The sequence below is a fragment of the Argopecten irradians genome, chromosome 15 (assembly GCF_041381155.1).
Source record: "Argopecten irradians isolate NY chromosome 15, Ai_NY, whole genome shotgun sequence".
In the NCBI taxonomy this organism is placed as follows: domain Eukaryota; kingdom Metazoa; phylum Mollusca; class Bivalvia; order Pectinida; family Pectinidae; genus Argopecten; species Argopecten irradians.
The window spans coordinates 1,231,229-1,346,588 of NC_091148.1; the positions used below are offsets into that span (position 1 = coordinate 1,231,229).

General features: G+C 35.8%; 7 protein-coding genes across 12 annotated transcripts; 3 read left to right on the forward strand and 4 right to left on the reverse strand.

Moving 5' to 3' along the window:
* Positions 1-1,252: 1,252 nt before the first annotated feature.
* Positions 1,253-7,743, reverse strand: LOC138308937 (short-chain dehydrogenase/reductase family 9C member 7-like). Of its 2 annotated transcripts, none has more exons than XM_069249993.1 (5): positions 7,600-7,743; positions 5,589-5,914; positions 4,653-4,914; positions 2,587-2,750; positions 1,253-1,654 (listed from the first exon to the last, which is right to left on the reverse strand). In XM_069249993.1, exons 2-5 carry the CDS (start codon positions 5,899-5,901, stop codon positions 1,434-1,436), a joined length of 960 nt encoding a protein of 319 aa, XP_069106094.1. In that variant the 5' UTR covers positions 5,902-5,914; positions 7,600-7,743; the 3' UTR covers positions 1,253-1,433. The 2 variants fall into 2 exon arrangements, with proteins under 2 accessions (XP_069106094.1, XP_069106095.1); XM_069249994.1 differs by lacking the exon at positions 7,600-7,743 and adding an exon at positions 7,203-7,358.
* Positions 7,744-13,255: 5,512 nt separating this feature from the next.
* LOC138308819 (BTB/POZ domain-containing protein 6-like) lies at positions 13,256-19,909 on the forward strand. 3 transcript variants are annotated; one of them, XR_011206151.1, is made up of 4 exons: positions 13,256-14,815; positions 15,910-16,241; positions 17,704-19,166; positions 19,288-19,909. XR_011206151.1 is itself a non-coding variant. In XM_069249829.1 (3 exons), exons 2-3 carry the CDS (start codon positions 15,964-15,966, stop codon positions 18,890-18,892), a joined length of 1,467 nt encoding a protein of 488 aa, XP_069105930.1. In that variant the 5' UTR covers positions 13,256-14,815; positions 15,910-15,963; the 3' UTR covers positions 18,893-19,909. The 3 variants fall into 3 exon arrangements, 1 of the variants encoding a protein (XP_069105930.1); XR_011206152.1 differs by having other exon boundaries at positions 17,704-19,084; positions 19,267-19,909; XM_069249829.1 differs by having other exon boundaries at positions 17,704-19,909.
* A 6,754-nt stretch (positions 19,910-26,663) lies between these two features.
* Positions 26,664-39,640, reverse strand: LOC138308821 (solute carrier family 22 member 18-like). Its single transcript, XM_069249830.1, is given in 10 exon segments — positions 26,664-28,161; positions 29,192-29,312; positions 30,138-30,239; positions 31,251-31,363; positions 34,189-34,213; positions 34,216-34,283; positions 35,202-35,314; positions 35,904-36,036; positions 36,911-37,154; positions 39,168-39,640. Coding segments are annotated over 10 exon segments (1,323 nt in total). The 5' UTR covers positions 39,402-39,640; the 3' UTR covers positions 26,664-27,991.
* Positions 39,641-39,897: 257 nt separating this feature from the next.
* Positions 39,898-46,424, forward strand: LOC138308824 (MKRN2 opposite strand protein-like). 3 transcript variants are annotated; one of them, XM_069249834.1, is made up of 5 exons: positions 39,898-39,938; positions 42,258-42,518; positions 44,135-44,184; positions 44,807-44,972; positions 45,257-46,424. In XM_069249834.1, the coding sequence occupies exons 2-5, from the start codon at positions 42,298-42,300 to the stop codon at positions 45,459-45,461; spliced, it is 642 nt and encodes a 213-aa protein (XP_069105935.1). In that variant the 5' UTR covers positions 39,898-39,938; positions 42,258-42,297; the 3' UTR covers positions 45,462-46,424. The 3 variants fall into 3 exon arrangements, with proteins under 3 accessions (XP_069105935.1, XP_069105934.1, XP_069105936.1); XM_069249833.1 differs by lacking the exon at positions 39,898-39,938 and adding an exon at positions 39,979-40,180; XM_069249835.1 differs by lacking the exon at positions 39,898-39,938 and adding an exon at positions 40,335-41,998.
* A 12-nt stretch (positions 46,425-46,436) lies between these two features.
* Positions 46,437-75,824, reverse strand: LOC138308822 (protein smoothened-like). Its single transcript, XM_069249831.1, has 12 exons — positions 75,684-75,824; positions 72,849-73,980; positions 64,949-65,164; positions 61,627-61,805; positions 60,752-60,971; positions 57,574-57,697; positions 56,983-57,075; positions 55,829-55,937; positions 55,148-55,336; positions 54,445-54,581; positions 52,405-52,542; positions 46,437-52,007 (listed from the first exon to the last, which is right to left on the reverse strand). The coding sequence occupies exons 2-12, from the start codon at positions 73,317-73,319 to the stop codon at positions 50,893-50,895; spliced, it is 2,991 nt and encodes a 996-aa protein (XP_069105932.1). The 5' UTR covers positions 73,320-73,980; positions 75,684-75,824; the 3' UTR covers positions 46,437-50,892.
* Positions 75,825-76,044: 220 nt separating this feature from the next.
* Positions 76,045-85,622, forward strand: LOC138309015 (tRNA-splicing endonuclease subunit Sen2-like). The gene is made up of 10 exons (XM_069250108.1): positions 76,045-76,117; positions 77,559-77,762; positions 78,249-78,370; positions 80,311-80,423; positions 80,864-81,633; positions 82,520-82,573; positions 83,401-83,536; positions 84,092-84,261; positions 85,021-85,110; positions 85,292-85,622. The coding sequence occupies exons 2-10, from the start codon at positions 77,568-77,570 to the stop codon at positions 85,358-85,360; spliced, it is 1,719 nt and encodes a 572-aa protein (XP_069106209.1). The 5' UTR covers positions 76,045-76,117; positions 77,559-77,567; the 3' UTR covers positions 85,361-85,622.
* Positions 85,623-90,825: 5,203 nt separating this feature from the next.
* Positions 90,826-109,976, reverse strand: LOC138309438 (uncharacterized). Its single transcript, XM_069250634.1, has 16 exons — positions 109,922-109,976; positions 109,580-109,674; positions 108,741-108,964; positions 107,892-107,984; positions 107,084-107,248; positions 105,161-105,489; positions 103,712-103,817; positions 102,977-103,086; positions 102,412-102,591; positions 101,462-101,629; positions 100,350-100,553; positions 96,020-96,133; positions 95,288-95,431; positions 93,287-93,410; positions 92,959-93,033; positions 90,826-91,303 (listed from the first exon to the last, which is right to left on the reverse strand). Exons 2-16 carry the CDS (start codon positions 109,653-109,655, stop codon positions 91,136-91,138), a joined length of 2,280 nt encoding a protein of 759 aa, XP_069106735.1. The 5' UTR covers positions 109,656-109,674; positions 109,922-109,976; the 3' UTR covers positions 90,826-91,135.
* Between the last annotated feature and the right edge of the window lie 5,384 nt (positions 109,977-115,360).

A 115,360-nucleotide genomic window follows, 5' to 3' on the forward strand; every position in this document is an offset into this window, starting at 1 on the left:
TTGTACTCCAAAGCCTTTTGTAGGCCATTCTTGAAATATTCCTACCTTTTATTCTTATTTGACTAAGTTTGCAACCTTATTGAATACGTTTTTGTTCTCTCATGTAAACAATATACACATGTTAATTTTGTTATTACTTTTATTGCGACATATGGGCATTGAGTCAAATCCTGGTCCTGGACCGGGTGAACATTAAATCTTTAATTAAAACATCAGAGGTTTGCGGAATATAATTGAATATATAGAAAAATTTTGCAGGTGAATATGATATATTTTGCCTAACCGAGACACAACTTGATGCTTATATAAATAAGAATGTCAGATTGCTTTAAATGGTTTTGCGAAATTATAATTAAGAAATAAATGCTTGTGTGAATGTTGATACTATATTATTGTAGATATTTTACAAAGCTTTGAAAAACAAGATATTAAAAATTATTCTGTTGGAATGGAGTTGTCTCCGCGTCTCAATATTAATGAACAGGAAAAATATGTCAAAAGGTTTAGGTATTGGATTCAGATTTTGGTATAAACCCAGACACTTGTTACAATGAAATGTGAGCTTATTATGAGCCCAGACACTTGTTACAATGACTTGTGAGCTTATTATGAGGATAGAGATATACGGACGCTCTCAAATGATCGAGAATATATTAACGAAAGGTAAAATAGCACCAATTGTGTCCTCCCATGACCCGTGCCTGGTAAACTTTAGGCAATTTTCGGTGAAAGTTTGTATAATTACTTTATGCTTATTTTTTTCATAAGGCTTGGCCGATATATTTACAGTTTCTAGAAATAATTCAAATATGCACCTGTGTAATATGTGACTATGGAAAATAAATAAATTGAAAAAAGTATTTTTTCCGAAATATTGCGATTGGCCTCCACTGAAGGTCAAACGAAGCCTATTTACTGTTCAGACTCTGATAAACAAGGCTTTCCTAATATAAACCAACTCTCTTTCGCGTGCGATTTACTTTAGCGAATGTCGCGATCAAAATCGCGAAAGTTTATCTCCGCAAATAACATCTATATCATAATTGTTGATTGGAATTTACATTTTTTAGGTTCAAATCAAATTTTATTCAAAAAGATCATAATATTACATAACATATAGTGTCCTCACCCAGGAGGAGATTCATTCATCACCCAATCATATATACTTTATTTCACTCCACCTTATCTACTTTATATACTATTTTTAACCTTACTTTTTTAATATATCGTTTTTTATATAATCCCTGTACAATCTATAACGTATTCACGGCGTAGCAGAGCGTAGTAGTACAATTTATAACGTATTATTCCACAGGAACCTGTCACGAGTTTCTAACCAACAGTATTCATAGTAGTATAATATATATACATACATACTGTTGGTTAGAAATTCGTGCCAGTTCCCTGTGTCTATAGCTATTCTCAATAAGCCCCTATTTCGCTCCTTCTGGGGTAGGCAATGTTGCGCAAGCAATAAAGTCCATGACCCACTCTGGGAAATATGTATTCAGGAATATCAATATATTGGAATCGACACCAACCACATATCTTATCATTGGGTACTTGGCAGTTATAGCGTGTTCGTAGGCATCGACCACTTTGTGAAGTTTGGGGGACTCAAACGTCTTAATGGTGTCCTCGAAAATGGTGTTGACTGAAAATGAAAGTAAAGTGTTATCAGGATATGAGAGTAAAGTGAATCTCGATTATCACGAACTCGGTTAGGAAGAATTTTTATCTATAACGATATAAAAATGTAGTACAACAATTTTTTCTAGGAATAATTTTCATAACGACTTTCTCAAATTAATTCTTGCGTCCGTTTACTTCATTTTTTTTGTAACAATTGTATACTCAAATAGTGAATTACTAAATAACCAAATACACCTCTAGAAGTTTCCATGTGTATGGCTGACTTTATATATAGTTCATATTATTATTGTTTTCTAGGAATAATTTTCAGTGTCATTCGAGTTATATACGAGTTTTACTGTAAATGTAACATTGTCCGTCTTCATATTTTCCCTTTCTTTCCGTTAACATTATATAATATGAAAGACAAATATATGTTCTACCACTACGTAGCACCCAGCTTCTACAGACGGTTGATTTATCTAGATCTGTTGCAATAATAAGACGCGCGTCGGGTGTGCTGGTTGTCGTCAAAAGTTTAAATGAAGTGATCGGCTTATAATCAAGTTAGAAGTACGCGATATGTTCTTTGTTCTCAAAATTACTGGACTTAAAATACTAGACTTTAATGGTTTATCATGACCGAGAACAGAATAGATTTTTTTTCTCTATGAAACAAAAGAAACCAATACAAAACTGTCCAATATACTATATAAGTTTCGTTCGTTACATTTATGATGTTCGTATTTACAAAGCTCTATATCTTTGAACTGCGACACAGCTCTGCACGTGACCTTTATGTTTTTATTTTCATAGCAGACGTCATGGATGTCTACATGAACACAAAAAGTAGGACCAATTTGATCGGAGGTTTTGATTGAAACTTAAATTTAGCAGTTCCGCCAGTAATAAGACTGAAATGATAGCGTCCATTATTTCATTGTGCATACATACTCTTTTCTGCGTATCCCGCGCCGTAAAACTCCTTTGTTGCATCGTCCAGCTTATCGAAGTTCCGGTGAATAGTTGCCTTGATAGCTGGCATATCGGTGAAACCAGTGCTGAAACAACCTGGCTCTATGATATGTACAGTAACACCAGTTCTATACAGCTCCCGTCTGAAACAAATTAGTCTGGTTAGAAATGACGAACCCTCCAATGACACACAACATCAGGTCTACAAGCACCGGAGTAATTGTACTTTTTCCGATAGCAATGACGATAGGTCAGAGTCAGAACATGGGAATAGAAGAGGGCGTGATTTTGGAGTAGTTGCTTTACTATGGCGTAAAGACATAAAGTTACCTCTGTACTGTAATGGCAGGGTTATTGGTTTGCATGTTAACGTTAGAAATATGCAATACTATGTTATTGGAGCACTGATGACTTCCACTAATTTACCCCTATGTCATTTTAAGTTACCAACATGCGTCTCGTTAACCTCTTTCCGGTTTACACAGTACTTATTGGTAGCAATTTGGCGCTTAGAAAACATCACGTTTAATGGTATCTGTGCTGGTCCGGAACGTTGAGAAAGCGACCATCGCATTTACTACACGATTCGACAAGATCAACTTTAGACGACGGTACCAAAATATTATAAGTTGACAATCACGCACAAATTTCAGGAGTAAGCATCCTCCTTCATTAGCCCTGTTCCTGCTACCGAATTCTTTTGATAAATGGGCCTTTAAATTTCCCATCACTACTGCGATTCCATTTTCTACATATTTATCATACATGTCACATAACCATTACATGGTCTGTGTCTAAGCAGTCTATTGCAGTGATAGATGTAATGACAGCGATAATAAGGTGACCGCCTTATATCCCTACGGCCCAAATAGTCCGAAGGCCCATTAGTCCTAAGGCACATTAGTCCGAAGGCCCGATAGTCCGAAAACAGATAATATAATTGGGATTTATATGCGAACAGTACTTGAAATGAAACAAACGTTTATTACATTTTTCGATGCAAAAGATTTGTTGTAAACTTGCTAAGGTATACTTACATGTATGTGGCTATAGAATTGATACGGAAAATGATATGAAACAACGAGATGTAGCGTATTTTCAAAAAGAGCATAATCTTGACATACATAAACGTATCTGATATTAAAGAGTATATTTTTTTATATGTACAATGCAATCCTGTTTAATATTTCCCCAAAAAATATCATTATGCGGACCATTTCCATCATTATGGGTAGAATAAACAATTCAAAGAATGGGGAAGCAAAAATAAGTCGTTAAAGACATGTATATATTGTACAATATAACGACGTTTACAGGTATAATAAAAGTCATTTTTCGGTAAGATTTGATTATATACATCATTTATTCATGGAGCAATGTTAATCCTAATACAAAACAGTGTACAAAAGGCTAACAATCGGACATTTTAAAGCTTGCATGTTTGTAAGATAATCCATAGAATGTATGCTTGTGAGATATCCTATAAAATGTAAGATGTTATTTTTTTTTATATATATATATATATTTTTTTATATTTTTCATTTTGATGTAATTTTGACCTGGCATTGCTCCATGAAGAAATGACAACTTGCTGTCCATAGAAATTGTCAGATCAGCAGTGCCGAAAAATGTTTTCGTCAAAATACGTTAATTATAACAACTCTTTAACTTTCAATATTTACTAATTTTCGGACTAACGGGCCTTCGGATTATTGAGCCTTCGGACTAAAGGGCCTTCGGCCTATTGGGCCTTCGGACTAACGGGCCTTCGGACTATTGGGCCGTAGGGATATAAGGGTGTCACCGATAATAACCCCTGGAGTATCAAGGATGATGTCGCGTTGTTAGATGAGCTTGAGTTTTGAACTGAGTTATCGGACTTGCATTGTTCTTTGTAAATTGGCGCGTACAGTGTCGAAGAAAAGGTTTGCTAATGGGGGATAATGCCACATTTTTTGACTCCTTGTGTTGTTTTTTTTTATATACACATATTATTTGCATATAATAAAAATATATTTAATCAGTCCTTCGTGATGTCACTTAACCTGAGTGTATCCGAATAGCCTTCGGCAGCAAACTTGGACATACTGTAAGGACCAACATTTGTAGCCGCTAACTTCCCGGAACCGCTTGTCATGTTGACAATCCGACCTCGAGATTTCAAGACGAGAGGAAGAAATGTACGTGTCATCCGAACCATCCCGAATAGATTGACCGACAGGGGGCGCTGGTAATCCTCCTCAGATAGCCACGTGACTGGTCCGAAATGTCCCATGGTTCCTGCGTTGTTAACAAGTGCCCATAATCCTGTGTAAAAGGGTAATATACCCATTCTATCAAACAACATTGCAATTACAGTAAAATATTCATGATGCATGTTTATTTACATCGCCAAGCGATTTAATTCAAAGACGATTTTTATTTTGTGAATAATAACATATCTCCACGTTTATGGTACTAATTTGCAATATATATTCGATGATTTTATCGAACGATTGAATTCCTTTTGAATAAGCAATGATAATTCATGAATTGAGAATTAATAAATATTGTATGCACCACATTTGAAGTAGGGCTTTGTACATTTATTTCCAAAATACAATAATGTATGTAATCACTTTATTTTTAGCTTGAATTTCGTTTGTTGAGATATCAGTAATAAATACACAGGGTTCCTTCCTTTGTCCCCTCTTGTTTCTTATAGTCATTATGCTCGGTAACGATGAACTGAATAATGGTCTTATATCCTCATGTGTTCAAAATATTAATCACTATTCTGCATTTTGTTGTTATTTATTTACTTCTTTATTTATCTATTTATTTAATTATTCATTTGTCAATCTATATTTATTTCTTTATTCAATAATTTATCTATTCCTTTATTTATCTAATAATTCATTTATTTATTTATTTATCTATTTATTTATCAGTTCTGTAGGATACAAGTCGGGTTATAATTAATAATATTTACTCTACTTAACCTGTGTTTTCCGGTAGGTGTTCCTTCACTACCTGGTACGCCTTTTGGATGCTTCCTTTGTCGGTAACGTCTAGAGACACAGCTGTAATAGTGGTACTGGCTTTTCGATATTCCTCTAGAGCTTTGGTCGTATAACACCCAGCGAAGACATTGATTCCGAGGGTGTCGAGTCTGCGAGCTAGTAATTTCCCAAATCCGGAATCACAGCCCGTAATTAACACATACCTTCCCTTGACATCTGGGAGTTTTAAGCTTCTTTTGATCCATTTCAGAATTAAGATTAGCAGCAATAATCCGACAATTTCTAAGATCATTGTTCAAGAATACCTGTAGAATATACACACATTGCACTCATTAGATGTCACCAGACATTATTGGATTATGAAAATCTTTTATGTGTGGATATGAAGGATAGGGAAGCTCTACCCAAGCAACGTTAGAAAGGTGGCAAGCGTATACGGACCAACATAGCTTTGACAAAATAAACTAAAAGCAAAGCAAAATTTGACACAAAAAATGTACAACACCTGACAAAACACGACTGCTTTTGTGGTTGCAGACAACTTTTTTTTGTAAAACTACTGTCAAAACTATGTTGCTTAAGTGTATATTGACCAAGAGTATATGGGCCATCGTAGTATTCCCTGTCTCACTATCACTGTACCCTACTGTTGTTTCCCAATAATTTTACACATTGAAGCTAAGCCTTAACTAAAGATTTATATGTTTAATTGAGTGGATTATTTATTTCAACTTTTTAACATCCAGAGTCATTTAAGGACATCCCAGATTTAGGAGGTGGAGAAAGCCCCGCAGAAAAACCACCGACCAGCTGTCAGAATTTAACAGCTGCCCCACACGCGAACTTGCGAGAGTTAGAGAAGTGGAGGTATTGTGAAATTATGTCGAAATATCGTATCTGTTCACATATGTGTTGGGGGAAAATAAGTTGATGTACTTATTGGGGAAAGCCCCGTAGAAAAATCACCGACCAGCGGTCAGTATTTAACAACTGTCCCAGATGGGATTCGAACATGCGAGAGTTAGTTGGAGAGGTGGAGGTATTGTAAAATTATGTCGAAATATCGTGTCTGCTCTCATGTGTGTTGGCAGAAAATAAGATGGTGTACTTATTGGTTGACGGTCTATTGACTGTAAAGTTCAAGTATAATGTAACCTACATATACATAGTTGTTTACGTCTTTAGCTAAACTAACTTATACACATCCTTATGTACATCCTATTACACACTGTTTACAACATAACGACGAACTGAATGGATAGATAAAGAAGGATGAAACAACAGATGTTTTATAAGAATATTTTTATATCAATTATCATGTAACAAGTTCCTCCTTTTTTATGAAGGCGAGCAACTTCAGCAGATGCGATATAAAGTTATGTATTCGTCAGACATCTGCATGTAAACAGATATATTCCATTACTAAGCTAGCATGTATAAATTGCTAGTCTAAGCATCTGCATGTAAACAGATCTATTCCATTACTAAGCTAGCATGTATAAATTGCTAGTTTAAGTATTTATCAAATTCAAATAAATACTTTATATTATTAGATGAACTGACAGAAATGTCTGAAAATTAACAAATACTTACATGAGCTGGAAGAGATATCCTAATGTTATGTACATATAACCCTGTGTCCAGTGATCCGTGGAAACACACACAAACATTTACATTTGTGTGTGTAATACATTTTATGTTTAAAAATACATTTTATGTTTAAAATACTGACGTTCCATCGCCACGCTGGGTTTACCCTTTTGTTAAATACGTATGACATTCATTGATACAAATATATTTGACAGTTTGTAACAAGCTTACATCAAATCCAAAGTTTCTCTATACTTGCTCTATATAAATTATCTGGTTTAATTTTGTCTATAGCATTTTCTACTGTATACAGAAATGATCTGTTCCTGTAAAGTACTCCTAGCGATGTAACTTTATATATCGTAGTCACAACATATTTGACAGATAATGATAACCTTACCTCTAATCTCTCTGTGACTTGTTCTATGTAACTTTCTGTTCCTGTAAAATACTCCTAGCGATGTAACGTTATATATCGTAGTCACAACATATTTGAGCGATACTAATAACCTTACCTCTAATCTCTCTGTGACTTGTTCTATGTAACTTTCTGTTCCTTTAAAATACTCCTAGCGATGTAACGTAATATATCGTAGTCACAACATATTTGAGCGATACTAATAACCTTACCTCTAATCTCTCTGTGACTTGTTCTATGTAACTTTCTGTTCCTGTAAAATACTCCTAGCGATGTAACGTTATATATCGTAGTCACAACATATTTGAGCGATACTAATAACCTTACCTCTAATCTCTCTGTGACTTGTTCTATGTAACTTTCTGTTCCTGTAAAATAGTCCTAGCGATGTAACTTTATATATCGTAGTCACAACATATTTGAGCGATACTAATAACCTTACCTCTAATCTCTCTGTGACTTGTTATATGTAACTTTCTGTTCCTTTAAAATGCTCCTAGCGATGTAACGTTATATATCGTAGTCACACTATATTTAAGCGATACTAATAACCTTACCTCTAATCTCTCTGTGATTTGTTCTATGTAACTTTCTGTTCCTTTAAAATACTCCTAGCGATGTAACGTTATATATCGTAGTCACACTATATTTGAGCGATACTAATAACCTTACCTCTAATCTCTCTGTGACTTGTTCTATGTAACTTTCTGTTCCTGTAAAATACTCCTAGCGATGTAACGTTATATATCGTAGTCACAACATATTTGAGCGATACTAATAACCTTACCTCTAATCTCTCTGTGACTTGTTCTATGTAACTTTCTGTTCCTGTAAAATACTCCTAGCGATGTATAACGTAATATATCGTAGTCAAACATATTTGACAGATATAATAAGATAACCTCTCTAATCTCTCTGTGACTTGTTCTATGTAACTTTCTATTCCATTAAAGATTCCTAGCGATGTAACGTAATATATCGTAGTCACAACATATTTGAGCGATACTAATAACCTTACCTCTAATCTCTCTGTGACTTGTTCTATGTAACTTTCTGTTCCTGTAAAATACTCCTAGCGATGTAACGTTATATATCGTAGTCACAACATATTTGAGCGATACTAATAACCTTACCTCTAATCTCTCTGTGACTTGTTCTATGTAACTTTCTGTTCCTGTAAAATACTCCTAGCGATGTAACGTAATATATCGTAGTCACAACATATTTGAGCGATACTAATAACCTTACCTCTAATCTCTCTGTGACTTGTTCTATGTAACTTTCTGTTCCTTTAAAATACTCCTAGCGATGTAACGTTATATATCGTAGTCACAACATATTTGAGCGATACTAATAACCTTACCTCTAATCTCTCTGTGACTTGTTCTATGTAACTTTCTGTTCCTGTAAAATACTCCTAGCGATGTAACGTTATATATCGTAGTCACAACATATTTGAGCGATACTAATAACCTTACCTCTAATCTCTCTGTGACTTGTTCTATGTAACTTTCTGTTCCTTTAAAATACTCCTAGCGATGTAACGTAATATATCGTAGTCACAACATATTTGACAGATAATGATAAGCTTACCTCTTTTAAGTATCTATTCCTGTAAAAGATTCCTACATTTAATATTGTTGCTGCTTTAGATACTGTAGTTATTTACTTTATATTTAAATAAATATATAATATCCCAATGAAGTGTATTGCTTATTTCACTATTTTTGTAAATACATACTGTATAAAAATATCAATCTTAGATATAACTCTCTTTATATGGAACATATTCATCCACTATTTGCACGAATTGAGCATGTATGTTTGATTTGATTGTTTATATAATCTTCACATTTTAGAGGAAATAAAGATAATAATAAAAAGAATAATAAGTATAGGAGAAACACCTCAAACTGTGGAATAGACAAAATAAGGAATTGTTCGAGGCCCGTAACTATTCATTATCTCGACTATTCCACAGTTTGAGGTGTTGCTCATACTTAAAACATGGTACTGAATTCGAATGTCACCGCATGGTACTCTCCACTATAACAATGGGTATTGTTTAACTATTCCACAGCTCCAGGTAAACCCTTACTACCTATTTAAACTTGAGACCTATTCATGATTCATTTCATTACCTCACTCGGAGAACAAGAATCATGATTTGCATGATTTTTTGAAAGATCCATGCACAGGTACTATATGGTACTCACACTGAATCATTTACTCAGTTTAGTTTTCACTGCTCAACATACAGGACCATAAATATGTAGCTATGTATGCAGATTTGAATACAGTAGTGATGATTTTTGGATATAAATTTGAAGTGATTTGAACAAAAAAATCCTTTCCCATGCAGCACAGGCCTTTGAAGGAGCTAATCAAAATTTAGAAGAAAAAAACCCCCGAAAAAAACAATAGATGACATCACAGCCATGTTTTAATCGTAGTTACAATATATTTGATTGCTACTGTAATAAACTGTAAAATAGTCCTACTTGTGTAACTAAAGATGGCGTAGTTACAATGTATTTGACAACTTTAGAATTGATAAATAAAATAAGGAATGAAAATGAAAAAAAATATTGAAATTTTTTTTCTTCATTTTTTTTTTAAAGATGCTCCACCGCCGACAGAGCATAAATGATATTCATCATTTGAACAATAATTGGTGTTTAACCGTGTATATATATATGCCTAATTAACACAAAAAATAATATAAAATAACTTGTTTCGCCTTCGATGACTGCGCAATCAGTATTTCATTTCATATAGAATATAGTGCCTTGGAATTTTTTCGGGATGCAATTAATTATTTTTCATATTTTTAACTTGAAGTAAAATTAGAAGCTCAAACTATTCAATGATGATAATGGTGTGAAGTAAGTAACTTTTGTAACTGAAGAAAAATACTAAGTTGTCTGCTCCTGTTTTTGATAATGAAAAAACACCATTTGTCAGCGGTTGAGCATCTTTAATACATTGTAATATTATAGTTAATTATAATAAATAAGTGGTAGGCCTAAACAAATAATTGTTTTCGAAATTTTTACTCTTATTGATAAATGAAAATAGAAAGATAGATAAAAATTAATAGATAAAAAATTAATAGAAAAAAAGTGCCTTAAATTAAATACATAATTAAAAGAGGTATGAAATTATGTGATATATTACTGTATATATTTCATATTTTCCTATTATTTTGACAGTTTTTGGTACAACAAAATAAAAATGTCAAAACATGTCCCACAATATACATTGATACATATATTTAATCTAAATTCTATATTTGATTTAAAAAGGTGATTCAATTAAGAGACCAACTGTCACGTACATGTGACCTATTTTTCAATCTCCCTTGGAAGGTCTCTTACAACAATTTTAATTGTAGTAATACTCAGATAAACTATATGATCATGTACAGGAGTATATAGTGTAGTGATATCGCAGCTGTTATATATTCATTCAATGTACCCGGTAGAAATCAGGATAGTCTACGTAAAAATAGAATATACATGTCTCTATTGTATCACAGGTGTAATTAATTATAAGAAAGACGAATTTCATTTCATTCCGGTATCTATAATTATATATTTTTATAATGATTTACGATCTGAATGTATGAAAAACTATAATATTTAAGAATTTATAAAGATTTTTATGTTATGGACATATACATGTACTGTACATTGTAAAAATGTGGGAATAAAAAAAACGGTTATGGTGAGATTCTCTGTAGTTGTTTTTTACATTTTCATAACATAAACATGTATTCAAATTAATCCATATATTTCAATTTACTTAAAATAATCTCTTCAAAATTTCAAATTCTTTTTGGGACTCTTTTTTTTTCTATGAAATCATTACGCCGTTATCTCAACCAATCAGAAGTGAACTTGCAAGCGGCGGCGACATTTATGATATACACCTAATGAAGTAATTTTCATCCAATGAAAATGCTCGAAGTCGAAATTCTGTCATTGAAACTCCAGCAAACGATTGTGGGTACATGTACGTTGACGAAAATGGCATAATCCAGGACCGGATAATCTTTGGTATTTCTTCACCAGTGTAAGAGAGAAACTGATAAACATCGGTGACCAACTAACACTAGAAAAAGCCATACAGATTTGTCAGCCACATGCGTACACAAAAGAACAAAATTTAATGAAAACAATAAGCAATATTCATGTATCATTGAATAACACATTATGTAACACAAACAAATGCACAACACAAAACAAAGGGTACACAGAAAGATCAAAGGCCACAAGACCTGTCCAGACAAAGAAAGCAATCAGTACAGCTACAGAATACACATGTGGAAAGTGATGTTACAAGGTTCATAGCCAAAATTGCAATTAAGAAATGGAACAATTTTACAAAGGCATATCGGCCTAACAAAATGCATGAAGTGACATCCGAGAGAAAACCGACAGGTATATAATTGTTTTATTGATAGTATATATCGACACAAATTTATATAAAGAATATGCATTCTCCAGTCTATAAGGAGGCCCCAACAAATGCAAAATAAATTTCAAGCTTGATACTTGGTCCCAATTTTTGCCCGAACTTGGTGATCCATCCCTTGAAAATTAAACACTATGTGTCAACTGTTTGTTCATTAAGGCAAATGATTAGAAACTAATCATTATTACATATTAGTTTTATGTTGTTTTTGTTGATATGATGTTTCTGAAATTATGATGGAGAGAGCCTGTTAAGTTTCGTGTATCTTTATTCGATGTTCCAGCTCGTTGTGAGCTTTGGGAACGAATACACACAACTTATCCAGGTGTCACGTAATTTTGATTGGTCAAAACTGTTTCGGAGCTAATTAACGCTATATGTAACAAATGCAGCGATTGGTCAACGTATAGCGTGGGTTCTTAAGGACCTAAGGCATAAAATATCATTACTGACAATATATGGTTATGTAAGTTTACCTGAGTCTAAAGTGATACCGACACGGACATTAATTCTTTAACAATAGATGACAGCCAGAGTAAAAAGCTTGTTCCGGGGTCTTGATTAACACTGAGTAAATGGATTAACTTGAGGAGCCGAACCGAACAAAAAACCGGAATGCTGAGTTTAGATAATTGTAATACAATTGTTATACGCAAGTATAATGTGATATCTAGCTGTCTTGGACAATAAAACACTTAAGGCGCTATACAACAAGGATTGTTTTTTTTTTAACAAAATAGAGTTTTTGGTTAAGATATATTGAGTTAAAAGATAGACTATTTTCAGAAATAACTTTATTTATATGTATTTTAGTTAAAATTAAAAATGGTATGAAATATCAGTATGATATTAATAAAAAACACATTTCAGACACATAGACTTTCATATTGTTAAGTCAAACTCAACACCCATTTGTGGTTGCAGATCATGCATGGTTCGGATTTTAATCAAATTGACATACTCTGTACGTAGATGTTAAAATCCCAAAATGTTCTCATGAACTTATATTAGAGCGATATAGTGAAACTTTCTATGGTGTCGGACTTTTTTTTCCAGTGAATGTAGTATTCATATTGACCCAAACGCTCTGCGACGTAGACTGTTAAATTGGGGACCAAATTAGATCTATGATGAAACCTGGGTTGCTTTTATACACAGGGCGAGACGGGGGTATACGTAGTTTGACGTCATTTCAAACTGGCGCAACACGATCCTGTTACATAACGGCGTAAAATAGATGCAAACATATATTTTTGACATTCAAACCACGATCCGCGGGGAATTTTCCGTATTATAGTACGACGGTGATCCGTTTTTGTAGTAAAACGTAGTAAACAAGTCACGAGCTTATACCTCATTCATATGCCATTGGCCGGAAAAAAGTGATCACGTGATTGACTTTGACTTTACTTTCTCTGACCTGCTATTAAAAATACGTAATTTGTTCTTTTGACCAAGGATTTATACGTGATACGTCCTTATTTTTCAAAACATTGGTTAAACACTTTTTTTTTATTAAATTAACGTCCTATTAACTGTCAGGGTCGTGTAAGGACGGCTTCCCGTGTATGCGATGTGTAGCGCGTCTGAAGTGTGTGGTGCGTGTTTGGGAGACTGTGGTATGTTCGTGTTGTGTCTTCTTTTATAGTGGAACTGTTGCCCTTTTTATAGTGCTTTATCACTGAATCACGCCATCGAAGACACCAAGCAACACACCCCAACCGGTCAAATTATACTGACAACGGGCGAACCAGTCGTCCCACTTCCTGTATGATGAGCGCTAGGCAGGAGTAGAAACTATCACTTTCATAGACTTTGGTGTGTCTCGGCCAGGGGACAGAACCCAGAGCCTACCATACAGGGGCATGCACTCAACAGAAGGCCAAAAGTGAGGCGGTGCCAAGGAAGACGTTAGGAAGAAGATAAATGATAAATTCCTTAATTTAGTCGCCTTTTATGATTGTGCAATAGGGGAGCAGTTACAATTCTAACGTCCTACCTGGAATAAGAATAGAAATCCTCAATCACTATTATTGTAATGTACAATGTAGTATAAATAATAGAGAGAATTATCTTCTAGAGACATTGATGCTTTTTTTTTTTTTTTTTTTTTTTTACTTTCACATCAAACCATGATATAATGTTCAAACTTTGTGTTGATACACTTAAGTCCCTCTGCCTGTCAACAAAGACAAAGAAGGAGTTTCCAGTCTCTTTGTATGTATACATGTATGTTTCTGGTCCATTGTGTAAATGCTGGCTAATTAATGATAAAAGGGAAATACTGAATTGAAAGTTTTCTATTTTTGATAAATTTATTGCTGCATAAAACTTTATTATAACAATCCATTTTAGCTACAGTGTAGATAAATGTTTCACACTACTCGGATATAATTTATTGACAAAATATTATTTGTTACATATTGGACATCCTCAAAATGTTCTGACTTGACGTGATGATCTATGGTAATTGCCCAATAAATAAAACTCAAAGTATGTGCCTTATTTTCATATTCGTTTTACAAGTTATATAGAAAATCCGGAAATTTGAATACGGAAACGAGTTGAAATTTGTATAGCGTGAAGACGTTTCCGGTGTAATTTTAGTTTTTTTGTTTTGCTTTTCTTGTGCAGACGATTTTGACAATGTTGAGATGCTTAACTGTCTGGGCGATCGGAAAGTACCGTGACATTTGAAAGTTGTCGATCGAGAAAACATAAGGTATGTCTTAACTGTTGTCGTGGTGTAAACAGAGATTGACACACGACAGACAAGTTAAAATAAAATGATGAATTATGATTTATTCTGGACGAACAGCCGGACATGCAGTATATACAGCTGTAGTACATGTTTCCATGTAAAGTAATTGACATACATTGTTGATAATAGGCCTTCTTGTTTGTTTTCTTTTTTAATAATTCAAACCCCTCATCGTAATGACATGTAAACTGATAACTAGTCTAGTGTGATCGATGATGTCATTGTAAATGTATCTACTCATCTGCATCTGTTCAATGACGTCACTTTTATATTTATATCTGATTCAGTTTGTGTCATAAGTTTATGGGCAATATATGTATATATATATACAAATGTAAGTGTATGTAAGTCTATTTATTTGTGCAAAATTTACATTGTATTTAAATTGACTCGAATTTTTTAGCTATACAAATGTAATTTTGATAATGTTAAATTGTGGCAATTGCTACAATGACCAGTGTAGTCTGCAATTTTTCAAAAGAAGAAGAAAAATACCATCATACCTAGCATTCTTACTGCTAACCCATATTTTTATTAATTCTTTTAGAACAAGTCAAGGGTCAAATCCGATAACAAGCTACCTATTTCGCAAGTTTTGTTTTGAAAACATCAATGATTTTACTCTTTTTAATTAATAAAGGTTGACCAATTTAAGCTATAATATAATTCTGCTTGTTAATGTCCATGCAATTACTGTCCTTATGTGAAACCACGCAGGCATACTTACATGTATGTATGCATACAGCTGATTATCATACATCATGATGATCAAAATCATACATGTGTTATCATGATCAATTAGGCCAACATCAGCTTTTCCTTATAAACAATTTCTTTTTCAATTCTATAAAGAAGGTGTATAGAGACCTGATATTGGACCTACAAAATCCTTTCGTTATAAAAATAGTTTGTATGTTATACACATATTATAGGAAATTTGAAATGAAAATTACTACATTTTATAACCATTAATTTGTTGTAAGAGAGTTCATTATAAGTTTGTTTTACTGTATATGTTTGCCCCACATTTCTTTACATATTCCCTTTTGTTGTAGTGATGCAGTGGTGTATGGGAACAGGTGAATAATGGAGAAACGTCCCTGATTACAATGGCGGGTCTAGAGACAGGACCAGCCACTCCAATGAGTGACATATTCCAGGATTCTGTGACAAAGTCACTGTCCGCTTTATGTCTCGATGCAAATTTGTCCGACATCAAGTTTGTCTTTCCTGAAGAACCGGGTAAAGTTGCCATCCCTGCCCACCGACTGATCCTGGCGATGCGGAGTGCAGTATTCCGAACCATGTTTTATGGCAGTTTGCCGGAGAGTGGGCCTGAGGTGAAAATTGTAGACATTGCAAGCGACATCTTCTCATCAATATTAAGGTAAGTGTTTATAATATATTGTCACTTGCAATGTCTACAATATATATATATATATACTGAATAAAGTCTGAAGATCTCCCTTGAATGGGGCGAAAGCGCTCATTTAATAAGTCAGTCGTTATTGTTTTTATTTCTTACTGATTAGCGTATATGTTGATCTGCGCTAAACATCTAAAGATTTTCTAAATTTGCATCCAAATTGAAATTCATCTGATCAATTTTCTGAACTTCTGATTCAAGAAAATCTCAAATTCTCCATAGTTAAGACAGGAGTTAAGGAAGTGTCTGAAGTTATCATTGTCTAATTATAACTTTCATAATGCTTTCCTCTGGATTTTATTTAAGTTAATGATCGTTTTCTTAAGATTAATTAATTCACCCCTGCAATTTCACAATGGTCTCTTCTAGTCCTTGAATTGGAAGAGTCTAAATGTGTCTTCAGGGGTGAATGCGTTAAGGAACCTTGATGAAATTGATCATCAGAACTACTTTGTGGATATTTTTCACATATTACTGGCAAAGAAAAAAGGGCCCAAAGGGTGAAATGTTTACATAGCAAACATAATTTCTGAACAATGTTTGAAATGTGGTATCAATGTAATAAAGTCATTCATGAATTTGATACATGTCAGTGATTTTTCAGGGTACTTTGGGAATTTTTTTTGGACAGGAATTGGGAATTTTTAATCGCGAAAAGAACGATTTTAGGTAAAAGTTAGCCATTACTGAACATGGCTGTTTTAGGTAATTATATAACTGTTTTATTTGATGTTACATGCTATTTTTACATGGACCTGTATTGTATCAACAAAACAATCTTATATCAGGACAGCTTTTTTCTCAGCAATTTGATTTGGGAATTTGTCATTGTAATTGGGAAAAATATAGGGGGTTTGGTATTGGGAATGGGGTCGTTTACCGACCAAAGTTATATAAGGAGAAAAATCACTGCATGTACATGTATACCCTGTTCGAGGAGGAATAGGATATTGATTTTTATAATGAAAATGACTTGACCCGTCACCGCAATTATATGGGTCAGTGGCGAGAATTTGATTCTGCAAGCAATGATTTATGTGACCTAAATAATCTATCGTCATCGTGATGTCATGATACTGTTGCCAAAACATCATACAATTGTGAAGAACTTGAAAAGATCTTGTGTCTCCATATCTTTACCTTAGGGTGACATAGAAAAAACAGATTCTCTTACTCTGGACAGGGATATCCACAATTTTACCGGTGCGAGATTTTATGCACGTGATATTTACACATGCTCATATAGGGTAATAGAAAAAGAATCATTCACCCTCTTTTGGGTGAGACATGAGATCTCATCCCTCGGGATTAGATTCTCGGCAAAGCCTTGTGGTTTGACAACTTAAGAATCTTACACTTCGGGTCAATCCATTTCATTTCATTCATACAGAGATGAACTTTATAATTTGTTTTGTTTTTACAGGTACGTCTATACAGATGAGGTTGCCATTGACGACGAGACTGTTATTCCACTCCTTCACGCTTCACAGAAGTACGAACTGCTGACCTTGCTCCACGAGTGCGAGAGTTATTTAGAAGGCGCACTGAATGTAAAGAATGTCTGTACCATTCTTAATCACGCGGCGTTGTTTGGCATGGACGACCTCATCAAGGATGCGTTAAGTTTTATAGAAATCAACGCGGCAGAGGTGTTCAAAGAGGAGTCCTTCACCTTCCTTACTCAGAGTAACTTTGCTATGGTGCTGAAGAGCGAGCGGATCGGAACAGCCGAAATCAACATCTTCAATGCTGCCATGAGATGGGCGGATGAGCAATGCAGCAAGAATGAGAAGACTTTGAATGGTGAAAATCGCAGACAAGCGCTAGGGAATATGTTATATCAGTTGAGATTTAACTTACTGTCATTAGAAGACTTCTCCAATGTTGTTGTCCCTACCGAGGTTTTAACTGATGATATACTACTCAAGTTTTATAAACTTTTCACACAAAAGAATTTTGATCCCGATACCATTACAAATTTTATCAAAACTCCCAGGCTTGAGTACCCTCCATTGGAAGTAAATCTTCAGGCGTTGACACAAATCCCTACATGCACTTTTGTCCAGTCGAGTGGGGTAAAACTAGGCCTGGTGGGAGAGAGGGGGGTGCAAAGTTTAGAAACAGTATCTGTTTATACAACTCAGCCAATGAAGATCAGACAACTCGATTTTGTTCCTACCCCCACGGGGACTCCCGACCATCCAAAAATAGGACACAATCCCCAGGGGGAATTCCGTATAGAACAAGCTCTGGTCTACATCGACGATGTGTCGGGCGAGGTAGTGAAGCCGATATACAAGGGGAAAATCCCCCTGGGGATGAAAACCTCAATGAAGTTTGATCTTGTCCTCCAGATTGGAGACTGGACCAAATTAGCCATCGGGGTAAGTAAGATGTGCAGTGTATGTGGCATCATGGTAGCCCCGGAGTATAGTAAGATCCCTGAACAGTACACCAGGAATAGACACGGTAACTCTATCAAGTCCCCTAACACTAAATCAGTCGCTGCCTTTGGTGGCAGCTTCCAGATTGCAACGTCGGGACAAAACATTATTAAGTCCATCAGGTTTGAGAAGGAATATCCAATAAATCTAAGTATATCCCAAACATAATCAGTCAGAGTCAGGTTCAGTGGTTACAGTGTCACACAAAATTCTTCCCCAAACATAATCAGTCAGAGAGGTCAGTGGGTTAGTGGTTACAGTGTCACAAAATTCTTCCCCAAACATAATCAGTCAGAGAGGTCAGTGGGTTAGTGGTTACAGTGTCACAAAATTCTTCCCCAAACATGATCAGTCAGAGAGGTCAGTGGGTTAGTGGTTACAGTGTCACACAATTCTACCACAAACATGATCAGTCAGAGAGCTCAGTGGGTTAGTGGTTAAGGTGTCACACAATTCTACCACAGACATGATCAGTCAGAGAGCTCAGTGGGTTAATGGTTAAAGTGTCACACAATTCTACCACAAATATATCTGTCAGAGAGCTCAGTGGGTTAGTGGTAAAGGTGTTACAGTTGTCTACCACCACTGAGTTGTGTGTTTGACACAAATTTATCTAGGCCTGGATTTCTTGACACAAAAAATTACCAAATGAGGTCAACACTAAGTCATCCCATTTTGTAAATTTCGGCAAAATTTTAGGCTAAGTCTGTTTTTGATTAAAGTTTATTTCTAGGAATCTTGGTAACATACATGTACTTTCTACATTTTGTGGGTTTTCTCTGGGTATAAGCTATCAAATCAGTTGAAATTAACCCTTTTTCAAATTTAAAATTAATTGGCCAATCAACATTCCAAAAAGAAATACAAGGTACCAACTAGCTGATGTTTTTGTGCAAGTTCAATTTTCACAGGTCATGCTTTCGTTGATCAAAGTCAAAGCAACATGTTTGTTAGCTAAGCTTTTGTCAGTTTTTAGCATTATATGTCAGGCCTATATGTCAAATCTTGTCAATTAAGTGTTGTTGGTTAATTCTGTAAGTGAAATTTACGTGATCTTTACCTACATGTATGATGTAGTAAGTAAAATTTACGTGATCTTTACCTACATGTATGATGTAGTAAGTAAAATTTACGTGATCTTTACCTACATGTATGATGTAGTAAGTAAAATTTACATGATCTTTACCTACAGTGATTGAGATTTTGCAATATATTACCAGGAAGGGTACTATATATAAATCATATACCGTATTCGACCCAATTAAGCGCCCGTGTCCCTATAAGCGCCCTTCCCCCATTTTGAAGCCTCGATTTCAATTGCCCAGGCATAAATAAAGACAAAAATTACACAAAATTGTAAAGGTTTGCAATAACTTGGTCTTATTAGCACATTTTCATTTTTTAAACACCCTGGGCGCTTATTGGGTCGAATACGGTATGTATAATTTATCAATTTTTCAACCGTTCAGTGGTGAAACTTCCATAACCACAGATGTATCCTCCGAAATTGTTAAAGTATCAACTCTGTGTATTTGTGGTATTATTTCAAATACATATACATGTTGTAAGGATTAGGTAAAATGTTTGTTGATAAGAGTTGGAAAATATTATAATTACACATTTCAATTTAATTGACCAAATTGTATATATATGTATAGCTAGGAAGTTATTAATATTTTTCTAATACAGTAATACCTTCCTTAGCGACCATCTCTGTATAATGACCATAATACCTTCCTTAGCGACCATCTCTGTATAATGACCATCTGTCATACACAGTAACACCTGCCTAAGCGACCACCTCAGTATAACGACCACCTCTATATAAAGACCATCTTTGTATAAAAACCATCTCTGTATAAAGACCACCTCTGTATAAAGACCACCTGTCATACACAGTAAAACCTGCCTTAGCGACCACCTCTGTATAAAGACCACCTCTGTATAATGACCACCTGTTTAATTACATTGTAAGACCACTTCTCTAGGGTCCTTTGTATGACCAACATAATCTGACCTGTGTAAAAAGACCACCTGGCTATAAAGACTTTTTTTCATTACCATATTCGACCCAATTAGCACCCAGGGCATTAAAAAAAAAATGAAAAAGGAAAGGTGATTAATAAGATGAAATTTCTGCAAACCATTACAGTTTTGATAGTTTTGGTCTTGAAATTGAGGCCTCAAAAAGGAGGAGGGGCGCTTATAGGTGCATGAGCACTTATATTTATTGGGTCAAATATGGTATGTCATTAATAGATGGTCTTTATATAGACGGGTATAACTATATTATGGTTTGAATGCTGTACCCTGATGCTTTCAAAGGCTAAGAAGGTGGTAAAAAAATCTATGAATAAAGTTCCAACAGCAAATTGAAAAAAAAATTATAAAAATATATATACAGTAGTTTAACATTTTTATACATATGCTACACAATTTACGCAAGAGTAAATATATCTTATAACATTTTAATTAAAGCCTGCTGCAGCATGATTTTAAAGATTATGAATATGCAAGATTTCAGAACATTTTTTAGAGAATTATCAAAACTGTTCAATTTGTACAGAATCAGAATCAAAATAAGAGCATCATTACATTGCTAGCACACTGTTTGGATTAGAAATTGTACAAGTTTTTGGCCTCACTCCCAGAGTACCCAGGGTTCAGGGCATATATTGATCACCGTCAAATCTTATACACCCCAGTATAATATAAATGATGCATTTTATTTAAAACAAAAATTGTATGACACAAAATAAACATTACGATTTATGTGTATATCTTGGACTGGTTTATATAATTCAATCTTTTATTTTCTGTATTTCTGAAAAAATGAATATTGGTAATCTTTATCTTAGAGTTAGAGTAATTTGTCTATGTGTATTTTCCACCATATAGTATTTTCATTCTTTCCCCATTTAATTGGAAATGTGTTAACAGTTTCTTGAACTTATATTTATAAGTATTAAGCAGTTTTGATTCATAAATATAAGCAGTCACATGCTCCATATTTGAATTGTTTTTAGCAGTTTTGTGAGCTGTTCATAGATATTAGGCACTTTTGATTCGTATATTTAGCAGTCCCTTGCGCCATATTTGGACATTTTAGGCAGTTCATTTTGAAATAGACTGCCTAAGAACTGCCTAAAGTAATCAGTCGCATGCGCCATATATGGACATTTTAGGCAGTTCATTTTAAAACAGACTGCCTAAGAACTGCCTAAAAACTGCTAAGGAACTGCTAACTGACTGCTAGCTATATAGTGGACTGTGAAGGTTAAGGGACTGTGGATTTTTCCAATGGATTGCTAAGGGTTAACAGTCCCAGCCAGTTGCATTATGAAGGCTAAATAACTGCTAAAAGAACTGCTTATTCAGTAAATGTGAAGGCTTAAAAACTGCTATAGAACTGCCTTCCACTTTGACATGGGTAATTGCATAGCAATTTTTTGTTGGTCTCTAGAGGTTCATTTGTAACCATGTTTTAACTTAAAATTTACAAAGCAGTTAAAAAGGTTCAATTATTATAGTTTTACAAAAGTGCAATATAATATACAGGTTTTTGTTTTTTCGCCAATTTATCTTAATTTTCAATTTGATGATTTTTTCTATATGTAAAGTTTGGTTCAGATGTTGAATGATGTCAAATTGTGTAATTGATGATAAATTTGATACTCAATATTTAATATTGAAATCCTTTTGAATAATTTACTAGTTGTAAGATGATCATATACCTATAATAATGTACATGACGTATACCGGCTCATAAATATGTATTTTGTTTTTACAATGTACATGTACACTATATCTTTGAATAGCATTGAAGATGCTCCACAGCTGACAAATGGTATTTCTTGACTATTAAAAACAGAAGCAGACAATTTAGTATTTTTCTTCAGTTACAAAAGTTACTTACTTTACACCATTACCACCTTTGAAAAGTTTGAACTTCTAATTTTACTTCAAGTTAAAAATATGAATAATAATTAATTGCATCCCGAAAAAATTCCGTGGCACTATATCCTATATGGAATGAAGTACTGATTACGCATGCATCAAATGCATAATAAATTATTTTATATTATTTTTTGTGTTACCTAGATATATATTTACACGATTAAACTCCAATTATTGTTCAAATGATGAATATCATTTATGCTCTGTCGGCAGTGGAGCATCTTTAATTAATATTACCAGATGCAATCTGATCTAATTTCAATACATATTCTTGATCCTGGAGTTATATTTAGCTACCACTATTCTGTACATATAAATTTAAAGCAATATCAAATTTGGCGCTAATTTAAAAGTGATTGATTTCAGTCAATGACAAATTTATGTATTCACAATATGGTAAATGCGTTATCAAAGACTTGCAAATTTCATAAGCGCAAATATATTTTTAGCCCAAAGATTTCAACATGAAATGCATGAAAATGTGTTTACCGTTTAGATGTTTTCATTCCATTATATCGGGATAGAGTAAAACAAAGAGGAGTAACTCTGATACATTTATGATACAATAAGTTTAACTTATTTATTCCATCTTTGCTTATTACATACAGGATTGCCTCCCTTTGTGATAGGTTTCCATTTCGATGTAATTGTTTTTTGAGAGAAACTATCAAGTTAAACTTAGTTCTCTCTGAAAAGTATGATGTTTCACTCGAAAACACATAACATGCCGTCACAACCTACAAGGGCAGATAACTCTGTAATATGCAAATGCGGAATAAACAATATATATACAAAACAATTATGATAGAAAACTTGTTAATCTTTTCAGTGAGTATAATTATCAATTTAACTGTCGCAATATTATGACGTTAACTTAAACATCTCACCGATAAATTATTGAAAAAATATGAATGGGAAAATATATGTTCATTTAATTGGGAAAAGTGAGATAAAATGTTCAAGGTGATAACTATTATATATGTGAAACAAAATTGACATAGAACTATAATGCTAACACAATGAGATATATATAATTAGTAACATAAGAAAATGGTCACATGTTTTCTCAAATTTACATCTAAAAATTGATTGATGTTTGTTTACTTAATTATAATGAATTTTATACATTTCTAAATCGCATTTACTATTTTATGGCGTCCTTGTGTTTTACGCAAAATATATGTTGTTGTCTGCTGCCTTGATAAGACATATTTTATATGGCATTGTGTCGTGAATTTTCTATGTACATTATATCACATTGATGTCTGCTTTGTGAGACCGTGATTTTATCTATTGATTTACCAGGTGCTTTGTTTTAAATATATACAAATATTGATTATCAATAAAGGCAATACTTCAGTTGTTGTTTTGTCTAATGAGTTGTGTTTCCAAGTTAAATGATCAATCTCGTCCAATGGGATGTTTATGGCACTAAAGGGATAATCCTTTGTTTAAACAGTTCAGTGTTGTATGGGGCTGATTAGCAAGGAAGTTAAGCTCTAATCCTAACCATCCTGGAAATATCACCTACTCTATATTGATTTCCAAAGTGTTTCTATTTTAGTTATTTTCTTAAATCATGTCTAGCATCTTGGGTCCAAAAAGGAACCTACGTGTGAGTTTTGAATCCCTCCAGTACTGTCTGAGCTCGAGGAATACCATCATTGTTGAATGAACGGCCATCAAGTCAATCTGACATTGGTTATATAATTTAAGAAAACACAACTCGAAAAAAACATTGTTTAAATTCAGTTTTAATGGTAAAACTGTTATCATAAATAAAGATACATGTATGTTTTTGGACATTGATAATTCTTTTTAAAAGTTTGTAACACCCGAGTACACATGATTGGAATGTATTCATAATGGTATGCTTCTACTGTACGACGAAAACCACATAGAACAGATATCACAGCGAGAAAATCTTTCAATGTACTGCCAGACTACATTTAAATAAATGTCCTCTGTAGTTAGGGTCTCTTATATTCTCCCACCATTCACTAATTTGTCACCGATTTTAGCCGTTAAGAGATTTCTCTGTAAACCCCTAGGGTATGACAAATTGCAAGCTTAACCTTTTGCACCTGAAGATACGATTATGTGACGCCTGCATTGTCAATTATGTCATCAATATTGACTTGAAGTCGACGAAACTATGTTCACGAAGCCATGAAAATTAACACTCCATTTATGGCCAATATCTTTTGTATATGAATGCAAAGAAAATCATTCCCTATAGCTAGATGTTGTGACAATAAAATCATAACACGAGGGATAATTCATGAACAACCAACCTGATGCTTGTCGGCTAGACATGAATTATCACTCATGTTATGATTTCATTGTTTACATGTATAAAGAGTTATTTCCACTTGATTGTACTGATCTTGTAACATGAACAGTTGATATTCAGACATGCAACTTCATCAACAGTTAAACATGTACAGTATGTAACTTGAGAGCAAGTTCCCCTTACCCTCTCACTCCACTACAATGTACATTATTGATAAAGTCCTTATTTGCAGTATGTTCTGGGAATCTAATTAGTTATAGGTGGAATACAACTACAACACAAATAAATTGTTTTAGCCAATGAACAGGCCTTTATAGACATGTACCTGTATTTGACCTTGTAAGCGCCCCCTCCCGTTTTTGGAAGGTACAATTTCACTTTACTTGATTTAAATGCAGACTGACACTGTGCACACTGTGTTGATTTTTCTATTTGATTTCTTTTACAAATTTATTACATGTAACCACTTGCTATACTACGTGCAACAATCTTGCAAAAAGGTTAGCCCAATTTGGTCCTTTTAAACACCCCCTCCCCTACTTCTGTTATTTAAAGCGCCCCTGGACACTTAATGTGTGCAATAAGGTATATGTATAGCTGTATAAGAAGTCTAATTATCGAGCTAACTTAAGGTGTATACAATTATGATTTGTAATTAATATTCAACGTGATAGATTTACATATATTAGAAATAAATACCATCATGTCATTCAGACATATTCCTAAAATAATAAATAGATATAAAGATAATCCAAACAAACACCACAATAAAGGGTTTATTTGTAGTCTACACAAATATGTAAATACCATATAATGACTTAATCAAATAGATTAGGATCTTACATGAGAGGCTAATATGTAATATGAAATTAATATACTATTAATGGTAAACAAGTTCAATAATTTGACATACCACAAGCCTTAATGCAAATGACATATATTAAATTATTTGATATGTTTAATATCTTTCATATTACATAACCACTAGTATAAGATTCTATTTATCACATAACTATAACATTTGATTGTGTCATTATTACCTCTGAAGTGACTACAATAGTATTGTGTATTACAATATATATTACATGACCACTAGTATAAGATTCTATTTATCACATAACTATAATATTTGATTATGTCATTATTACCTCTGAAGTGACTACAATAGTATTGTGTATTATAATATATATTACATGACTAAACACAGTTATGCGAGAAAATTAATTCAAACATTCAAATAAAAATTTTGTCTGTTAAATATCAACCTTATCAAGATATTGCATGAGACTTATCTGATTATATATCACTCACCCCCGAAATTTCATAATGAACTAGTCTAGTCTTTAAAGATGCTCCACCGCTGACAAATGGTATTTTTTTCACTATCAAAAACAGGAGTAGACGATTTGGTAATTTTCTTCAATTGCAAAAGTTACTTATTTTACACCATTACCACCATTGGAAAGTTTGAGTTTCTAATTTTACTTAAAGGTACTATGTTCTATATAGAATGAAGTTCTGACTGCGCATGCACCAAAAGCAAAATAAATTATTTTGTATTATTTTTGTGCTAATTAGGCATATATATTCACGATTAACCACCAATTATTGTTCAAATGGTGAGTATCATTTATGGTCTGTCGGCGGTGGAACATCTTTAATATAGAAGAATCTAAATGTGTTTTCAGGGGGGGGGGGGGGGGGAGAGTTAGAGATACACAGTACAACAATAGTGTAAACATTGAATTTCTTGTGCATGAGATAATGAACTAAAGTGTTTGTGCTTTTTGGCTAGATTTATAGTCACACGGTAAAAAGGTCAAAAAAGGTCATCAATATAACAGCTTTGTGATTTTGGAAATACAATTAAAACTTATTGACTTCAATTGACATACAACTCAATACCCTTTTAAATTCAAAATACACAGATGGCTCGGACTAAAATTTTCACAATTTCACAATATATCTGAATTAACTCACGATCTCCTAGGCAACCACCTTGGTCTCGAAATTTTAATCAATGAAAAATTAAGAATCAGTTGTATTTATATATACACTTCGAGCCAAATTACAGAAATTTTCATTTTTAAATTTTAGATCAAAATCCCAAAAATTTTGACCAGGGAACCTAACATGGATTCTGAGCATTTCTGTGGTCTCATTGACAAACTGAGGATATCTGTTACACAACCAAATAATTCTCTTTTTATTATACATTATATTATGAGACGTTGATGACAATAGTACAATGTGTACACATGTATCTTCATCACAATGTCATGAACATTCCTTAACTTTAAAGAATTCCTTAAATTAAAATTCGTAACAATTTTCTTCTGTAATGGTTTCCTATGGGAGTTTTAAGTTAAGAAATTTCTGAAAGTTAGGGAATGTTGGTATAACTGGGCCAAGATTGATGGCAATACAGGTCTGATGAAAATGATTATCTGACCATTTCTACCTAATGGAACCTGGCACGAAATTTTTTGCCAACAGTATATATATACCCATATATTATACTGGTAGAAGGCACAGGTATATTTGGCTAGGCAATTTGGAGCCGTAGATCGTGAGTTCCAGGCCCAGATAGGGCACAAGTCAATAAATTGTGTTTCTTTGATATTTCATATATTATATATATATACTGATGGTTAAAATTTCGTGCCAGGTCCCTGTGTATCTACCCATATGATGAAGACGACTAGTACGATATGTACATGAACACAAACATCTCCATCAATCCTCAATCTGATGAAGACAAAAGTGTAAAACTTTAAACACACCACCAAATTTGACATGATTAATCCTTATAGACATAAATACAGTAAACTTGTTTGAAATAAACAACTGGGGACCAACAACGCCACCTTGTTATAAGCACAGTTCATTATACACACATAACAGACATCTTGCGGGAATCTTGACGAGGAATATAAATGACAACGTTATGATAACCATGAAATTGTTGTAAGCATTTTCAAACAGATTTTACTGTACGTTATCTCACAATATCAGAATCAAACACTCTTCAATTTAAAAAACAAAAGACATGTCACGCCGGTCAACATGATGAATCCTAGATAACCGAACGCTGCGAAGCCGTAGTATTTGAGGAGTATTCCACCAATAGTAGGAGACAGAGATCGTATCAGTGAATTCACCGCCATGTTCAGTCCCAACATCGCCCCTACAATGGAAACAAGTCAAACACTGAATAATATATAGAGAAATACTCAGCATCACACCTACAATGCAAAAAAGTCAAAGGTTGTGTAGAAATACTTTTCTATAAACAGCCGAAATGAGCTTGGTCGATCATCAGTGACCTGATAGCTTAATTGGTAGAGCACCCAGCTAGTATTCGAAGGTCCATGGTCCCAGTCCCTACCAGCTTGCAAACCCCTGTTTCAAGTGTTGAGAGTATGTTTAGCAGGGGTTAAACAAACTTGTGTGATTTTGTGTCATAGAAGCAAACATGTGGAGAGGGCAGGGAGGAATATAGAGGAATTTATGGTGGGTTAGGGCCATAGCACAGCCTCAACTTCCAAGTCAAGGTTCAGAGGTAGCGAGGCGAGGCAGTGTGGTTATCAGCCTTGCAACTTGGTGGCCTCGTCGCGCAACCTTGCGACCTCACCTTGTGATCTCGTAACCGTGTGCGAGGAGGCAGTAATTTGCTCATGCGTATTGACAAAGAAGTATCTAATTGATTGAGTTTTAACTGATAATTGATGCTTTTCTCTATATAAACTTCCATTTAATTATAGTTCAAAGAGTCATTAATTGCTATAGTTTCAAATATAATATTGTTAAAATTCGGCAATGTATTTCATTGTGCATACAAATGAAAACTAGTTTAAATGTAGTTTATGCACACATGAACCATTATATTGGTTTTATTTTGTAATTGGAAGGGAAGGCTATAATAGGTAAATCTTATTTGTCAATACACATGTACAAATTACTCCTTGCACGAGGTTGCGATGTTGGTTATCTCGCAATCTGTCCTCGCAACCTCACCTCACAATCTCAACTTGGAAGTCGAGGTTGCAAGATTGCAAGATTGCGCGGTGGCCCCAACAAGCTACTATAGGAATTAGACTGGGTTGATCATCAGTCACCAGGTAGCTCACTAGCATGAGGTCCTGGATTTGAGTTAATTGTAGCTACCTCATTAAGAAGGGAGATAATTCTAATGAAGTGGAGTTAACTGTAGTTACCTGTATCGAGTTCGGACACTGTACGAGTTAGTGCTGAACTGATGACAATGTTGGAGGAAGCTAATCCCATCACTAACGGGGCTATCACTATACATAGCTGCTGGATGTTTGTCACAAAGGCCTGTAAAACAATCAAAGTACTGAAAGTACTGTAGGCATTTATACTCTATAAAACAATCAAAAGTACTGAAAGTACTGAGGCATTTATACTCTATAAAACAATCAAAGTACTGGAAGTACTGTAGGCATTTATACTCTCATGATATACTGCCACAAAGGCCTGTAAAACAATCAAAGTACTGAAAGTACTGTAAGCATTTATACTCTCACAATATCGTGTCTAAAAAAAGGCTTTTATTCTCTCATGATATACGGTCACAAAAAGGCCATTATGCTCTCATGATATACTGTCTCACACAAGGTCTGTTAAACAATCAAAGTACTGAAAGTACTGTAGGTATTTATACTCTCACAATATACTGTCTAAAAAAGGCTTTTATTCTCTCATGATATACTGTCACAAAAATGCTTTTATACTCTCATAATATACTGTCCAAAAAGACTTTTTTACTCCCATAATATACTATCTAAAAAGGTTTTTTTACTCTCACACTAGATTCATTAATACACTATCAAAGTATTGTAAATATTGAAAACTTAAGACTCTCTAAATATTTTCACAAGTGCTAAAAGCTCTAGACTCACAGTTTCCATTATTTGTATTTCTTTCAAAACCAGGTATTAATGGAGCTTCATAATTTCTTTTTAATAAATAAATATAATATGTATTCAACATATAATATCTTACAACCATCGACAAAGGAATTTTTTTATGATTTCTATACCCAATTTGGGACTCAAACTCATAGGATTGAATTCTATTATCTTCTTGCATTTATTACCTAAATACAGTAAATAATATGATTGTAGATGTCTGAATACTTACCAAGGCCAGGTAGGAAAATATCAATGAAAATGATGACCACTTTAAAATGGAAGTTTCTGAGTATTTCTTTGTTAATACCCCTACTCCTAGACCTTGTACCATCTGCAAAAAAGATAGAGCTCACTTAAGATCCTGGAGTAATAGAATATTTCATCCCCTCTGGGGTGAGACAGGGTAATCTCAATTTCACCACCTTTGGTGTGAGACAGGGTTATCTCAATTTCACAATCTTTGGGGTGAGACAGGGTAATCTCAATTTAACCACCTTTGGGGTGAGACAGGGTAATCTCAATTTCATCACCTTTGGGGTGAGACAGGAGAATCTCAATTTCACCACCTTTGGGGTGAGACAGGGTAATCTAAATTTCAACACCTCTGGGGTGAGACAGGGTAATCTCAATTCAACACCTTTGGGTGTGAGACAGGAGAATTTCAATTTAACCACCTTTGGGGTGAGTGACAGGGTAATCTCAATTTCACCACCTTTGGGGTGAGACAGGGTAATCTCAATTTAACCACCTTTGGGGTGAGACAGGGTAATGTCAATTTCAACACCTTTGGGATGAGACAGGAGAATCTCAATTTAACCACCTTTGAGGTGAGACAGGGTAATCTCAATTTCGTCACCTTTGGGGTGGGACAGGGTTATCTCAATTTCACAACCTTTGGGGTAAGACAGGGTAATCTCAATTTCATCACCTTTGGGGTGAGCAGACATGGCCAAATTTGCCAGTCCAACGAACATGTCTGGCAAATTTGACTCAGACTCTCTATTTTAAAATTCGGTACGACCAACTGTCAGGCAATTATTGTGTACCGGAAAGCATGCAGTGTTTGACGCCTGACATATACATTATCACAAGGGATAAGATCATCTGTCTCACCACAATGGAGCTGAATGATTCTTTTTCTCTTTTAGTGTACACCAGATTGTGTGACTATCTGACATTGACATGTCAGAAAATAAGTCATGATTCCATTTTTGTTATCGCCATCATATGGCGTCATAGTATTGTTGTGACAGATATCATAGCTTTGTTCCATATCAATCACATATCTTGTGTAGCTTGTTTTAACCCTCATATAAATGTTACTTGGTGTATGTTTACTTACCATAGTTATAATGCCTATATACGAGAGAATATAGCCATTTTGTTCTGGTGGCAATTTAAATGTTTCCAAGGCAACGACTGAGAACATACTTTGGAATACACCAATCGGAATACCTGCGAAAATAAAGAGATTATAAAGTAAATAACTAAAGGTCCCTTTAATAGTGCTATATTCACTTTAATTAGTGTTTTTTGTATAATGTCTCTTTTGCCCCTTTAGCACCTCTCCAACTCAAAGTGTCCCTCCCCCTCACCCCTTTGTAGAGGATTATATGTTATACTTGATCATGTATGTGTCCATGTATGTGTCAGTATGTCACCAATTATTATTGTCTAGATCTAATTTACTTTGTGTGTCTTTTCAGACCATGTTCATTGCTGAATAAAAGGACCATTTACTTTGTCTATTAATGCCTTGCCCAATGTGTCCCTATTCTGTGAAAGTAATGTATATTTACTCTAACATCTTATTTTAACACAGTCAAATTTCAGCACAAATGCGTAACACTGTAAATTATGGTTCATTAGTGCTGATATAAATTAGAGTAATTCAGTTGTTGGAATACTGGAAATACCCTTTTATAAAATTTAGCTCTGTACATGAATTAGCACTTCAAAGACAGCACAAAAAGCATCAATCAAAAATAAAACTACCATTAAAATAAAACTACCGCTAAAATAAAACTACCACTAAAATAAAACTACCACTAAAATAAAACTAAAAGAAAACTACCACTAAAATAAAACTACCGCTAAAATAAAACTACCACTAAAATAAAACTTCTGCTAAAATAAAACTACCCCAAAAATAAAACTACCCTACCGCTAAAATAACACTACTGCTAAAATAAAACTACCACTAAAATAAAACTACCGCTAAAATAAAACTACCCCTAAAATAAAACTACCTCTAAAACTAGAACACTGACACGTCAGAAAGGGCCCCGCTATGTGTCTGACGTGCTTAAGTGGAAAAGTAGTATTTTGACAACAAATTCTTCCGTGTTAGCTATATGTTGCTAATAAATAATTAATTTCAACATTAATTGGGAAACCGATGATGGTACATTATTATAATTCTTTGGAAAAAGTCTTCCAAGTATTTAACTTGAATCCTGATTCCAAGTCTAACATTACATTAAGAGCATACAATTAACTCAAATACCCCTTTTAAACAAGGTAAACCTCATAGTTTGCTGAAGAAACACATAACAAATGTGAAAGGAAAGGAATAAAGGTCTTGCTCAAATATTTTAATCATGTAAAAGTGCATTAAGCCATCAATAATTTCACAATCTTTTTCACGTCAAACACTGACGAAGGTTTTTCTGAAAGAAGTAAAATATGAATACATTTATTCATTATGCTTAGAATCGGGCCTACATCACCTGAAGATATTCTGTCTATGCATGTTACAGAGTCATCTCCCTTGTTGATATAAGGATTGATTGTGACGTCATTACTTTGGGAGCATGAATTACATAGTATTCTTTGAAAATTACGACGTTGTACTCACAAATACAGGACGTAACAACCAATACCTACCCATAAGGACAGATATTTCTGTGATATGAAAATGCAGAATAAGTAAGCTAGCTCTCTTTCCATGTAAAATCCATTTACTTTAAATGTGACGGAAATGATAGACAGCGCAATGCTGCGGCATACAGGTCTATGCTGAAAAGATTCAGATACTGATCTGCATGAAATAAAATCCCTGCTTGACAATAACTAGCTATAAGAGTTACTACTACACATCACTTACTCATGGTAGATGGGGTAGATTGCCGCAGTACGACCATTAAGATTACACTGTACCACTTAAATTGTCTACCACTACAGTACATGTACTTCAGCGCAAATAAGACCCCCCTCCAAGAGAAGAAAATAAAGGTCAAAAGTGGTGGGGAGTCTTATTTGTAGACAACCTGCTTGATAACAATTGATCTATGGGGTCGCCATCTTGGATTTTTTAATGTCTTGTCTTTGTTGTAACAGTTGTATGACAGATGGGTAGTGTTTCCCACAGGGAAAAAAAAGGGCATGGTGCTGGGTTTTGAAAAGGGCACCTTGACCGCGATAAATAACCATCAGAGGGGCACAAAGGTTATAATCGAACAACTTCCAATACATGGGGAAATTAAACTACGCATTAAAATAAAACTACTGCTAAAATAAAACTACCACTAAAATAAAACTACCACTAAAAGAAAACTACCACTAAAATAAAACTACCCCTAAAATAAAACTACCGCTAAAAATAAAACTACTACCCTAAAATAAAACTACCCCTAAAATAAAACAACCACTAAAATAAAACTACCGCTAATAAAACTACCGCTAAAATAAAACTACAGCTAAAACAAAACTACCCCTAAAATAAAACTACCACTAAAATAAAACTACCGCTAAAAATAAACTACCACTAAAATAAAACACTACCGCTAAAATAAACTACTGCTAAAATAAAACTACCGCTAAAATAAAACTACCGCTAAAATAAAACTACCACTAAAATAAGCATGTTTACAGGATAACTAAATATTGATGTGGTTTTGAAGATATGAAATTCAAAATTGAAGAAAAGGATATTAAGCCAGGCATCATCTTTTTTCCAGAAACTAAAAAATTTAATCTTAAACCAATAAATCTTTTATAGATACTATAAATTTGGATATTTTCGTGAGTGGTTAATTTTGTGTTTTGCACACATAAGACTTTCGCAGTGTTGTTATTTTGCCATAGATACAATTTCAATATTACTTTAAACAACAAAGCATATACATGTACAAAATATTATGCTTGGGGGGAAATTTTTGCCCCCAAGCGACCTTTGCTTAATAAGGGAAAATTTCCACCTTGCGTAAATTTCTACGCTTACAGTAAGTGGCAACTAGCTAGGACTTTGTATTTTTTAACCCGTTGCCATGGATACGCACCTGCTGCAGCGCGAATAATTAGGAGAGAAACAGTGCCCCAGGTGCCATCAATAATTTCACAATCTTTTTCACGTCAAACACTGACGAAGGTTTTTCTGAAAGAAGTAAAATATGAATACATTTATTCATTATGCTTAGAATCGGGCCTACATCACCTGAAGGTATTCTGTCTATGCATGTTACAGAGTCATCTCCCTTGTTGATATAAGGATTGATTGTGACGTCATTACTTTGGGAGCATGAATTACATAGTATTCTTTGAAAATTACGACGTTGTACTCACAAATACAGGACGTAACAACCAATACCTACCCATAAGGACAGATATTTCTGTGATATGAAAATGCAGAATAAGTAAGCTAGCTCTCTTTCCATGTAAAATCCATTTACTTTAAATGTGACGGAAATGATAGACAGCGCAATGCTGCGGCATACAGGTCTATGCTGAAAAGATTCAGATACTGATCTGCATGAAATAAAATCCCTGCTTGACAATAACTAGCTATAAGAGTTACAACTACACATCACTTACTCATGGTAGATGGGTAGATTGCCGCATTACGACCATTAAGATTACTTTGTACCACTTAAATTGTCTACCACTACAGTACATGTATTTCAGCGCAAATAAGACCCCCCTCCAAGAGAAGAAATAAAGGTCAAAAGTGGTGGGGAGTCTTATTTGTGGACAACCTGCTTGATAACATTGATCTATGGGGTCGCCATCTTGGATTTTTTAATGTCTTGTCTTTGTTGTAACAGTTGTATGACAGATGGGTAATAGCAAGATGTTACATATCAAATTCAATCATAAACAGAAGAATTTACATACATTTGTCTCAGTAATATCTGTTTAATAGCATTTACACTGTTAACAGGAAGGAAGTAAAATGCATTGAGAATTTTTTTAATTCTGTACATAAAAGAGGACAATAAATGAATAGAGTCAAAATCTTATCATCCTGGTATTTTCTTTAAAATTAACTTTTTTGTAGCTTTTTTTTTAAATTTACCTTCTATCGTGCTGGTTACAGATATCTTCTTTGTTTTCTTTGGTATAAAGAAATAAGCGAAAAACATGGACAGTACAGATCCAATGAAGGCTGCGAATGCAGCGGTCTGCTCACTGCGGAAATAGAAATCCATATCTACTGACAGTATTCATATTAGATAAATGCATCCTTGATAATTAAGGGGTTACTCTCACTGTCGTTATATCCATGTCTGGACTATCTCATAGCAAAACTGAAAGTTTGGTGTGTGATAACTGATGAAAAAGTTAATTTGGTAATTTTTGTGCATCAATAAAATCAAATTTTGGTGTATTTTAAAGTTTAAAGTTAAGTATCACCCTCTGTAATCTTCAAAGAAAGTCTCTACAGGCCTGTGATTTGGAAGGTTTTTTCTCTCCTGAAATTCCTTCAGTTTCACGACATAATCCAGGGGTGGTTATAATGACAGTGATAGTAATCCCTGGAGTATCAAGGATGAGATAAATATAATGATGTACTCTACCTGTGTATGACCATTATAAAAATTGAATATATAAAGATGTGAGTTACATGTAAGGAGGCAAATGTATTGTGAATTGGAGTTTTTATTTTTGCCTTTAGAATATCAAACTTCATCTCCTGATAAAGTCTTATTTGAACCAAATTCACACATAGTCTTTTTAAACCCTCATTGTTTTTTAAAGGTCAAAGGTCAAACCTTACTCGAACATTTTCGTGATGAGACCTCCAATAAACGGCCCTACGACCATACCAACGCCGTATGACAATCCCAGCATGCCGAGGGAGGCTGCCCGCTGTTGTTTATCTCCCATATCAGTCACAATCATCTGACCACCTAAAACGACAGAAATGTTTGTTTTATTATAACATAACAGAAACGTTTAGGATTAAATCATTATAATTATCTTACTAAGCAGTTGGAAATTGTTAACTTACCCTTAACATGTGTTCTGAATTGCGCTATAATCAATTAATCAGCTGATCACAAACAACTAACTGGCCATTGCCTTACTTAATTTTCACATCTTTTATAGAATTATAAGTTTTGGCTTTTAGTTTCTTTAATGAATTTTGTCGAAAGAAAATTAAAAGGTTTGGTTTATTGTATGATTTGTTTAAGATTTCTTACAATACCATTTACACATAGGTTTCACATAGAGGATTTTACATGGCTATAGAACCAAATCATCACATTTTAAGTATATGGGTTATCTCCCCTGTCATAATCAATTACTGCTTAACATAAATACGAACAGTTTTTAAGATCATATTGACTGATCAATTATCAATTAAAATGGTAAAAAAGGTAAAACATTAATTAACTTGATATCATACTTATTCAATTGTCAATAAACTATGTCCAAACAACTTCTACACTTTTCAAATTGGTCAATCAAAAACTGCAGGTTCTAGAATTTTGGAAGTGAATTCCAGGGGTCTGAAAGAGCTGTTAGAATTATTTTCGTGTACATATAAAGTCATCTCGTGCAAAGAGCACGACAAAGCACAAGAAAGCTAAATGGGACGAAATAATATTTTAATAGATATATAGGTGTAGAAAATGAAAATTGATTTGAAAAAAAGGTGTTACTTAAAGTCACCAGAATGTTACCCCTTATAAATGGGATGTTGTCAGATCCTCTTTTAAACGGAATTGTTAGAAGGATCTGTATATAAATAAAATTGTCCAAGGGTCTGATCAAACAAACCTTGCATTGCGTGCATGAAGACCGAGGGTAGTCGTGATATAAACAGAAGAGGGAAGCTGTCGGCCAGGCCGAGGAAGAGGTACGTCATCGAGGCTGAGGCGAAGGCCAACATCATCGCCGCACGGCCACCGAACAGGTCCCCGAACCGTCCAAACAGTGGTCCACCAGCCAGCTGGACAACGGCAAACGTGGTCTGTAGGTACCCAAATACCACCATGTCTACCCCCAACTTTTTGGTGAGGTACTACAAAGATATATATCACAGAGTAAATAAATAAATAAATAAATAAATAAATAAATAAATAAATAAATAAATAAATAAATAAATTAATTATTTAATAAATAAATAAATAAATAAGGCATAAAGTACTGTAAACATCATCAACAGGTTAGTCATGTTTTCATTTACGGCTGCAGTATTAATGGTACACAGAAAATAACCAACAATAAAATCATACTTTAGGATTAGTAATCCTGGTAGGAACCACACTAAAGTATGAGTACTGCTAAAAGTTAAAAATTTCAAGTACGTAACAATTAAATCAAGCCTCACCTTTTGAATAAATTATTCTATGTTGTCGCCTTCTATAAACTATTACAGATGGCTAAATTATTGCCATTGTTTTTACTATACTATGATACCTTTATAAGTGATGTCATTTTATGCAAATTTCTAACATTGACTGCATGCAGATGTCACATTATTATACTACAGGAGTTACTTCCCTTGATAATGAGGAAAAACGGTATAAAGCTAGTATATTAATAATCCGAAATAAAAGGCCAAAATAAATTCAAAGTAAAATCAAAATCATTTCTATGGAATATATATTCAGCCACTATAGGGCCTTCTTCAGTCCGAAATAACACTAACACAACGTGTTCGTCTACATGTTTGTTTACTTACTATTAACTTGAAGAAAGGGACTTTGAAGTAACTTTGAAACGTCATAAATATATGTATATGTATGATAGGTACCTTAAGTTTGTACACAAAAATTTTAACTTTATCATTATTATCAGCTCCAATTTAATTTGGAAGACACAGGCTCTAAAATCCATGACCCTGGGCCACCATCCCATCCCATCTTGTTATAGCATGGGGGTATGAATATAGTCATGGCAATTAAATGTTTTGGTTTTTTTTCATTTCGTAATGTTAATTCTAGAGCGAAATCAACATGCTATCTCAAACTTAGATTACCTTTATTTATTTTGCACCGATGTCACTTATTATAGAAATCAATTTCGATGCCCTAGATGTCAGTGTGTAAGAAATCTTAGAGGGGGCAGAAACCTTGCCGATCGAGTGCCCCGGAAAAACCGGCCCATAAGGTTAACTAGCTTGGTGACATCCCAGGCTATTACAGATCTTTAATAGCTATAGGGATCGAAAATAACCAATGTAACCTTGTTGAAATACAGGTTATAAAATTTCTGGTGACTGCACAGGGGTGAATTGTACATTGTAGCTTACCAATAAATTTTGTACCGTATAACTGTTAACGAAGAAATGTAGTGGCCAGAAAGGGATTTGAACCCAGGACCTCTAAACACTAGCCGGATATATACTGTAACCATTAATTGAACTGCATTATATTGTATCTGGTCACCTGCAATGACCAACTCATCAATATTTTGTTACAATTTAAACATTTATATTAGATTGTATTGTATACATTAAGGAGTTATAAGTGAAAATGATTTGTCACTGTCTCTTTATACTCCTACAAAACACCAAGCCAGACAAATACTTGTCTTGAGTCGTTATAAATGAAACAACAAGGTAAAGCTCTATAAATTTCATGATGTCAACTCCTTGTTTTAAGGACTGAATATTAAGAATGTTGTGAATTTTCATTAAAAGAAATCTCATGAAATGACAGCACACAGAAATTAATACTAAGTAAAGCCTGGCACCCACAAGGTACACATGAAATGACAGCACACAGAAATTAATACTAAGTAAAGCCTGGCACCCACAAGGTACACATCAATTAAAGGTTGCGCCGGCGGATATCAAAGGAAAGTCGGGGTCGTCACTCAAGTCAGGGTCAGTGAACAATTATAATGCAAAGCACTCGCGACGTACTCGTCCAAAATACCTAGTGACAAACCCTTCTCTCTTATAAATCCTTGTATACATGTACTATAATTATACAAGTCTGTATATACAATGTATGTATTATATTCGAGTTTTAAGATGATGCACGAAGCTACTACATTGTATGTATATTGTATTATTGATTTGGCTTACAGGCAGCGCTCCTGTTTGGATCCAGAAACACGTAGCATAGAGGAATATGTTGACGTGTGTAGCTACAATAACTGTGTTGAAGGACCGTCCTAACAGCTTAATGTTAGACGAATCTGACATGGTAGGTGTCTCGTCTTCTGATGCAGAAGGAAAATCTGGTTTACTGTCTTTCATGTCTTCTGTGTCTTCACTCGTTTGTTCCAACTTACGACTTTTCAAATTAAGTCTAGCCATTGTGACAAGTTATCTTCGAATCATGTGTGGCAAAAATGAATCGTCCTAAATTGTGAACTTTCAATTTCAAATCTGACGCCAGATAAAACATAATTTCCGTCAAAAGGTTGTGATAAAACCTAAAGCGGATTAATCGCGGACAGTAACATATATCAGAATAATCGATTACCACAGACATGTAAAAATAATCGAAACTTCTTTTTATACACGTGTCAAAAACGAAAGCAAAACAGCAATATCATGGTTTATTTCAACCTTGGAAAGCATGCCGTTCTGGAATGTAAACAAAACGTTGTTGTGACGCAGATTGTTTTTCATTGTCGTAACAGTTATTTTACAAAAATATTTACTAACTAACAGCAAACAGATTATCCAAAGAACATGCGCATTAAAACTATTGAGAGGTAGAACCTGAAACAAGACCACAATATTGATATTAGTTTATAAATCTAGAGTTTCTAAAATAACGACATACTTTACGGTACCTATTTTTAGCTGTCACGTGATAGACAACCAATAACAATATAGTGTAATCAGGTAAGATTAATACACTATGACTTGCAAATCAGTTTTAGCTTATATATGCAGTCTGCAATATTGCTACTAGATCTATACATACTGTAACTGTACATGGGTACATGTAACAGTAGAACATGTAAGCTTATAACGTTATACATATCGGTGACCAGCTGGTATATGAAGTGCAGCGGCTAAGTTTGGCCGGGTTCGAATCCCGGTCGAACCACTATATTTTCTCCTCTCCTGTTACACATGTACATGTAGGTGTCAGGTGATAATCTTATTATATTCTAAATTCAACCCTAGATAAAGTCCAAAATTATGTTATTCCGATGTATGTAGCAGTTTTTATTATTTTTATTATTATTATTTTATGTACACTAGCTGTAGCAAGTTTTAATATTGCATGAACAGTGTATCAAATATTCAGGCTGATGTCACACTGGTCAGAACAATAGATTAGGCCACGCCCAACGATGGTCTAAATTGTCTTGGGTAAAGACTTCCACAATCAGGCCTGAGGGGTGGGGCCAAATATTGTATCAGCTTGACAACCATCAGGCCTGAGGGGTGGGGTTTTAGACTTGGGTGTGTCATCGTCAGAGCTATGTGAATGTTTAACTTAAGGCCAAACATGATCATCAAGGTAGTGTCAAGACAGACATTAGGAAGAGAAAAGATAATATCCCAAATTATAGACACCATATATTGTACATGTTCATTCTTTAATCAATGGAGACATGTAGCAGTCACAATGCTAACACCCTGCCTTCGGGACAGAGAATCCTGAGAATCCATATATAACACTAATTGTGACATTTTGATTACCGGTAGTCCTAGAAGAAAGAGATATAATACATGTACAAGAGAAACATGTAAATGTACAACTAGGGGTTTTCAAAATTTTAGTGAATCCCACAAGAAAATTGTAGTCTGAGACAAATCTAGATGAGTCTTGCAAATCACTGCAAGCCAGGACATTTATAATTCTTTATTACATCTGCTCCAGGCTTAAGGATGATGAACTTTACCTCTTTGTACAGTAAAATGATTAATACAGGTCGACTTCAGGTGCTCTAGGCTACAGTGACTGTACATATGTGACACATGTGAGTGTCACTACTGTCAACAGGCACATGTGTTTAGTAGATCCACAGCTATAGCTTGTTTAGTAGTGGTGTGTTGCTTTTCAGCTCTACATTTGGATATCTACCATTTCTATATTTAGTTTAGATAAAGAATGGATACTGTACGTGTAAGCATAGATATTTTTGCTTTGTCAGCTTTCAATCTATTCATGGATCGAGTTTAGGATTTGTTCAGAATTTGATCAGTAGTTTTAGGAATTAAGAATTTGTTCAGAATTTGACCTGTGGTTTAAGGAGATTAGGATTTGTTCAGAATTTGATCAGTAGTTTTAGGAGTTTAGGATTTGTTCAGAATTTGACCAGTAGTTTTAGGAGCTAGGGTTTATTCAGAATTTGACCAGTAGTTTTGGGAGTTAAGGATTTGTTCAGAATTTGACTAGTGGTTTAAGGAATTTAGGATTTGTTCAGACTTTGACCAGTAGTTTTTGGGCTTTTTGATTTGTTCAGAATTCGACCAGTAGTTTAAGGAGTTTAGGATTTGTTCAGAATTTGACAAGTAGTTTTAGGAATTAAGGATTTGTTCAGAATTTGACCAGTAGTTTAAGGAGTTAAGGATTTGTTCAGTATTTGACCAGTAGTTTTTGGGCTGTTTGATTTGTTCAGAATTTGACCAGTAGTTTTAGGATTGAGAATTTAGGATTTGTTCAGAACTGGATCAGTATTTTTAGGAGTTTAGGATTTGTTCAGAATTTGACCAGTAGTTTTAGGAGCTAGGGTTTATTCAGAATTGACCAGTAGTTTTGGGAATTATGGATTTGTTCAGAATTTGACCAGTAGTTTAAGGAGTTAAGGATTTGTTCAGTATTTGACCAGTAGTTTTTGGGCTGTTTGATTTGTGCAGAATTTGACCAGTAGTTTTAGGATTGAGGATTTGTTCAGACTTTGACCAGTAGTTTTAGGATCCACAACAGACTACTCGGACCTACTCAGGTACTGTTGTAGATATTTTTGCATATATACTGTATGAATGCAGATATTTTCAAGTGTTGATTTTATTGCTGAGTCAGCTTTCAAACATAATCTGCTCACTGTGTGATATTTCCTTCACTGTGCAGCTTAATTGTATACTCCATAATTTTATATGTTAAAATTTACTATTGTAAAAATAGATGTATGTTCATGTGTGGATATCAAATGACAGTGAAATCAGTGAAATATTTCCGCACTGCCATTAATTCCACTTTTACAGTTTTCAGCCTTCTAAAGGATCAGAAATCATTGGAACAGAAATGGCTGTAGAGGAATCACATCCCGTTAAGTGTTTCCAGCACTGTGATCGGAATCGGAACATCCTGTGTTTCTCTGTCCCGGAGATCTGTCCTCTTTGTGGGAGAAACACCAGGGAAACTGAGAGTCGAATCCCTCCGTATGTTATTCCGACCCCATTTGTCAAGGCGCGGAACAAACCATTCTCCATCATCATCAAACCCACTCTAGGCACATTTCTACAGTAGGTATAAACACGCTATTCATAACTGAGGTGTTAATTAACATATACTCAGGGAGTTTCAATTTGTAAATGACTGATCCATACAGATAGATATTTTTTCACTATATACAGATAGATATTGATTTTTTCACATATATATTGTATACATACAGATAGTTTAGTCTTTGTTCTAAAAAAACAACAGTGTATTACAATATTAGAACATTCTCAAAAAAAAAAAAAAAAATCATCAAAATGAAATGAAGGGAGGTAACTCCAGTATGAGAGTATTGCTCAGAAAAAAACATGAATGCTGTTAAAGTTATATGTGTCGTAACTGGATGGCAATTTTGGCATTTTAATTTTCTTCATTAATCTATTGAAAACCATCAGGTTTGATGAATTAAACGGTGAAAATCATTAAAATGGCTTCAGATGCCTTATTAACATTAGTTACAACACAGAAATTATGTACTGGAAAATTGTTGTTTTTCATGCGTTATGTATGTTTAGATGGAAACTTGCAGAAATCACTTTTCAATTACTAATAACACTGTTAAAATGTGAAATGAACTTATAGACTGCAATTTGGCTTCATAGTCTGACCGTACAATGTAGGTACTCATTTCACTTTACATATATAGATGTACATATAATGATTTTTGGCAGTACTGCTAAAAATCATGTTCTACACTTATTTGCATTTGTAAAATTAAAACCAATTCATTGAAAGTGCAGTACTTTTCAAAATGTTAGTAACTTTAGGTGATGAATCACATATCACAGGCTTATCTTGATTCGTGAGTATGAAAAATATGGCACATATATATAACTTTAAATATTAAAGAGACAATTCACTCAGGCAAATTCTTTTACATAACCAATAAGCAAACTATAGCATAAATGTATTGTTCTACATTTCTTATGAAACATATAACGTAAAACATTGACAAATTCCACAACATTGTTAAGTATTTTAATTAATAACGTTGAAATATCAAATCGTTGATCAATACGATTAAGCAGGTACAATATTAACTCTGTACCCATACCCGAGCCAAAGTCACGCACGTTAAACAAATGAACTACATAACCACTGAGAAGGTGATAAAATGATTTTTAGGCAAGACAATTCACCTAATAAGGTAAACGCACTACTGTCAGAGCGATTTGAGCAGTTCTAGCCAAAAGTTGCATTACTTTACGAGCAAGGGACAGGGTTCGGCATACAAGAAGTTCGACCACAGTGTGTAATGGCGGACAGCGAGCAAGTTTGAATATTTCACACACGTGTCACCACCATAGGCGTTTCAGGCATATCACAGTAACACTGACTGATGTAATTTCCATTAGAAGTTGTTTTATCTGATATATATACAAATTTTAATGTTCTCTTAGACTGAATTGTCCCTTTAAAGAACATAAAACATACATCAAATTTTTACATGGTTTGAAAAGTCACTTATTGAATTTTAAGTTATTAATAAATATTTATAGTACATTTGTATCTGGGGATAATAATATTTAACAGTATTCATATTTTTTTTCAGAGTTACCTTATAATTAAGGATGTTCTAATATTTTTTTATCTGGATCTTTTATGTCCTTAATTAATTATCTATTTCATGTCTTGACAGGAATTACACACAAACATCCAATCTTCATATTGGGCTGACTGATTCAGAAGGTGAGTATGTCTGGGGGGAAAAAAAAAAATTGAGAACATCATCAGTGGTCATTCAGTCTAAAGAGTTGTAAGTACCAGTGTTATGTTCAGAATTTATTTATAAGCCTACGTACAGTACTGTAAACATACCTATTCCGCCTTTGCATATTACAGAGTTAGCTCCCTTGGGGGTAGGTATCAATTGTTATGCATTATTTTGTGAGCGCAATTAATGTTGTTTTCTCCGAAACGTATGACATTACGCTCTTAAACACATAATGTCACAATCAATACCTACCCGCAAGTGCAGATAACTCTGTAATATGCAAATTCCGAATATTGAGACAATCAAAGCACAAAAACAATTTTGAAAAGGTTAGCCAATGATAATCAAGGGCAATCACCAATATAATGGCTATATAAATGACACACTGAGAATCCAGTATTCCTGGCACGAAAGCACTGCAAAATATGTAGTACCAATGCACTGCACCCTTGTCCTAACCAAATAAGCACGCTATTAAATGTCCCTCCTTATTTGACGAAATAAGCACACATATGTTTATTCTATTAAAGTGCACCCTTTTGACCAATTTAAAGCACCATTGGAAGGCACCCTCACCAAGTTTCTGTTACTTTCCAGGTGTCACATTTGATTATGATGAGGACGGTGTCAATATCAACGCACCTGGCTGGGACCAATGTATCGCCATAGCGATGCTACAATCTCCAGACGATACCGCTTTCTCTTTAAGATGGGACGAAACTTTAAGGAGGGAGAGTAAAGATGACTGCTGGACAAAGTACCGGTAAAATTTCAGAGCTTTATCAAGCCATTTGATACTGAAGCTCGTTATACCCCTTTTATCCAACCATAAAGTAATGAGGGATTAGAATCAGTTTAAACTGGGCCGATTTCAACGAAACTTCACAGCAATATTGACTGCAATTTTCCTCTTTCCGAATTTTGATGGCCATGGAACCTTGTAATTCCATAGACACAGGTATTGTGAACTTGTGAAATAAAAACGCTCTAATGTATATCTAAAGGTGTTGATTTAAAAGTGAAAAATGACTTCTGTTTTTGTTTCAGATATCATGAAGACAAGTATAACTGCTTTGATTTTGTGATTCAATTTTTGTGGAAAATACAACTTCACCATACAAACCCCTGTCTGAGGAGTAAGTCTGCGATGTGCGAGGAACTGGTCGTGGAGTACACACGCCGTGCGGGACAGTATATCAGTCTGTACAGGCACATCAGTGCACACAGATATCTCTGTCAAATGGTGAAGTGATTGGACCACACACAGATATCTCTGTCCAATGGGGAAGTAATCACTACATACAGATATCTCTGTCAAATGATGAAGTGATTACACCACACATGGATATCTCTGTCAAATGGTGAAGTGATCGGACCACACATAGATATCTCTGTCAAATTGTGGTGATCAGACCACACAGATATCTTTCTCAAATGGTGAAGTGATCGTACAACACACAGATATCTCTGTCAAATCATGAAGTGATCGGACTACACACAGATATCTCTGTCAAATGGTGAAGTGATCGGACCATGCAGATATCTTTGTCAAATGGTGAAGTGATCAAACCACACACAGATACATATATGTATCTTTGTCAAATGGTGAAGTGATCAGACCACAAACAGTTATCTCTGTCAAATGGTGAAGTGATCAGACTACACACAGATATCTCTGTCAATTGGTGAAGTGATCGGACCTCACAGATATCTGTAAAATGCTGAAGTGATTGGCCCACACACAGATATCTCTGTCAAATGGTGAAGTGATCGGACCACACACAGATATCTCTGTCAAATGGTGAAGTGATTGGACCACACACGGATATCTCTGTCAAATGGTGAAGTGATTGGACCACACAGAGATATCTCTGTCAAATCATGAAGTGATCGGACCACACACGGATATCTCTGTCAAATGATGAAGTGATCGGACCATACAGATATCTCTGTCAAATGGTGAAGTGATTTGGACCACACACAGATATCTCTGTCAAATGGTGAAGTGATCAGACCACACACAGATATCTCTGTCAAATGGTGAAGTGATTGGACCACACACAGATATCTCTGTCAAATGGTGAAGTGATCGGACCACACACAGATATCTCTGTCAAATGGTGAAGTGATCACTACACATGGATATCTCTGTCAAATGGCGAAGTGATTGGACCACAAACTCAGAGAATGAAAAATAAAGAAGACTAAAACTATATTTACATTTTTATTGTTGTATATGTACAGTAAATATCGAGCAACTTATGAATGAATAACCTGTATTTTCCAGTGCTAGATTTTCAGATAGAAAAGCTTTCTGTAGATTTCAATCAAAAGAATCTTTAATTTTTCACAATTCACGTGTCATTACCAGAATAATACATACATAGAGACTGGAAACTTCATCACCGTCTTTAGCAGACAGGCCTTTCTAAACACTGACCAACCACCTTTCAGTATACATTAGCTATTAATTATTATATTATATTATATTATTTAATTATTAATTATTAATTAAACATTAATTTGGTCTGATAAAGATAATAAAATATGATTTTTCCAAGCATGAAAATTTTAGCAGGTAAAATTACCTGTTTTTACAAAAATAGTTCATTTCCAACTGGACATGTATTTATTTTACCACCAGGTAACATATCAAGTTAACATAATTTTTCTTCCAAGAATGGTGCCCACTCCATCAGAACTTTTATCTCATAATTTTATCAGTGTTATTACTTATATTGGAAAATCCCTTGTAGGTGCATGACAGGTACATATCTGATATGCCCTTTTAAAAATAGCAATTGAATGTTTCCAATTCCTAATATGTATATACACAGTATAAAATAACCTCTCTAACTCAAACTCGGATTACTCGAATAAGTCCCTTTTGTCTAACTAATGGTATGGTCCAAACCGTGTTCCTGGTATCTGAACATCAGCATTTTCAATGTACATTTCTATAAAATATTATTACAATAGAAAAATTGAATTTCACTGTCAAAAATTACCAATATGGTTAAAGTGTCGTAAAACACCCAAAGACATGCACAGTTTGTCATCATCTGAGGTAATTTTTACTGCCAAGGACTAAAATATAAAGTATTCCTTAAACTATTTACCTGCTGTTCGAGTAAAGAGGTGTTGCTGTATTACATTTCCGTCATTACTACAGTAAAAATTCTATCAAAAAATCAAAATAGAACAGTGTATTTTATGATTTAAAATGGTAAGAACCACAAATTTGGAAATTTCAAATATAAAGGAGAGAATTTTGTAAGTATGTAGTTGTAAAAGATTTTAAAATGTGGTTGATAAAAATACCCCGATATTGAAGCTGCGAGTTGATAGCTTGATCACTGTACATATGCTAATGATCTGAGATCTATGTGTGTTCAGTAATACTATACTATCAGTGTATACCGTATCCGACCCAATAAGTGTCGAGGGCACTTAAAACATTGAAGCAAATAAGGGTCGCTCTTAATGGAAACAAATTTGAACTAGACTTTCATATAATTATTCTCTCAAGAAGCCATCAATCAATTTGCAAAAGAAAACAGTAAGGAAACCAACACAGTTTTAATATTTTCAGTCTGCTTTTAATTCGAAGTATGTGAAATTGACGCCTAAAAAAAGGGGGAGGGGCGCTTATAGGGATGGAGGCGTTTATTGGGTCGAATACGGTAAGGCTAAAAAAAAAATGTCTGTTTAGGGTTACCCGACCGACCCTAATTTTTTACCCCCCACCCTAATTTTTTACTACGAAAAAAATAATAATTAAAAAGTCGGGATTTCGATCTCTGACTCCGGTTTCTACCATCATTTTAGAGTGAAAAAAAAAAATCCTTGCGACCGACTGACCCTATTTTTTTGGCAATCTAACCCTAAACAGACATCATTTTTTTTGCCTAATGTCAATAAAATGAGGAAGACTTTTTAATCAGTAAAAAATATACACACAACCATATCATATAGCACTTTCTCATTCACAACATCTATATGCACCATGAGTTTTACTTTATAAAAAATGTCTTTTGAAGTCATGATCATATCAAATATACAAGTCATCATGATTATATCACGGTGACATATAAAAATTAAGTTTTTTTTTTTTTATCTAGAAACAATAAAATATTTGTATATAAAAATCATAAGAAGTGGGTCACTAATTATATATAGGACCATGTTTTCCTTATATAAAAATATACTAGACACATTAAACACAATCACCCCTGAACTTCTATAATGGACTACTCCTTGCTTTGAGTAAGACAAGTTCAAATGTGTCTTCAGGGGGGAATTAGACAATAATCATGTCATCAATCAGAAAAATTATACAAAGTCTACCATTTGAAAAATGATTATATGAATTCTTTATTGTTTACATAGAAGGACGGACAATTCATGATTTTCAGGTTTCTTGCATTCTTTACTCACAGCAACCTTACTGCAAAAGTATATTAGATCAGAGTTATCTCCTCCTGTGCATCAAATTCATGGCCGACTTTGGGGGTTATATAAAATCCAATATAGTGGCTTAATTTACAAACTAGAGTTCTTTAATATTAGAACTCTTAACTATAACAGTTTTCAAGTAAAATCCATGATGATAATTGAAAATTTCGATTGTAAAATCTATGACAATAGTTTAGAGTTTCTAAATGTTGTGAAATCTATGACAATAGTAAAAATTTCGATTGTAAAATCTATGCCAATAAGTTTCTATTAAATGTAAATAAAATTCTAATGCTATGCTCAACATAATTCATCATAAAAGTGACATTTTCAATCATGAACAACCATCGACAGCTTTAAAATAAAAGTGAAAAATTCTATTGTATAAACTGACCATCATGATAATCCATTAGTGATTTCTCTTCACCCATAAACACACATATCAATGACTTGATACAATCTTCATTGAATTTCATAGTTTCATGGGATCAATTAATTTTTCATTCTCCATATTCCAGGGGTTCCGATCACTTTTGATCTCTACACCCCTGGAATATCTCATAGTAAAACTGGAGGCAACAGAACACCAAGGTAATTTAGTCCTTTGATGTACATCAAAAGAGCCGTATAAAGGTACACTGTGGTTGACTGTGTGGTTTTGAAGTTTTTGCTTGCCTGTGATTGGTTCAGATTTTTTCCTCTGAGCTACCTTCAGTTTTACTATGAGTTAGTCCAGGGTTGTAGAGATCGGAACTCCTGGAGTATCAAGCATGTGAATTTGTGGTTTTCAGAAAACAATGAAAATAACATATCATATGTATTTCAAAAATATCTTACGGGAGAAAACAACATTATTTCACTTGCATAGATAGTGTGTATAAACATTCTAGTAAAACGAGTTAAAGTAAAATAGAAATAAACAAATATTCATATTCATAAACATATTTAAAATTGCATAGAATCTAACTTAGCATCATACATCTCCTTGCTGCCATTTCCTTGGTAAGTACAAGGCTAACAAAGTCTCATAAAAATTGAAAACAGTTACTATGACAACTAACTAAGGATACTACATATTTAGCAACGGAAACTAAGTAAAAACTAACTGACACTGTGATCCAATATGGTGATCATATTGTATAAACAACTGCTACAAAACACAATGTCAAAGTACGATATCTATCACTATTCTAATCATAACGTATACTGTAACAGGTCTGACCTTGATAACAAAGATTTGACCTTGACAATGAGTATCCAAGTTAACGACGAGATTCATCTCCAAATGCACATTCATATTTATGCAAGATATTTCTATGACTGTAAATTTGAAACTCAAAATATTGGGAAATGGTTGAATTTCTTGAAAACTTACATATTCTAAGGCAGGAAAAATGCAATGTAATGAGATTTGACTTGTAATTCTGCTCAACTGCAATGCTCTATGAAACGGTCCAATACAAGATCCTATATTGTAGCGTATCATAGCGCATCATAGTGGAGCAGAATTCAAATTTTATTTAGACTGGGAAAAAAAGTAGTATTTTTTCCAATTCAAAAGGTATTGATACAGATACAGGTCCCTGAAATTACAGAGTATAAAAAATTGCTCAAAGTAAAAAAAAATGTAATTTGTGTTACCGAACACGTTTTGGCTGAACATGTAAACTTTTTGTTGATAGGTGAATGTTTGTGTAGTTCAAGTTTGAGTGATGATATCAAATACTGTACTCATGTTCCTTAATTGGTGGAATAAAGACAAATGAAGGGAGACAACATTTATGTGTGAAGTTTCACTGACTAATATGAGGTGTAACCTGTCATGTTTAGTGTTGTATATCCAGCATTGCTTAAATCAACATCCATCTTCAATTTTTATTTCCAAGACAAAATCGTATGTTTTACACTTTAGTGAATATACATTGCTTGGTAATTTGTCTGATGAAGGTGACCGGATATACATCATACTAGTTATCAAAACATCACACATAAGTATTCCTCTAGTTGTGTAATATAAACATTACACAAACCATACTTTCCAGCCTGAAGGAAATGTTTAGAAAAGTGTTCTGATCCCTTTTGCATTATGGAATACCTTAACCTCTGCAATTCTTTCTGGTACAGCTGCATTTAAATTGACGAGATGCTGAATTTGTCACAAATCCACCCTAACCTCGTGGAACACATGTCAATTTGAAGACCGACTTATGACACATATGTATATAACATCAGTCTAAAGAAGTCACTGACACTAGATCATCGTCCTCCATCTCAACTACAGCTAAACCAGGTAGTGAAGGAGCAGCCAATGGGATTTGACTATTCTGTGACCTATTTGACCTTGCCGAGCTCTGCCTTGATTGGCCAGATCTACTGGAGGCGGAGCCACTTGTCAACCTCATTGCTGGACCCATAATACCTGAGCGATCTGACCTTGCTGAACTTTGACCTGATCTAGCTGACCCAAGTCCAGATCGGTCTGACCGAGCAGATCCTAGTCCAGATCGGTCTGACCGAGCAGACCCTAGTCCAGATCGATCTGATCTGGGACCAGAGAGATCACTGCGAGCTGAACCAGATCTGTTGGATCTCCCTGAGCCTACTCTACTGGATCGACTTGATCCGCTTGGCTGACGCAGTCCTGGTTCAATACGACTACCTGATTTCCCTGCTGAACCTTGTCGCGGATGAGCTGTATGACCAGACCCATCTCCTGTGTTGTGTCTGGGTCCAGAAAAACTGTCATGGCGTCCTGTGTGGTTGGAGTTGTTCCCCAACCCAGCCTGCTGCTGTTGAAAAATATGAGCTTCAGCCATCTCCAGAGTAACTTCCCTTGCTCTGCTCCTCTGAGATCCAGTATTGCCGTTCTGGCGGCTGTTCCGTTTACCGTTTTCCTCCTGATTCACCTCGTTCATGTATGTACTAGCCGTGAAGATCGCGTAGTTTGTAGACAATGTCTTCGGTGGTGCAGGCAGGGTAACAGCTTCTAGGCTGTTATTATGTGAATATGAATTTAACGAAACAGCCTCCATGCTATTTCGTTCCAGATTGAAATCAATTCCATGAGCAGAGGCCTTACTGATTACTGAAGAATCACTATTGCGACGACCTTTCTTTCCACGTCGTTGAAAAGTCCCAGAATGCTTGGTTGATATCGGACCTAAAACGGGCTGGATCCTATTCCTCTTCTTACTCTTCTTCCTTTTCTTCTTCCTTCGTTTTTTCTTCCCTCCTTTCATATCCTCACTTTGATCGCTCTGATGGAACTGTCCCTGAGCTTCACTGAGCTGTGAGTCTAGCGACTGACGACGAGACGCCATTTTGGATGCCATGGATCCTATATCTATCACAGGAAAAAACAAAATTGCACTTTAAACAGCAGCTATTAGAGTTTTGCTGGAAAATCAATGTTCTCTTTCAATATTTGCTCAGGAAATGAAATTCATGACAAATATAGTTTGATCAATTTAAAAATCTTTTTGCAAATGTATCAACTAGATAATTTCCAGAAATCTTTTTGCAAATGTATCAACTAGATAATTTCCAGAAGTGGTTTCAGTTATTTCAATATTTTGACAAAACTTGACTATTTGGAGCAATGATCCAGAAAAATTGTTACAATTAACAGTTATATAATTAGTAAATTGACTACCAAGTGAGGCATTGATATTTCATAAACTTTAAGGTTCATGACACATTTGGTCCTCCTCATTAGAAGTCAGTAACTGTTTGACATGTACCTGAATCTGAGTATCTTCTCAGTGTGCCTGCAGTGGGCATTATCATTCCACCACGGCGACGAACAAGTTTTGGCATCGCGTTCGCAAAGTTTGAGGACATCTCGTGAGAACTGACGCTGTTTAAATCAAACTTCATTCCTGGTTTAAAAAGAAAACAAAAACATTTTACTCCATATATTGATATTGTCTCAGTTTAGAGTCATTATTTAGAATCCAAATACAGTGGAACTTGGTTGATACGAACTCGGATAATTCGACAATCCGGCTTAAGGATGTATTCTTCTGAGGTTTCAGTACCGTTGAAGTCTCGTTTCAACATAGATCAAAGAAGTTATGAGATTTTCAAATATAATTTATCAGTATCTGTAGCAAGTTGCCAGATGCAAATTTTGTCAAAAAATTACATTTCTATTTTCAGTAGATTTTTTTATACAGGGATTTTAAGAAATGGCCCATTTGGCGGCCATTTTGAAATTGTGTCTTTTTTCGCTTCAAGTAGAGCCACAGTTTTACCATTTTTTACTGAAATTGTTTTTACTTAAATCATCACTGCGCCAGCATTTTTAGCTGTATTTAGCTAATTTTTGCTGCAAATCGTTACTAGGTTTGTAGTAATTAAAATATTGAGCATTAATATGTGAAACGATACACTTTTGTGACTTTATTTTTACATTTAATGGTAATTTGAGCACTTTTATTTTTTACTCTAAAATACTGAAAAATAACAAAAATTCAAATGGGGCAAAAAAGTAAGCACACTGACACCCAATTGTTCTTCCTGATTTAGAAAGAACAACCGTTTCCCTATTGATATGCAAAATAATAACAAAAGTTTAATACCAGAACTTTTTCTATAAAGTGTTAAAGTGTTACCCCCAATTAAGGGGTTGGGGTAGTATATGTTGTTATTCAGAGAAAAAATATTAGTCTAATTGATCAAAACTGGTATATTTTTAAAGAAGACTACTAGAAAATGAATTCTACAAACATTCATACATATCAAACACCTCATTAGGAAATTATGGCTTTAATCTCTATCTTATATGGTCAAAACGGCAAAATTCCCATAAAATCCAATATTTTGTCAACTAGGTGTCTTTGAGTGACAAAAGCTCAAAAACAAGCACACGGACATATGTTTTTTCTTCCATTTTCTTTTATGGTATGAACTCTTTTTTCCAAAAATCTATATGAGAAAAAAAGTTTAATACAAGAAAATTTTGACTTCTCTGAGGTGTACATCCTTAATACGAAGTACTTTGCCGGTCCCAGCCGAATTCCCTCTTTATCTTTGTTTGAAGAACTCAGATAATACTCGGGTGATACGAAGTAAATTTTGGGTCCGAATTACAAATATCATACATAAAATGTTCTTATAACTCGAAATGAGATTTTTTGGACAACAAGTTCGCCGAAAATACCGATTTTTTTCCAATAAATCTGCGGTAGAACAGCATTTCATAACCTATATCTCGGTTTTAGTGTTATAATTTTGCAACTACAATCGGCGATTTTGACATCTCTCTTGTTCACATCATTTTACGACATGGAACTGGTCTATATATACCTAGTAAAGAGATTGTCATTAGACATGAGATCTCGCTTAATTCGAACACTCGGATAACTCGAAGTTTTATCTCGGTCCCTTCGAGTTCGTATTAACCGAGTTCCACTGTAACAATAAAACAAAATAATCCCCATATTTTATACATTATTGCATAACTTGCTTGTTTTAAAATGTCACTATGTCATCTATAAATTGTACACGTAACTATGTTTTAGATGTCAAAAGTAGAGTTGAACTTCAATTGGTAGCTTTATGACTCAAATATCCTTTTAACATTACTACTGGTTGTGTACCTACAAAGAACAGTTTTAAGCCAAGAAAAATTCTATGTTCCGCATATTAGAGTTAGCTTCTTGGTACTGATTGTTATATTAGGTATAATGTTGTATTTTTCACATATTTTTTTGCTTACAAAGTGATGTCATCACAATTGGACCCTACTCACAAGGGAGATAACTCATTGTATATCTTACCCAAAGGGTCGTCATGGGTACTGCCAAAACTTATGGACATACGACCGTTATTCATGTCCTTTCGGCGCTCAAAGGCTTTGGCTATCATCTTGTGCTTCTTCATCTTCACTGGTTTGTTGGATGGCTTTTTGAAAACTCTTGAAGAACAGAAGAAATATTTTAAATCATTTGTATCATAATTTTCTCTTGCCTCACATTGAGCCTATTTCATTTCTTTTTATTCACATTAATTTTATTTATTTGTCCCCACTTCAATATTCGCTTATTAGTTTGTATCTGAATGGTGCATAACAATTTTGTTGTTTTCCTCGAGGAAAGATCAATGATAATTACTCATCAAATAGATAATCACTATCATGCTTAAATGTTTTATCTAATAAACATCAAACTTGAACCTTATTGATGTTGGACAGCCTGCAAAGTTTCAGTTTTAATTAGGGAACATTTACTCAAATTGCTGTGTTCACAAGGCCCTTTGATGCTATTTTTACAAAGGGCAATAACTCTGTAAATTACTGTCAAATGATTCTGGTTTTTAAACTTGTCTGAGATCTTATTGGTGTGAGACTACACACAAGGTGTAATTGAAATGATAATGGAAAGGCCATTATAGTCATGATCACATAAGCTTCTAACATTTACATAAAGCGTAAAAACGTAAATAAAAAAGGAATTTGAAATTATTAATGTCACATGATCATACTTCCGTAAAAAACGCTCCCAGGAAAGAAGGGAAGCTTTAGTCCACGACCAGCTACTCATCAAAATTCCTGCCCCAAAGAAAGCCAAGACGTGGAAATGGACTGCTACGACACTTGGTCTGGACGCCATCGTGCAGGTACGCGAATATGAACTGTCTACTGTTTTGGTTACAGTTACGTTGGCCAGGCAACTACGAGGTAAACCAAACAGAAATGATAATCATGGCCACTCAGTTTTTATCTTAACTTTAGGATTTAAGTTTGCTTAATTCACCAACTGTTTTTATAATGACTGATTTCTGATTTGCTCTTATTCATGATATTTTGGCTTTAACTAACAATATTTCAACAACTATATTTTGTCTTTAAAACATGGTTAAATATTTGTCAAGTAACAGAAATCTATGTTCAATCAACCATGCATTATTCAAATATAAATATCAAACAGATCCCATAATTTATTTTTAAATACTGTATAGAGGATTATACTCGTAGGTCAAAATTTTCTCGTCTTCTATTCAAATCCCACATCAAAGGTCTGTTATTTGTCTTCAAGAGTATATTGAAATCAACCAATGCTTAATATTTTATGGATTGAAGTATCACAATCAAGTTTATTACACTCTAAATCGCTAAAATATGATTTCTGTGAAAATACCCTAAATTTGAGTTAAATGCCTTACAAGTAATAGTCTTTGAAGCTGTCCTTCCATCTCTGTTCACTGGCGAATGAGTAGATGTGTATGGAGAATGAGATCAGTACAAACACAAACGCCAGCACAGTAAATGTACCTGAAGTGAAAGTAGAAAAAAGTGAATGGAGAATGTGGTTAGTACAAACACAAAAGCCAGCACAGTAAATGTACCTAAAGTGAAAGTAAAAAAAAAACAAAAACATAAATTTAAATGTGAAACACAAATCAAATGAAAAGGGGAAAATCTCTTCAAGTCAAAAGTATTGAATTAAATAGAACTTATCTAAAAAGACACTGGGAAAGAACTTTGTGTGTAGAGTTCTTTTTTTATTACAGAGTTAGCTAGCTTGGAGATGTGTGGTGATTTTTGGCGATTACCATACTTTCAATGTTTCAGTTTTGAAAAAACAGAACATCATATCATTGATCAATCACAGTGAACATCACTGATCAAAGTAACATGGAATCAATATTCTATAACAATAACATAAAAACGCTTTTTCTATTCATTTTCTAGCTGACGGTATACAGTTGTTTCATGTCTTTTCAGTCAACAGTCAAAACTCTTTTCACGAGGTGTTGGGACCAGCCAGATGAACTGTTTCCCGAGGCTGGGTTGGTCCAAACATCGAGGGGACAGAGTGTTGACTGAAAAGGCATGAAACACCAACTTTGTTACTTGAACCGCAATCTTAAACTTATCACTGAGCTTAGGGTGAGAAAGACTTTCGCAGAAAGAATACCGGTATTTTGGTCGATCTGACGCGCCGGTGTTTATGACGTCAACAATAAATTATGACGTCAACAATAAAGCGCATGCGAGCGTTCCACACATGTTAACAGACAAACTATTGACGGGTCAATAGTTGAAAATACTTTATTTGCATTAATATAGAGAGTCAGGTAACAAATTGAACTGGTTGACTCTCAGGGGCAGCGGTGACTGATTGGTAAAATGTCCTGACATATGATCACAAACCCTCCATTCTGGATTTAAATCTTATGTGGGGTTGTTGCCAGGTACTGACTGCTGGTTGGTAGTTTTAATCTGAGTACTCCGACTTTCCTCTCCACCAACAATTTTGACACATCCTTAAATGACTCTGGCTGTTAGTAGGACGTAAAACAAATAATAAACTTACCCAGCCGGATGATTGTCTCTTTGATTTTTGATGTGGCTTTGTCACTGATGAAATCAGGCGTGTCTTTTCTTAGTCTGACCAGAGTCCGAAGTCCTGCCAACAAATACAAAACATGGAAACATGAGACACAAAACATCTCAAATGAATCTGCATATGTTCATCTGCCCATCCATGGGAGAAAATTGTCTCAATAACTCCAAAACTACAGGATCAATTACAATGAAATTTGTCAGAAATGTTGGGGAGCACATGTAGATGTATGCATGCAAGTTCTTTTTCCTTGCTGAAATTTAGGTTGCCAAAGTAGCCAGGGTACTATACATAAGTTTTGTAAAATGTCCACTAACTTATTAGCTCTTTGATCATTTTTTTTCGATTGGTGTAACATATGGATATCTATAATTTGACACATTACATGCTTAATGATTATCATAGAAACATAATGAACAACCATTTGGTTGCCATGGTCTGAGGTAAGAGGTAACGGGAGTGTTAGCTAGCCGTTGGCTCACAGTTCTAGGTCTAGTCAATAATGAATATTTATATTTACTAGCACAACATATAAAATTTCAGTAGATTTTACTAACTCACCCCGTACAAGATTAACTATCCCTGTACAAAGACATAGCACTAATGGTATGACAACAAATCCAAGTCTGTATCCGAACTCTCGGTATCCCACGAAACAGATCCCACTGACAGAGTCTCCGTCAATCTGTAACATAACAAATTCTGCTTCTTACAAATGTTTGTCAAACTTGTTATAAATCAAGTACAATGTTCTGTATCATCTGAAAACTTGCAGTCCACAGGTATTCTACATCACAGTGATTGATTGAATATCGTGACAATTTCTTAATTTCATGTAGAGTATCATCTCCACTGAATAATCCATATTGTTCTGTTTAATATTTAATTATTTAAGGATTAAAGTCTCTTTCTGGTGGTTCTATCGAAGGATAAAGTTGAGTAGGGTATCGATATTTGGAATGGACCGCGAAGCGGTCCATGAAACAAATATCGATACCCTACTCAACTTTATCCTTCGATAGAACCACCAGAAAGAGACTTTAATCCTTATATTTACAGTCTTAACTATTATTTTCATAGCTCAAAATTTACCCTTAATAGTGTTTATGGCATTTATAAGACTAAAATTGAATTATATCGTTTGGTTCCGACAGGCATTTCGAACAGCCACTTGAAGTGGCGGAAATTCCCGCCAATTTATCAATGAACATACCAATGAAATGAGTTCGTCTGATGAAGCATATATCTGAGGTTTTCCCGGTATGGAACTATAAATCATTTTATTTATCTGTTGTTAAAAACACCATGGTGCAAAGCAGTTTGGTTTTAATATTTTGCTTCTATGATTTCACACGCTTACACAATTCATAACGTGGCAGGATATTTAACGTAGTTGTGACGCGGCGTCCGATTCAAACCGCCTGTGTCAAGGAGGTGTGACAAACAGAGAGTTTCTTCAATTTTGTGATCACTTGAGTTCTACTTAATCAGTTCACGTTTGTTTGAAATTTCTTGAATACACGGATGTTTACATAGTTCCATGTCATTCTTTCCGGATTTTAGAGATTTTCAAATGTATCGGACGTCGTTTCGAGGAACATGTACAAACACAGGTAGGCCCACTACTGTAAACGTTTACTGTACCGCTCTCAAAATGTTAGCTATATTTATATTGTTGTTTTAAAACACTTCAATAAATATTAGAGGTATCTATTACAAGTATTGTAAAGCTACAATTGAAGGATTCCGTTTCATTGATATTTCGAAACACCCAAACGTACATTGTGTATGTAAGTCCTACTCTCACCGATTCACAGTAGATTCTAAGTTAGATAACGTACAGGACTTGTCTGTCCGCCGAGGTGAACAAAAATGCATTGTCGTGCTAGGTCGTTTTGGTTACACTTATCCAACTCAAATACTGACGTGTTCTGACATATCTTATCCATTCGCGTACAACCAAAGATGTTAAAAATACGAATATAATGTAGATCTAGGCTACATGTTGTAGAGAACAACACAGACTCACAGACACACAACATGTAAACATTGCGACGTCATCGGAATGTGCAAAACTGTACATTGTACAACATTGTTTATTTATCATACGCACGGAAGCATTGCTCAAATAGGTACGGTAGTAACATAAACAATGTAACTTTTCTACATTTGTATTTACACACGTACATGTATATGTGTTCAAACCTATTTTGATACATGTACATGTTCATCGAACGTACGTTCGGTTACTGAAAACACCAAAAGTTTCTGATTTGGACCATCATAAATTCATCCGCGCGGCTCCAAATTGCGCGTGACATACTCAATTTATCGAGAAATAAAGTTGAGTAGCCTTTGGTTGAAATCAACGGGGTTTATACTATCAATTCACCACTGACTGTAAATATTAAATAATATTCCGTTTTAACTAGTTGTTTATAAACAAATGACACAAAAGAAAATATAAAATATTTATACTATTATGAGAGAATAAATTATGCATCTGAAATATGCTTTTCAAGAATCTGGAAATTTCCATGGGCTGTTTTCTTTAATCAGGGGAGTAAACTCTGGAAGAGATCGTAGGAGATGTTACCTCTGACACAAGGGAGTTTACTCTGGGAGAGATTGTAGATGTTACCTTTGACACAGGGGAGTTAACTCTGGGAGAGATTGTAGGAGATGTTACCTCTGACACAGGGGAGTTAACTCTGGGAGAGATTGTAGGAGATGTCACCTCTGACACAGAGGAGTTAACTCTGGGAGAGATTGTAGGAGACGTTACCTCTGACACAAGGGAGTTAAATCTGGGAGAGATTGTAGGAAATGTTACCTTTGACACAGGGGAGTTAACTCTGGGAGAGATTGTAGGAGATATTACCTGTGACACAGGGGAGTTAAATCTGGGAGAGATTGTAGGAAACGTTACCTCTGACACAGGGGAGTTAAATCTGGGAGAGATTGTAGGAGACGTTACCTCTGACACAAAGGAGTTAAATCTGGGAGAGATCGTAGGAGATGTTACCTCTGACACAAGGGAGTTTACTCTGGGAGAGATTGTAGATGTTACCTTTGACACAGGGGAGTTAACTCTGGGAGAGATTGTAGGAGATGTTACCTCTGACACAGGGGAGTTAACTCTGGGAGAGATTGTAGGAGATGTCACCTCTGACACAGAGGAGTTAACTCTGGGAGAGATTGTAGGAGACGTTACCTCTGACACAAGGGAGTTAAATCTGGGAGAGATTGTAGGAAATGTTACCTTTGACACAGGGGAGTTAACTCTGGGAGAGATTGTAGGAGATATTACCTGTGACACAGGGGAGTTAAATCTGGGAGAGATTGTAGGAAACGTTACCTCTGACACAGGGGAGTTAAATCTGGGAGAGATTGTAGGAGACGTTACCTCTGACACAAAGGAGTTAAATCTGGGAGAGATTGTAGGAGACGTTTCCTCTGACACAAGGGAGTTAAATCTGGGAGAGATTGAAGAAAATGTTACCTCTGACACAGGGGAGTTAACTCTGGGAGAGATTGTAGATGTTACCTCTGACACAGGGAAGTTGACTCTGGGAGAGATTGTAGGCGATGTTACCTCTGACACAGGGGAGTTAACTCTAGTTCAGATTGTAGGAGAGCTTACCTCTGACACAGGGGAGTTAACTCTGGGAGAGATTGTAGGAGATGTTACCTCTGACACAGGGGAGTTAACTCTAGTTCAGATTGTAGGAGAGCTTACCTCTGACACAGCCAAACAGATGATGGTTAGGACTAGAGGAACACACCAACTGGCGATGTGGAAGTACGCTGTTTTACTGGTGAGGTCGTCACGGGGAGTCCCGAGGGCCTTGAAGGTCAGATGCCAAGCGTATGCGAGCATAACAAACCACACCGAGGCGGCCATCATGAAGTAATACACGAGGATAAAGACAAAGGTACAGGAGGCAGTTTCTCCCGATCTGAAATCACCAAATCAGAAATGACATCATCATGTGAATTACATATTTACAAGTACAAGGAATAATATTTTAGAGCATTTTGCAAAAGAATAATTGATCTAAATTATGATAGCTCCAAATACTGTGTGGCAATGATGTGTAAAAGCTTTCAATATTGTGAATCTATAATCAATTAATTCAAAAACAATAAGATACCGATTATGATTGGTTATCCTGACAAAACATAGAAACATGAGACACATGCATGTCGGTACGAACAAGGAAGGAATCTAATTTTTAAAGCAGTCCATCACTTTATCATATAAGATTGTGTTTGTTTTATGTATGTCTTGTTTTATGTATGTCTTAATACTGCCTTCAAAAATTGTGACATTCTATTTTGTATATACATTTAGAAATATTTCAATATGGATACTGAATGAAAGAATCTGCTGCTTTATGATGAAACTTGTGCTAGTTTTGGTTCTCCATGGCATATCGTTCCATCTGCCTTACGAACTTACCCCAGTTTAGGTTCCCTATGGGGTTCGTTCCACCTGCCTTACAAAATTACCCCAGTTTGGGTTCTCCATGGCGGGTCGTTCCATCTGCCTTACAAACTTACCCCAGTTTCTGTTCCCCATGGCGGGTTGTTCAATCTGTCTTACAAACTTACCCCAGTTTTGGTTCCCCATGGCGGGTTGTTCCATCTGCCTTACACACGATGTCAGTCCGTGCATCACCAGAAAACTGGGCCAACCATCCAATGGTACAGAAGAAGAAACAGGCATTGATAAAGAAGAGAATTAGGGCAGGGTACCTACTCGATGTCTTCCAGTCGATCAGGAACGTCAACTGTAAAATAAACATCAATTTTACTGAATCTCGACATCTTCCAGTATATTCCGTCTTTGCATATTACGGAGTTAGCTCCCTTGTGGATAGGTATCAATTGTTACGTCATTATTTTTTTAGCACAATTGATGTCGTTTTCTCCGAAAAGTATGACGTTACGCTCGTAAATACATGACGTCACAATCAATACCTACCCGCAAGTGCAGATAACTCTGTAATATGCAAATTCGGAATAAGAAACATCAACTGTAACTCAACTATTTTACTGAAAAAGATTTGTTTTTGTATATCAAAGCACAAGTCGCTCGGGCTCTCTAAAAGGTTTATATGTGCAGCTATAACTGTTAGCCATTTTAATATTTCACATCTGGTGCGATGTGATTCTGGTATATTGTAGGTATCATCAATAAATCTAAAACATCATTTAAAGATGCTCCATCGCTGACAAATGGTATTTTTTCACTATCAAAAACAGCAGCAGACGATTTAGTAATTTTCTTCAGTTACAAAAGTTACTTACTTTACACCATTACCACCGTTGAAAAGTTTGAGCTTCTAATTTTACTTCAAGTTAAAAATATCAAAAATAATTAATGCACCAAAGGCAAAATGAATTATTTTATATTATTTTTTGTGTTAATTAGATATATATATACACGATAAACACCAATTATTGTTCAAATGATGAGTATCATTTATACCCTGGCGGCGGTGGAGCATCTTTAAGTTGTGATGAGGATCTTTTGACCTTGACCTTGAGGTTACATAACGTAATCTTATATGTTGAAATTTATAATTTTTTGTTTGCAATTAATTTTTTTTATTTTCATGAAGTACAACCTGTCTAAAAAGAAGCTTGCTTATTTATTACATTATACAATGTTCAAGGTAATAGATATATATTTCATGTATTTTCAGTCAAACCTATCTGAAAAGATCACTCAAGAGACAAGTGGTCTTTATACAAAGGTCAAATCATGTTATAAATATCACAATCAGCCAGTGATAGGTAAACTCAAAATAATCATCTCTCTGTGGCGTTATAACTAATGTGGACTTGATCTTAACAACACATCTTTAAATGAGCCTGGATATAAATAAAACCCATTGATTAACGCATGATTTAACCCATGATTAACCCATGATTTAACCCATTGATTAACGCATGATTTAACCCATGATTTAACCCATTGATTAACGCATGATTTAACCCATGATTAACCCATGATTTAACCCATGATTAACCCATGATTAACCCATGATTAACCCATGATTAACCCATGATTAACCTATGATTAACCTATGATTAACCCATGATTAACCCATGATTAACCCATGATTTAACCCATGATTAACCCATTATTAACCCATGATTAACCCATGATTAACCCATGATTAACCCATGATTAACCCATGATTAACCCATGAGTAACCCTTGATTAACCCATGATTAACCCATGAGTAACCCTTGATTAACCCATGATTAACCCATGAGTAACCCTTGATTAACCTATAATTAATACATGATTAACCCATGGTTAACCCATTGATTAACCCATGATTAACCCATGAGTAACCCTTGATTAACCCATGATTAACCCATGAGTAACCCTTGATTAACCTATAATTAATACATGATTAACCCATGGTTAACCCATTGATTAACCAATGATTAACCTGTTTATAAACCTATGATTTAACCCAAAAATGTTCACACCTTTTTTTTGTATTATATCAATCATAACAGCCCCATATGGTGTATACACTACCATAAATAAGAAGTTCTCAATAGAAAACAACTGATGACTAATTGGCCCTACCCTACCGTACAGTGTTCAAAGTAATAGACATTTCATGTATTTTATCAATCGTAACAGCCCCATATGGTGTATACACTATCATAAATAGGAAGCACCTGATGATTAATTGGCTCTATACCCTACCATACAGTCAGTATATATACCTGACAGTGAGGGTCTGGTGATAGAACCATTGTTTTATCTGATAAAGGAATCTTTTGTTTCAACTGAATTAGGATCTGACTCACGACATATCAAGGATTATCTCCCCTGATCCCCGCCCACCTGTGAACTGACCCATCTCATTCAGCTGTCAATTACAGGTACAAAGACGTTACAAGACACACATGGTGTTTGGCACCGAATATACTTTGCTATTTAGGTTTTTTATTTGATTTATAATGCCCTATTAACTGTCAGGGTCATTTAGGAATGTGTCAGGCTCAGATAATGAAAAGCCAGAGTACCTGGAAAAACCCACCAACCTCAGTACCTAGCAACTGCCCCACATAGAATTCAAACTATTGTCTCAATGTACACTTTGTACTTTGCCTGTTTTTGTGTTACAGTCCTATAAACATCTAGGGTCTTTTATAGATGTGCCTGGTTAGAATATAGAGGAAGGTCAGGGTCTTTAGAAAAAATATCTATGGTCAGTACCAAGGCAACAAGTCCTAGTGGGCTTTTAATCACAATCAGGGGCTATTGGTTACCGTAGTCCAGGAGGTCATACCCCAGCCCTTAGTCATTGCGAGGGTTTTGAGGACTAAGTGAACCAGACTTATCTAACCACTCAGCAAAGCACAGTGATCGTTTGACTGGGTTAAATCATTCTTTAAATAAAAACATGCATGGTCATATTCTGAAAGAAACCATGATGGCTGAGTGGTTATATATGTTGTCCTGATACTCCTCCTTCCCTTGGTCACAAGTTCAAACACCATATGAATGGAAGTTGCCTTAGTGACCACCTCTGTATAAAGACCACATGCCTAAGTGACCACCTCTGTATAAAGACCACCAACTGCTTCATTAGACCAGTTTCTCATGGTCCCAAATGGCCAATTTGAGCACAATTTGCCATGTGTAAAAAGACCACTATGCTCTATAAAAGACAATTTTATATTGGTCACTAAGGGTGGTTTTTATAGACAATTGTTTTTTGTTTCCAAGGGTGTTTTTTTATAGACAGGTTTTTCTGGTTCAAATACCATATGAATGGAAGTTGCCAGGCACTGACCATTAAAGATGGGTGGTAGATTATCTTCTAACTCCCAAACTTCTCACGTCTTTACAAGTGACTGTGGAATCGAAATTTCATAAAGTAAGAACCAACATCCTTACCACTGTGAAGAGTGTACAGATGAGACAGATCGAGCCAAACACGGCGATGACGATGTGGACTTGTCGATGTTCGTCCTCAGTATAAAAAGGATCCTGACATTGAATACCACATCCTGGCACCGTATCGTACCAGCTATCCTCATTGGTCGTCCTCACTAGCGGCACATTACACACTCCCGTCGTGTTAAAGGTCAAGGTCTCGTATGTATGGCTAGTCTGAAATTAGACAAAACACGGACAGTTATGTTACCGAGTACAAAGTATATTGCTTACCATTAATGCTAAACTGATCATCACCTTCTCAACAATCAGAGTAAAATAAATTAAATGTTAATTTTTATAACGTAGGTAATATTATGTTTCCAAATCATTGTAATAAACACATGCTAATTAGTCAACTATCACTGCACCTGGCTGAAAAACAGCAAAATCAATCTTATTTGTTACATGAATTATTTAGGAAATCTTGTACTTGTTTGGTGTTGTAACCTCATCTTAGGTCATCAATATGAATTTCTTATGTTATCAAATAATATTTTTTGAAAACTTTTATTTCTTTGTTTTGGAAAGGTAGTGAGTCTTTAATGACCTTGAATACTATTAATAGAACATTTAATAAAGAAACTCACAAGATATAACTGTCGTTGGTAACATTTAAGCAATAAACTGTTACCAGATTGGACATACAGTTGATATGAAGCCCATCGGAAGGAAGATAAATAGAATGGCGCCCGTTAGGGCGCCATGAATATTTATCTTTCGGACGGATGGGCTTCATATCAACTGTATGTCCAATCTGGTAACAGTTTATTACTTATATTTCCATTACGATCATTCAAATTCAAAACTATACATGTATATCTTTTGAATTTCCCGCTTACGTCAAAACGGTTTGAAACAAGCTAACAAATGAAAATTATGCGATAATATTTTTTATACATGTTATTTTTGTCAATACGATAATACCATTAGATTTCATAGACCGCACAACTTTAAAACCACTTTTAAAGATATTTGACCGTTATGTAAAGGCGTAAGTATACAGTGTATACATTCTCAGTGACGCAGCGGAAACGTCAAATATTCATACGCTTGACCAGATTGGAGTTCATAGCCAGATATTGCCCATCTGGTTTAACATAGATTAAACGGGAAACTGAAAGTAGAATGGAAATATACACTTATAAATATGGGAATCATATGTAGTAATATTAATGTGTGGAGTTTTCTTGTAAATTTTATACAATAGCATTTCTTATCTGTCATACATGAAAATCATATACCGTAATGGAGAATGAATTACTTCAGAAACAATCTTAATGGAGCCAGAGACTATGCATTCAAATCATGACCACGTGCATTATAGCTCATGTTATATCAACCTTTAATGCTCAAGCTAATTTCAGTCTTTAAATTTATCGCTACATACTGGTACAGCAATTTTGTTCAATTTTAAAATGAAAGTTTTAAGCCATGGATTAAATGCACAGTCAGATTATTTCAATATACAGGTAACTCTTACTCCAGTTGACTATAATTATCGGGATTTTACTTTTTTTTTCGCCTACAATTTCAATTTCAATGTTCTCCAGTTTATCGGCTGGTCCAATCAGAGAAATAGCACACTTTAATACGTGTAACACAGTCGAGTCAATTAAAGCCGTATAAGAATCATATTACTAATGCCTTTACGCGACACAATATTGTACTGTTATAAAGTTTAAATATCTCGGGAATACAGTAATGGAATTGTGGTTTGCTTGTATTTTATTAAATGTCCTGTTAACTTACTATCCCCACTGGTTATTCAAGAATGACATTCAATGATTCAGAAATTGGCGTCATGATCACACAACTGAAAATTATGAATACATGGTTCGCACAGATTTTCAAACCAAAATTCCAGCACTTTTCAAGCACTTTTCCAGCACCTTTTCTAGATTTTCAAGCACTACTTTTTTCTTCTACATTGGACTTGAAATCAGAATTTTCAGAAAACATGCCTACAATTTTGCAAGCAATTTGTTAGTACAATTTTGTAAGAGTAATTAGATTCAATTACACATTCTTATCAAACAACAAAGTCATCCCAAGTAATGTCTGATTACTGAAATTATGATAAATTGATTGACAACAGAGCTTTTGCCAGTGTTCTGGGAGCATGAAGTTTCAAATCCAGCACTTTTCAAGGATTTAAAGAAAAATTCCAGCACTTTTCAGCACTGACCCAAAATTCAAGCACTTTTCCAGCACTGACCCCAAATTCCAGCGCTTTTCATCTTCTGTACGAACCATGGAATAGCTACTTTTGTGTTTAAGTTATCTGCCCCTTGTACTTCAGTTTTTTGTTTTAATTGTTATGTCATGTGTTTTTTAACTTTATGTCATATTTTTCAGATAAAACAACATTATTTTCATAAATAAACTATAATAACATTTTAACAAGGGCAGATTACTTTGTAATACCTACAAGGGCAAATAACTCTGTAATACCCACAAGAGAAGACAACTCTGTAATACCCAATAGGGCAAATAACTCTGTAATACCCACAAGGGCAAATAACTCTGTAATACCCACAAGGGCAAATAACTCTGTAATACCCACAAGGGCAAATAACTCTGTAATACCCATAAGGGAAGACAACTTTGTAATACCCACAAAGGAAGATAACTCTGTAATACCCACAAGGGAAGATAACTCTGTAATACCCAAAAGGGCAGATAACTTTGTAATACCCACAAGGGAAGACAACTCTGTAATACCCATAAGGGAAGAATATAACTTTGTAATACCCACAAGGGCAAATAACTCTGTAATACCCACAAGGGAAGATAACTCTGTAATACCCACAAGAGAAGACAACTCTGTAATACCCATAAAGGAAGATAACTTTGTAATACCCACAAGGGCAGATAACTTTGTAATACCCACAAGGGCAGATAACTGTGTAGTATATGAACAGACACATATCAATCAAGATGGATAACATATATAGCAATATAACAGGTACCCTAAATTATATTGCCACAGTAAATTAATTAATTTACATATAACTTGAATAGATTTATGTTATATATGGAGATCATATAACGCAAAAAGCAGAGAAGCGATTTATTATATAGCAAATGAAAATGTGTTGTAATTGAAATCCAACATCATATAATCACATTTCACTTCTTTTCTACATTTAACAAACAAGCATTTGGAGAATATGTACATGTGGGATCTACTATATAGCATTCTGTACACTCTTGAAAGACTTCTAGCACTGGTTTGACTGTACATATCTACATATAATTATGATAATATCTTTTGGTAACCATACATGTCAACCTGAGTCACAAAAAAATTTTCCTTCTCAGATAAATGCCAAATGGATTTTTAATGACCAGTGTTATGGTAGTGCCTTTAAAATCACATTAGTGATTGAACATGTATCGAGGTATTGCTAATACGTACTGGTATGTACATGATGTACATTTCATATGTACCCCACAGGCTTGGAGACATATAAACTATTTGAGGAATCATACCCCTCTAGTATCAAAACTGATGATACCATACTGTATAGAGGCATACTGCCTCATCCAACCTCTATCTTTCATGTATCAAAATACTGAATTAAGAGTAAACATTTGGAATAATCTTAACTTAGTTTAATACATTTTTATAGTTGATGGTACTGAGGTCAAGAAATTTGTCTCTCATGATGATTAGCAAGAAAAGATTACAAGATAAAAACAGGATCATTCAGTATCTCAGATACACCAATGACAAATTAAAGGAAATATCATTTATTTTCACTATATATATTCATATTTTTACTGCAATCTTCACAGTTATATAATATGTATCTCAGATACACCAATTTAATGACAAAGGAAATTGACACAAATAATTTTATTAATCTGTGAATATTTGCATTTAGAAGGATTGGTGTATCTCGAAATTTAACCAATGGAAGACTGCAGACCCAGCGAATTTAAAGAGCTAATATAGCTAAATTTATAGTATATAGCAAATCTATGAGTGCAAGTTAATTATCATGTCAATAAAATAACACCTTACTCCGGATTTACATTACACACTATTTATAGTTACAGTTTAATGTTTTGTTGATGAACGATTTAAACTGTATCTGGTTCATATTGACATTACAACACTAAGTAAATAGGCAATCAATGATGTCACTTTATATAGGAGTCAGGGGATCAAAAGCTGGGACAGTTTGACAAAGACCAAGAGCTACAATAGTTTATAGAATGTTTCATGTAACTAACTCCTACTTTAATTAAATTTTCATTAACTTCCAACCGGCCCATCCATTCTCTCATCCCTCCTCAATACCCCTCCTCTTCCCCCCCCCTCCCCCCCCCAAAAAAAAAAAATGGCCTGGATTAGAGTAGTAGATATATAAGTCTCATCTGAACTAATCATAATTAATGGAAAACAGATGTCTTCACAGTAGTAGCATTAATGCTGGTGACTCTGTGAATGAAATAATCAGTTGGGTGGTATGATTATGAATCGCTGCTTTATTGAAATGCCCAAGGTAAAGGATGTACGTCTTGACTGGGCCAGCGGTCAGCAAGTATGGTCAACACAATATATTTTGGTTCTGGCATATCAACAGGATACAAACTGAATGTGTTTAGTTTACGCAATTAGAAATATATAACTAGGAAAACCTGCCTAAGTGACCACCTCTGTATAAAGACCACCTGCCTAAGTGACCACCTCTGTATAAAGACCACCTGCCTTTGTGACCACCTCTGTATAAAGACCACCTGCCTTAGTGACCACCTCTGTATAAAGACCACCTGCCTAAGTGACCACCTCTGTATAAAGACCACCTGCCTAAGTGACCACCTCTGTATAAAGACCACCTGCCTTAGTGACCACCTCTGTATAAAGACCACCTGCCTAAGTGACCACCTCTGTATAAAGACCACCTGCCTAAGTGAACACCTCTGTATAAAGACCACCTGCCTAAGTGACCACCTCTGTATAAAGACCACCTGCCTAAGTGACCACCTCTGTATAAAGACCACCTGCCTAAGTGACCACCTCTGTATAAAGACCACCTGCCTTTGTGACCACCTCTGTATAAAGACCACCTGCCTAAGTGAACACCTCTGTATAAAGACCACCTGCCTTAGTGACCACCTCTGTATAAGACCACCTGCCTAAGTGAACACCTCTGTATAAAGACCACCTGCCTAAGTGAACACCTCTGTATAAAGACCACCACCTGCTTCATTAGACCATCTTCTCATGGTCCCAAATGGCCAATTTGAGCACAATTTGCCGTGTGTATAAAGACCACTACGCTCTATAAAAGACAATTTTATATTGGTCACTAAGGGTGGTTTTTAAAGACAGGGTTTTCTGGGATGGGTACCAAAGGTGTTTTTACAGACAGGTTTCATTTGATTGAATATATATATATTTATGGAAATTTTTTTTATTAGTGAACATGTTAAGCTGCCCAAACCCGATCGAGTACTAAACGGCCTTCATTTTTTAAATCTCTAACCTGAGATATGACGAAAGATTCCCCTTGAGTAAACCGCTATTGACGACGAGGAGGTTTCCTCTCTTTACTGAATGGGCACGGACAATAGTCACAGCGACGGCCAACAAAAGGCACTTCCGACCAACTCACAAAACTTGTAAACATTCATAACGGTTTCCGTGCCTGTAACTCTATGTTAACCTGCCCGCTGTACTGTGTGTGTAGCTCAGGTTTAAATAAATATACAATAGTCCCATGCCATCATTATGATTAATTCTATATAAAAATAGATATTTTTCATTACCATTCCATTCCGAAATTTTTTAGAAATACATGTATTCACAAATTGCTATTGTACTTTTATTTCAATAACTTCTAATTTGTAGGTATCTAATTAAAATAAATGTCATTTTTCATGCATTATGGTACTTCTAATAAGTGGTCAAACCATACACGATATATACATTTGTATATATTCCAGAGCTTTTTCTCGCTTAATTCGAATTGGTAAATTGAGGAAGACGAAAGACATTTCCAGGAGTAACTGTATTTTTTGGCAAATTTAGCATAACTTTGATATGGAGCCTGAAAACGTCCCTAGTAAAAGTGCTGTGTCTGGACAATTTTACATAATAAATTATATTAATTTTTTATTAACTGCCCTGAGCTGTACACATACCTATGTCTTCCCTTGTTTAAATCAAGGTCAAATATATATATCATCTCAATTATCTGGACAGGTTTGAATTGATTAAGGTCACATTAACAGCTATGATCTAAGCACCTGGCAAATGCCCCACATGGGATTCGAACTCGCATCACAGATCTAGAGGTGAAGGGCTTGTACGTGGTAATAACAATATGACAGTAATTAATTATGATCACTTTGACTGGTGATTTATTTTGGTATAGGAGTGAAATTCAACACCATATTAGTTATTACATTATTTTAATGGGTCTTGTGAATATCTAAATTTTGGACATCCCAGCATGTAAAGTTTAGAGTGAATGCAAAGCTTGATCATCAGTTTTTTAATTATATCAACCAAAATGAATTATGGGTGCGTCTCTTCTTTTTCTTCAGATGAAGTGTCAGAGCTCTAAGAAAGAATGCCATCGACACTACTGTGGACAATTGTCTATCAATGTCACATACTACTTATGATTAAAATGATGATGTCACAAGACTGCACTTTAAAGGCCCACAACCTTTCTGGAGCAAAATTTAAAGGTTCTTAAAAACATTAATAACTTAAAGGTAGGTTTCTCCCAACCAAATAAATATTTTTTTGTGAAATGTGATAAGCGGAAGAAAAGATGAAAAAACATATTAAAATATCTCAATTTAAATTTCTTTATGCGTTTGAGATTGAACAAATGTGTCTTGAATACAAAATTGAAGGAAATCCTTGATTTATTACGGTGTCCGTCAGACAAAATAATATGCAAATGAAGCTGCGATGGATTGTGTTGTCGAAGTTTGGCACATGCGCATTGTCACGCACCAAAAGTAAACAAAATGGCTGAACGAAAGTGTGTGCGATGAAAAAAATATATCTGAATCGGCAACAAAGTGGAGGAAATTATAATGGATTCGGTAGCACCCTAGGATATATATATATAGGAAATTAAATTCAGAGATGGCATGTAGCAATAGAAGAAACAGAAGCCACATCTCAAGCGGAACTTGCCGGGATCTGTTGGGACTGGTGTAACGGCATTGCACGTGGTGAGTTAAATTTCAACACATATGCCAGCGCACAAACAGCCGCAGACTAACTACATGTTTATTTGGTGTACAAAGTTAGCGAGCGTATGTAAGTAACATGAAGTGTTTTAGATTATATGATATGTATAAACAGTCCCTCGCACTTCGATTTGTTGTTGTTGTTTTTTAACTAAACATGCCGTGGCAAGACTGTCACTTCTATCTGACATTTTGTTGCACGCTTCCGTTTGTTGCTGCGGCCTCCTTTTGGAAAAAATACGTCATGTTCTATGTAAAGCTTGACTTCGCTCTATTTTTAGAGGAGTATTTTCCTGGTCAAGCTAGGCAACTGACCACCCATATTGTTCGCTGTATGCATTGAAAATGATCTGAAGATTATATCTATGTATAGGATAAATTTCAATTTCGTAGTCTTTATATTTCATTGGGCGAAACCTACCTTAAAAACATTAATAACTTAAGAAAATACATATCGATAGCCTATAAGATGAGGTAACAACATCAAACATATGCAAAATTTCCTGCGTAATATATTACATACATCTTGTAGGAGCATTGACGGGGAATGAAAATTTCTACGTTATAATCATGAGTTCATTGAAATTGTGTTTGTTATAAACATATTTTACTGTACTAGTATTATACAATTACTCACCAAACAGTCCGTGTCTTCTGTGAAATAACTTTGTGAACATCCGAGGAACTCAGGCCACCCCTCCACATCCTCGACGAGTTTACAGGCCTCATGGGCCCTTTGACAGGCATCCTTGCTGGGTAACTCGACCAGCCCTTTAGAGTTATCACACTTGGGTACGTAAACGGAACACAAGAAGGGCTGCACCACGAGCCAGCACTCTGGGGCTCCTTGTAACCCCTTCCATAATTTCAGCTTCTGTTCCACCTCTAACAAGTTTGAGGAATCGCCGACAAACTCCAGGGATGTGTAATTGAATGGAATATTTGCACCCAAGCATTGTGTGAAGGTTTTTGGAATGCAATCATTTGTCGTCCTTGAAACGTTACGGTCACAAACGGCACAGAAAACAGTTTCTAAACACATAACACGTAGAAAGAGGGAACTGAGAGCTAGTTTTAAGAAATGAGAGAGAAATCTTCTAAAAGACATGGTTTATTCTTGAACTAATTTTTCTCTAATGTCGATTGTCTTCTCTCCTTCAATAATTATGGCTAACTGCTCATGTAGTATACTAAAACAATTCTAATGTTTGTTAGCACTATAATCCATTAATAATTTTGTTTTCAATTGAAACGCAAAGATGGAGGTAGCACTGCTTAAAATCAAAAGATTTAAAATTTGGTTATTTACGCAAAACAACTACTTTATACATTAAGCACTTTAAGCTAAAACAACAATTAGCATCATATAACAAGTTACTGTAGCAATTCACGCTAATATCATTGGTAATGTAGCATTTTATGCTAAAGCACACTTAAAGTTATATGGAAGACACAAATATTTTGATTATAAACTAACAGCACCAATTTGGAAAAAAAATAACTTGGAACTAAAAATGACATTCCTTCTTTCGTTCCTTTTTTTGGTCCACTATGTCACTATGGTAACCACAAGTCCTCATTTTAGTCCACACTGTTACCATAGTAACAACCTTTTTGTCCTCATGTCGACCCCAGCCTATTTCTAACCGGGATAGCCATACTGGTAATGTCCGGTCTGTTGGATCGGTCAGTCAGGCGGTATGGTATATCCAGCTCTATCTATCATAATGATCGCTGGTCAGTTTACTCTGGACAGTTTACTCGGACATCTGTAATGAAATTTATGATGATGTAAACAAAAGGGCTGTAATATGTATGCCATACCTAATATAATATAGATTACACCGACAAACTTAAACCCATTGCCCCCTCCATCCCGCCATCATTAATGCACGAACACCTGTGGTTCCCTCCCTGAAAGTCTACCAGAAGATTTCAAGCTTGGGTTTATTTTGTTTATAACCTCCCATTAATCAGTTGGGTTATATAAACGGAATACTGGATGTGTCAAGATGAGGAGGTGAAACTTTGCTTTGCTTTGATTAGTTTAACGTCCTATTAACAGCCAGGGTCATTTAAGGACGTGCCAGGTTTGTTGGTGGAGGAAAGCCGGAGTACCCAGAGAAAAACCACCGACCAGCGGTCAGTACCTGGCAACTGCCCCACATGGGATTCGAACTCGCGACCCAGAGGTGGAGGGCATGTGGTAATATGTTGGTACATCTTAACCACTCGGCCACCGCGGCCCCGAGGTGAAAGAGAAAACACAGACCAAATAGTCAGTACTATACCTTACAACAAAGGTTTCGTGTAGATGTGGAGGGCGAGTGGTTTTTGTTGGGCCTAGAGCTATGTCCTATTAACATCTAAGGTCATTTAGCTACATATATAGAAGGACAGATAAAGTCTCCAGAGAAAAACCACTGACCACCATGCATATTGCATGCAGTAGTCAGTGCCTGGCAACTCGCAACACACTGAGGTGGATCTGGAGAACTTGTGCGAAAATGTTGGGACATCTTTATAATTACCACTCTGTCATATGCACCATGGCAGTTATATAAGTAAAGGGAACTACTGGTATAAGAAGTTAAATATGCATAAAGGTCATGAAAACGTATGACCCAGTCGGGAGGGATATTTTTTTTAGGCCAAAAAAAAAGAATGTCTGTTTAGGGTTACCCGACCGTCCCTAATTTTTTACCCCCAGAGTGAAAAACACTAAAAAAAAAGAAAAAAAGTCCTCCCGACTGACCGATTTTTTTTTTTGCCAATGTAACCCTAAACAAACAAGATATATTTTTTTTTTAATTGTGAAAGAGGTGAGGAAAAATCAAATACAAACCATGCATGTAGAACGTTATAACAATAATAATTATAATCCAACATAAAACAGAATTAGATGACATACTTTTTTTTACAACAAACATAATAATTTACACTTAATAAAAATATTAGCATTTAAAGTCTTCTATATTTCAAGCTTACAGTAAGTTACATTTATAGAGGCAGTTTTGTATTATTTTGTAATGTTTTCAAAAAAATTTAAATAAATGAAATTAAATAACCCATACGTAAATCATGTATAAAATGTCATAACTTTGTTATTCTATGCATATGATGACATCCTATACCTTTTTTACCTAATCGCATAATGTTATTTCTAAAAGGTTAATTTTTAAACTGAACTGTAGCTAATTACTAATTTGTCACCATATCCTAAATAATACACTAGTTGCATTATACAGTGATAATTGGATCTGATGGTTTATATTGGAATAAAGCAATCACACCTGAGGTGTCGAGCACGCGACAAAATGACAAGAATGTGTCAGAAATCACACCAATGTGTTATGGTATCCCCAATACACAGCAACACAAAAGATTGTCCAACTGTTCAACATTCGACTTCATTTTGGACAAATTACATCAAAGTTTGCGATCTGGTAGAAAGTAGAAGACTTAAACTTACCGCCACTTGCTGGCTATGTAAATGTTGGGATTAATCGATAATACCTCACCACATGGTTTACCGTTAAGTCGGCATGTCAATAAATGTTGATAACTCGCCAACGTCTACCTGAATGACCTAAATAAATCAATATCCTTCACGTCACGTGACCAAATAAAAAAGCATTTCCGGTCTACAGGGACGAGTCATTTTAAGAGAAGATTGCTGGTTTTTAATCTTGATATCATTTCAAAAATAAGATACTTTCACGTAAAAAAAATGAATGAAATACTATTTCATATACATTCATATTTTTTCATGTCGTGGAAGTATCTATATGCACAAATATAAATATCTCCCATTTTCAAATAAGCATTTCTCAATGCAAGATGTCTGCTTCCTTGAGCAGGTGCCCGTGAAGTCTACATACATATTTACATGCGTGATATTTTAAGGTATGGTGCTTTATATGCTAAGATATTGTATGAGCGACACGTATTGGTGTTGATAACGGATTTTAAAGTTATGTCATTTATTACGTGTCGAGATGTCTGTGATTGTGCAGATCCAATATAGGCCAAAACTTTTCGCACTAATTCTCCTGTTACTCGTTACTAAAAAATGTAAATGATGATATATATAAGATAGGTGACGTTTTACATACATGCCTCGTTACTCATCATTAGAAAATCACTCGGGCACGATTTTCTATACTTTTTTGTAGGTTTCCAATTATTTTATGCCTACATGGTACACATACCTGTATTTTTATATAATTTCTGTCTAAAACTACAGGAGTTTGATGTTCTGTCAATAATATATCGTAATATGACTGAAGGCAAGGCCTTAAAGGGCGCAGCCAGATGTTTTAATGTGAATCATGCATGGCATAGGAAGAGCGAAGCTCTACTTGTTTATTTTATTTTCTATTTCATGTAGAAGGCAAAATTTAGAAATAAAAGGACGTACTTTAAACTATAGAAGTATATGATAAAATAAACTCAAAGAAGTGAACTCAAAGATTCAGATTTCTCTGTGTCCATTCAAGGCCTGGGGTGCCGCATATGCGAATCCTATGATTTCGCGCCATTTGTTGACGTTATGTGATGTCATGATTCCTTGTGCTCATCTTCGCCTTGGTGGATATTTTGACTGCATTCTATAGCTTTTAATTTTCAAAGTGTTATTATTATTATTCAAAAGATATTAAAAAATGTTTAATTAACCCTGTTATGCATTTGCATTAGTTAAATATATATTTACTGGGGAGAGAAGTACCGAAGCAACACACAACCTCCCTATATGTATGAAAAAATGGTGGCCGAAAACTGAAGCTATCAGTGTGTAGGATTGAATTTTGAAGATTGTGTTTTTTCTTATATTTTCGTGTATCTGTTACCTTAGCACGAAGAGCTGCGGGCTTATCAATATATAAAAAGAAATACAGTTTTTACAGTATATTTTTCATATCATTTATACTCTATATAATTGACAGAATGTCAAACTCCTGTGCCAAAACAAAAATAATGACCCTTCTTAATATTTACGGTACAGCTCACAAGACGTCAAGTCCACAATTTGTAGACTTGCCGCATTAATTCCCTCCTGTAAAAAAACCTTTATTGTGTATACTGTACAATACGACCATATATCAGAAATCTTCTGTCTGTCGTTCAGAACTACATCATCGCAGCTATAATGTAGCCTGCTGGAATGGGATGGTATGAAGCTATAAGGGCTCTTTGATCAATTAATGACCTTGACCTTCATTCAGATCACAGGCATCAAAAAGGCTGAAATCTTCGAACAACTTCTTATCAAAAACTAAAGAGTTGATATCTGCAGGTGCCAAGTTAACTTACATGTAGTTAAAATTTACTTTGAATTTTTACTTAGGACCACAAGATGTCTATACATGTTGGAAATCCACGCAAAAAACGGAGAGTACGTGTGAACCGTGAGCCACCATTTCCTGTTCCCATAGCAACTATCTCCGGGGAAAGTGCCAGTGACAAAGCCTGGTTTTACTACACTGGAGAGTTCCATGGTAACCATGTTGTCGTCAAACATTCTGGGGATATGGATTTCTTATACAAGATGGTAAGATATTTGCATTTTTAGCCCACCTGGCCCGAATTACTGGTGAGCCGGTGAGCTTATGTCATGGCGCAGCGTCTGTCGTCTGTCGTCCGTCTGTTGTCCGTCTACCAACATTTCCTTTAAATCGCTACTTGTCATAGAGTTCTGCATGGATTGTAACCAAATTTGGCCACAAACATCCTTGGAGGAAGGGAACAGAGTTTGTATGAATTTTGTTCCCCCATTCCCCAGGAAAATGTTAGGAAGCATTATTTCCCTGTTGGGCAAATTGTTAAAACAAATATTTGCATTTCACTCTCTGCACCTAAAACTTACATGTACCAGTATGCGGGCACAAACAGCATTAAAACAAAACTGTCATGTATTTGATATTTTTTATTTATATACAAATATGCCTCTACAATTTAGGTCTTATAACCACTGTTATTTATGTCTTAAGTAAAATCTATTGTAGCTGTGTTTGATGCCAGACATTTTCCATTTCAGGGATTCTTTGGAAAAGGCTCCTTGTCAAAAAGTAAACCTGATTTTGCTCTGCGCTCAAAGTGTGTTGACATTCCACTTCCGTCAGGGGAAACAACTTCTGTTAAAATTACAAAGCGTAGAAGGTATTGATAAAATAAGTATATAATGTCAAATTATAATACCCATGAATTCAAATTCAGAAGATAAACATGGTTTGGTGCAATACCATATTCCTGTGATGCAATCAAAATTCTTCTAAACAACTTATATTTTTACGGTAAAGTCTTGTTTGTGTTGTCCAGCCAAACGTTTACTTTCAGGTTGAGATATACGTGTCAAGTTGACATATACCATATTCACTGTAAATACAGCGTCCCTTCCTCTATAAACACCCTCCACTCTTCTGGAGAAGGAGTTGAAGTACAATATTTATGTTATACATCTTTGGATAAATGTCCCATCCCATGGATTTAATGATGTTTACAACTGTGTGATGCTTGTAACATTGTATCCAATATTACATGAAATTCATGTTATGTCCACAGGTTTACGACGGGCAAAAAAAAAACAAATTTACTAAGTATTTTTATTTTTTTTTGCCCGCCGAAAACCTGTGTTATGTCTTTGTGAGTCTTCCACATGAGAATTACAACCTAATGTGCATCAAGGGAAAGCATATCCATGTTTACTGTTGCTGTGATTGATTTTAAAAGATTTTTAGCTCACCTGGCCTGAAGGGTCGGTGAGCTTATGACATCGCGCAGCGTCCCTCCGACTGTGCATCAACATTTTCTTTAAATCGCTACTACCAGGTAGTCATCGAGTTCTGCATAGATTGAAACCAAATTTGGCCAAAAACTTCCTTGGGGGAAGGGTTACAGAATTTGTATAAATTTGGGCTTTGACTGCTTGGAGCAGAAAGAGTGGGGCCCAATAGGGGAATTAGAGGTAAATATTGAAATTCCTTCTAAAAAGAAACAATCAACCTGTATTCCAAACATTACTTAGCATTACAAACCAGTTGAGTGATACAGGGTCTCTTGTTTTTAAATAAATAATTAAAATTTTATATGGGAAAGAATGGTTATTATCTCCATTTAACTACACAATGGCAGTAAAAAGATTAGCTCGCTTTAACTACAAAGTTGCAGTAAATAGATTATCTCCCTTTTACTACACAGTGGCTGTAAATAGATTATCTCCATTTGACTACACAGTTACAGTAAAAAGATTATCTCCTTTTAACTACACAGTGGTAGTAAATAGATTATCTCCCTTTAACTACACAGTTGCAGTAAATAGATTATCTCCCTTTAACTACACAGTGGCAGTAAATAGATTATCTCCCTTTAACTACACAGTGGCAGTAAATAGATTATCTCCCTTAAACTACACAGTGGCAGTAAATAGATTATCTCCCTTTAACTACACAGTGGCAGTAAATAATTAACTCCCTTTAACTACACAGTGGCAGTAAATAGATTATCTCCCTTTACACAGTGGCAGTAAATAGATTATCTCCCTTTAACTACACAGTGGCAGTAAATAGATTATCTCCCTTTAACTACACAGTTGCAGTAAATAGATTATCTCCCTTAAACTACACAGTGGCAGTAAATAGATTATCTCCCTTTAACTACACAGTGGCAGTAAATAATTAACTCCCTTTAACTACACAGTGGCAGTAAATAGATTATCTCCCTTTACACAGTGGCAGTAAATAGATTATCTCCCTTTAACTACACAGTGGCAGTAAATAGATTATCTCCCTTTAACACAGAAGCAGTAAATAGATTATCTCCCTTTAACTACACAGTGGCAGTAAATAGATTATCTCCCTTTAACTACACAGTGGCAGTAAATAGATTATCTCCCTTTAACTACACAGTGGCAGTAAATAGATTATCTCCCTTTAACTACACAGTGGCAGTAAATAGATTATCTCCCTTTGAGTATACATTCGTTATTTACATCTTGGTTCACTTATAAGCGCCCCCATTTGTTACAATATTTTAAGTGCCATGGATGCTGAAAATGTAATTATTCCGAAGTTTTTAATAGACAGTTTTATTTCTCACTACAGTTATGTCCGCCACATGAAGTGGAGAAGACTGGAAAAGAACAACAACGCATCATCTGATGATTTGATGGAGTATGACAGCTCTGTACATGTGGAAGATGAAACTATTATCTCAGGTAATAATTAGGTTACCATAGAAACAGATTCTTTGGTTTCAAAATGTTCAGATACATTAACATTAGCCTTCCATCTCTGGGTTGTGAGTTCAAATCCATTGTTGGCCAGTTGGACCAGTTGTCAGTTTCTAACTGTTGGTCGATAGGTTTTCTCTAGGTTTTGGCTAAGGGCGACACTTAGGTATCACTATGTTGGCGTCAGTGTTGTCGGCGTCCAGGAAAAGGTTTCTGTGCGTTAACTTAAGTATTTATTGTCAGATTTCAACCTAATTTAGTATATTGCTTTATATCAATGTGATCTTGGACGAGTTCTATAATGATCAAAATCCGTCGATATTTGAAAGAGTAACGGGACTTTAAAATCGTCAAAACAGATATATCCATGGTTTCTGCTCTATAACTTTAAAATCTATTTTCTGATTTCAACCATTATTGTACAGAGGAGAACCATGAGCATGCCAGTCCTGGTAGGACACCTCAGGATCAGACCACTTGGAAAGACACGGATGAGGACTTCTTGACATCGACTGATAATCATATCGGAAATTCTCAGCCCACTGTAACTGAAGATTGGGCCGAAACGGACAACGATTTCTGGACATCTAGAGACGATCCTATGGGAAATTCTCAGCCCACTGTGACTAAAGATTGGGCAGAAACAGACGAAGATTTCTGGGGAAGTACTCCAGTAAAAACGTCGATACAAAGTGAAAAAATATGCGGAAATAGTGATAAAACAATGGAAAGTGAAAGTAGAATGTATGGTGATAATGATAAGATACTGCAAAGTGAAAGTAGAATGTTTGATAAAAGTAATGTTACACTGCAAAGTGAAGGTTTAAGAACATCACCAGGTAAAAATAGAACTAATGAAGTAAATTCTCAACCTTTGACATTAGATAGACGTAAAGAATCTGATGTCGAAGCTGTTAGGAAAGATGAATTTTGTGAATCAAATGACAAATCTAGTGAAAATAAACAAGAGATTGTGCCATCTCAAGACATCACAGAAAAATCAGAAACAGATTGTCGTCTTGATCCACTTTGTGAAGAAGAGGAGGAGGATGAAGAAGGAGATGTACTAGTGATTGAAGACTCTGACAGCGAGACCGAAGGGCGGTACAGAAAATTGTCGAAACAAAAATGGCTTCCTGTGTTGAAAAAAGATGCATATCCAATGAAAGAGTTCCTTCATCTTAGTCTGGAGGAGGTAATGGAATAAATATGTTGTATATAGAGTATTATTCTGTTGATGCTATGTACATGTATTAGTACATTTTCACTGCAGTCCCACTATGTAACCTTACCAAGCGTAGTTGGCAGTCATATATAATATGAACTTCAATCGCTTCTTATGATGTCATAATCATTGTGACGTCACAATTGCCGTGCCAGCGATCAAGGAAAACAGCTGTTCAAATAGCTGTTCTCTTCTTGACGATAACGATTGATTAATTCATTATAGATACAAAATTGCTTGTTATTTCAACATAATATTTAACCAAATGTAAGTATAAGCATGGAATATCTTTCAGTTTGCATTCATAGCCAATATGAATGCCAACAGGACAGAGGCAAATCCAACATGCAGTGCTAGCACGCTTAATGGAATTTGCCTCTGTCAAGTTGCATACTTGCCAACCCTCCCTACTTTGGAGGGAGACTCCTGATTTTGAACCACTACTTTAGGCCATTTTATCAAATCCAAATTCTTTAATATTCAAAATGTCAAAAATCTGACTATACCATCAGAAAGGACAGGTCAAAATATATGAAAATCAACCTTTAATTTCTTTATTATGGGTTATTAAGTAGACTTTCTTGAGGTTAAAAGTTTAAACATGTGAAATAACCCCTATGGGAATTTCAAAAAGTTGGCAAGATTGCAGTTGGCATTCATATTTGCTATGAATGCAAACTGAAAGACGTTCAATGCTTATAAGTAACAGTTTACTATCAGTTAGATACTATAAACAAACTTTCTTTCGTGTTTGACTTACTTTCATGTATTTCATACCGGAGCCTTGGTGTAATTTTATGTAAATTGCTGTATCTTATGTAATTTTAATTTATAGTACAATGTGTATGTTTTTCAGGCTTTCTTCCTTAGCTTTGGTCTCGGCTGCCTCATTGTCACCAATAATGGAAAGGTTAGTATTATCTGTGCTGACCACTGGTCAGTATTTAAGTGGTCAATATGTATTATCCAATTACTTTGGCATTCCTCCACCATGGAAAGGGTAATTTTATCTCTTCATTCTTGACTGAATTTTGTTCATCCACTTCTGGGTCATGAGTTAGAATCCCATGTGGCCTATAGTTGACAAGTACTGACCACTGGTCAGAATTTCTTCTCCGGTCTATCCGAGTTTACTCCACCATCTAAACCAGACACAACCTTTAATTACCCTGCCTATTAATAGGACGTTTAATTAAACAAACCAAGGATTTATATGCGAGAAGGATAAGTCACTCAGGGTTTTGTGCAAATAAGTTGTGAGTGTTTTGTGTTTGTGCACTGACCGTGACGGACGACGATTGATTTTCCTTTGATATTCGCCGGTGCAATCTTCGATATAGCTTGCGGGTGCGAGGGTTACAGTCTTACTTTCTGAAGTGGGCCATCATTTCATGAGATGTTGTATTTTTCAATGAAAATTTAATACATTTCTTCTAATTCTTCCATTCTTAAAGCAAGGAATAGACATCGTAAAAATAATTCAGCTTTAATTACATTGGTGTTTCTTTTAATTGACCTGATAAGATAAGTATTTGTTGAGAAAAAAAATTGTTTTTATTCCCGGTTCATAGGCATCTCATATGGTGTTTAGTAGTGTAAAGAGACAGTGACGAAACAAACCAAGCAAATGTATGAGATGCTATGAATTAAGTCTAAAGACACTTTTGTGATATCATATATTTTAGTAATATTTATTTGCCTTGACCTTTTGATACATTCAGTGATGTTTTATTTCAGACACTCGGCCTACAGTCGATGTGGACGATGTTCTGTGAGGTACAGAAGGATTTCCTTCCTCACTATGTGGCCTACCACTACTTCAGAAGTCTGGGATGGGTGCCCAAGTCGGGACTCAAGTTTGGTACAGACTTCAGTAAGTTCATTATATTACCAGGCCGGTATTCTCCTTTCCTGATACTGAGCTTTCTTCTCTCACTTTTAAGTTGGAGTTTTAGCTATTCTGTATTTGCATATTACAGAGTTATCTCCCCTTGCAGGTAGGTATTGATTGTGACGTAATGTGTCCATGATTATAAGTCACACTTTTTGGAAAAAACAATGTGAATTGTGCTCACAAGATAATGACATTACAATCGATACCTACACACAAGGGAGCTAACTTTATAATATGCAAAGACGGAATCGAAATCTGTTGCCAAGGGCAGAATATTCTACTGTTCAGATTTCTGTTTTCATTCTTTTACATAGAGATGATTTTGTAGAAACCAAGGATTTTTATTGAGTAACATCAGGTATTGTATCATATTATCAAAAAAAATGACCTTACACTCGCAAACACATGACGGTAAAATCAATACCTACCTGCAAAGGCAGATAACTAATATGCAATTACAGAATATACAATGTCATGTATATATGATTTCTTTTTGTACAGGTATTTGTAATTTGTAATATTTCATATTTTCAGTTCTCTACAAAGTTGGTCCACCATTTTACCATGGAAGCTATTCTGTAGTTGTCAAGATGATAAATGAAGAGGATATGCACACGATACCAGAGGTCACTGGGGTCAAAGGTCGTGACCTCTCCTGGACCTGTTTAGCAGGACTTAATCGAATCACAGAACATGTAGCAAAGGTACTCACCTCTCTTATTATATCTTCTGGGTAGGTCAAGTCAGACTGAATTGAGTATCTTCAGTAAAGATAGAATCTGGTTGAATTTACAGTTGTATTCAGTATAGATCATGTCAATATTCTATCTTCATTCTAGATAGAGTCAAGACTGGATTTATACACTATACAATCTTCTGTATACAAGGAGTCAACTAGGATTTTCTCTTTAAATAACTTGATGTAATCTGTCTTCAGGAAAAGGAGTTTTTCTCCTTTACTCTTCAATTTCCAAATTATTTTATTGCCAAAAAATTTTATGTGCCGAAAGGATTAGACATCAGGCATAGCCTATCTTAAGTCTTTTCCTTTCCTCTTATTCTCAATAACACAGGGGTTACTATTACTGATGTTATATCCACCCCTGGACATAATAAAACTGAAGACAGATAAAGTGAAAAAATCTGACCAATGACAGGCTTGTGCAGATTTCCTTTGAAAACTAAAGAGAGAGCGACGCCCAACTTCGAGAGAGCGACGCCCAACTTCAAAGCCACAGTCAACCACAGTGTACCGTTATACGTCTCTTTTGATGTAAATGTACATCAAACAACTAAATTATCTGTTCTGTTGCCTCCAGTTTTACATATATAGTCCAGGGATGGATATGTCGATAGTGATAGTAACCCCTGGCGTGTCGAGGATGTTTTACTCTGGATACACCAGCTTCATTGTGATAGAGAGATGAACATTGGTGAGTGATTTTTCTAATTGATTTACACAGGAGCTTATGATGTGTTACGTCATCAAACCACGTGGCCTGACAACTCAAGATTTAAAATGTCCTAGCTGTATCTCCAAGCTCAAAGTACAGGTAAGATTTGTTCGTCAAGATTGATTTCCTTTCTTTCATAATTTCTCATTACATACCAGTTTCACAAATTAATAACATCACACTTTCCAAGGTCCAAATCAATAAAACCGTCGAGGACTGATTTTGTACATTCTCATATGAAATGAACACATATTTACGATTCTTCATCTAATGGTTTCAGCAATTATCAGTGAAAAGATGGATCCCATCTCAGGAAAGACAGGAGAGCAGAGATGAGGGTATACCATAGCAGCCAGAGAGAGACAGAAGAGCTGAGATGAGGGTATACCATAGCAGCCAGAGAGAGACAGGAGAGCAGAGATGAGGGTATACCATAGCAGCCAGAGAGAGACAGAAGAGAGCTGAGATGAGGGTATACCATAGCAGTCAGAGAGAGAGATGAGGGTAGGTATACCATAGCAGCCAGAGAGAGACAGGAGAGCAGAGATGAGGGTATACCATAGCAGTCAGAGAGAGACAGAAGAGCAGAGATGAGGGTATATCATAGCAGCCAGAGAGAGAGATGAGGGTATACCATAGCAGCCAGAGAGACACAGAGAGAGCTGAGATGAGCGAGGTATACCATAGCAGTCAGAGAGAGAGACAGGAGAGCTGAGATGAGGGTATACCATAGCAGTCAGAGAGAGACAGGAGAGCTGAGATGAGGGTATACCATAGCAGTCAGAGAGAGACAGGAGAGCAGAGATGAGGGTATATCATAGCAGTCAGAGAGACAGAAGAGAGAGATGAGGGTATACCATAGCAGCCAGAGAGAGACAGGAGAGCAGGAGAGCTGAGATGAGGGTATACCATAGCAGCCAGAGAGACACAGAAGAGCTGAGATGAGGGTATACCATAGCAGTCAGAGAGAGAGACAGGAGAGCTGAGATGAGGGTATACCATAGCAGTCAGAGAGAGACAGGAGAGCTGAGATGAGGGTATACCATAGCAGTCAGAGAGAGACAGGAGAGCTGAGATGATGGGTATACCATAGCAGTCAGAGAGAGAGACAGGAGAGCAAAGATGAGGGTATACCATAGCAGTCAGAGAGAGACATGAGGGTATACCATAGCAGTCAGAGAGAGAGATGAGGGTATACCATAGCAGCCAGAGAGACAGGAGAGCTGAGATGAGGGTATACCATAGCAGTCAGAGAGAGACAGGAGAGCAGAGATGAGGGTATACCATAGCAGCCAGAGAGAGACAGAAGAGCTGAGATTAGGGTATACCATAGCAGTCAGAGAGAGAGATGAGGGTATACCATAGCAGCCAGAGAGACACAGAAGAGCTGAGATGAGGGTATACCATAGCAGTCAGAGAGAGACAGGAGAGCTGAGATGAGGGTATACCATAGCAGTCAGAGAGAGACATGAGGGTATACCATAGCAGTCAGAGAGAGACAGAGAGGGTATAATACAGCCAGAGAGACAGGAGAGCTGAGATGAGGTATAGAGCTCAGAGAGAGATGAGGGTATACCATAGCAGTCAGAGAGAGACAGAGAGGAGATGAGGGTATACCATAGCAGTCAGAGAGAGACAGGAGAGCTGAGATGAGGGTATACCATAGCAGTCAGAGAGAGACAGGAGAGCTGAGATGAGGGTATACCATAGCAGTCAGAGAGAGACAGGAGAGCTGAGATGAGGGTATACCATAGCAGTCAGAGAGAGACAGGAGAGCTGAGATGAGGGTATACCATAGCAGTCAGAGAGAGACAGGAGAGTAGAGATGAGGGTATACCATAACAGCCAGAGAGAGAGATGAGGGTATACCATAGCAGTCAGAGAGAGACAGGAGAGCTGAGATGAGGGTATACCATAGCAGTCAGAGAGAGACAGGAGAGCTGAGATGAGGGTATACCATAGCAGCCAGAGAGAGACAGGAGAGCTGAGATGAGGGTATACCATAGCAGCCAGAGAGAGACAGGAGAGCTGAGATGAGGGTATACCATAGCAGCCAGAGAGAGACAGGAGAGCTGAGATGAGGGTATGCCATAGCAGTCAGAGAGAGACAGGAGAGCAGAGATGAGGGTATACCATAGCAGCCAGAGAGAGACAGGAGAGCAGAGATGAGGGTATACCATAGCAGCCAGAGAGAGACAGGAGAGCAGAGATGAGAGTATACCATAGCAGTCAGAGAGAGACAGGAGAGCTGAGATGAGGGTATACCATAGCAGCCAGAGAGAGACAGGAGAGCTGAGATGAGGGTATACCATAGCAGCCACAGAGAGACAGGAGAGCTGAGATGAGGGTATACCATAGCAGTCAGAGAGAGACAGGAGAGCAGAGATGAGGGTATACCATAGCAGTCAGAGAGAGACAGGAGAGCTGAGATGAGGGTATACCATAGCAGTCAGAGAGAGACAGGAGAGCTGAGATGAGGGTATACCATAGCAGTCAGAGAGAGACAGGAGAGCTGAGATGAGGGTATACCATAGCAGTCAGAGAGAGACAGGAGAGCAAAGATGAGGGTATACCATAGCAGTCAGAGAGAGACATGAGGGTATACCATAGCAGTCAGAGAGAGAGATGAGGGTATACCATAGCAGTCAGAGAGAGACAGGAGAGCTGAGATGAGGGTATACCATAGCAGCCAGAGAGAGACAGGAGAGCTGAGATGAGGGTATACCATAGCAGTCAGAGAGAGACAGGAGAGCAGAGATGAGGGTATACCATAGCAGTCAGAGAGAGACAGGAGAGCTGAGATGAGGGTATACCATAGCAGTCAGAGAGAGACAGGAGAGCTGAGATGAGGGTATACCATAGCAGTCAGAGAGAGACAGAAGAGCTGAGATGAGGGTATACCATAGCAGTCAGAGAGAGACAGGAGAGCAGAGATGAGGGTATACCATAGCAGCCAGAGAGACAGAAGAGCTGAGATGAGGGTATACCATAGCAGTCAGAGAGAGACAGGAGGAGAGCAGAGATGAGGGTATACCATAGCAGTCAGAGAGAGACATGAGGGTATACCATAGCAGTCAGAGAGAGAGATGAGGGTATACCATAGCAGCCAGAGAGACAGGAGAGCTGAGATGAGGGTATACCATAGCAGTCAGAGAGAGAGATGAGGGTATACCATAGCAGTCAGAGAGAGACAGGAGAGCTGAGATGAGGGTATACCATAGCAGCCAGAGAGACAGGAGAGCAGAGATGAGGGTATACCATAGCAGTCAGAGAGAGACAGGAGAGCTGAGATGAGGGTATACCATAGCAGTCAGAGAGAGACAAGAGAGCTGAGATGAGGGTATACCATAGCAGTCAGAGAGACAGAGAGCAGAGATGAGGGTATACCATAGCAGTCAGAGAGAGACAGGAGAGCTGAGATGAGGGTATACCATAGCAGTCAGAGAGACAGGAGAGCTGAGATGAGGGTATACCATAGCAGCCAGAGACAGGAGAGCTGAGATGAGGGTATACCATAGCAGTCAGAGAGAGACAGGAGAGCTGAGATGAGGGTATACCATAGCAGTCAGAGAGAGACAGGAGAGCTGAGATGAGGGTATACCATAGCAGCCAGAGAGAGACAGGAGAGCTGAGATGAGGGTATACCATAGCAGTCAGAGAGAGACAGGAGAGCAGAGATGAGGGTATACCATAGCAGTCAGAGAGAGACAGGAGAGCAGAGATGAGGGTATACCATAGCAGCCAGAGAGAGACAGGAGAGCTGAGATGAGGGTATACCATAGCAGTCAGAGAGAGACAGGAGAGCAGAGATGAGGGTATACCATAGCAGTCAGAGAGAGACAGGAGAGCAGAGATGAGGGTATACCATAGCAGTCAGAGAGACAGGAGAGCTGAGATGAGGGTATACCATAGCAGTCAGAGAGAGACAGGAGAGCAGAGATGAGGGTATACCATAGCAGTCAGAGAGAGACAGGAGAGCTGAGATGAGGGTATACCATAGCAGTCAGAGAGAGACAGGAGAGCTGAGATGAGGGTATACCATAGCAGTCAGTCAGAGAGAGACAGGAGAGCAGAGATGAGGGTATACCATAGCAGCCAGAGAGACAGGAGAGCTGAGATGAGGGTATACCATAGCAGTCAGAGAGAGACAGAGAGAGATGAGGGTATACCATAGCAGCCAGAGAGACAGGAGAGCTGAGATGAGGGTATACCATAGCAGCCAGAGAGAGACAGGAGAGCTGAGATGAGGGTATATCATAGCAGTCAGAGAGAGACAGGAGAGCAGAGATGAGGGTATACCATAGCAGTCAGAGAGAGACAGGAGAGCTGAGATGAGGGTATACCATAGCAGTCAGAGAGAGACAGGAGAGCAGAGATGAGGGTATACCATAGCAGTCAGAGAGAGACAGGAGAGATGAGATGAGGGTATACCATAGCAGTCAGAGAGAGACAGGAGAGCAGAGATGAGGGTATACCATAGCAGTCAGAGAGAGACAGGAGAGCAGAGATGAGGGTATACCATAGCAGTCAGAGAGACAGGAGAGTATACCATAGCAGAGAGGGTATACCATAGCAGTCAGAGAGAGACAGGTGAGCAGAGATGAGGGTATACCATAGCAGTCAGAGAGAGACAAGAGAGCTGAGATGAGGGTATACCATAGCAGTCAGTGAGAGAGATGAGGGTATACCATAGCAGTCAGAGAGAGACAGGAGAGCTGAGATGAGGGTATACCATAGCAGTCAGAGAGAGACAGGAGAGCTGAGATGAGGGTATACCATAGCAGTCAGAGAGAGACAGGAGAGCAGAGATGAGGGTATACCATAGCAGTCAGAGAGAGACAGGAGAGCAGAGATGAGGGTATACCATAGCAGTCAGAGAGAGACAGGAGAGCAGAGATGAGGGTATACCATAGCAGTCAGAGAGACAGGAGAGCAGAGATGAGGGTCCTAACACCTGACCACCAGAGAAAAGTTTTAGAGACTTTTACATGAGTTTAGAGACTTTTACATGAGACATTTGATTGTATTTTACTTACATCAGCCTTATATGATGGGAAATATCTATTGTTTAAATTAAAAATCATGTCCATACTCTTTTGTTTGGAATTTTATTGATAACTTTAATAAATAACATCAACATTCATAAACCTATAAAATTTATATAAATCTTATTCTGTATTATATTAAAAAGTATAACAGATATATTGCACTTGACAAATTAACAAATATTATACAAAATTTTAAAATTACAGTTATGTCACAACTACATATCACTTCATACCATCCCTAGTCCATATGCTGTCTAAATTGTATCAAATTTCTATTGTTAACCTGATGGAAGATTTTATTATATCGCTGCTCAATTCAGTAAGTTCCTGTGTCAGAACATCAATATAGAGCAATATCATTATGATTTTTCTTCGGCAAATATATCATCATGTACCCCTCACTAAAAAGTGTAATGCCGATTAGATAATATTGCACTTTATTATTCTTCATTCTTCTGATTACGACATTACAGAGAGAACATCAAAAATACAAAGTACGTGTACATCAGATCAATTATATATGCACTTCCTCATTTTTTGCATTATTATGACAAGAGCAATACTAATAATACATATATATTTAACGGCACATAAATAAAATAATGCTACAACATATCATTGAGCTTTCACAGGTTACAGCAAAATCAATAGGTAATTCATATAAAAACTGCATTTACGATATGGCTGCATATCTCATTTCTGTATTTTCCTGGTCATGACACCATTATAAATTATTATTACATATAAACAAACATTATTCCATGAGCAATTTCTCATTTCTGTATTTTCCTGGTCACAGCACCATTATTATAAACATAAAAAATTACATTCCTAGAGAAGTCACTGAGCTTTCTCATTTTTGCATTTTCTCATAAAAATAACAATGTTCCATGAGATGTACCCCCTCTGATGTTTATAGTTTCTTCCACATTTTCCTGGTCACAGAGCCATGATTTAAATATATCCATCACAAGACACTCCACTTTCTCACTTCTGTGTTTTCTTGGTCGCAGCACCATTTTCTTCAAATGTAAACAGAACTACCACTCATTATCTTATATAAAGTATTAATAGATTTATTGTACTCTCTCCGCATCTGCGTTCTCTGCATTTTCCTTATCGCCTTCCTCGACTTTATCAGCTGTTGATTCCAGACTAAGGTCCAGTATTAGTGGGATTTTCCTGTGGCCCAACCAGTCAACCAGCATGCTCAGCTCACCCAGTAGGATTGTCTCCAATACATACTGAAAATATGTAAAAATATATACTCGCTAATACAAAATTAACCTAAGTTGTACTGACAAATTAATGATGTCATAATGGATACCCACCCAAAATGAGGTATCTCTGTAATATGCAAAACCTGAATAGACCCACAATTCCGTTATCAGCCATATTTAATCTGTTGATAAGCCCTGCACCTGAACACTGGTGTCATTTGGTCAGTCTTGTTAAAATTTCCAAGATTAAACACAGAAGGAAAGAAACAATATCCAAAAACACATAAAAAAAGTGTATTTTACAAAATGTTGAGTGATTTTGATAAGTGGGGAACCTGTGTAAAAAGACTTAACGACAGGTTTTACTATTCACATTGATGACATGCTTTAAAGATGCTCCACCGCCGACAGATCATAAATGATATTAATCATTTGAACAATAATTGGTGTTTAATCGTGTATATGTATGCTTAATTAACACAAAAAAATAATATAAAATAATTTATTTTGCCTTTAGTGCATGCGCAGTCAGAACTTCATTCCATATAAGATATAGTGCCACAGAATTTTTTCGGGATGCAATTAATTATTTTTCATATTTTTAACTTGAAATAAAATTAGAAGCTCAAACTTTTCAATGGTGGTAATGGTGTAACTGAAGGAAAATACTAAATCGTCTGCTCCTGTTTTTCATAGTGAAAAAATACTATTTGTCTGCAGTTGAGCATCTTTAAACACACTAGTCTTAAAGCAAATACAAACAAGAGGCCCATTGGACTCAACGGTCACCTGAGTTTGAATATATAATGAAACAAATTAAAGACATATAAACACTATATACTGGGCCTTGAAGTTGGTCAGTGATTATATAAATTTGACTTTTTAGTATAGGAATAGTATTTGCTTCCAACAAACCTGTGAATTGTTTTTGAAATTTTAGTCATTTTGACCCTGTTTTGTTCCGCCCCTCGGGTCCCCCAGGGGGTCAGTGAGGACTGATATGGATATTAAACTTCTATATCTCAGGCTAATAATTCTAATCAAAAGTTTGACTCATTTCCTAAGAAAATTGAGCAAATAATGTTCATAAATGTGTTTTTCCTATAAAAACTATAGTAAACTTGACCCCCTCCCCAGGGGGAAACATTAGACCCCAGGGTCATATAATTCACAATTTTTGTAAAGGACCTTAAGACCTTACTACCATGTATCTATGAAAAGTATTTGATTCTACCATTTGAAGAATTCCAGAAGAAGATTTTTGACACTTCTAATTTGTTTATAGGATTCAATGGCCTCTTATAGGGATAATTCTGACAACATTTGACTCATTTTCTATTACAAATGACTAAATAATGCTCAAAAATCTGTTTTCCCTCTATAAACTATAGTAAACTTAACTTACATTTTGGCGTTTTTAAATTTTCACCAGTCATAGTAATATCCAGTGAAATCACAAAAATAACCCGGAACTCAGGAAAATAAGTCAGAACTCTAGAAAATAAGCGGGAACTCGGGAAAATAAGCCGGAACTCAGGAAAATAAGCCGGAAGTCGGGGAAATAAGTCAGAACTCTGGGAAATAAGCAGTTTTACAGTATTACAGAATGAAATTATCTACAAATCCTGATACATGATGCTAGTTAGTGAGGTAGCCAACAGCTACTACAGGTGTCCTACCTTCATTGCCTGCTGCATACAGATCTTCAGGATATCATAGGCTGGCAGGGACATCACCAACAGACACAGCTTCGCCTGGAAAACAATGGTCACATTATAACGATGGTCATCTCATACACAATCAGCAGAGTGTTATAACACCAGAATAAGATCTATGTACAGAAATATAAACACAGACAGATAGCATTACAGATGCATGCATTAAAAAAAAAAAAAAAAAAAAAAACAGATATTGAAATCAGAAAGAGTGGGACATCATTATATTTTAAGAAAGCAGCTGGTAACAGGATGAATAGGAATTAACTAACTTGAAGTAAGTGGGGCTTACCTTTGCATGTGTAATAGTTTTGGTATCCATGGTAGAAAATTGGCTGAGTTTGTTGAGGACGTTGTTGATGTCTGGATCACACTGGCCAAACAAGTGATAAGTCTTCTCCCTCAGTTCATCGTACCTGGAGCACAATTATATCAAGTTCATCGTACCTGTAGCACAATTATATCAAGTTCATCGTACCTGGAGCACTATCTTATATCAATATCATCGTACCTGGAGCACAATTATATCAAGTTCATCGTACCTGGAGCACAATTATATCAAGTTCATCGTACCTGGAGCACAATTATATCAAGTTCATCGTACCTGGAGCACAATTATATCAAGTTCATCATACCTGGAGCACATTTATATCAAGTTCATCGTACCTGGAGCACTATCTTATATCAATATCATCGTACCTGGAGCACATTTATGTCAAGTTCATCGTACCTGGAGCATAATTTTATATCAAGTTCATCGTACATGGAGCACAATTTTATATCAAGTTCATCGTACCTGGAGCACAATTCTATAAAGTTCATCATACCTGGAGCACATTTATATCAAGTTCATCGTACCTGGAGCATAATTTTATATCAAGTTCACCGTACCTGGAGCACAATTTTATATCAAGTTCACCGTACCTGGAGCACAATTTTATATCAAGTTCACCGTACCTGGAGCACAATTTTATATCAAGTTCACCGTACCTGGAGTACAATTATATCAAGTTCATCATACCTGGAGGACAATTATATCAAGTTCATCGTACCTGTAGTACAATTATATCAAGTTCACCGTACCTGGAGCACTATTATATCAAGTTCATCATACCTGGAGGACAATTATATCAAGTTCACCGTACCTGGAGCACTATTATATCAAGTTCATCATACCTGGAGGACAATTATATCAAGTTCATCGTACCTGTAGTACAATTATATCAAGTTCACCGTACCTGGAGCACTATTATATCAAGTTCATCATACCTGGAGGACAATTATATCAAGTTCATCGTACCTGTAGTACAATTATATCAAGTTCATCGTACCTGTAGTACAATTATATCAAGATCATTGTACTTCAGCAGTGATCACACAATATTGTACAATACTGTAAAACCACTCCCTTTCATATTTTGATACTTAATATATGTGGGGCTATCCAAATTCACTAAACTTAATACCTGACACACTTTTATCAAAGTCATAATTTTGTGTACATCGATCTGTATTATAGTCATAATAATAATGCTGTCAAAGGCTACATAGATGATTCGAGAAAGTAAAACCTGTCAGCGAAAAAGTTATATATATTGCGAAATTTTACTCCCGCAAATTCTGATTACCTACACAGTATTGTACAGTTCAATGTAGATTAGTGTAAGATAATCTTCATAGATAAATGTCACATCCTTTGTCAGTGTTGTGTATGGTATTTATTTCACACTTGCTAGATTTAACAAAGTAACTCAAGCTCATACATGTACAGTGTATAACTTGCCTAAACTTAGGTACAATTTTGTAACTCTAAAGAATTCTAGAGAGAATCTAGTGCTGTCTTTAGAGCTACAATTGGTACCTTTTACTGCTAACAAAGCAAATTAATAACTATACAAACCATTATCTAAACATTTGTATGCATTTTATCGTACTTGTTTTATATCGCGTATCTAGTAGACAACAGATATCAAATTCACAGCCAGATATAATTTTTTCACATATGAAATGTTGGGGTTTTTTTCGAAGGAAAATTGTTCACCAAGTCTATATCTGAAAGGTAGTAGACTGGGTCCGTATATTCGTTCTAGTCTAAACCGGATATGTCACAGGGACCAGCACATTTGGTCAGTATAGTAAGGTTTCCTGGTTGTGCAGGTTTCATTTCTTTAAATTATGTTGGAAAACACGATTTAATATGTCAGATTAGATAGGTGTCTTGTTTAGACAAGTTATATTGTACATAGTTCTTAATCAAATCAAATAACATCGCTTTAGTTACGGTATAACTGACCATTTAGAAGGAGGCACATGGTGTACGTCAACATTCCGCGCCATATTTGTCTTGCCTCTCCTCATGTTGATAACGTGTTCACGGAAAAGTGGGCTGAGGTCGTCAAATACCTGGTACTTCATCTTAAAGGATACCATTTGTTCCCTGTGTGGTGTACAATGTAGATAATTACAACATTATTTTTGTTCCTTTGTTTACAGCATTCATTTGTAACAGACATCATTAGTATTACTAGTGTATAATAACATAGAAATCAGCGACTCTACTCTAAATATCTTATCAGATATACTCGAATGAGAAAGGGATTATTTGTGAGCACCTCAATTTTGTGACTTGTGGATGCAAACATTTTGCATCTGTGAATATTTTCACGATGTATCTAACTTCGGGTGATGTAGGCTAAATATTCACAAAGTTTTACGTTGGGTGGAAATCATGGTGAAAAAGACTTCGCATAGTGTAATAAAAATACCCTCGCATTAATTTCCCATGTTGACAGTGACTCTCATAGTCTGAATCAAATAATTGCATTCTCACAGCATTTCCTACCTCTGCTGTATTGTGAAATCTTTTTTTCTTTCACACCTGATCAAGTTTCTGCTGTGTATGTATTATGAAATCTTTTTTGTTTCACACCTGATGCTGTTTTTGTCATTAAACCTCGCTGTATCGGTTATCAGATTTGTCAATTTAATGATCATTTTCATGTCACATTTCACTATAATTACCTACCTCTCTATTTTTTGGAGCGAGGCCTCCAGTTCCTGTTGGACAGTAGATCGCATTTTATTTAATTTCTTCCTGTTTTTAAAGGCGAGATTCCCCACATCTTTCGTGGTGGTATTTCTGAAACAAATACATTTTTTTAAAGAGACAATTCAGTCTAAGAGTACATTTAATTTTAAATTTGTACATACAATGTATATTGGAAACAAGCCAGTTCTAATAGAAATCCCACTGTAGTAAAATGTATGTGAAATGTTCAAAATCGCTTACTGTCCGCCATTACACATAGTGGTCGATGTCTTGTATGCTGAAACCTGGCCCTTACCAGTGTCTTAAAGAATTTTTTGTCTGGATCCTTGATCGAACTACTCAAAATCACTCTTACAGTAGTTTGTTTACCTTATTAGATGCATGCACCTGTCTAAAAACCAAATTTATCAACTCCTCAGTGGCTATGTATTGCATTTTGTATTTGTTTATCGTGTGTGACTTCGGCTCGGGTATGGGTACAGCGTACATGTTGTACCTGCTTAATCGTATTGATTAACGATTTGGAATTTCAATGGTATTAATCACAATACTTAACAATGCCATGAAATTTGTCAATATTTCTTGTCATATGTTACATAAGGAATGTAGAACAATATATTTATACCATATTTTGCTTCGTGGTTATGTAACGGAACAAGCCTCACTGAATTGTCCCTTTAATTATATCATTAATTATCAAGGTTTTTTTTGCGTTTTTTGTTTTTGTTTTTTTTTCGCAATTTAAGTGCAAAAATAGAAAACGCAAAGCAAAGATCTTTAAATTTTTGAATACTTTTTTCAATTGCAAATCAATATCTAATGGGGACAAAGCATGGAAGTGCCAATCTTATTTTGTATACTAGAGTAGTTTTGGAATATTTCTCCCCAGTTTGACTTACATTTTAGCTGGTAGCTTTGGGGTATTTATTCCGACTTACAATTTAACTGGAGAAGTTTCAGGGTATTTCTCTCTGACCTACTTTTTACCTGGAGTAGTTTTGGGGTATTTCTCCCTGACTTAGTTTTTAGCTGGAGTAGTTTTGGGGTATTTCTCTCCGACTTACTTTTTAGCTGGAGTAGTTTTGGGGTATTTCTCACCGACTTACTTTTTAGCTGGAGTAGTTTTGGGGTATTTCTCACCGACTTACTTTTTAGCTGGAGTAGTTTTTGGGGTATTTCTCACTGACTTACTTTTTAGCTGGAGTAGTTTTGGGGTATTTCTCACTGACTTACTTTTTAGCTGGAGTAGTTTTGGGGTATTTCTCTCCGACATACTTTTTAGCTGGAGTAGTTTTGGGGTATTTCTCCCTGACTTACTTTTTAGCTGGAGTAGTTTTGGGATATTTCTCACTGACTTACTTTTTAGCTGGAGTAGTTTTGGGGTATTTCTCACTGACTTACTTTTTAGTTGGAGTAGTTTTGGGGTATTTCTCCCTGACTTACTTTTTAGTTGGAGTAGTTTTGGGGTATTTCTCACTGACTTACTTTTTAGCTGGAGTTGTTTTGGGATATTTCTTCCTGACTTAATTTTCAGCTGGAGTTGTTTTGGGATATTTCTTCCTGACTTAATTTTTAGCTGGAGTAGTTTTGGGGTATTTCTCTCTGACCTACTTTTTAGCTGGAGTAGTTTTGGGGTATTTCTCCCTGACTTACTTTTTAGCTGGAGTAGTTTTGGGGTATTTCTCCCTGACTTACTTTTTAGCTGGAGTAGTTTTGGGGTATTTCTCACCGACTTACTTTTTAGCTGGAGTAGTTTTGAGATATTTCTCTCTGACCTACTTTTTAGCTGGAGTAGTTTTGGGGTATTTCTCACTGACTTACTTTTTACCTGGAGTAGTTTTGGGGTATTTCTCTCTGACTTACTTTTTAGCTGGAGTAGTTTTGGGATATTTCTCTCTGACCTACTTTTTAGCTGGAGTAGTTTTGGGGTATTTCTCCCCAACTTACTTTTTAGCTGAAGTAGTTTTGGGGTATTTCTCTCAGACATACTTTTTAGCTTGAGTAGTTTTGGGATATTTCTCCCTGACCTACTTTTTAGCTGGAGTATTTTTGGGGTATTTCTCTCAGACATATTTTTTAGCTTGAGTAGTTTTGGGATATTTCTCCCTGACTTATTTTTAGCTGGAGTAGTTTTGGGATATTTCTCACTGACCTTCTTTTTAGCTGGAGTAGTTTTGGGGTATTTCTCCCTGACTTACTTTTTAGCTGGAGTAGTTTTGGGATATTTCTCTCTGACTTACTTTTTAGCTGGAGTAGTTTTTGGGGTATTTCTCACCGACTTACTTTTTAGCTGGAGTAGTTTTGGGATATTTCTCCCCGACTTACTTTTTAGCTGAAGTAGTTTTGTGGTATTTCTCATTGACTTACTTTTTAGCTGGTGTAGTTTCAGGGTATTTCTCACTGACTTACTTTTTAGCTGGAGAAGTTTTGGGGTATTTCTCACTGACTTACTTTTTAGCTGGAGTAGTTTTGGGGTATTTTTCCCCGTCTTACTTTTTAGCTGGAGTAGTTTTGGGGTATTTCTCCCCGACCTACTTTTTAGCTGGAGTAGTTTTGGGGTAATTCTCTCCGACTTACTTTTTAGCTGGAGTAGTTTTGGGGTATTTCTCTCCGACTTACTTTTTAGCTGGAGTAGTTTTGGGGTTTTTCTCTCCGACTTACTTTTTAGCTGGAGTAGTTTTGGGGTATTTCTCCGATCCCTGACTTACTTTTTAGCTGGAGTAGTTTTGGGATATTTCTCTCTGACCTACTTTTTAGCTGGAGTAGTTTTGGGATATTTCTCCCTGACTTACTTTTTAGCTGGAGTAGTTTTGGGGTATTTCTCACTGACTTACTTTTTAGCTGGAGTAGTTTTGGGGTATTTCTCCCCGTCTTACTTTTTAGCTGGAGTAGTTTTGGGGTATTTCTCACTGACTTACGTTTTAGCTGGAGTAGTTTTGGGGTATTTCTCTCCGACTTACTTTTTAGCTGGAGTAGTTTTGGAGTATTTCTCTCCGACTTACTTTTTAGCTGGAGTAGTTTTGGGGTATTTCTCTCCGACTTACTTTTTAGCTGGAGTAGTTTTGGGGTATTTCTCTCCGACTTACTTTTTAGCTGGAGTAGTTTTGGGGTATTTCTCTCCGACTTACTTTTTAGCTGGAGTAGTTTTGGGGTATTTCTCCCTGACTTACTTTTTAGCTGGAGTAGTTTTGGGATATTTCTCTCTGACCTACTTTTTAGCTGGAGTAGTTTTGGGGTATTTCTCCCTGACTTACTTTTTAGCTGGAGTAGTTTTGGGGTATTTCTCCCTGACTTACTTTTTAGCTGGAGTAGTTTTGGGGTATTTCTCACTGACTTACTTTTTAGCTGGAGTAGTTTTGGGGTATTTCTCACTGACTTACTTTTTAGCTGGAGTAGTTTTGGGGTATTTCTCCCTGACTTACTTTTTAGCTGGAGTAGTTTTGGGGTATTTCTCACTGACTTACTTTTTAGCTGGAGTAGTTTTGGGGTATTTCTCACTGACTTACTTTTTAGCTGGAGTAGTTTTGGGGTATTTCTCCCTGACTTACTTTTTAGCTGGAGTAGTTTTGGGGTATTTCTCCCTGACTTACTTTTTAGCTGGAGTAGTTTTGGGGTATTTCTCCCTGACTTAGTTTTTAGCTGGAGTAGTTTTGAGGTATTTCTCTCCGACATACTTTTTAGCTGGAGTAGTCTTGGGGTATTTCTCCCTGACTTACTTTTTAGCTGGAGTAGTTTTGGGATATTTCTCCTGACTTACTTTTTGGCTGGAGTAGTTTTGGGGTATTTCTCACTGACTTACTTTTTAGCTGGAGTAGTTTTGGGATATTTCTCACTGACTTACTTTTCAGCTGGAGTAGTTTTCGGGTATTTCTCATTGACTTACTTTTTAGCTGGAGTAGTTTTGAGGTATTTCTCTCCGACACACTTTTTAGCTGGAGTAGTTTTTGGGGTATTTCTCACTGACTTACTTTTTAGCTGGAGTAGTTTTGGGGTATTTCTCCCTGACTTACTTTTTAGCTGGAGTAGTTTTGGGGTATTTCTCACCGACTTACTTTTTAGCTGGAGTAGTTTTGGGGTATTTCTCACTGACTTACTTTTTAGCTGGAGTAGTTTTGGGGTATTTCTCACTGACTTACTTTTTAGCTGGAGTAGTTTTGGGGTATTTCTCACTGACTTACTTTTTAGCTGGAGTAGTTTTGGGGTATTTCTCCCTGACTTACTTTTTTAGCTGGAGTAGTTTTGGGGTATTTCTCACCGACTTACTTTTTAGCTGGAGTAGTTTTTGGGGTATTGCTCCCTGACTTACTTTTTAGCTGGAGTAGTTTTGGGATATTTCTCGCTGGCCACCTGCTGCCATATAGGTAGTTTTTTGGTTGGAGGAGCTTCCTTTTTTTCCATACCGTACGGCGTTACTGGATCATCATGATGAGGAGTGTGGGTCCGTCCCGGAGAACCAGCGGAGGCGTTGGATCCTCCTGAGGGCAGATTACTATTTCCCGTTCCTGTCTTTCTGTACAAGAGAAAAAAAATTAGCCCAGGGGCATTATGAGATCACTTGATTTCAGACATTTGGAAGAAAATTTGGCATTTTTGGCTTCTCCAGGTAGTAAATGCTGCCTTCTGTTTTAAAACCTAATGTACTGTTTATCCACATCAATATATAGTAGCTTCTTCATCTTGAAACAAATTATAAATATACTGTTTCAAATCTTTAGGTCTTCTATTACAATTGAATCTGCAGGCATGTACTAAATGCATGTATTTCAAGTACAACAATTTTATTTTTTTTGTTAAAATGGATGGCTTTGGGAAGCAAATTGGGTAAGTGTTTGAGCAAGTGATGTGTATCAGGGATCAATCTAGGTTTTGGGATAAATTACCCTTTTTTCGAAATAGGGGAAAAGTTTGGAAAAGTTTGGCGAAATATAGGGGAATTTGAATCTTCTTATTTACGTCAAAAATTATATTCATTTTGACGAAAAAGTACTGTAAAACAATTAATTTTATTTTCTGATTTATTAAAACAAAATTTTAAGCTCAATAATGAAAAATTTGAGTTTATCATAAAATATGCAGTAGCTATATGATAAATATGAAGAAATTTGCAAACAAAATAATAAAAAAAAAATAATGAAAAATAAGTCACAGGGGAAATTGTGTTTCAAAAACGGTCATTTTTTAGGTTCAAATGGAGAATTTTTAAATCTTCAGGGGAATTTTAGGCAAAGGGGAATTTATTCCTTGAGGGGAAATTTACCCATAAAAGGTAATAAATCAGAGCTAAATTGAGCAAGTGTTGTATATATTAATAGATCCAATATCAGCTAGGTAATTAGGCCTCTTTCTAATACTGGAGTAATGACATGACTGTAACAATATGTTTGAGAAGAAAGCCTAGACATTAACTAATTCACCTACTTCCAATGCATTGCCTTGAGGATAAGATTGGCCTGAATGCCCATTGCTGGCAAGACCTTATGCTGTGTTATCTGCAAGTTTACCAAATCTTCCCATGTCTCAACGATGACTCTTTTCTTCTCCTGAATAGCTGACAAAATCATCTCCATCGGCACCCGGATAGATTTCCTATTAAGGTAGATTTTATGTATATTATGTATTAGTTGATAAAATTACCTCCATTAGCACCTGGATAAATTTTGTGAAAAAATATATTTTATGTATACATATTACATATTAGCTGACAAAATCGCTTCCATCAGCACCCGGAAAGATAAAGTAGATTTTATGTATATTATTTATTAGCTGACAAAATTGCTTCCATCGTCATCCTGATAGATTTCCAATTAAAAAAAGATTTTATGTTTTCACATGCTCCAAAAGTTGTGATTTTTAACAAATATTTAGATAATGTACAGAAATATGTAAAGGGTTTGAATCCCGCTACATTTTCTCCTCTCCTGTTACAGAATTGGCGCCCAACTAAATAACCCACGGTGGTGGTGTTTGGAAGGGTCTAGTGTGTCTTCGAGGGAGAAGACTTCGAGAAAGGAGGGAGGAGTGTAGCGGGATTGGACTGGGTCGATCATCGGTGACCAGGTAGCTCAGTCGGTAGAGCACTCGGCTAGTATTCGGATGGTTCCAAGTTGGAATCCCGGTCTGGCCGCTTCATTTTCTCCTCTCCTGTTACAAGCACTATAAGAAGAACCAAGCTAGAGCTGTCGTCAGAATGGATGACTCATACCCTGTACTGCACAAATATAGTAATAACTCCAATAATAGGGGACATTGCAGAACCCTATATAGTTTTCTCCTCTTTATAAAGACATAAAGACAGATAGAGCGGGTGAGAAATTACAAAACTTCTGTGTGAGAATTATCACTATAAGTAGAATTGCAGTAGTATTCACCTCCTGCCAGCGAAGAGCTTTGATGGATTAGAGTTTGTAGACGGACCCGGTGGTGGTTCCTGTATCATAACCTTACGAGGAGTACTAATCTCAGGAAGTTTGGGTTGCTGGGTACCTCCATCAGTACTCGAGTCTACCGTCGTCTCAGAAAACTTCTGTAGCTTGGAATGAAATCGGTGGCTACAAAATAAAATTTAAAAACTGAGATATCCTTGGGTATATGTAACATGACATAATACTGTAGCTATTTAATAAATAATTTATTTATAATATATTTAATTAACAAAATTTTCACTTAGAGCCTATCACTGGTGACCACCTCAGTACATGAACCACCTATTTTAACATCCCAGTCAACTCAAACTCTTATAACTCAAAGAATCTCAGTCATACAAACTTTTCATGCCCCCTCCCTAAAACATCCATGCGATTGAGTTTTTTAATTACAGTAAAACCTGTGTAAACCATCTCTAATCACCTGTTTAATATGACCACTTTCTATTGATCACAATTTGACATGTGTAAAAAAAAACATCTTTGCTGTTTCAGGTTTGATTATACTTACATGGCCAGATAGTTGAGCTTACTTTCCCTGTCTCCGGTGTGAACGGGTGGTAGGTGGGCCGGGTTGTAGAACTTTTTGAGTGCCTTCACAGCATCCAGAGACAGCGGAATCTGCCATAGATCATTATCAGAATGACGACAGTTGTGTTTTTTTACATTGACATAAAATTCTATGAAACAATTATTAACATATGTAAGTATGAAAAAACAAAAGAAACTCAATGAAAATACATATTATAATAAAATTGACTTATAAGTTTATCAATCAAAATGTATGGACTATCATTAGACATCAAAAGTGTATAACGTTGAATTAAGGCCACAACCTTTCTACAGACTCAAGGTCACCACAAATGTACCTTTGACTTGAGGTCACAACCTTTCTACAGACTCAAGGTCACCACAAATGTACCTTTGACTTGAGGTCACAACCTTTCTACAGACTCAAGGTCACCACCAGCTTACCTTTGACTTGAGGTCACAACCTTTCTAGCCTCAAGGTCATTACCAGTTTACCTTTGACTTGAGGTCACAATCTTTTACAGACTCAAGGTCAACACCAGCTTACCCTTGAATCAAGGTCACAAAATTTAACCTATCTACAGACTCAATGTTACCACCAATGTACCTTTGAATTAATTAGGTCACACCTTTCTACAGGCTCAAGGTCACCACCAGCTTACCTTTAACTTAAGGTCAAAACCTTTCTACAGACTCAAGGTCATCACCAGCTTACCTTTGACTTGAGGTCACGGCCTTTCATGTTATGAATGGAAACTATAACTGTGTAGAGACACTCCAAGTACAACAAGTGGTCTCGGCGAATTCTCTCTTTCTTTTCTCTATAAATAAGAATCAGTACAGAAACCAAGAATGAGTTAAAAAAATTAGTTATATTTTGGATTATTTGGCAATATGTGCCCAATTTTTATCTTTCAATATTTGAGTGACTTCAGAGTGACTAGCTATATACTAGTATACAGTAAAACCTTTAACTCAACATGCAGGTTGGTCAGCGACATTATGAATATCAAATTACAACAAACCAATGAAATATGATCTCCTGTTTTTACAGCATTTTATGTATTTATAAGAGTGATTTGATATTATAATAATATTGGATAGAAACAAATAACAAGAGGTCCCTTGGGCCTAAACAGTCCCTTGATATTTGATACAAATTAGTAATGTCATTTACTAGCCAACTGATTCTTTTGTTTACGAAATTGGAACATACATCTAATAGGTCTACATACAAAGTTTCAATATGCTTGGTGCATATTCACTCGCATTATCATGTTCACAAGATTTAATAATTGTTAGTGCAAAGGACAATATATATTTACTCAAGTTAACACATTCACAAGGACCAATAATAATAATTAGTACGAAGGGCAATAACTCAGTAAATTACCGTAGAATCACACTGATTTTCGAACTGGTCCGAGATCTTTCCAATGTTAGTCTATACTTACAAAGTTTCGTTAAGCTGGGTTCATATTTACTTAAGTTATCATGTTCACAAAGAACAGTAATAATTATTAGTGAAAAGGACAATAACTCCATAAAATGCTGTCGAATCAGGCTGATTTTTAAACTTGTTCGCGATCTTTCCAATTTTAGTCTACATACAAAGTTTCATTAAGTTTCATAACCTGGCTCAGGAGTTACAGCTCTTATTTTTTCGATGAAATTTCATTAAATAGGGTTAATATTTACTCAAGCTTTCGCCTTCAAAAGGAAATGTTAATGCGGACGACGCACGACAACAGACTATCGCAATATGTCATCATGAACTATGGTCTGGTGACCTAAAAATGCAGTATAAAATACTGTAGAAAACAATATCAAAGGAACCAAACTCCTGGTAAATGTATACATGTTTAAATACCATGTATTGGAAGAAAACTGGATACATTTCTTTTCGAAGAATAAGGCTATCAATTAATAATGGTTCAAGCTATCTAGGGCTATATTAGATAAAATATACTGAGGTATGGCCGGGACCATGTGATCAGTTCAACAAGTGGGGAATGCCAGTCACAGTTTGAGATCTTATAATGTACAAAAAATGTATATGATTTATAGAAGGCTAACTGTTAACATTGTGTGGATTAAATTGGAATCACAAAAAATATCATCCTCATAAAAATGACCTGCTTTACGGTATTAATATGAAACCTACGTGATACCACTAGATATCTTTATCAGTGGATTGATACTTGGACTCTCCTCCAGATCAGCGTCAGAGTCCCCTTCTGTGATAGACGGTAGCTGGGAACTAAAACCATCGATATCCACCTCGGACGGCAACGCTAACGACTTGCGAATCCTAGTCATCCTCCTCATTACATTGGACGCGATCCTCTCCTGTTCTGCAGACATGGTGTCGTCGTTAGAGGAGTCGGAGTCGGACTCGGCCATGTGTACTAGTCCCATCTGTAGATCTCGGATCGACATCACTACCATGTCATTGTCCTGTTGGGCCTCATCATCGCCTTTCTGCTGCAGCTCCTAAAACATCCACAAACATCTCAATATTTGGATAGTAGAATTATTCTGTCTTTGCATATTACAAAAATTTCAATATTTGGACCGTAGAATTATTCTGTCTTTGCATATATTACAAAAATTTCAATATTTGGACCGTAGAATTATTCTGTCTTTGCATATTACAGAGTTTAATATTTCCCTTTTGGGTCGGTATCGATTGCGACATCCTAATTTTTAAACATATGAATTAACATGGTTTTCTCCGATAATTATGAGACGTTTCCTCATAAAAACGTGACAAAGCAATAAATTCCTACCTACGTGGACACAAAACTCTGTAATATGCAAAAGCAGTAGAGGGAAAAAATCTTTAGTTCAAATACAAAATTAAACACCAAACGTACTGAAATTGCTCATCTATCCTTTGACAAACAGTAAAGACATCATAATAAATATCATACAGAGCAAACACCATGACAAAGCTCGTAAGACATAGTACATCTTAAGTAACAACAAAGACATTCAATTTGAGTTGAAAATGGGCGTTCTTTATGTTAAACGACTGTTGTAATAAGATATAAGATTCAATATATTTCTACCAAAAAAGTCTTTTAAAATTACTGATGTAAGCACAATTAAAACAAATGACCCTGACCATACAAACCTTGTTCATCCAAGATTGTTGTTGGGAATTGGTTGAAATTTCATGGTCGATCATCAGTTTTGTTTTAACCAATCAATGATTGATTAAAAATGATTATTTTTTTCCTTAATGTATAAACAAGGCTCATATAAAATTCCTTTCAAAGGCTTACGATATCAAGGCCTCTAAGGGATGTTTTCATGTGGCTTATTTTCTTCACAAATCATACTCATATGAACGTTTACATTACTACGTAGTGCTTATGCGCTCTTCAATTCGTATAGATGCTTGAAATTTGAAATGATATGAGTGACAACCACACACAAAGGAATGAATTTCACATGTTGGCTATGATTTTTTCACATATTTTACTGATCAGCTAACGTTATACTTTGGTTTATCATAGTGTTGGAAAATTCCGATGAAACTGGATTACAGTTTTCTTACTCGATTAATTGATCAAATACCTCAAACCAACGATACTCGACGAACTTCATTAATCGGAACACCACTATCCATTATATTGTTGTATGCTTGAATTAAGCTACATCATTGCTATTTACAGTAGTCCAAAAATAACATAAATTAATGTGCCACAAGATTAGACTTAACGCATCACCTCTCTGTAATCAGTCTCTTTGTACATATCTATAGATCAGTCATATAAAGATATAGAAATGAAACATTGTCTACCTACATAAATTACATAAAAACAAGTTGTACATATCTATAGATCAGTCATATCGTGAGTTTGAGGCCCGGATAGGGCATGAGTCAATAAATTGTCATGCTTTGTTAAATTGTGTTTCTTTGATATTTGATCAGTCATATAAAGATATAGATATGAAACATAGTCTACCTACATAAATTACATTAAAACAAGTTTTATTGGCATTAACTTATTATCCTTTTATGAATTAAGAGGTATAATGTGGGGGTGGTGGTCAGGGAGACCTCCTTTCACATACTTACTTGTTGATGTCGGACATGTTCCTCGTAAGATTGGCCTCCTTTCACATTTCGTATGACCTTGGCATTCTCTGCTAATTTCTCTCTGACTTTTTTATAGCCATTTAGGACCAAGTTGGCTGCTAACTCTTCCTGCTTCTCCTCGTCTGTAGAACTGGAGTGGTCAGCCTGCAATCAAGTCATTCCTTAGGATCTTTATCTCATCATTATTGTATTGAAAATCATGAAGCATACTGCCAAAGACACATGCATTCCGCATTCCACCCGATCAGTATAAAAGTCGTGTGTTGTGTAGAATTTAGAAAGGTTAGATGGCAAAAGTATAGTCAAAGGGAGATAATTTAGTTTTTAATATATAAAAGATTCTTCCATTCCATTGCCATTCTCTGGTAACATGTGAAAGTTGAGATAAAAATTTAGAACAGAACAGACGTTGTATCAAAACTAAATACAAGATGTAAGAGGAAAGTGAGTTCCTCAAACCCTCTCACAACATTACACAGGGTGAATATGTGTTAAAGACAGAAAAAAGTTATTTTTTGTCCAAAATACATATTCCGTCTTTGCATATTACAGAGTTAGCTCCCTTGCGGGTAGGTATCGATTGTTACGTCATTATTTTGTGACCGCAATTCACATCGTTTTCTCCGTAAAATATGACGTTACGCTCGAAAACACACAACATCACAATCAATACCTACCCGTAGGGGCAGATAACTCTGTAATATGCAAATACAGAATAATCACATCAAAATCAAATTAATAAATAAGGGGAGATAAGTGTCATATACAAACTGATATATGTACTTACCTCTTCCTCAATTTTAATGGCTGGTAATACTTTGATTTTTTTCCAGTCCTTGGGTTTGTCGTCGTAGAATTGCTTATGTGGCGCTGACCAAACCTGCAGCCATAAATTATCAACTGTTAAAACTTTTGGCTAGGAGGAATTTCATTTACCAAATTATTATTAATAAGTGGCTGGATCACTACATCTATTATTGACATTGCTTGTTTCCAATATTATTGAGACCCCATCTTGACACATACATCGAATTTGAATCTGACATATGAATTAAAATGCAGACTGAACACATGAAGACAAGTGGACTTTAAAATCAGGTCAAAATCTGTTATAGAAAGCCATTTGGGTTCCATAAAAAAGTTGTCATATTAAGCAGCTACCTCAATGCTCCAGGGGTTAGGATCACTTACAATCTCTACACCCCTGGACTATCTCATTGTAAAACTGAAGGTAGCTCAGGGAAACAAATCTGAACCAATCACAGGCCTACAAAAATTTTCTGTGAAGACTGCAGAGAGAGAGTGACGCTCAACTTCAAAGCCACACAGTCAACCACAGTGTAGTGTTATACAGCTCTTTTGATGTACATCAAAGAACTAAAATTACCTGTTCTGTTCTGTTGCCTCAAGTTTCACCATGAGATAGTCCAGTGATGGAGAAATCGTAAGTGATCTGAACCCCTGGAGTATCGAGGTTGATTAAACAGGTGTTCTTAAATGTAAATTGTTGGTCACTGCTATTAGGAAGGTTTTACTGTAGTTTAATCTTAATTCTTTTAGAAATTCCTTGTTCATATGACTTACCAGTACTTTTGTTTTTTTAATACCCTTAGCACATATTGCTCATAACTTATACCTGATCATCCAGACTATTTTTAAGTGTTTTTAGAACAAGGTCGTAAGGGTCAAGGACAACGTCTCCTCCGATGTCATTGTAAGGTTCCCAGGGTAAGCTATGGAAGCCCTTGTGAAGGTTGCTCTGGCGACGGAGATAATGACGTTCCCACAACATCTTGGGACGTTCCTCCAGCAGATTTGTGTTTGTTCTGTTCCATACTTTGGTGAATTTGTACGGTTTGGCTATAACACCAAGACAAAATAGATTCAGAGACGCAGAAAGGTCAAAATGGTAAAAATACAGAGCTTTATATCTGTAGTGAAAACATGTACTAGACTGATGCTAGTATCTAATTTGCAAATCACTGTGGTTCTTTGGACTGGTAGATATATCACATCAATGTATAGTTTAAATACCTACTCATTTACCAAGAACTAGATTCCATTTAGATGGTAACTTTTAAAATAGACCATGTAGATATTAAGCTATACTTATCATGTAGGCCAAGTGGATATTTCACAGTGATTTTAAACAACTAGTCAACTTTCATTAGAACAGGTTTATTTTCTACGTAAATTGAGGTTTCAATGTACTCCCTGACTAATTGTCCCTTTAAAATTAACTTTATATATATATACTAGTAAAAGAAGCAAATAAAGAAATAATCAAGTAGTTGAAAAACATCTGGAGTCTTGTACAGATCAAAGTGATTTCAGTTGTGTATAGACAAGGGGAAAATTTACATCACACTCATCATGCATGGTGCAGGCCTACTTAGAACCAATATTTTGTTCTTCAGAAAGTGATTTTAGTTTTTTTAGGCCTAAATAGACACCGAAACTTTATCTTTTTAATACCTGGCTGTGGATTATAGTGATTCCGGACAATTTTGGTAATATCATTGCTGATAGGCGTTGCTCGGAAACTTGTCATGGTATTACATTTCTAATTTCTGAAATCAAAACAAACATAAAATCAAAACAAACTTATTGGAGATTGATAACAGTCAGCATACAACTCAAACAATCGTGAAGACAACACAAGTGATTTTCGCTGTTCCTCACTAGGCTATCACCTAACGCGGCCTTAATATGTAATTCGACGTCAAATGTGCTAATGTAAATTCCGAATATGTTAAGGTGTTTAAATTGGTACAGTGTCAAAAAGGCATTTTTAAGATGTTTTCGTTTGAGACCTACCTTATAATTTCCTATCGTGGCGCCATATTTACTTCACTACAGTGACGTCATCAACAATTAGGTTTAGAAGGCGCATTCGTTTACAGTTTTAAGTTGCATCTTAGAAGCCATGTGCCGCGACTTCAGAAAAAAAATCAGTTAGGTCAAATCCTAACACAATTCGTGCATTTGCTGCTTAGTGCTTAAGATTTATTTTTGTCTCCTACTAAATTTATCTATTTCCTGGGGCGTAAGAAGCGGGGTAGGTAGGGGGGGGGGAGGTGGGTGAGAGGGGGTCGTAAAACTCATCTCAGCCATTCTAAAACGTAATATTTTCCCCTGGCAAACACCTAAATCTCGCGTCTTCGGCGCTCGTAAGTTCATCAAAATGCATGCAGCCATTCTAAATCGTAATAACTTTTCCTGGGGGATATCATCCTCGATACTCCAGGGCTTCCGATCACTTACGATCTCTACACCCCTGGACTATCTCATAGTGAAATTGAAGGCAGCTCAGCGGAAAACATTTGACCAATCACAGGCTAGCAAAGATTTCCTTTGAAGACTACAGAGAGAGCGAAGCCTAACATCAAAGTCACACAGTCAACCACAGTGTACCGTTATACGGCTCTTTTGATGTACATCAAATGACTAAATTACCTGTTCTATTCTGTTGCCTCCAGTTTTACTATGAGATAGTCCAGGGGTGTAGAGATCGTAAGTGATCGGAAGTCCTGGAGTATCGAGGATGGGGGGATATGGATTGAAGCAGGAGAAAAACCAAGTAAATATTTCCTTGACCTAGAACAGAAAAATTATGTCAATACTGAAACAATAACTAAGTTGATTGACAACTCTGGTACTGAAATCATAACACAGAGGGATATCTTGAATGAGTGTTGTAAATATTACAATAATATTTATAGTTCAAGGGATGAGACCCTTGATGTTAACCTTGAAAGTTTATTAGAGATCTCTGATCCTCCAAAGTTAGATCCTGGGGAAGATGCTGATCAAGGAGAAATAAGTCTTAGGGAGGCAGGCATGGTTTTAAATAATATGAAAAATAACAAATCTCCAGGTAGAGGATTTACTGCAGATTTTTTTTTTTTAATTTTTCTGGAAAGATTTGGGTAAACTAGTTTTAATTATGCCTACAAAAATAATAATTTGTCAATATCTCAAAAATAGGGAATGAACCAAGGGAGTACTTGAAGATGTTTTGCGGGAAGAATCAAACCAAAGTTAAACATTTTAATACATGAAAACCAGAAAGGTTTTCTTAGAGGTAGAAATATTGCAGACAATACTAGACAACTATACGATCTAATGCACTCTGCAAAAGAAAATAATATCCCTGGACTATTGCTCTTAATTGATTTTGAGAAGGCCTTCGACTCGCTATCATAGAAATTCCTGTACAATGTTTTGTCGTATTTTAACTTTTCTGAAAAGATGGATCAAATTATTCAATGACGATCCTAAAGTATGTATCCTACAATGTGGTATTTTTTTCCAAATTCAGCGTGGATGTTGACAAGGAGATCCTATTGCGCCATATTTTTTCATATTGTCAGAAACATATACATGTATACATAGAGATTGATAACTCCGATTTCATTTTTACGATCGGCAGATGTACCTCTGCATGTGCTTAGGTTTTTTTAAATATACTCTTTTCAATAGTTATATACAGCAGAATAAACAACTTTGATGTGTTATAAAAGTTCAGTAATTTTCCGATGGTTTGAGTAATATTTTGGATAGAAAAAATAATATTTTAACTTACATATTGATCAAGCAAAATGCACTTCCGGTTTTGAATGTCTAATTTTCGAAAGACCAGGTAAAATTGCTGATTTTCATGCTTTCAAAAATCATATCTAATAACATCAATCGGGAAAACTGGTCACATCAAACCATGATATAATGTTTAAACATTGTGTTGATGTAAAATATCACGTTTAAAAGAATACACTTAAAAGAAGTTAGCCAAGGGAAAATGTCTATAAATCGGAGGTCCCGCTGCCTGTCAACAAAAAGAAAGACGGAGTTTCCAATCTTCATGTAATATATGTTTGTGATATCGCTAAGTTTTCTGGTTTGAAACCAAATATTGAAAAAACGCAAGCTATTTGGATTGGCTCAAAGACAAAAAGTAAAAAGAAAAAATGCATTGAACGTAACTTACAGTGGATTAATGACATATTTGTCGTTTTGGGTATCAAATTTAGAATCAAATTTAGTACCGAGCTTATACATATGCCTGATTTGAACTTCAAAGAGAAAGGTATTCCAGCTATAGGTATGAGTAATCTCCCAGAGGACAGTTCATAACTGATCCATAGTCTATATTTTATATGCATGTATATATTAGGTATGTATATGAATATCTAAAAAGAAAACTACATTTGTAAGGCATCATCTTGGTACTAATGTTTATTCCGCAACATATGTATATATTCATTTCTGACACCCGCAAATGTGAAAGTTTGTATTGTCATGTTCGTCTTGTCATATTATATCTTTAGTGATTACTCACCATGTGTATTTAATTTTAAAATGACAACTCATTATCTACACATTTTTGACATCACAAATGTTTGTAAATATAAGCCTCCACATAAATATATGAACATATATACGTGTATACATACCCACGTGCACCTTGAGTTCGGGTTTCAAATTTAAACAATATTTATCTGTACATTTTTGGTGTCAAAATTGCTCATTCAATGTAATGTACCTACAAAATGTATTTCTACACGGAGTTGTCGTTCCTTTGGTATCTTTCAAGAGATTGTAGAGATACCCCGAGTTGTCGTTTCTTTGATGTCATGTAACCATTTCTACCCCGAGTTGTCGTTCCTTTGATGTCATGTACCTTTTTCTTCCCGGAGTTGTCGTTCATTTGATGACATTTACCTAATTTTACCTGGAGTTGTCGTTCCTTCGATATTATGTACCCATTTCTACCCCGAGTTGTCGTTCCTTTGATGTCATGTACCTATGTATAACCGGAGTTGTCGCTCCTTTATGTCATTTACCTTTTTTCTACCCAGAGTTTTTGTTCCTTCGATGTCATGTACCTATTTCTACTCGGAGTTGTCGTTCATTTGATACAATGTATCTATTTCTATACAGAGTTGTCATTCCTTTGATGTCATTTACCCATTTCTACCTGGAGTTGTCGTTCCTTTGATGTCATTTACCTATTTCTACCCAGAGTTTTTGTTCCTTCGATGTCATGTACCTATTTCTACTCGGAGTTGTCGTTCATTTGATACAATGTATCTATTTCTATACAGAGTTGTCGTTCCTTTGATGTCATTTACCCATTTCTACCTGGAGTTGCCGTTCCTTTGATGTCATTTACCTATTTCTACCTGGAGTTGTGTGTTCCTTTGATGTCATATAGCTATTTCTACCTGGAGTTGTCGTTCCTTCGATGTCATGTACCCATTTCTACCTGTAGTTGTCGTTCCTTTGATGTCATTAACCTATTTCTACCTGGAGTTGTCGTTCCTTTGATGTCATGTAGCTATTTCTACCTGGAGTTGTCGTTCCTTTGATGTCATTTACCCATTTCTACCTGGAGTTGTCGTTCCTTTGATGTCATTTACCTATTTCTACCCAGAGTTTTTGTTCCTTCGATGTCATGTACCTATTTCTACTCGGAGTTGTCGTTCATTTGATACAATGTATCTATTTCTATACAGAGTTGTCGTTCCTTTGATGTTATTTACCCATTTCTACCTGGAGTTGTCGTTCCTTTGATGTCATTTACCTATTTCTACCTGTTGTTGTTGTTCCTTTGATGTCATGTAGCTATTTCTACCTGGAGTTGTCGTTCCTTTGATGTCATGTAGCTATTTCTACCTGGAGTTGTCGTTCCTTTGATGCCATGTACCTATTTTACAGGGAGTTGTCTTTCCTTCGATATCATTTACCTATTTCTACCTGTTGTTGTTGTTCCTTTGATGTCATGTAGCTATTTCTACCTGGAGTTGTCGTTCCTTTGATGTCATGTAGCTATTTCTACATGGAGTTGTCGTTCCTTTGATGTCATGTACCTATTTCTATCCTGGAGTTGTCGTTCCTTCGATGTCATGTACCTATTTCTACCTGGAGTTGTTGTTCCTTCGATGTCATGTACCTATTTCTATCCAGGAGTTGTTGTTCCTTCGATGTCTTGTACCTATTTCTATCCAGAGCTGTTGTTCCTTTGATGTCATGTACCTATTTCTATCCGGAGTTGTCGTTCCTTCGATGTCATGTACCTAATTTCTACCCGGAGTTGTCGTTCCTTTGATACAATGTACCTATTTCTACCTGGAGTTGTCGTTCCTTTGATGTCATGTACCTATTTCTACCTGGAGTTGTCGTTCCTTTGATGTCATGTACCTATTTCTACAGGGAGTTGTCGTTCCTTCGATGTCATGTACCTTTTCTACCCCGGAGTTGTCGTTCCTTTGATACAATGTACCTATTTCTACCTGGAGTTGTCGTTCCTTCGATATCATGTACCTTTTTCTACCCGGAGTTGTCGTTCCTTTATGTAATGTACCTAATTTTACCAGGAGTTGTCTTCTCTTCGATATCATGTACCCATTTCTACCTGGAGATGTCTTTCCTTCGATTCATGTACCATTTTCCTGGAGTTGTCTTTCTTTGATATTGTACCTATTTCTACCTGGAGTTGTCGTTTCTTTGATGTCATGTACCCATTTCTACCTGGAGTTGTCGTTCCTTTGATGTCATGTTCCTATTTTTAACCGAGTTGTCGTTCTTTTGATGTCATTTACCATTTTCTCTTACCGGAGAGTTTTTGTTCCTTCGATGCCATGTACCTATTTCTACTCGGAGTTGTCGTTCCTTTGATAAAATGTATCTATTTCTATACGGAGTTGTCTTTCCTTTGATGTCATGTACCCATTTCTACCCGGAGTTGTCGTTCGTTCTTTGATGCCATGTACCTATTTTACGGGGAGTTGTCGTGTCTTTCCTTCAATGTCATGTACTTATTACTACCGAGTTGTATCGTTCCCTTTGATGTCATGTACTTATTTCTATACCTAGGTTAGTTGTTCATTCGATATCATGTAACTAGAGTTGTTGTTCCTTTCGATGTAATGTACCTATTTCTATCCGGAGTTGTCGTTCCTTCGATGTCATGTACTATTTCTATCCGGAGTTGTCGTTCTCGTGATGTCATGTACCTATTTCTACCTATCCGAGTTATTTCTGTTGTTTCCTTCGATTCATGTATGTACCTATTTCTATCGGAGTTGTCGTTCCTTCGATGTCATGTACCTATTTCTATCCGGAGTTGTCGTTCCTTCGATGTCATGTACCTATTTCTATCCGGAGTTGTTGTTCCTTTCGATGTCATTCTATCCGAGTTGTCCTTCGATCATGTACCTATTTTCTATGCGGAGTTGTCGTACCTATATCTACCTA

Coding starts and splice junctions, on each gene's coding strand:
- LOC138309015 (XM_069250108.1), top strand. CDS start 77,568: ATGTCTATACATGTTGGAAATCCACGCAAAAAACGGAGAGTACGTGTG. Junction 77,763..78,248: donor TGGATTTCTTATACAAGATG/GTAAGATATTTG, acceptor TTTCCATTTCAG/GGATTCTTTGGAAAAGGCTC. Junction 83,537..84,091: donor CAAGTTTGGTACAGACTTCA/GTAAGTTCATTA, acceptor TCATATTTTCAG/TTCTCTACAAAGTTGGTCCA.
- LOC138308822 (XM_069249831.1), bottom strand. CDS start 73,319: ATGTCTTTTAGAAGATTTCTCTCTCATTTCTTAAAACTAGCTCTCAGT. Junction 65,165..72,848: donor CAGAAGACACGGACTGTTTG/GTGAGTAATTGT, acceptor GTCTAATTTCAG/ACTAGCCATACATACGAGAC. Junction 57,076..57,573: donor GATAGTTAATCTTGTACGGG/GTGAGTTAGTAA, acceptor ATTTGTTGGCAG/GACTTCGGACTCTGGTCAGA.
- LOC138308824 (XM_069249833.1), top strand. Junction 44,185..44,806: donor TGGGCTGACTGATTCAGAAG/GTGAGTATGTCT, acceptor GTTACTTTCCAG/GTGTCACATTTGATTATGAT. Junction 44,973..45,256: donor GACTGCTGGACAAAGTACCG/GTAAAATTTCAG, acceptor TTTTTGTTTCAG/ATATCATGAAGACAAGTATA.
- LOC138308819 (XM_069249829.1), top strand. CDS start 15,964: ATGGCGGGTCTAGAGACAGGACCAGCCACTCCAATGAGTGACATATTC. Junction 16,242..17,703: donor ATCTTCTCATCAATATTAAG/GTAAGTGTTTAT, acceptor TTGTTTTTACAG/GTACGTCTATACAGATGAGG.
- LOC138308937 (XM_069249993.1), bottom strand. CDS start 5,901: ATGATCTTAGAAATTGTCGGATTATTGCTGCTAATCTTAATTCTGAAA. Junction 4,915..5,588: donor ACACCTACCGGAAAACACAG/GTTAAGTAGAGT, acceptor CCTTTTACACAG/GATTATGGGCACTTGTTAAC. Junction 2,751..4,652: donor GGCTATTCGGATACACTCAG/GTTAAGTGACAT, acceptor AATTTGTTTCAG/ACGGGAGCTGTATAGAACTG.
- LOC138309438 (XM_069250634.1), bottom strand. CDS start 109,655: ATGACAAGTTTCCGAGCAACGCCTATCAGCAATGATATTACCAAAATT. Junction 103,087..103,711: donor GCCGTGACCTCAAGTCAAAG/GTAAGCTGGTGA, acceptor GATCTATGGCAG/ATTCCGCTGTCTCTGGATGC. Junction 102,592..102,976: donor AAGCTCAACTATCTGGCCAT/GTAAGTATAATC, acceptor TTTATTTTGTAG/CCACCGATTTCATTCCAAGC.